Source organism: Bos grunniens, chromosome 14 (assembly GCF_055505025.1).
Source record: "Bos grunniens cultivar Pamir isolate PY7600 chromosome 14, Bosgru_T2T1.0, whole genome shotgun sequence".
In the NCBI taxonomy this organism is placed as follows: domain Eukaryota; kingdom Metazoa; phylum Chordata; class Mammalia; order Artiodactyla; family Bovidae; genus Bos; species Bos grunniens.
Window position 1 is genome coordinate 82,481,453 of NC_141178.1, and position 111,942 is coordinate 82,593,394.

Sequence of the window (111,942 nt, forward strand, 5' to 3'; positions counted from 1 at the left end):
CCGCCATCCCCACCTGAAGACTGGGAGCGTGCAGGCTCGGGTGCCTCAGGGGCATGTGGTCTGAGCAAACCTGGGGCCGCTCTTTAGGTGGGCATGTAGACCAGGCCCTGTGACGCTTTTGCTGTTACTAAAATACTCCACCTCTGCTCACTAAAGTGGCAAGAGGTTGTGTGAGGTGACACCTACCGAAGGGAAGAAAGATCAAACGTTAAAACCACAAAGAAATCTCTGAGTCCACAGAACCTGAACGATTCTGGTGTTTATTTCTCTCTGGAAACAATTCCTAAATGGGGAACTCATCAACTCGGGGCTCCAGGGGTCAGTGTCTGGCTCACAAGACAGTAAAGGACAGCTACCTTGTGACAGATGCGGAGATAGTCAGCCCCCCCAAAGGAGGCCTCTCACGTCAGTGTGTTCCTGACCAGGATGGAGACGATGCTTAGGAACACAGTGGATTGTACCAATTGCGCATTTCCTTCGATATCCTCTTCAAGTGGATAATCGAGTGTGATGTCCCTCTCCAGATTAGTAGGTCCTCCAAAATTGCACATGTTCGAACCACAACAATGAACCCAATAGAAACTGTTAAATCTATGAGTCGTCTTTCTTCTGGGGGTTTCCCGAGGCTCTTCGGCTCTATATAGAAATGTGCAGTTAAATGTACAGTTCTTGTAAACGAGTATTTCCCGAGAATTCAAACCTAAAAAAGAACAGAAATGAAAATCACAGATTTCACGCTTTCAACATCCAAATATCGAAGCACAGTTATCTTAACTAGCTCCATCCCTAAATATTGTTGTTGTTCTGTCGTGCAGTCATATCTGACTCTTTTCGACCCCATGAAGACAGCACGCCAGGCTTCCCTGTCCTTCATTATCTCCTGAAGTTCGCTCAAACACGTGTCCACTGACTCATGATGCCATTCAACCATCTCATCCTCTGTATCCCCTTTCTCCTCCTGCCTTCAACCTTTCCCAGCTTCAGGGTCTTTTACAATAAAGCGACTCTGCGTCAGGTGGCCAAAGTACTGGAGATTCAGGGACTCTCAAGATCTTCTGTAACACCACAGTTCAAAAGCATCAATTCTTTGGTCCAGATATCACATCCATACACGACTACTGGAAAAACCATAGCCTTGACTATAAGGACTTCTGTCGGCAAAGTGATGTGTCTGCTTTTTAATGTGCTGTTTTAGATGTGTCACACCTTTTTTTCCCAAGGAGCAAGCATCTTTTAATTTCACCATTCTGCAGTCACCATTCTTAGTGATTTTGGATCCCAACAAAATAAAATCTGTTACTGTTTCCATTTTCCCCCCCATCTATTTGCAATGAAGTGATGGGACTGCAGGCCATAATCTTCATTTTTTGAATGTTGAGTTCTAAGCCAGCCTTTTCCCTCTTCTCTTTCATCTTCATCAAGACTCTTTAGTTCCTCTTCACTTCCTGCCATTAGGGTGGTGCCATCTGCATATCTGAGGTTGCTGATATTTCTCCTGGCAGTGTTGATTCCAGTTTGTGATTCATCCAGCCTGGAAGTTTGCATGATGTAATCTTTGAATAAATTAAATAAGCAGGGTGACAATATACAGCCATGATGTACTCTTTTCCCAATTTTGAACCAATTCGTTGTTAAGTCTGGTTCTAACTGCTGCTTCTTGACCAGCATACAGGTTTCTCAGGAGACAGGTAAAGTGGTCTGGTATTCCCATCGCTTTAAGATTTTTCCACAGTTTGTCGTGATCCACACAGTCAACGGCTTTGGTGTAGTCAATAAAGCAGAAGGAGATGGTTTTCTGGAACTCTCTTGCTTTTTCGATGATCCAACAGATGTTGGCAATTTGATCTCTGGTTCCTCTGCCTTTTCTAAATACACCTTGTATATCTGGCAGTTCTGGGTTCCTGTAATGTTGAAGCCTAGCTTGAAGGATTTTCAGCATCAACCTGCTAGCATGTGAAATGAGTGAAATAGTGCAGCAATTTGAACATTCTTTGGTGTTGCCCTTCTTTGGGACTGGAGTGACAACTGACCTCTTCTAGTCCTGTGGCCACTGCTGAGTTTTCTAAATCTGCTGGCATATTGAGTGTAGCACTTCAACAGCATCATCTTTTAGGGTTTGAAAGAGCTCAGCTGGAATTCCATCACTTCCACTAGCTTTGCTCTTAGCAATGGTTGCAAAGGCCCACTGGATCACACTCTTGGATGTCTGGCTCTAAGTAAGTGACCATGCCGTTGTGGTTATCCAGGTCATTAAGACCTTTTTTGTATAGTTCTTCTGTGTGTTCCTGATGCTTCTTTTTTGTCTCTTCTGCGTCTCTTAGCTCCTTGCCATTTCTGCCCTTTATGGAGCCCATCTTTGCCTACAATGTTCCCTTGGTATCTCTAGTTTTCTTGAGGAGATCTCTGGTCTTTCCCATTCTATTGTTTTCCTCTATTTCTTTGCACTGTTCACTTAAGAAGGCTTTCTTATCTCTCTTTGCTATTCTCTGGAACTCTGCATTCAGGTGGATACATCTTTCCCTTTCTCCTTTGTCTTCCACGTCTCTTCTCTGTTATTTGCAAGGCCTCCTCAGACAACCATTTTGCCTTCTTGTGTTTGTTTTTCTTGGGGATTGTTTCGGTCACCACCACCTGTACAATGTTATGAACGTCCGTCCATCCATAGTTCTTCAGGGACTCGGTCTTTCAGATCGAATCCCTTGAATCTATTTGTCACTTCTACTGTACAAATTATTTTATTTAGCTCACACCACAGTGGCCGAGTGGTTTCCCCTAGTTTCTACAATTTAAGTCTGAATTTTCCAATAAGCAGTTCATGATCTGAGCCACAGTCAGCTCTGGGTCTTGTTTTTACTGTTGTATAGAGCTTCTCCAACTTTGCCTGTAAAGAATATAATCAATTGGATTTTGGTATCGATCATCTGGTGATGTCCACATGTGGACTCACCTCTTGTGTTGTTGAAAGAGGGTATTTGCTATGACCAGTGCATTCTCTTGGCAAAACTCTGTTAGCCTTTGCCCTGCTTCGTTTTGTACTCCAAGGACAAAGTTGTCTATTACTCTACATATCCCTTGACTTCTTACTTTTGCATTCCATTCCCCATGATGAAAAGGACATCTTTCGGTGTGTGTGTTAGTTCTAGAAGGTCTGTGGGGCTTCCCAGATGGCACTAGTGGTCAAGAACCTGCCTGCCAATGTAGGCGATGTAAGAGATCTAAGTTTGATCCTTGGGTCGGGAAAATCCCCTAGAGCAGGGCCCGGCAACCCATTCCAGTATTCTTGCCTCAATAATCCCATGAACAGAGGAGCCTGGCGGACTACAGTCCACAGAATTGCAGAGAGTCGGACACAACTGAAGCAACTAGCATGCACACATGCTAGAAGGTCTGGTAGGTTTTCATAAAACCGTTCCACTTCAGCTTCTTTGACATAAGTGGCTGGGACATAAGACTTGGATTACTGTCACGTTGAATGGTTTGTCTCGGAAACAAACCAAGGTCATTCTGTCACTTTTCAGACTGCCCCCAAGTACTGCATTTTGGACTCTTTGGTTGACTATTAGGGCTACTCCATTTCTTCTAAGCGATTCTTGCCCACAGTAGTAGATATAATGGTCATCTGAACTAAATCTCCCATTCCCGTCCATTTTAGTTCACTGATTCCTAAAATGTCAATGTTCACTCTTGCCATCTCCGGTTTGACCACTTTCCTGTTGGACAACATCCAATTTACCTTGATTCATGGACCTAACCTTCCAGGTTCCTATGCAATAGTGTTCTTTACAGCTTCAGACTTTCACCACCAAACATCTACAACGCAGGGTTGTTTCTGCTTTGGCTCAGCCTCTTCATTCTTTCTGGAGCTATTTCTCTGCTCTTCCCAGTAGGATATTGGATACTAACCTAGGACGTTCATCTTTCAGTATCATTTGCCTTTCCATACTGTTCATGGGTTCTCAAGGCAAGAATGGTGAAGTGGTTTGCCATTCCCTTCTCCAGTGGACCACGTTTTCTTAGAGCTCTCCACCATGACCCATCTGCCTTGGGTGGCCCTGCACTGCGTGGCTCAGAGTTTCATTGAAATACACAAGGCTGTGATCCATGTGACCTTTTTGATTAGTTTTCTGTGATTGTGGTTTTCATTCTGTCTGGCCTCTGATGGATGGGGATGAGAGGCTTGTGCAAACCTCCTGATGGGAAGGACTGGCTTTGTGGAAGACCCGGTCTGGCTCTGGTGGGCAGGGCCTTGCTCAGTAAACCTTTAATCCAATTCTCTGCTGATGGGTGGGGTGGTGCTCCCTCACTGTAGTTTGGTCTAAGGCAGCCCAGTCCTGGAGTCTGTAGTGTCTATGATAGGCTGCAGGCTCTATGGTCAGGAGAATGGTAATCTCCTCCAAGAGGATTTACGCCAACATGCTACACCTCCCAGGACTGCTGTGGCCTGTGCCCCTGACCCCACAGCAGGCCACTGTCAACCCACACCTCTGCCAGAGACTCTCAAACATTCACAAGCAAGTCTGCCTTGGTCTCTTGTGGGGTCACTGCTCCTTTCACATGAGTCCTGGTGCACACAAACTTTTATTTGTTCAGTTCAGTTGTTCAGTCATGTTTGACTCTTTGCAACCCCACGGACTGCAGCATGCCACGCTTCTCTGTCCATCACCAGCTCCCAGAGTTTACTCAAACTCATGTGCACTGAGTGGTGATGCTATCCAACCGTCTCATCCTTTGTCGTCCCCTTCTCCACTCATCTTCAATATTTCCCAGCATCAGGGTCTTTTCCAGTGAGTCGGTTCTTCACATCAGGTGGCCAAAGTATTGGAGTTTCAGCTTCAGCATCAGTCCGTCCAGTCAATGTTCAGGACTGATTTCTTTTAGGATGGACTGGTTGGATCTCCTTGCAGTCCAAGGGACTTTCAAGAGTCTTCTCCAACACTACAACTCAAAACTATCAATTCTTCAGCACTCAGCTTTCTGTATAGTCCAAATCTCACATCCATACATGATTACTGGAAAAGCCATAGCTTTGACTAGATGGACCTTTGTAGGTAAAGTAATGTCTCTGCTTTTTAATATGCTGTCTAGTTTGGCCACAGCTTTTCTTCCAAGAAGCAAATGTCTTTTAATTTCATGGCTGCAGTCACCATCTGCAGTGATTTTGGAGCCCCCCAAAATAAAGTCTCTCACTGTTTCCATTGTTTCCCCATCTATTTGCCATGAAGTGATGGGACCAGATGCCATGATCTTAGTTTTCTGAATGTTGAGTTTTCAGCCAGCATTTTCACTCTCCTCTTTCACTCTCATCAACAGGCTCTTTAGTTCTTCTTCACTTTCTGCCATAAGGGTGGTGTCATCTGGGTATCTGAGGTTATTGATATTTCTCCCGGCAATCTTGATTTCAGCTTGTGCTTCATCCATCCCAGCGTTTCTCATGATGTACTCTGCGTATAGGTTAAGTGAGCAGAGTGACAATATACAGCCTTGACATACTCCTTTCCTGATTTGGAACCAACCACTCTGTTGTTCCATGTCCAGTTCTAACTGTTGCTTCTTGATCTGCATACAGATTTCTCAAGAGGAACGTCAGATGGTCTGGTACTCCCATCTCTTTCAGAATTTTACACAGTTTGCTGTGATCCACACAGTCAAAGGCTTTGGCATAGTCAAGAAAGCACAGGTAGATGTTTTTCTGGAACTCTAATTTTTTCGAAGATCCAATGGATGTTGACAATTTGACATCCGGTTCCTCTTTGTTACAAGGCCTTAAATTCTTTTGAAAAATGTTTATGTATTCCATAGTTTGGGCCACATCAGGTCTTAGATGCAGGATGTGGGAGCTTTCCTTGTGGCACCCAGGCTTCTCTCTCCTTGTGGCCCACGGGCTCCAGAGCATGAGGGATCATTAGTTGTAGAAGACGGCCTTAACCGCCCTGCCACATGTGGGATCCCAGTTCCCCAACCAGGGTTGAACCCACGTCCCGTGCACTGAAAGGTAGATTCTTAACACTGGACCACCAGGGAAGTCCCCAGTGCCTAAACTTCTCGAGTAAGCAAGAATATTCAGGTCCACTAGAATTTTCATTACCTCATCAACAACTTCACCTGGGGATGATTTTCCATCTACACTGCCAACTTATCTAGGCACCTGGCCTCCCTAAGTAAGTTTACAGTCCCTTGTAAGGAAGCTATACAAGGGAGTCGCTCTGTTCATTATTTGTCATAAGGAATCTAGGGACCCAGAAATGAATGGAGACCAGGAAATATGTTTTTGCTGATGTCCCAAAGATCATACAGACCCTCAACAAGAAAGCGCCTATAGCATGGTCTTCTGCTGATAGTCTGCAGTCGCCATGGCCCTTCTACGTCAGCTCCTTGTGTGGTAAGCACTTTCCTGAGGGATCTAGGTGCATCCACGTTTTGGGCCTGCTTTGTTGGAAAACCTTCCGGAGGACCACGCTCCTGTGGGAAACAAGGAATTGCCTAAGCTGCACTGGGGAATCTACCTCCTTGACCAGGGATGGCCAAGGAGTGGAGGCCTTGAGTGGCAGCAGTCCTTCCAGCCCCTGAAGACACGGCAGGACACCTGTGGACACATGGGCCCACGTAGCAGGCTATGTGTCTCTGCAAGAGGCTATTACTGCCTGCCCTTTAATGGCGCTGAGCCTCAACATAGAAACACGCTCTCGGGATGGGTACAGAGAAAAGAGTGACGGTGTCCCCTGAAACTGCATTGATGGGGTGACTCGTTAAGGAGTAAGAAGGTAATCTGGTACTTACGCATGGAGACAGTAAAACAGCGCCTAATATCATAAGGACACGTTCTCTTAACTGGACAATGGAAGGTGTTTTTCACGATACACTCATGGCATTGTACATTAAAGGTCCCTAGATAAAAGAGAACAGAGTCAGACTCCACCTTCATTGCCACTCACTGCATCTGCCCAGCAGCCAGACCCTTCCCTCAGCCTCAAGGACTCCCTGAGGCTACACAGCTCAGTCCTCAGTGGGCTCCGAGCCTGGGCAGCATGAGCTTCCTGGACACCAGGACGCCAGGTACACCCAGGAGTTTTTTCTTCTCAGAGACAGGTTCTCAGGAAAGCTCCCAGCTGTCAGGACTGTGAGCCTCTGCTCTGTTGATGGACCCACCTTTTCACAGGTCCCTTATGTAGTCATAAGGGACCAAAGCCTCCCTGAGTTCCCTGCACCCAGCCATGCCCGCCTGTTCCAAAGAGGAAGGGCCACAGCCAGAGACTCCCCCGTGCCCACCCTGCGGCCCTGCATCCACTGGTCCTTAGAGGGGCTTCCCTCCATCCTGACCCTCCCCCTGCTCCTGGACACCCTGTGCTCACCAACTGCACAATTGCTAAGATGGAGATCTCAGCTGGCTAAAATGGTGAAAATTCCATTCAGACCCTTAAAATGACCCCAATAAAGTCAAGTCTCATCCTCTTCAAGAAACAGAAGCACTGATACTCACAGGGCTCGACGAAGCCCAGTGGCAATCCCATGAAGAGGAGGAAGGCAAAGAGGAGCATCATCCCTGTGAGGGCTTGAACCTGTAGGTGAGGAAAGCCAGGGCACAAGTCAGCAAGTGTGTGGCTCTTGTAGCCACTTCTGGTCTCTCATCTGAGCAGCACGAGTCCTGGCCACCCTTCCCACCTTCCAGCACCTCTGGCTCTCGGCTGAGTATGGCTCTGGGTAGTGACGAGCTTGCAGCCCTTTCCTACACACAGTGGCTTCGCCTCGCTCAAGCCTTCATCCTAGATGAAGACATGCTCCTACTCTCCATCAGGCAGAGCGTGAGGCTCAGAGTGGTCTGGGGCTGTCTCCTCGTGGCCCTCACACTCCACAAGGAACCCCTGATCTCCCTGTGGTGTCCCGACCTCAAGGCTGACCTGTGTGAAGAGCTGGAACATGCTCCATTCAAGTACTTCTAACTTGTATGAGCTCTGAGACAGAGGTAGAGGGCCGTGACAAGAGAAGAGGAACTAGTGGAGAAGAAGCTAGAAGCCCAGTGCCTGTGCTAGGAAGCATGGACCACATGCCATCATGTCTCCCGGGGACTGGGGGTCACATGGCTCCACATTTCTAGAGGCGGGGCCCTGTGGCTCGTCACCCAAGCCCACACACCAGCACTGGCTGGAGGGAAAGCCCCCCCCAGCACCAGGAGTGCCCGCACCTGAAACATTTCCTTGTGGGGACTCATCAGCAACCTTGAAGCCTCCAATGTCTACGGTCCTTCCGGATATTCCCTCCCAGTCCCCAGGGGCCCCGTCTCCCTTGTCAACCAGGGGATTTGCCCTTTCTGCTCAGGGGCTCCTGTCTGAGGGACATGCCTCGCCTGCTGCTGCCTGTCACCCTGAGGAGACCCAGGGGCAGCCCCTGACAGGTACCTGCCATGAGACCAGCTGAAGCCCAGGATGGGGGCTGACTGTGCATCAGCCAGCCATGCTCCTCGGGTGGGGACCATCAGTGTCCTGCCCCGGGCCCCTGGCTCTCTTCACGCATGCTCTCTCAGGGATGGCTGGGCCTCAACCTGCTTATGGACAAATGTCCTCCCACTCGAGGTGAATTTGGGTCAAAGCAGCAGGTGCAGAGGACCAAGACTGAGGAGGGGATCCGAGTCATTGCCCTGCAGGGGCTGCTGATCTGCCCAGCCAGTCAGCCTCCCACGTGGTACCACCGTCTCCATGTCCAAATCCCTTCCCACCCATCCTGTCTGCTCTTCTTACATCTGTCCCTTCCTTCAAGCCACCCGTGCTCCCACTGCCAGTCTCGAGGGCAGCTCAGACCCAGAACCACCCCAAGTGCTCCCGGAAGAGGAGCCTCAGATAGAGAAACTGAGGAGACTGTCATATCCACCATCTCATCGGGACAGCGAGGGAGAGAACAAGACTGTGGAGGAGTAGGTGGCCATGGAGTACGTCTGTCTCCACGGATACATCAGGAATACACCTTTAGACACAGAAATGCATCCAGAACTCCAGCTGAGAGTGGAGAGGAGCGCCTGACCAGTGGAAAACAATATACAAAGCCACGCAAAACTCAGTAGGACAAAGGAACTAGAGGGATAAACAGGACTGTTAGCAGGACTGGACCTGCCCTCAGCCAGTGGGGGAACTGAAACAGGGGTCTGATCTCGACACTGGGGCGATTGTCTGAGCCAGACCAGAAACATTTAAGGCTCAGAGTGAAACAGCTGTTCCGTGGCCACCTAAATGGAATGAGAACCAGAGAGTCCTTTCCACAGCCATACATACCCCAGACAGGGACGTAGGTCCCCTGGAAGGCGCATCGACTGGTAGCTGGACCTTAGGGATTGTGGAGCAACCCCAGGGCAACGGCTGCTGTTGACTGTGCGAGACACAGCGAGGGGATGTGAGCAGGGAGACTGTGGTGGGAAATGCCTGTGCAAGAAAGCCAGGCAGCCATGGAAGCAAGGCGATACTGCTGAGTCACGTGCAGGGCATGAAGCCATCACCATAGCTTCTCTCTCTCCACACACCAGCATCGGCAGCTGAACAACAGAGAGGCTGGCCCATCAAACGCCTGACACACTGAACCACAGAGGAGGACCCCGCCCAGGGTGCCTCACCAAGTGCCTAATGTGCCGATCTACAAAGTAGACCCCAGGCAGGGGGGCCCCTCTATGTGCCTGATGCGCCAAACAACAGAGAAGGACCCCAGGCAAGGGAATCCTCTAAGTGCCTGAATGGGCGGAACTACGGAGAAAGACTGGCCAAAGAGGCCTTCTGATCGCCAGCTACAAGAGGCTTGAAAAAAGACTCTGATAGGGCCATAACTCCTGTGGCAGAGGCAGTCCATGTCCCTGCACACTTGGTGCTCCAGGGTCATCGCAAGCCAAGCAGCTGTGCCACCTTCACGTTCAACTCTAACTGGGGCAAAGCTGCAGCAGGCAAAAAAGTCTTGTATCTACACACACAGGGGCGCTTCGGTAGTGTCCCAACTCTTTGCGATCCTGTAGACTGTGGCCTGCCAGGCTTCTCTGTCAGGGAAGGGGGTTCTCTAGGCAAGAATACTGCAGCAGATGGGCTAGTACTGGTTGCCATACCCTTCTAGAGCACTATATTTTCCACTGCCCTAGCTGCCAATTCCCCTGAGTACCTATGCTGCCAGAACCCCTGTGACCCAAGCAGCTGCACCACCTCCACACCTGGCCCTCTCAGGGGCAAACCCAAGTCCTCTAGGGCAGCCTCAGGAGCAAACCCCAAAGGACAACCCACATGCACAGGTGGAAATAAAACCACAACTGAAACCCAGGAGCAGTGTGGCTAAGGAAGAAGACCCAAAACCTTCCTGCCAGCCTTACAAGCTGCAGATTAAATCCACAGGATCAACTAGGCAGACTCTGTGTCTACAGTATACATAAAAAGACATTGAGAGCTCTCACAAAAGAAAATGCACTAGTTCTGATAGCTGTGGACACTGAAAACAAGAACACACAGGAGTAGGACCAGATTAGAATATGAGATGCCCCTGCAGCAGGTCCAGAGACCAGCACAGTGTTGGAGGGCATCCTAGGAAGGTGAGGTGGACTGTGACTCCCAGTGAGGGAAAGGACTCTGACAGCAGCCACTCAAGAAAAACATTTATTATTCTGTTTTTTAATTAATTAATTTACTTTATTTTACAATATTGTATTGGTTTTACCATACATTGACTTGAATCTGCTGTTGGTGTACATGTGTTCCCCATCCTGAACCCCCTTCCCACCTCCCTCCCCATCCCATCCCTCTGGGTCATCCCAGTGCACCAGCCCCGAGCACCCTGTATCGTGCATCGAACCTGGACTGGAGATTCGTTTCACATATGATAATTCACATGTTTCAATGCCATTCTCTCATATCATCCCGCCCTCACCCTTTCCCGCAGAGTCCAAAAGACTTCAATGCATCTGTGTCTCTTTTGCTGTCTTGCATACAGGGTTATCATTACCATCTTTCTAAATTCCATATATATACCTTAGTATACTCTATTGGTGTTTTTCTTTCTGGCTTTTTTCACTTTGTATAATAGGCTCATTTCATCCACCTCATTAGAACTGATTCAATTGTATTCTTTTTAACGCCTGAGTAATATTCCATTATGTACATGTACCACAGCTTTCTTATCCATTCGTCTACCAATGGACATCTAGGTTACTTCCACGTCCTGGTTATTATAAACAGTGCTGCGATGAATCCTGGGGTCCATGTGTCTCTTTCCATTCTGGTTTCCCCAGCGTGTATGCCCAGCAGTGGGATTGTTGGGTCCATATGGCAGTTCTGTTTTCAGTTTCTTAAGGAATCTGCACACTGTTCTCCACGGTGGCTGTACTAGTTTGCATTCCCACCAACAGTGTAAGAGGGTTCCCTTTTATCCACACCCTCTCCAGCATTTATTGCTTGTACACTTTTGGATAGCAGCCATTCTGACTGGCGTGAAATGGTACCTCATTGTGGTTTTGGTTTGCATTTCTCTGATAATGAGTGATGTTGAGCATCTTTTCATGTGTTTGTTAGCCATCTGTATGTCTTCTTTGGAGAGATGTCTGTTTAGTACTTTGGCCCACTTTTTGATTGGGTCGTTTATCTTTCTGGAATTGAGCTGCAGGAGTTGTTTGTCTATTTTTGAGATTAATTCTTTGTCCATTGCTTCGTTTGCTATTATTTTCTCCCATTGTGAAGGCTGTCTTTTCACCTTGCTTATAGTTTCCTTTGTTGTGTAGAAGGTTTTAATTTTAATTAGGTCCCATTTGTCTATTTTTGCTTTTATTTCTAATATTCTGGGAGGTGGGTCATAGAGGATCCTGCTGTGGTTTATGTCAGAGCGTGTTTTGCTTATGTTTTCCTCTAGGCGTTTAATAGTTTCTGGTCTTATGTTTAGATCTTTAATCCATTTTGAGTTTATTTTTGTGGATGGTGTTAGAAAGTGTTCTAGTTTCATTCTTTTACGAATGGTTGACTAGTTTTCCCAGCACAACTTGTTAAAGAGATTGTCTTTCCTCCATTGTATATTCTTGCCTCCTTTGTCAAAGATAAGCTGTCCATAGGAGTGTGGATTTATCTCTGGGCTTTCTATTTTGTTCCATTGATCTATATTTCTGTCTTTGTGCCAGTGCCATACTGTCTTGATGACTGTGGCTTTGCAGTAGAGATTGAAGTCAGGCAGGTTGATTCCTCCAGTTCCATTCTTCTTTCTAAAGATTGCTTTGGCTATTCGAGGTGTTTTCTATTTCCATACAAATTGTGAAATTATTTGTTCTAGTTCTCTGAAAAATACCATTGGTAGCTTGATAGGGATTGCATTGAGTCTATAGATTGCTTTGGGTATTATACTCATTTTCACTATATTGATTCTTCTGATCCGTGAACACGGTATATTTCTCCATCTGTCTGTGTCCTCTTTGATTTCTTTCACCAGTGTTTTATAGTTTTCTATATATAGGTCTTTTGTTTCTTTAGGGAGATATATTCCTAAGAATTTTATTCTTTTCGTTGCAATGGTGGATGGAATTGTTCCTTGATTTCTCTCTGTTTTCTCATTGTTAGTGTATAGGAATGCAAGGGATTTCTGTGTGCTAATTTTATATCCTGCAGCTTTACTATATTCATTGATTAGCTCTAATAATTGTCTGGTGGAGTCTTTAGGGTTTTCTATGTAGAGGATCATGTCATCTGCAAACAGTGAGAGTTTTACTTCTTTTCCAATCTGGATTAGGATAAATGCCCACCAAACCAAACAAAAGAGGAAGAGATAGGGAATCTACCTGATAAAGCATTCCAAATAATGATAGTGAAAATGATCCAAAATCTTGAAAACAAATTGGAGTTACAGATAAATGGCCTGGAGACAAGGATCGAGAAGATACAAGAAAGGTTTAACAAGGACCTAGAAGAAATAAAAAGAGTCAATATATACTGAATAATGCAATAAATGAGATCAAAAACACTCTGGAGGGAACCAACAGTAGAATAATGGAGGCAGAAGATAGGATAAGGGAGGTAGAAGATAGAATGGTAGAAATAAATGAAACAGAGAGGAAAAAACAATTAAAAGAAATGAGGACAAGCTCAGAGACCTCTGGGATGATGTTAAATGCCCCAACATTCGAATCATAGGAGTCCCAGAAGAAGAAGACAAAAAGAAAGGCCATGAGAAAATACTTGAGGAGATCACAGTTGAAAAGTTCCCTAAAATGGGGAAGGAAATAATCACCCAAGTCCAAGAAACCCAGAGAGTCCCAAACAGGAGAAACCCGAGGCAAAACACCCCAAGACACATATTAATCAAATTAACAAAGATCAAACACAAAGAACAACTATTAAAACCAGCAAGGGAAAAACAACAAATAACACACAAGGGGATTCCCATCAGGATAACAGCTGATCTTTCAATAGAAACTCTTCAGGCCAGGAGAAAATGGCAGAACATACTTAAAGTGATGAAAGAAAATAACCTACAGCCCAGATTACTGTACCCAGCAAGGATTTCATTCAAATATGAAGGAGAAATCAAAAGCTTTACAGACAAGCAAAAGCTGAGAGAAATCAGCAACACCAAACCAGCTGTCCAACAAATGCTAAAGGATCTTCTCTAGACAGGAAACACAGAAAGGGTGTATGAACTCTAACCCAAAACAATAAAGTAAATGGCAACGGGATCATACTTAACAATAATTACCTTAAATGTAAATGGGTTGAATGCCCCAACCAAAAAACAAAGACTGGCTGAATGGATACAAAAAAAGACCCCTATATATGTTGTCTACAAGAGACCCACCTCGAAACAAGGGACACAGAGTGTCACACTTTCACAAAGTGAAAGTGAAGGGCCGGAAAAAGATATTCCACGCAAATAGAGACCAAAGAAAGCAGGAGTAGCTACATTCATACCAGAGAAAATAGACTTTAAAACAAAGGCTGTGAAACGAGACAAAGATGGACAGTACATAATGATCAAAGGATTGATCCAAGAAGAAGATATAACAATCATAAATATATATGCACCCAACATAGGAGCACTGCAATATGTAAGACAAAGGCTAACACACATGAAAGGGGAAATTAACAGTAACACAATAATAGTGGGAGATTTTAATACCACACTCACACCTATGGACAGATCAACTGGGAAACACAAACTTTAAATGACACAATAGACCAGTTAGACCTAATTGACATCTATAGGACATTTCACCCCAAAACAATGAATTTCACCTTTTTCTCAAGCGCACATGGAACCTTCTCCAGGACAGATCACATCCTGGGCCATAAATCTAGCCTTGGTAAATTCAATAAAATTGAAATCATTCCAAGCATCTTTTCTGACCACAATGCAGTAAGATTAGATGTCAATTACAGGAGAAAAACTATTAAAAATGCCAACATATGGAGGCTGAACAACACACTGCTGAATAAACAATAAATCACAGAAGAAATCAAAAAGAAATCAAAATATGCATAGAAATGACTGAAAATGAAAACACAACAACCCAAAACCTACGGGACACTGTAAAAGCAATGCTGAGGGGAAGGTTCATAGCCATACAGGCTTACCTCAAGAAACAAGAAAAAAGTCTAATAAATAACCTAACTCTACACCCAAAGCAACTTGAAAAGGAAGAAATTATGAACCCCAGGGTTAGTAGAAGGAAAGAAATCTTAAAAATTAGGGCAGAAATAAATGCAAAGGAAACGAAAGAGACCATAGCAAAAATCAACAAAACCAAAAGCTGGTTCTTTGAGAAGATAAATAAAATTGACAAACCATTAGCCAGACTCATCAAGAAACAAAGGGAAAAAAATCAAATCCACAAAATTAGAAATGAAAATGGAGAGATCACAACAGACAACACTGAAATACAAAAGATCATGAGACTATTATCAGAAACTATATGCAAATAAAATAGACAACTTGGAAGAAATGGACAAATTCTTAGAAAAGTACAACTTTCCAAAATTGAACCAGGAAGAACTAGAAAATCTTAACAGACCCATCACTGGCACAGAAATTGACACTGTAATCAGAAATCTTCCAACAAACAAAAGCCCAGGACCAGACAGCTTCACAGCTGAATTCTACCAAAAATTTAGAGAAGAACTTACACCTATTCTACTCAAACTCTTCCAGAAAATTACAGAGGCAGGTAAACTTCCAAACTCATTCTATGAGGCCACCATCACCCTAATACCAAAAGCCGACAAAGATGCCACCAGAAAAGAAAACTACAGGCCAATATCACTGATGAACATAGCTGCAAAAATCCTTAACAAAATTCTAGCAAACAGAATCGCACAACATATTAAAAAGATCATACATCATGACCAAGTGGCCTTTATCCCAGGGATGCAAGGAATCTTCAATATCCACAAATCAATGTAATACACCACATTAACAAATTGAAAGATAAAAACCATATGATTATCTCCACAGATGCAGAGAAAGCCTTTGACAAAATTTAGCATCCATTGATGAGAAAAACCCTCCAGAAAGCAGGAATAGAAGGAACATACCTCAACATAATAAAAGCTATATATGACAAACCCTCAGCAAACATTATCCTCAATGGTGAAAAATTGAAGGCATTTCCCCTCAAGTCAGGAACAAGACAAAGGTGCCCACCCTCACCACTACTATTCAACATAGTTTTGGAAATTTTGGCCACACCAATCAGAGCAGAAAAAGAAGTAATGGAAAAACATTTATTATTCTTATGTTTTGACTTCTTCTGTATATTCTTTTGGATTTTTCTTCTTTCCCTCCACCCCCCCTCACCACTGTAGTTATCAATTTTCTTTGTACTATGAAATCTGGTTAACCTGTTGAGCTTTTTTTTTCTCAGTCACTTTTTTTTATAGTTGTTATAAGCCTCTGCCTCTACAATGGGCTTTTGCAGTTCTGTGGAGTTTTCATTTTTTTTCTTTTTCTTTTCTCTTTAAAAAAACTTTTAAAACCTATTATTTTTTCTTCATTTATTCCTTTGCTTTTCCTATTCTTTCCCCCTTGAAGTTCATCTTAAATGTATATAAATCTTCCTCATCTACCTCTATTTAACTTTGCACATCTATTCTTTCTTTCTTTCTTCTCAACATATTTGATAGCTTTATTTTCATTGCTTTATTCCCCAATTGGCACCTTGCTTTAGTTTTGCTTTCCAGTTCGTTCTCTAGTTAGTTTTTTTCTGGTAGATATAATTTTTGGTTTCTTTTGTTCGCTGGGTCAATCTATTGTACTTTATATTTGTTGGACTGTTTTGATTTTGTTTATGTGTGTATATGGGGAAACAGTGGAAACAGTATCAGACTTTATTTTGGGGGGCTCCAAAATCCCTGCAGATGGTGACTGCAGCCATGAAATTAAAAGACGCTGACTCCTTGGAAGGAAAGTTATGAGCAACCTAGATACCATATTCCAAAGCAGAGACATTACTTTGCCAACAAAAGTCTGTCTAGTCAAGGCTATGGTTTTTCCAGTGGTCATGTATGGATGTGATAGTTGGACTGTGAAGAAAGGTGAGCACCGAAAAATTGATGCTTTTGAACTGTGGTGTTGGAGAAGAAGCTTGAGAGTCCCTTGGACTGCAAGGAGTTCCACTAGTGCATTCTAAAGGAGATCAGTCCTGTGTATTCTTTCCAAGGACTGATGCTAAAGCTCAAACTCCAGTACTCTGGCCACCTCACGCAAAGAGTTGACTCATTGGAAAAGACTCTGATGCTGGGAGGGATTGGGGGCAGGAGGAGAAGGGGACGACAGAGGATGAGGTGGCTGGATGGCATCACCGACTCAATGGACATGAGTTTGGGTGAACTTCGGGAGTTGGTGATGGACAGGGAGGCCTGGTGTGCTGCAGTTCACAGGGTCGCGAAGAGTCAGACCCGACTGGGTGACTGAACTGAACTGAACTGATGGGTGTATATGTATACATGTATATTCAGTCACACTTTTTAGTGTTATAAACCTCTGCCTCTACGATGGGCTTCTGCAGTTCTGTGGAGATTTCCTTTTTTATTTTTTTCCTTTTTCATTCTTCTTCGATTTTTTACTTTCCTCTTTTTCCAATTTTCAATTTTCATTTTTTGAAACATATCATATATTTTCTACATGTATTCCTTTCTTTGCCTTTCTGACTATTCTGTTCCCCTTGCAGTTAACCTTTAATGTATGTAAATCTTCATCTACCTCTTTTTAACTTCGCACAACTATTCCTTCTTTTCTTTCTTTCCTTTCCTCTCAACATATCTGTGGGTTGTGTTTTCATTGCTTTATTCCCCACTCGGCACCTTGCTTTAGTTTTGTTTTCCAGTTCGTGCTTTAGTTAGTTTTGTTCTTAACTGCTAAATATAATTTTTAATTTCCTTTGTTTGCCAGGTTAATCTACTGTACTTTATTTTTGCTGGACTATTTTCATTAGCTCATGGGTGTATGTGTGTACATTCCATTATTTTAATCCTTATTTGCCTGATTTTGTAACTGCCAAACCCCATTTGTGTGGGGTTCATCTTTGGTTTCTTGTTTTGGGATATTTGTTTTAATCTCACTGAATGCCATAACAAACCACTTGCGGAATCTTGTTCCTGACCAGAGATCAAGCCTTGAGCCTTTGGAGTGGGAGCACTGACTCCAAGACCCTAGACTACCAGAGAACTAGCCCAAGGGAGTATCAAATGGTGAAAAGTCACACAAAGGAAACAAAAGGTCTTGAATACAAGACCCAGCATCACCCAACCACTAGTAGCACCCTGGGCAACATGTCTCATCTAAATAACGAACAAAACAGAAATACAAACCCAATCGTCAGCAGACACGATTACCACTTCACTCAGCCTTGCCCATCAGAGGAAAAACAAACAAACAAAAACTCAGCACAAATCTCACCCCAAGAAAAGCTTACACAAACCACTGGACCAACCTTAGGAAGGCAGAAACCAAAAGGAAGAAAGAATTCAACCTTGAAGCCTGGGAAAAGGAGACCTCAAACACAATAAATTTTAAAAAGTAATGAAAAGGCAGAGAAATACTACACATATGAAAGAACAACCTAGAAACACAGAAGTCCAAATAAATGGAGAAGAAATAGGCAAACTACCTGAAAAAGAATTACAAATAATGATAGTAAAGATGATCAAAAACCTTGAAGACACAATGGAGAAAATGCAAGATTCAATCAACAAAGACCTAGAAGAATTAAAGAATAAACACACAGAGGCAAAAAACACAATTACTGAAATTAAAAGTATTCTAGAAGGAATCAATAGCAGAATATCTGATGCAGAAGAACGAATCAGTGAGCTGGAACATAAAATGGTGGAAATAACTTCTGAAGAGCAGAATAAAGTAAAAAGAATGAAAACCACTGACGACAGTCTCAGAGACCTCTGGGACAATATGGAACTCACCAGCATTCGAATTATAGGGGTCCCAGAAGAAGAAGAGAAAAAGAAAGGGTATGAGGAAATTTTTGAAGAGATTATACTTGAACATTTTCCCAACATGGAAAACGAAATAGTCAATCAAGTCCAAGAGGCACAGAGTCCCATACAGGGTAAACCCAAGGAGAAACACGCCAAGACACATACTAATCAAACTAACAAAGACTAAACACAAAGAACACATATTAAACACGGCAAGGGAGAAGCAACAAGTAACATACAAAGGAAACCCCATACGCTTAACAGCTGATTGTTCAGCAGAAACTCCGAAGGCCAGAAGGGAATGGCAGGATATATTTCAAGTACTGAAAGGAAAAAAAATCTACGACCAAGATTACCGAGCCAGCAAGGATCTCATTTCTTAACAGAATTCAGTACTATCAGACCAGCTTTACAACAAACGTTAAAGGGACTTATGTAGCCAAGAAATGCAAGAGAGGAAAAAAGATCTACAAAGTCCCAAACAATTAAGAAAATGGCAATAGGAACATATATATCAATAATTACTTTAAATGTAAGTGGACTAATGCTCCAACCAAAGGATACGGACTGGCTGAATGGGCACAAAAGCAAAACCCATATATAGGCCGTCCACAAGAAACCCACTTCAGACCTAAAGACACATATAGACTGAAAGGGAGAGGATGGAAAGCTATAGTTCATGCAAATGGGAAGCAAAAGAAAGCTGGAGTAGCAATCCTCATGTCAGACAAAATAGACTTTAAATTAAAGAGGATTACAAGAGATAAAGAAGGACACTACATAGTGATCAAGGGCTCAATCCAAGAGGAAGACATAACAATTATAAATATCTATGCATTCAACATAAGAGCACCTCAATACATAAGACAAACACTAACAGACATAAAGGAGAAATTGACAGGAACACAAGAATACTAGGAAACTTTAACACCCCACTCTCACCAATGGAAAGATCATTGAAACAGAAAATTAATAGGGAAACAAAAGTCTTAAATGATACATTAGATGAGATGGACCTCCTTGATATCTTCAGGACATTCCATCCAAATGCAGAAGAGCACACCTTCTGCTCAAGGACACATAGAACATTCTCCAGGACGCTTGAGACTAGATATCAATTACAAGAAGAAAAAAAAAAAGTATAAGAAACACAAACACTCGGAGATGAACAACACGTTTCTAAATAACCAGCAGGTTACTGAAGAAATCAAAAGGGAAATCAAAAAATTTCTGGAAACAAATGACAATTGAAAACACAGCTCAAAACCTGTGGGATGCAGCAAAAGCAGTTCTAATAGGGAAGTTTATAGCAATACAATTCTACCTCAAGAAACAAGAAAAACCTCGAATAGACAAACTAAATTTACACCTAAGACAACTGGAAAAAGAACAACCACCCCCGCCCCCAGGAATTAGTCGAAGGAAAGAAATCATAAAGATCTGAGCAGAAATAAATGAAAACGAAATGAAAGAAACAAGAGTAAAGATTAACAAAACTAAAAGATGGTTCTTTGAGAAGATAAACAGAATTCAGAAACCTTTAGCCAGATTCAAGAAGAAAGAAAAAGAGAAGAATCAAATCAATAAGATTAGAAATGAAAAAAAACAGAGGTTATAACAGACAATGCAGAAATACAAAGGATTATAAGAGACTATTATGAACAACTATATGGCTATAAAATGGATAACCTGGAAGAAACGGACAGATTCTTAGAAAACTTCAATCTTCCAAGACTGAACCAAGAAGAAATAGAAATTATGAACAACCCAGTAACAAGCACTAAAACTAAAGCTGTGATCAAAAATCTCCCAAAAAACAAAGGCCCAGGGCCAGATGGCTTCACAGCAGAATGTATCAAACATTTAGAGAAGAGCTAATGCCTATCCTTCTAAAACACTTTCCAAAAATTGCAGAGGAAGGAACACTTCCAAATTCATTCTACGAGGCCACCATCACTCTGATACCAAAACCAGATAAAGACAAGACAAAATAAGAAAACTACAGGACAATATCACTGATGAACATAGATGCAAAAATCCTCAACAAAATTTTAGCAAACAGAATTCAGCAACACATCAAAAACCTCATAAACTGTGATCAAGTTGGGTTTATTCCAGGGATGCAAAGATCCTTCAATATATGCAAATCAATGTGATACACCATATTAACACACTGAAATACAAAAATCATATGATCATCTCAATAGACGCAGAAAACGTCTTTGACAAAATTCAGCACCCATTTATGATGAAAACTCTTCAAAAAATGGGCACAGAAGGAACCTACCTCAACATAGTAAAGGCCATATATGACTAGCCTACAGCAAACATTATTCTCAATGGTGAAAAATGAGAGCATTTCCCCTAAGATCAGGAACAAGAAAAGGGTGCCCACTTTCACCACTATTATGCGACATAGTTTTGGAAGTCCTAGCTACAGCAGTCAGAGAAGGGAAAAAAAAGGAAAGGAAACAGATATGAAGAGAAGTAAAGCTCTCACTGTCTGCAGATGACATAATACTGTACATAGAAAGCCCTAAAGATAGTATCAGAAAACTACTACCGCTGATCAGTGAGTTTAGCAAAGTTGCAGGATACAAAACCAATACACAGAAATCACTCCACTTCTATACACTAACAATGAAAAATCAGAAAGAGAAATTAAGGAATCAATCCCATGCACCATTGCAACAAAAAGAATTAAGTATCTGGGAATAAACTTACCTAAGGAGACAAAAAACTCTATACCGAAAATTATAACACACTGATGAAAGTAATCAAAGATGACATCAACAGATGGAGAGATATTTCATGTTCCTGGGGAGGAAGAATCAATATTGTGAAAATGACTGTACTACTAACACAAACTACACAGTCACTGCAATCCCTACCAAATCACCAATGGCACTTTTTCACAGAACTAGAACAACAAATGTCACAGTTCATATGGAAACACAAAAGACCCCGAGTTGCAAAAGCAGCCTTGAGAAAGAAGAATGGAGCTGGAGGATTCAACCTTCCTGACTTCAGATTAAACTACAAAGCCACAGTCATCGAGACAGTATGGTACTGGCACAAAAACAGAAATATAGACCAATGGAATAAGATAGGAAGCCCAGAAATAAACCCATGCACCTATGGGTACCTTAGTTTTTGACAAAGGAGGCAAGAATATAGAATGGTGACAAAACAGCCTCTTCCATAAATGGTGCTGGGAAAACTGGTCAGCTACATGTAAAAGAATGAAATTAGTACACTTCCTAAAACCACACACAAAGATACACTCAGAAGGGATTAAAGCCCTAAATGTAAGGCCAGGAACTATATAACTCTTAGAGGAAAACATAGGCACAACACTCGATGACATAAATCAAAGCAAGATCCTCTATGACCCACCTCCTACAGTAACAGAAATAAAAACAAAAGTAAACAAGTGGGACCTCATAAAACCTTTTGCACAGCAAAGGAAACTATAACCAAGGTGAAAAGACAACCCTTAGAATGGAAAGAAAATAATAGCAAATGAATCAACTGAAAACGATTAATTTCCAAAACATACAAGCAGCCCATACAACTCAATACCAGAAAAACAAACAGCCCAATCAAAAAGTGGGAAAAGGAACTAAACAGACATTTCTCCAAAGAAGACATACAGGTGGCTAACAAACACATGAAAAGATGCTCAACATCGCTCATTATAAGAGAAAGGCAAAGCAAAACTATATTGAGGTATCACCTCACACCACTCAGAATGGCCATCGTCAAAAAGTCTACAAACAGTAAATGCTGGAGAGGGTGTGGAGAAAAGGGAACGCTCTTGCACTGTTGGTGGCATTTAAATGGATACAGCCACTATGAAAGACGGTATGGAGATTGCCTAAAAAACTAGGAATGAAGCCACCATATGACCCAGCAATCCCACTCCTTCCTCAGGCGTGAACCCTGAGGAAACCAAAATTGAAACAGACACATGTACCCCATTGTTCACTGCAGCACTATTTACAATAGCTAGAACATGGAAGCAACCTAGATGTCCATCGACAGATGAATGGATAAAGAAGTTGTGGTAAATATACACAATGGAATATTATCCAGCCATTCAAAGGAACACACTTGAGTCAGCTCTGATGAGGTGGATGAACTCAGAATCTATTATGCAGAGTGAAGTGAGTCAGAAAGAGAAAGATAAGTATCCTATCCTAACACATATACACGGAATCTAGAAAAGTGGTACTGAAGAACTTTTTACAGGGCAGCAACGGAGAAACAAACATAGAGGATAGACTTATGGACATTGGGAGAGAAGAGGGTGAGATGTATGGACAGATCAACATGGAAACTTATGTTACCATATGTAAAATCGACAGGCAACGGGAATTTGCTGTATGGCTCGGGAAACTCAAACAGGGGCTCTGTACCAACCTAGAGGGGTGGCATGGGGAGGGAGATGGGAGGGAGTTTCAAAAGGGAGGGGATATATGTAAACCGACAGCTGATTCATGTTAAGGTTTGACAGAAAAGAGCAAAATTCTGTAAAGCTATTATCCTTTAATTAAAAAAAAAAAGTTAAAAAAAAAAAGACAATGACACCCCAGGGCTTCCCTGGTGGCTTACAGAGTAAATGGTCCACCTGCCTGTGCAGGAGACACCACTTCAATCCCAGGTCCAGGAAGATCCCGCATGCCGCAGAACAGCGAAGCCTGTGCGTGCCACAATTACTGAGCCTGCGATCGAGAGTCCAGGAGCGGCAACTCCTGAACTCCTCCAGCCCAGGGGCCCAAGCTCTGTAAGAAGAGATGCCAGTGTGATGAGAAGCCACGCACCACAACCTGAGAGCAGCCCCCCGTGATGCAACTAGAGAAAAGTCTGCACAGGAAAGAAGACTCCGCACAGTCAGAAATAAATAATCACATATTATAATCACTAATTATTATAGAAATGGAAACCAAAACTCTAGTGAAGAAATATCACGTCACACTCGTCAGAAGGACCATCATATAAAAATCTACAAATAATACATGCTGGGGAGGCTGTGGAGAAAACGGAAGCCTCCTACACTGTTGATGGGAATGTAAATTGGTGAAGCACTCGGGAGAACAGAATGGAGGTTCCTTAAACAGTGACTATCACAGCTGCATATCATCCTGCAATCCCTCTTCTGGGCATAGATTTGGGAAAACTCGTAAGTCAAAGACACACAGGTACCCCAATGATTACTGCTGTACTATTTACAATAGCTAAGACATGGAAGCAGCCTAAATGTCCACTGACAAAGGAAGAGGTGAAAAAGATGATGCAATATTACTCAGCCATAAAAAGAACTAAATAATGCCATCTTCAGCAGTAGAGATGGATGGACCTAGAGATGATCATGAGGCTTCCTCGGTGGCTCAGCGGAAAAGAATCCACCTGCCAATGCAGGAGATGTGTGTTTGATCCCTGAGTCAGGAAGCTTCCCCCGGAGAAGGAAATGACAACCCACTTCAGAATTCTTGCCTGGAAAATTCCATGAACAGAGCAGCCTGGGGGGCCACAGTCCACAGGACTGCAAAGAGTCGCACGTGTCAGAGCGACTGAGCACACACCCAGCTTGCTTACAGGCTTCTGGCAGTCCTCCCAGGTCACTAAGGAAGGTCACTTCCTGACAAGCACAGGAACCTCAGGGTGGTCTGGGACCCTCGAGAAAGGACAAATTCACCCAAACCTTAGGTATTGCAGACAACATCTGATGGCAAATAACTGAACTGGCTCCTCAGCCTCGAGCGGGCTTCAGAAGTCCAATCAGTCACTCCTCATGAAAAGTTCCAGCAAACAGTGTTTTAAATTTTACATGGTCAACCTCGATTCTTGTTGCACTCATTGGAATGATCAAGCCAAGTTGACTGCAACTAGACTAACTGGCAAATGCAGTCTCACTATGGTTGTCTCCGACAGAAATGGGGGTATCCGAGGAGAGAAAAAATTATGTTTTGGTAATACCGCTGAATGAATATCAGGTTCTACTTCTGCTGTCTACCTTTGAGGTTATGTTTCTGAACTGTAAACTGGACTAAACCCTGAATTCTTCTAGTCCTGTTCCCTCATAATTTGGCTACATCCTTCCAAACTAAAATTTCCTGTTTTCTTCCCACCCTCTTGACTTGCGGTCATTAAGAACTAAAGCTGTCCTTTTTTGAAAGCCATGCAATACAGGTGGACAACTCTGTCTAAACTTCTCAGCAATTACCACAACAGCTCATGTATAGACAGTCATGGTGCCTGTTGCCATGTGGGCCACTCAGGACCATCACTCAAGACCTTCAAACCGCAAACCAGGAAAGTCTGTCAATTTGCCACCACCTGCCCTCTAGGTAAACACTTCAAATCTGACATGAGAGCTCTGCTTTACTGGCCGCACTCAACACTCAGAAACTGGTTTACCACTGGCTCCCATCATTCACCGTTACTTCCTTCTTTTTCCATGGCAACGCCTCATTAAATACCCAGCTTCTCCCACAATGTAGGGCTAACTTAAGAACGTCAGCTGCATCACTGCCCCCTAGAATGAGACACAATTACTTACCTGACCTCTGTTCAAGACTAAGTGTGTAATTCAATGAAAAATGGGGACACCTGCCACCTCAGCTTTAATGTGTGAACATTCCAGGTTAAGCTGAAGAGGACACTAAGAGGGCTTGAGGTACACCTCCACAAAATACACCAACTCTGCATAATGATTACTTTGCTTCAATATGACTTAACAAACACCCAGTACAAGAGGACATGCTCTGATCCTACTTTGTTCCCCTGAAAGGAAGAGGCAAAACTCCCAGGGGAAGGTATTCCATCTGTGTGAGGAGGATTGGAGAGCATCCTTATGGTGGAAGACAGGGAGATACTGAGGCTGAATGGGGGCATAAACAAACTTTGTTACTTCTTCATTAATGTGGTACCACAGGGAAAAATCCCTCTTTCTTATAAATTCTTCTCAAATAATTAATCCTTTATCTAGAAGGTCACATAAACAGTTTCCTGTGATTGCTTCTTAGGTCCTATAGCTGTCGGGCCTCCATACATACAAAATTAAATTGGTTTTCCTTCTGTTAATAGGGCTGACATCAACTTGATTAGACCAGGCAAAGGAACCTAGAAGGCATTACAACCTCCAGAAAGAGAAAGAAACGAACATCCTAAGACAGAAACACAAAATATCTGAAATGAAAACTCACTGAACGGGACAAACAGATAAGCAGATGCTACAAAACAGAGCAATAGGAAATGTGAAGAAAGGTTTACACAAAATATCCAAACTGATACCCAGAGAAACGCAAACAAAGGAATGAACAGAACAGCCAAAGCGGGACTCATAGGTCAGAGTCCCACACCTAGTATCCACCTAACCAGAGTCCCGGAATGAGAGGAAAGAGAGAGTGCCAGTCTCTGAAGAAATAATGCCAGACACGACAATTTCCCAAGATGACTTGGGCCATCAGCCCACAGCCCAGAAAGTTCAGTGTGGCAGGTCAATAGGAAATCTCACACAAGGAAGATCAATCTTAGACGGACCACAGCTGAACAGTGGAAAACGATTCTTAGTCAGGGACAATGTGAACGTGAGCCAGAGGATACCCAGGCAGTACCTCCGGGCAGCAGCCATGTCTGGTCTTGCCACAATCCTCAGGGACAATCGCTTCCAAATGCTGTAGAGTGAAGACACTGTGCACCAGGACCTCTACTCTAATGAAGGGAAATGATACTTCAAAAATGAAGGTAAAATGAATATGCTTCAACACAAGAAGACTTCCCCTGTCTACTTACCGGCAGGTCCCACTACAAGACATGTTAGCTGCACATCCCAGTTAGAAATAAAGCACGTGAAACTAGAGCCCGAAGCAGACGGTGTAATAGAACCGAGATGTGGAAACGGCTCATTCGCATTAGTCAGTGTGAACTTGAAGGCAAAAAAGATAACAGGAAAAGAGACCGTAAGAGATGGAGGAGGATGGTGATTTCATGTCCATAAGGGACCGTGAACCTCAATCAGAGTACCATTCCTAACTACAGGGATATTAAGCAAGATAGGAGTCACCTCCCCTGTCTGCAAATTAAGAACACAGTTCCAAAATAATAATGCCCTCCCTACTTCCCACCCCCTTCATTCCCCGTAGAAAACACAACCTATTTTGGGCACCACGATAATAAAAATATTACAAAACAAAACCAGACCTAAACAGCCTCAAGACCCGGCAGGAAAAGTAGGGAGACAAGCATCCATCAGAAATGCTGCAGACCCGGGGTCCCGTATTCCATCTCCAAACCCAAGAAAGTGACGGCCAATTCAACCCGAAACGAAGGACCTAAAGCAAAATCAGCCGAGAACGCAAAGGGGAGGGAGTGCTATGTGCCAGGGCCGAGGCTGCTAGATGGACTGGGGCACCCCATGGGCGCCGGGTGCTTTGGGGTTCTGCGGTGTGAGTGGCACCAGCAGGATCCCGCATCCTTGTTCTAGGGCCCAGGGCCAAATCCCAGAATCTGCCGACACTGATCTCAGGCCGACCCCGGGCCTCTAGCACAGCCCCCACCTCCCGTTCCTTGCCCAACCTGCCAGAAGCGTCAACACTCCCCGTGTCTTGCCCAGAGCTCCGGACACCTAATCTCCTCCACAAGCCCCTGACTTCACTCTCCACCCGTCGTCTTGTTCTGGGCTACAACTGTCGTGTGCTGCTAGAAACGTCTCCGTGCTCCATGTCCTTCCCAGGCGTCCCCAACGTTCCCCGGGGGCATCCCATGTGCCGGCAGACCTTCTGGAACCCTCAGTCCCCGTGCTCAGCGAAGACCTTCTGGAGTCTTCCCTGACACTCGCGTCCTGCCAAGAACCGTGGAACTTCCCCGCCCCCGTGTCCCAGCCAGACCGTGGAATTTCCTTTCCACTGCCTCTCGACCCCACCCTCGTCTTGTCCAAACCTTCTGGCACCTTCCCGGACACGACCTCCAAGGGGTTCCACAGGCTATAGGTAGTGCGACCGCCGCGGGTGTGTGAGGACAGGCCTCCCAGGCTCGGCACCCACCCTCCACCCGGAAGCTGAGCGGCGTCTCCCAACGGGCTTTGCGCGGCTTCCAGAAGGTTTCTCCGCGCTCGGAGCGCCCCCAGAGGCACTCTTCGTCAGAGCGCCTCGTGGAGGTCGATGCCTGAAAGTGTTAGAGGACACGGAGCGGGGAGATGGTTCCAGGAGGTCTGGGCAGGAGCAGGGGTGGCGGGGCAGGTTCATGCCGTGACATACCCCAGCTTCACAAGTCTCCGTGACTGACAGTACTAGCGTTCCTTCTCTGTTAGAGTGAAACTGAGGGAGAATCATTACTCAAGAGAGAACCAACAAATCCGCAAATACTTGGTAACTAGTCCTAAACCAATTACACAGAAGAGAGGCCCCAGCGGATACTGGGTAACAGTAAGGTCTAAAGGATTGTGAGGTGATCACATGTTAAAAGTGCAGGGAAAAGAGCAGAAAAGGTGCTTAGTGAAAATATATCACATCACAGGCATCTAGCAGAAGAACAGGGTGAATATTTTCCCAGCCTCCATTCAGGAAGTGAGATAAGAATAGATTACCTACCCAAAGAAATGACGAAGGAAATAGAGGAGAGGAGAAGTGAATAGGAGGTAAACACACAAAGCCAAAGTTGGCCCTCTGGAGGGATTCAAAGTATCGGCAAAATAGAAGATGAGATCACAAAGAAGAAAAGTAAATTCTCATTTTCAATATCAGAAATGGAAAGGGAAGAATAAATCAGCCGTCACCGACCTTATAAAGAAAATGAGTGGCTGCGATGAGTAGGCTTCCTGATGAAATGGACTAAAACCTGAAGAACACGGAACCAAAGCTGACTCACAGTGAAGGTGTAGGCTGAAATAATCAGACTCAATTTTTGAAAAACTAGCTACCAGGTCTTCTGTTGAAGTTAAATGCTTTAAAAATAGAAGGATAACCAAGCGGATGAATGCTAATTCCCAATAGAGTAGGGATTAATCTACAGATTAATTGAAATTTCATTCTGAGTCTCAGCAGGGTGTGTGTGTTTGTGTGTGAATCTGTGTGTGTGTGTGTGTGTGTTTCTGTGTTTATCAATGATGTACAGGCGGGAGGGGGAGGCTCTGGGGGGTGACTGAAGCCCAGGGCATCCATCTCCTCCTTGAAAATAGGAATGGTGACATGAACATGCACCTTCTGGGAAAGCTGCCAGGGGCGGGTGAGACAACTCATGACCCCAAACTATGGATCCCCCAAGCACAGGGAGGGCTCCAGCTGTGTGCCTGCTGGGTCCCTGGGAGAGTGGGGAGCCCACGATCACGCCCCTGTCATAGACTTTCCCTCCCTTGGAGCTATGTTCCTGGAGGAAAGAAGGATGTGGGCCTTGAGCACACACTCCATGCGGGGAGTAGGGTAGGGGGTGGATGGGGAGTGCTTGGTATCTCTGACTACTCTGGCTGAGAAGGGGCTTGCAGGCTACCCTCCCGCTCCCTGCCAGTGACCCTGTGTTCTGGGTTCTCTGCTCCTCAGCTGGATTAGCCAGGCCAGACTGACAGGGCCTTGGCCACATTACTGTCATGGCTGCCAGTGTGCCAGTGGAGTCTCTGAAGTGCCCCCCGTAGGACCGCAAGCCCCTATTGGAAGAGATCCTTGTTGGCTTCACAGAGTGCAGGTCGCAATCAGGCAGAGTAGGCATGGTGGTCCCCAGGGTGCGGAGTGTAGCCAAAGCTTGCTGACTCTAGATCGAGCCTTTGTCTGCCACTGGTCTAGTGCCTCAGATTCCGTGTGCTCATTGCACAGTCCGTCCTCAGTCTCTGGCCGGTAACTGAAGCCCTGCTTCAAGCTGCTGCAGGTCAAGGCCGCCTGAGATCGCCACTACAAGACACACTGACTTCTCACCCCGTTTAGAAATAAAACACATGACAAGTACAGCCCGAAGTTGAAGAGGTAATAGAATGAGATGTGGAAATGGCTCTGTTCGTATCAGCTCGTGTGAACTTCAACGTGGAAAAATGCGTGAGAGCTAAAGGAGGATGGAGATTTTGCATTCAGAAGGGATTTTGAAACTCAGAGTACCTTTCCTAACTGGATTAAGCAAGAAAAGAGTCGTTTCTGTTGTTTGCAAATTAAGAACACAATTCTAGATGTCAATGCCCTCCCTACTTCCCACCCTCATCATTCCCAGTAGAAAATAGAAAATATTTGGGAAATGTGATAAGAAAAGTATTACAGAACAAAACCAGACGTGGCAGGATAAGAACGTATACAATCACACAGAAACGCTATAGACCAGGGATCTCATTTTCCAACTCCAAAAACCCGGAAAGTGACAGCAAATTCAACGCAAAACGAAGGGCCTAAAACAGAAACAGCAGAGAATGGAATGGGGACGCATTGCTATGTGTCAGGTGGAGGTTCCTGTACCCAGGGGTGGGGCTGGTAGATGGATTGGGGAAGCCGAGGGACCCCATGGGTGGGGGTGCTTTGGGGCTCGGCTGGCAGAGTTGTGTCAGCGGGATTCTGCAACCTTGTTCTAGGGGAGCAGGGTCAAATGCCAGGATCTGTCAACACTGATCTGAGGCCAAGTCTGGGGCTCTAGCCCCCCACCACCCTTGACCTGCCCAACTTTCTAGAACATTCGACACTCACCGTGTTCTGCCCAGAACTTCAGGGACCTATCCCCTCCCCAAGCCCCTGACTCACTCCCCCCAACCCCTTCCATCCTCTTGTCCAGACCATCTATAATATTTTGTCTCCTTTTTCTGCCCAGATCTTCTAGAAGTTTCCCCATGACAACCATATCTTGCCCCATATTCTGGAACCTTCCCAGTTTGCTCAGATTACTGACCTTCCCTGTGGCCGTGGCTCTGCTTAGACCTTCTGGGACATTTGCCACCACACCCTTCCACCCCTACTCCCCTGAGTCCTGCCTGGCCTTCTGGAACCTTCTCCAGGGTCTGTGTTCCTTGAAGACCTTCCGGAGCCTTCCTTGAGATGCATCCTGCCAAGAACTCTGGATCCTTCCTGTAGTCCCATATCCTTCCCAGACTTTAGAAATTCCTACCCCCACCTTCCACCCTGTGTCTTGCTCAAAATTCTCCAAGCCAGGCTTCAGCAATATGTGAACCGTGAACTTCCTGATGTTCAAGCTGGTTTTAGAAAAGGCAGAGGAACCAGAGACCAAATTGCCAATATCTGCTGGATCATGGAAAAAGCAAGAGAGTTTCAGAAAAACATCTATTTCTGCTTTATTGACTATGCCAAAGTCTTTGACTGTGTGGATCACAATAAACTGTGGAAAATTCCAAAAGAGATGGGAATATCAGACCACGTGATCTGCCTCTTGGGAAATTTGTATGCAGGTCAGGAAGCAACAGTTAGAACTGGCCATGGAACAACAGACTGGTTCCAAATAGGAAAAGGAGTACGTCAAGGCTGTATATTGTCACCCTGCTTATTTAACCTATATGCAGAGTACATCATGAGAAACTCTGGACTGGAAGAAACACAAGCTGGACTCAAGATTGCCGGGAGAAATATCAATAACCTCAGATATGCAGATAACACCACCCTTATGGCAGAAAGTGAAGAGGAACTAAAAAGCCTCTGGATGAAAGTAAAAGAGGAGAGTGAAAAAGTTGGCTTAAAGCTCAACATTCAGAAAATGAAGATCACGGCATCTGGTCTCATCACTTCATGGGAAATAGATGGGGAAACAGTGGAAACAGTGTCAGACTTCATTTTTCTGGGCTCCAAAATCACTGCAGATGGTGACTGCAGCCATGAAATTAAAAGATGCTTACTCCTTGGAAGGAAAGTTATGACCAACCTAGATAGCATATTCAAAAGCAGAGACGTTACTTTGCCAACAAAGGTTCATCTAGTCAAGGCTATGGTTTTTCCTGTGGTCATATGGATGTGAGAGTTGGACTGTGAAGAAGGCTGAGCACCAAATAATTGATGCTTCTGAACTGTGGTGTTGGAGAAGACTCTTGAGAGTCCCTTGGACTGCAAGGAGATCCAACCAGTCCATTCTGAAGGAGATCAGCCCTGGGATTTCTTTGGAAGGAATGATGCTAAAGCTGAAACTCCAGTACTTTGGCCACCTCATGTGAAGAGTTGACTCATTGGAAAAGACTCTGATGCTGGGAGGGATTGGGGGCAAGAGGAGAAGGGGACGACAGAGGATGAGATGGCTGGATGGCATCACTGACTCGATGGACGTGAGTGTTGGTGAACTCCGGGAGTTGTTGATGGACAGGGAGGCCTGGCGTGCTGTGATTCATGGGGTCGCAAAGAGTCGGACCCGACTGAGCGACTGGTCTGATCTGATCTGTGTCCTGCCCAGACCTTCTGGACATGCAAGCCTTCACCGAGCCCTAGAACCTTGGCATTAACTCCACGTCCTCAGCAGACCTGCATTCCAATTTTCCTTCACAGTAATCATCACGGGATCTTTCCACTCTTCAGCTTCTCATCCTATTTGAAACTGTTTTCTTCGGTGCATATAAGTGTCCAGTTCAGTCCAGATACAAAGTGTATTGCTGCTGCTGCTAAGTCGCTTCAGTCATGTCCGACTCTGCGCGACCCCACAGACAGCAGCCCAACCAGGCTTCCCCGTCTCTGGGATTCTTCAGGCAAGAACACTTGAGTGGATTGCCATCGCCTTCTCCAATGCATGAAAGTGAAGAGTGAAAGTGAAGTCACTCAGTTGTGTCCGACTCTTAGCGACCCCATGGACTGTAGCCTACCAGGCTCCTCCATCCATGGGTTTCTCCAGGCAAGAGTATTGGAGTGGGGTGCCATTGCCTTCTCCACAAAGTGTATTACGATGCTGCAAACTTCTGATATGTTTCATTCATTCAGTTTTGTCTTGCTAGCCAGTCCTTCTGTTTTTGGTCATCCTCCTTTTCGTGTGTCCTGCAGTAATTCTGTCCATCATCGTTAGAAATTCAATTGTGTGACTATAAGCAAAGGGGACATATTCTGTCTGTTCATATTGAGCTAAGTGTGTGAATGAAAGGTAAACCTTCGATTATGTCACTCATACAATTCAATTGGGTAAATGTCCCCCTTTGTAAGAATTGGAGTTGATGTATGATACCACTTAAGTTACAGGTGTAGGATATAATGACTGAAAGTTTTTAAATGCATAGTCCGTTCGTGGTTACCGTAAAATATTGGCTCCATCTCCCGTCCTGTACAACATATGTCCCTGTGGCTTACTGTATACAGAAGAGTCCCCCACCTCTATACTGCCCCTCTCCTTCCCTCTCCCCACTGATAAGCACTAGTTTGTTCTCTATATCTGTGAGTTGGTCCTTTTTTGTTGTAGTCGCAAGTTTATTTTTCAGCTTCTGCGTATGAGTGATAACATAACAGTGTTTGTCTTCTTCTGTATGACTTCCCTCTGTAGCACAATGGCCTCCAAGTGCATTCATCTTATTGCACATGGCAAAATCTCATTGTTTTTTATGGCTGAGTAGTATTTCCCACATAGTTCTGGTGGCTCAGATGGTAAAGAATCTGCCTGCAATGCAAGAGACCTAGATTTGATCCTCATGTTGGGAAGAGGTCCGGGGGAAGGGCATGGAAACTCAGTATTCTTGCCTGCAGAATACCGTGGACAGAGGAGCCCGGTGGGCCTCAATCCATGGGGTGGAAAAGAGTCAGACGCGACTGAGCGACTAACACGTTCACTTTCTATATATTCACATATAGACTATGCATATATTCATACATATTATGCATGTGTATATATACATATATATTTCTATATGTTCATATATATCCACGTGTATATATATGGATATACACCACTTCTTCCTCATCCAATCCTCTGCTGATGGACACTCATGCTGTTTCTATATCTTGGCAGCTGTAAATAATGGTTCTAACATCTTCCCAAATTAGCGTGTTTACTTTTCTCAGCTATGTACCCAGGAGTGGCCATCCTGGCACGTTGCTCGTCTTTTTCTGTTGCACACAGACTGTTACTAACAGCATGGACCTTGCAGATGCTGAGATCTGTGAGGTCCAGTGCATCAAGTAGGGGGCCCCTGCCTCCTCGAGGAGGTGCCCCGTCTATCCTGGCTGGGCTCACACTGCAGTTGGCAGTCCACTCCCCTCAGAGGACGGCAAAGAGTTCAGATATCCAGGCCAGAGGATCCTGTGGTTCGACCTGTGTGGGAAGGCTGAGGCAGGGGCTGGGCCACGGCTGGGGTTCCGGTTAACTCCCCCAGCCCAGGGAAAGAGGGGAAGGAGTCTGAGAACTGTATTGGGGCGCAGGCTCTGAGCCTGGAGTTGGGGTAGGAAGGACCAGGGATGAAGTGTGGAGAATTCGGTACCCAGCACGCCGGGGAGGAGAAGGGTTCTGCCTGGGAACAGCCTGATACAGATATCAGGGCTCCTGGGCACTGATCTTGCCCTGGGACGCCCACTGAGTGGTACTGTTCTCCCGCAAGACCCAGGCCTGGCCCCACCGGGGGAGACCATCAGGCAAGGCCTCCCCTCTCAGGGCCCTGGGCCTTCTGGGGCTAAGCTAGGTCCTCAGCCACAGCTGTGCCTCGGGGGACGACAGCCCGGCTGGCTGGCCCTCAGCACAAGAAGAGGTCTGCCGGGGGTGGGCTCAGGGCCCATGCAGAAGGCAGAGCCCCACCTTTGGCTGCGTGGGGACCAGGGGCCCTGAGAGCACTCTCGGGTCTTCCTCTGTGAGGAGTCATTGTTTGAAGATTCCCCTGGGACCTGCACCTTTCTCTGAAGCTTGGCCGGTCTAGGAAGTACCAAGAGCTCGGCCCAAGTTCAGGAGCCTTTGGTACTAGTGCAGGCAGAGGCCACACAGACAGGAACAGGTTCAGGAGGCTGGCCAGGGTGGGCTGGGCCGAGGCAGCGGCACCCCAAGGGCAGGCTGGGGCTCCAGGCTGCGTCTCAGCCCGAGGACAGCTCTTACGCCACCTGGGGCTGAGGCCCATCGTGCATCTCGGCTTGATGAGGGACCTTGGCAGTTGTGACTCATGGCCACAGCTGAATATCCCCCAAGGAAGTGTCAAGAGAGGGAATGAGTGAAAGTAGAAGAACAAGGAACACTCAGATCTTCAGCCACCCTGCTAGAAGCCCACGCGCTCCCTGTCCTACTTCCAGAGCCTGCAAGGTGGTGTCATCAGGGCACCATCCCCAAATCAGGGCTGGGGCCCCTGGGCACCTCTGCAGAGGCCCAAGCATGAGGGCCCTGGGGCCCTGCTGACACACGGGGGGCCTGGGGAGGGCACAGAAGACCTGCTGTCAATCTCCTGCTTGAAAGCAGGGCCAGGGACAGCAAGACCGACCTCCTGGGAGAGCTGCCAGGGGTGGGTGAAACGACACGGGGTCTGAAACTATGGGTCCCCGAGCACAGGGAGGGCTCCAGCTGTGTGCCTGCTGGGTCCTTGGGAGGGTGTGGGGCCCACGACCACTCCCCTGTCATAGACTTTCCCCACCCTGGGAGCTGCTCATGTTCCAGGAAGAAAGAAGGATTTGGGCCCTGAGCACACACCCCATGGGGGCAGGGTCCTCTCACCTTTCTGACTGAGGAGGGGCTTGCAGGCCAGCCTCACCCTCCCTGCCGGTGACCCCGTCTTCTGGGTTCTCTGCTCCTCAGCTGGACCAGCCAGGCCAGACACCCGGGGCCTCGGCCACAAACTGCCCTGGACGCCAGTGTGCCAGTGGGGTCTTTGCATCCCCTAAGTGCCTCCTGTGGGACTGCAAGCCCCCATTGGGAGGGACCCTGGCTGGCTCCTGCCTCCACCCCTGGACTCAGCATCCGGCCCTGGCAAGAGTAGGCAAAACCCGGGGCTGCAGGAGATGAGAGCCCAGCCCTTCCCACTGCTCCCCGTTAAGGTCCTTGTAGAAGAGAGACGAACATACCCAAGGTCCCCTTTCATCCCTTGCGAAGATAAGGCACCCATCCATCTTGCGCCTGTCCCATACTGGAGGGGGAGGAGGCCTCTTGCCCCCACCGCCACCCCTTTGGGTCCCTGCTCCAACCCTGACTCATTCCCAAGAGCCATCCACCAGCAGGCCTGGGTCACTGCCAGACCCGGTGCCATCCATCTCCCTCCTCCCGCTGGAGGCCTTCAGCCTGAGCGCAGCCCCAGGCTTCCTGGTCTGGCCCAGAGCCAGTCTGGCCTGTGACGTGATCAGATCGCCTGGGCAAGCAGGCCCGGTGAGATAAAAGGAAGGGGCTGAAGGGGTGGGGAGCAGCAGGATGGCACTGTGGGCAAAGGCCAGGGTGCGGATGGCAGGGCCCTGGCTGTCCCTGCACGAGGCACGCCTACTGGGCACCAGAGGTGCTGCAGCCCCCAAGGCGGTGCTGCCCTTCGAAGCCATGCCCCGGTGTCCTGGCAACAAGTGGATGCGGATGCTGCAGATCTGGAAGGAGCAGGGCTCTGAGAACATGCACTTGGACATGCATCAGACCTTCCAGGAGCTGGGGCCCATTTTCAGGTAAAGCTCTCCCCGCTCACCTCAGCGAGAACACCCTCACGTTCTGTCCCCCTTGGTGCCTGAGTCCCACTGGGCCAGGGCTGTGCCACATCCCACTGCCCACATCCCGGCAGGGGCACCCGGGCTGCAGGGATGGGGCAGGGAGGGGGCTCCTTGGGGCAGGTGTGCGTCTCGGCCACCGCAGACTGGGGCCCTTGGCGAGCAGGAGCCCTGGGCGGCTCGCTGTTGGGAGCACAGAACGCAGACCCCAGAGGAGAGGAGGCTTCAGTGAGACCGCGGGAGGGCCCGCCTGCTCTGATCCAGCGCCTGGCTCTATGGAGCGGGGACCAGGCAGGACACGGCCCCTCAGCAGACCGCAGAGCTCTGCCCCACAGGTACGACGTGGGAGGGAGACACATGGTGTTCGTGATGCTGCCCGAGGACGTGGAGAGGCTGCAGCAGGCAGACAGCCATCACCCCCAGCGGATGATCCTGGAGCCCTGGCTGGCCTACCGACAGGCTCGCGGGCACAAGTGTGGCGTGTTCTTGCTGTGAGGGCCGGTGGGGGTGCGGAGGGAGGGGCAGGGCGGCCTGGGTGCAGAGAGCACGTGGGATGGGGAGGGCCTCAAAGCGAGCCTGCCCGAGGCCCACCTGGGTGGGTGGGGAGACGGTGCCCACCGGCTCTGGATCGGGCCCGTGCCCCAGGCAACTTGTGTGCCCTGGAGCCAGGTAAGGGGCGGGCCACAGTGGGAACCCTCCCTGCAGGGCCAGAGGAGGGAGGGTGAAGCCTGCAGAGGCCTCCGAAGGGCCTTCCGGCTGGGTGCATGTCTCCCTTCCCTCAGCCCCCCAGGCCCTGCTAGCAGCCCCCCACGGGCACTGGGCCCTGTGTGGGGAACACAAGGAGAGGCACAATTGGATTCTGCCTCAAGGGGCAGGGGCTGTGTGGGGAGGGGAGCGGGTAGCCAGTATGGCAGAGGCCTCGCCCACTCTGGGGCGCGGTGAGAGCAAGCTGGGCCAGCTCCCAGGGGCTCAGCCTCCTTCCTCACAGAAGAAGCCTCCAGGCCCAGAGGTGGCCCAGTGGGGAGGTGCGTGTGGCAGGCAGGGAGCCTGCGATTCTGCAGACACCCCGGCAGCAGTCTCAGCCAGAAGCCCCTGTCTCAGCCTGGGTGAAGTACAGGAAGCTGCCCCGAGGAAAGAGGTGCCACCGGCATCCCAACAGGGTCAGCCTGCCCCTGACGACCAGCAGGCGGCTCCCTGTCTGGCTGGTTTCACTCTGGAGAGAGGAAGGTGGGGTGCAGGTCAGGGCCACTGCTGACTGACACCCTGACACTCCGCTCCCTGCTCTACAGCAACGGGCCCCAGTGGCGTTTGGACCGACTGCGGCTGAACCCAGACGTCCTCTCGCTGCCAGCCCTGCAGAAGTACACACCCTTGGTGGATGGCGTGGCCAGGGACTTCTCCCAGACCCTGAAGGCGAGGGTGCTGCAGAATGCTCGGGGGAGTCTGACCCTGGACATCGCGCCCAGCGTCTTCCGCTACACCATCGAAGGTGTGGGCTGGGGAGGCAGGCGCACCTCAGGGCGTGGGGGGAGCTGGCCCTGAGGCCCAGGCTGCCTGGGGCTCAGGAACCCCTCATCCCACAGCCAGCACCTTAGTCCTTTACGGGGAGCGGCTTGGCCTTTTGACCCAGCAACCAAACCCTGACAGCCTGAACTTTATCCACGCGCTGGAGGCCATGTTGAAGTCCACCGTGCAGCTCATGTTTGTGCCCAGGCGCCTGTCACGGTGGATGAGCACCAACATGTGGAGGGAGCACTTTGAGGCCTGGGACTACATCTTCCAGTATGGTGAGGGCCGGAGCCCGGGCCGTGCGGTGACTAGGGACCCCGGGGCCCCCTCCACTCACCACAGTCGCAGAAGGACTGAGGTCCCGGGAGGGGCTTGTGGCTTCGTTATGGTCCCAGACCCATCGGCAGTGATGCTGGCCTGGGCGGGCCTGAGAACTGGGGCAGGACGTGGAGAATTGGGGGTATGGAGGAGGGTAAAGGGCGGGAGGATGACAAAGAGCAGTGCTTCCCAGCGCCAGACCCGGGGCTTCTGTCGCTATGCATCCTGCAGCCAACAGAGCCATCCAGAGAATCTATCAGGAGCTGGCCCTCGGCCACCCGTGGCACTACAGCGGCATCGTGGCAGAGCTGCTGATGCGAGCAGACATGACCCTGGATACCATCAAGGCCAACACGATCGACCTCACTGCTGGGAGTGTGGACACGGTCAGGCCAGCACCCAGCCCTTCCCATAGAGCAGGGCGCTCCCCTGCCTCCAGGCAGCCTCCTCCCAGGGCAAATGTCTCCTCCACGCCCCTCCCCAATCTATGCCTCCAGCTTCCCAAAGGGAAGGAGTCTATGGTGACCCACATGAGAAACCAGGCTCCAGACAGAGTGTAGAGTGGCCGGAGGCCTGGGTACCTGCAGCATCAGAGGTCCCCGGGGTCCTGGGGGGAGGGGAAGGGCTGAGGTTCGGCTGCAGAGTCACACTAGAGACCTTTTCCAGGGACAGACACTATCCTTAGGAGGTGACTGGCTAATGGGAGGGGCAGCAAGAGGTTCTAGCATGTGGGGGAGAGAGCAGGTGGCAGGGAAGCCAGCCCAGGGGGTGGGCCAGGCCCAGGGTGTACAGTGCAGCTGAAGTGTCCTGCCTCTAGACCGAGCTTCCCTCTGCCAGCATCTCTGAGGGCCAGGCACCCAAGCCCTGAGCTGAGGTGCGGGCTTCAGGTGAAGATACTCCCTGAGCCGGGGCTGTGATGCAGCCATAAGGTGAGAGAGGGTGGGCCAGGCATGTGCCTGCTTTGGGAAGGCTTCCTGGAGAAGAACAGCTTTCGCTGAAATTGGAGAGACCACACAGAAGAGGAGGCCCGGAGGGCAGCAGGCCAGGCCCTGCAAGAGCCGGCAAGGAGGAAAGGCCATGAGGCTGAGTGGAGGGAACAGGGCAAGCGGGCAGAGGAGGCAGACAGGGTCAGGGCCTCTGTCAGGAAGGGCCTTGCACACCCGGCCTGTATCCCAGGCTAGAGGAAGCCAGTGTGAGGAGTATCTCACTCAGGCATCGGGTCCCTCACAGGCCACAGGGCAGAGCACAGTACGGACTACAGCTCAGGGAGCCCCAGGGAGGCCCGATCTGCACGGCAGCGGATGCCAGGGGCAGGTTACCTTGGGGACGACATTTAGGAGATACCGAGCTGCCCAGGTCTCCAGCTGGATAGCGGGCACCACTCTTTGCACATGGAAATGATCCAGGAGGAGGCAACGGCTGGGAGTCTGGGTGGCCGGTTCCTGCTAGGACCCTGTGAACCGACCTGCCTGTGGATGCCCAGATAGACCTCAGCTCCTCAACTCTGCCCACTTAGTAGATGCCAAGAGTGAGCCCCTCCTGGACCCAGAGGAGGAAGAGAACCTCAGGTTCTGAGGTGGCCAGAGGAGGCCTGGGTCTCAGTGACGTTGGGGGCGCCTCCCCTGAGGGATTCAGGGAAAGCTGACGAGCTGGTTTTAGAATCTCCAGGACTCCAGGTCTGGGCTTTGTGGTCTCCGAGCATGCAGGTCCCCTGTCCCCAGAGGACCACCATCTTTCTGGGAGAGGCTCCGGAGTGGAGGGGCACGGCCTACACCTGGCCCTCTGCGCCCCCTGCAGACAGCCTTCCCCTTGCTGATGACTCTCTTTGAGCTGGCTCGGAACCCGGAGGTGCAGCAGGCGCTGCGCCAGGAGAGCCTGGTGGCTGAGGCCCGGATCTCAGAAAATCCCCAGAGGGCCATCACGGAGCTGCCTTTGCTGCGGGCGGCCCTCAAGGAGACCTTGAGGTAGGCGAGATGGACCTGGACTTCCCCACGGCCCTGGCCCCGTGCCTGCAGAGCCCTCTTGCTGGGCTTGACGACGGATCCTGGGGCTGACAGCTCCTTTGCCCAGGGGTGCACACCCCTTGTACCTCCTCTTCTTCTCCCTGGAGGGGAGCCTGGTGCTTCTTCCTCTGGGATCCCACCTCAGTGTCCTGATGACCTTGTCAGTCACGTCCTCGCTGGCTTGGGGAGCTTTGGCTTACTTGGGAATTGGAAGGGAGGAACGCCTCAGGATCTGGGCTTCCCAGTGCCAGGAGTGACCTGTGAGGGTCCAGGGTTGGGAGGCTGCCCTCAGGCTATATGCACTGGGCTAGGAAGGCTGCAGAGGGTGTCCGGAGCCCGGTCACAGCTGAGGACCCTGCTGGATGCTCCTGTGCGCAGGCTGTACCCCGTGGGTATCACCTTGGAGCGGGAAGTGAGCTCGGACCTGGTGCTGCAGAACTACCACATCCCAGCTGGGGTGAGTGAGGCCCTGGAGCCCCGCCGAACTTCACCCAGGGGCCAGCTGACATTGGCCCCTTCCCGCTGCTGCAGACGCTGGTGAAGGTCCTACTCTATTCCCTGGGTCGAAATCCCGCCGTGTTCGCCAGGCCTGAGAGCTATCACCCCCAGCGCTGGCTGGACCGCCAGGGCTCTGGAAGCAGATTCCCGCACCTGGCCTTTGGCTTTGGCGTACGCCAGTGCCTGGGGCGGCGCGTGGCCGAGGTGGAGATGCTGCTCCTGCTGCACCATGTGAGTGGGCCGCGAGGGGCACGGGTGGACAGCCTGGCCGGGGACCCCTGGCTTCGTTCTGGGGCGCCCAGCCTCAGGGCCCTGGAAGGCAGGGCAGGCTGGGGCCAGGTGGAACCCTGCCTCTGTCCTAGGTGCTGAAGAACTTCCTGGTGGAGACACTGGAGCAAGAGGACATAAAGATGGTCTACCGCTTCATACTGATGCCCTCCACCCTGCCCCTCTTCACCTTCCGGGCCATCCAGTAATCGTGTCAGCACACTGCCAGGCCACGCACGCTACAAGCCCCTCTGCCGGACCCCAGCCACACCTCTTTTCTCCTACAGGCCCTGACTTTTGAGTCACACCACTGTGCAGCCAGCACTTTGCACTCATGGAACAGCACAGGCCCCCGCGGGTCAGGCTTGCTGGCCTGTGCAGCAAGGCCAGGGCAGAGCTGGGGATGAACCTTGGTGGCAGGTCCTGGTCGCATGCCCAGTCCCACCAGCTCTTTCTCCAGCAAGGAGCGCTGTCTGAGGGCCCTTGACCCCAGTCACCCTAGCACTAGCCCCAGGCCCCTCCTGTGGTCATCCAAGCGATGGGCCTCAGACTGTACCGTCTGCCTCCCTGTCCAGTCTGTATACCTCCTGTGCTCAATTCTGCTCCAATGCAAGAGCTGACAACTTGGGCGTGCCCTGTCCTGATGGCTGCCATTTCAAGTGCCGTCCCCTTTGCCTCCAGAGCTCTGGCATGGACTTGCCTTCAAGCTGGGTTGTTATCTGTCTACCTAGCCTCTTGGGCTCACCCTGGCAGTGCCAGTCGTCTGGGATTGTGGCTGAAGTGCCCAGCCCAGGCCTGGACAGGCAGGTCGTGAGTCAGGTTTCCTAGAAGAGACGCTGCCAAAAGCCAACCTGGACATCAGGGTCAATGATACTCATCTGAGAGCACGAGGGATGGTGAACCCCTCTGGCACGAGGCAGGCCGGCCATAGAGAAGCCTCTAGAAGAAGGGTGTGGGGCCACCTCTCACTCCCTTCAGTAGAGCCAGTCTGAAGTGCCCACTACCCTCTTACAGTGACCCACAGTGACCCACAGAGGGACCACCCTGATCTCAAGGCCCGAAGAGGTTTGAACCACTGACAGCCAACTGGGATCCCCTCGTTGGCAAGAGCAGGCAGTCTGTCCCATCCCACTTAGGGCCAAGTGACACCCCAGGTAGAAAGTGGGCCCAGAGGCAGGATGAGGGGCCGTGGGGTCTCTCCACTCTCCCGCCCTCGCCACCCCCAGTTCATCTCTGAGGCACAGGCAGGCCGAGCAGGCAGCAAGGTGTGAGGAGTCGTGTTTCTGGCTGCACCAGCCCTGCCCCTACTGAGGGCTGGGGGGTCTCTCCACTCTCCCTGCCCCAGTGAACTGCCCCCCAGGGCATCTGTTCAGTGCCAAGATCCCTGGAGGAGGACAAGAGCTGCACACCCCGTCACCACTCCAGTCCATCCACGGCCAAAGAGGCCTGCGGCCGCCAGTGTGATCTTCTCCCACCCCAGACAGGACTGTTGAAAGGGACCCAGAGATTCATGGAGGAGGGAGGAGGTTCCAGCCTCTGTGGTCACACAGGCACAAGCTGGAGCCCTCGCCCAGCACACAGGTCCAGCCTTCATTCCCTCTGAGCCCTGAGTTCTTCCTATGGCAATTCTATAGTATCACCATTTCGCTGGGCCCACTGAGGCAACGTGAGATGGGTTTTTGGGAAGTGCTGAGTTTTCTGGCTCAATGGGCACTCAACCTATCCGATCCTTCTCCCACCACTCAGTGGCCCTCCTCTGCAACGAGTGGAGCAAGTGTGGTGACAGGAAAGGAGTGAAAACCTAGTCCCCTCGTGGTGAGTGTGTGTCATCGTGCGGAGCTTGGCACATGTGGATGCTTGATTTTCACGGCAGCCTGAAGAGGCACGTGCTCCCTCATTCCCATTTTGCAGGTGAGAAAACCGGGGCTCAGAGAATTCGCTCATCTGGCAGAGTCTCATGGCGCTTCCATGGAAGGGGTGCTGCCTGAAGCCGTGAGGACCGTCCGATCTCTAAGGCCCTCGTTAAGGAACTTGGTTTGGTAGTGCTCATGGGCATCGTGGAGACAAACTCCAGCTAAGCATCTCTGTCTGCTTTCCAGATCCTCTCCTGGATTTCTGTTTCTCCAGATTTCCGCTTTCAAGTCTATGGAGGGGCCCCTTTTTCTTGATCTGGCATGGAATTTCCCGTCTTGCCGTGTGAGGATCTGTCCGGCTCTTTCTGACAACCTTCCAGGTTATTGCAGTCTCGAGTCTGCTGTGTGATCCTCATGATTCTTGCGCCTCTTCGGGTCTTTCAGTGTAGCTGCAGTAGTGCCTTTAAGAAGCCCGATGCCAGGAACCGGAGCGCCCTCTGTGCTCCCTGCTGCTGGGGTCTGCCTCGGGGCCCTGCCATCTCTTGCCCAGCGCTGTCGCTGTCCTGGAGCCACTCTGTGCTCACTGCTCAGCCCGGGTCTCCTCTGGGCTGACTAGTGTCAAGCCTAAACCCCCTTGAGGGCCTTGTCTCGGTTCTCGGGAGGGAATGGGGATCCAGGGCTTTGTCCTCAATCCACCTTGCAAAGCTAGGCTCGCTGCTCGCCTGATGGTGCTGAGGGCAGCTTGCCGTGTTGGTGTAGTGTTTTCAAGGTCTCACCTCCAGGTGGGGCTCTGTGACAGCCTACAGGGGAGGGAAGGGAGGGGGTGGGAGGAGGTTCCAGAGGGAGGGAACCATGTATACCTGTGGCTGCTTCATGCTGAGGTATGGCAGAAGCCAACACAACACTGGAAAGCAATTATCCTTCAATTAAAAATAAATACATTAAACAATACATGCAGCTGACAGGTGTTTCAACTTCAGCCTTCTTTTAAAAGCCTGGGGTTCCAGTTGCGATTCCTAATCTCACTCTTGTCCTGTGCTTCAAGCCTTTCCCTGGGAAGTGGGGCCAGCAGACCATCAGGCTTGGTGGCTTGGCCCCAAGCCTCCCCTGGCAGCACTGTACTGGCTTCCGTGCTCCCTCCTCCCTGCTCCTGGTCGCACCTTGCTTCCTGTTCCTGAAGACATCCTGCCCTTTTACAAGCACAGAAGTGCACTTTCTACATGTTCTGGATTGTGTAGAGTTGCTGGAGTGGGGGGATTTTCAGAGTATTAGCTTGATCCTTGCTCGAACCCGAGGACCCTCAGTGGCTCATTTAAGCAGACAGCTGGTGTCTGGAAGCTTTCTGTCTGTGGCTGCCCTGGGGGATGACTGAGCATCCCACAGCTGTCAAGTCTCCACAAGTGTTCCTCAGCTTTCTTGTGGGAGGAGTTGCCTACCTTGCAGGAGGGGTCTTAGGTGCTTGTAGAACCCTGGACACCAGTTGGATTGCGGGCCAGTTTCAAATGGCTAAGTATCCCCTTCCATTGATGACTTAACAGGTGCTTCTGGGACTCTTTATGTGTCAGGCACTGTGCCATACGTTACTGAATAGGACAGGTATTTGACCTCAGTGGGATTATATCCTATGAGTCTCACTATAGAAAGGGGTATTTATTTCAATCTTTTTCATAATGTCAAAAACGTATGCAACACAATTTTGTTTCAAGAGGAGGATTGTTCTCTTTTGTACGTCTTGTCATGAGAACCCTAGCCATCTGTGAAATGGGAAAGTGAGGTACTTCTATATGCAGTTGTATAGGATGATGCTCACCAGGTATCAACTAAGAAGGCAAGGCACAGAGTTCTTCCAGTGTCTGGATGTGCCCACATGTTGCAGATGCACCTGCAGCCCCACACAGACATGCAGCCATCGTGGAAACCTGTATCCTACTGTATTTTAGGCAGCACATTAACAGTGAAGAGAAACAGCAAAAAGCCTCCAGAAATCAAAGACAAATGTCCAACAGATTTGTCATGACCACACTATTATGGCAGAAAACAATAGAACAGAATACATGAGGTGTTTTGGGAAAATGGCCATCAATATAGGATTTCAATCTGTTCCGTGTCCATTCGAAAACAGCAGCTAAGTGAAACGTTTTCCAAGAAACCACGAGTGACAAGAGCAGACCTTCACTGAAAGAGCTCCCCAAGACTTGCTTCAGAGAAGGAACGTGGACCCAAGACAGAGATGAGGGATTTGAGGTGGGAGTGTGAGCAAGAAGCTGGTACAATCACATGGCTACATTGGCATCAGCACTGCCTGTGCGCAGGCCCCTTGGCACAGGTCCTGTGAGGGGCAGGGATGTGAGCCCTGTCCCCTCAGGACTTAGCACTGAAATATTTGGGACATTCCCGAGACAGGTCCCTACAGTAATATGTATTCTGCCTCAGCTCTCATAACCAGCCCCTCTGAATGCTCAGCACGTGCCACGCCCCTTTTATACCCAGCACCAGGTACTCCTGGACCACGGTGGATGCCTGCAAGTATGGCCCTGCCTCCTTGCAGCCACACGCTTCACTGCTGGGAAGACCCTGGCATCTGAATCTCCCTTTCAGTGATGACCTTGGAAGAGCAGTGAAAAGCGTGTGAGCCTGGAAAAGCAGTGGGACTCCTTCAGGTGCTCTGGATTTTCCTTACTCTGCAGGGACAAGGAAAAACAACAGCATAGTCTTGGTAGTGTGGCAATAACACATCAACTGCTAGCAGGCAGGGGCACTTCCCTGGGACCTGCTCTGTATTTTGTATTAGTCCCATCCAGTCGCTGTGAGTGAGGCGCTGTAGCCATTCCAACTTGTCCATTGGCATAGGGGAGCCCAGAAAACGAGGGTCTTTGTCTGAGGATTCAGGCTACTCCACAAGACAGAGGGTATTGGAACCCTTGTTCCCGGGACCACAGGGCCTGAGCTCCACCCAGCCTTGCCCACAGTGCCTAGCAGGGGAGAGGCTTCCTGTGTGTGGAGGGTCAGAGGTCAGGGAGCATGAGGAGGAACAGTTCTGGGGAAGCTGTCCCCAGGAAGACAGGCTGAAGGACAGCTAGGACCAAATCTGGAATTTGGTGAATCTAGAGGCTGAGTCCAGCATTCCATCTGTGCCTCAGCAGCTGAAAGAGAGGCATCCAGGCTCCCCAGGTCCCAGCAAAAAGGATGCTGCCCACACGATTACACTTCTCCCTGAAGGCTGGCAGCACCCCCCACACACGCACAAGGAGAGTCCTGACACCGCCCACACCACGCTCAAGGGCGCTGTGTTGGGAGGATACGCAGGGATCACTGGTAGCAAAGTCTCAAGCAACAGAGATGGCCACTGGCCTCAGCGCCTCCATCCCTGGAACCCTTTAGGTGCACCTTCAGCTTCTCACACTGGGTGGAGGCTCCAGGTGGCCCTCATCATGGGTCTGGAGCTCAGGGATACAACACTCACGGCCCTCCTTCCAATACCTGCCACACAGCCATCACCCCGAATCCTCCCCTTCAGGCCTCACCCCTCAGGCCTCCTTCCCCTGAGATCTGGGACAGCAGCCAGCACCAAAGCCCAGATCTGCCTGGAAAGCAAGTGCTCACACCCCGCAGGACATGGGGCAGCACGCCTCACCCAACACAAGCCCCTGCAACCCTGACCAAAATGCCCCATGGCAGATACCATCAGGTTGAAGACACAGCTGTGGGCAGGACTGACCTGGTCTCTGCTGAGGTGGTGTGCCTGGCTGGGGCTTGCCTAGTCATCACGGAAGATTCCAGAAGGACCCAGACTGATCTCTGTGGGAGGAGGGAAAGACACCCACGAATCAGCAGCCCTCTACTGGGGAAGGAGTGAACCCTAATCACAGGGAGCCAGATGAGCACGAGGGGCCCTGGTGTTCCAGAACGGTCCAGGCCAGGCACTGGCCTTGGTACAGGAGAAGGACAGGGTGTCCTCACAGTTCCCCACAAAGTGACCTCCCCATCTTGGGACGCAGAAGTGCCTGTCCTCACTGAGACACTGGCCGGGCATGGCAGATGAGGCAACATGGACACCCTCTGGGGACCTCAGCCCTGCGTCCACCACTCTGTCCGCCTTGGAGTAGGTTTCAAAGAGGATGACCAATGCACTCTTTTAGAGACTGGTGACCTGATGCCCACCTGGCTTTGATATGGAGCTCAGAATCCAGTGCAGCCAAGAGACTCAAAGTACTAAGTAAGAAATGTGCCTCTCATCGTCCCCCGCCCCGCCCCACCACCGCCTCCTGCAAAGCATGTGATGCCAGTGGCTCCCCTCGTCAGAGGATAGCTTCTGACCTACTTCCTGATAAATAGCATGTGCTGCATGCTGCAGACACCTCTGAGCACTTTGCAGACACTGACTCCTGTCTTCCCTTCAACCCCGCTGCTCTCCACTTGATGGGAGCAGCTGGGGCCTCCAGTCATGCAACTTGCTAAGGCTGCACAGGCGGTAATCAATCATATTTCTCTTCACTTGTAGTGACAAATCTGAACATAAAATAAAGAAATCTATTCCATCTACAAGACTGTCAAAAAGAGTGAAACAGGGAGGAATTCGTTAAGCAACAGATGTTGAAGATCTGTACTTAGAAAACCACAAAGGGCCATTGAAGAAATGAAAGGAGATATTTAGAGTTTTAAAGCATTCTGCATCCATGGATCAGAAGAGATAGATCACTACGATGACAATATTCCTCATGTCAGTCTCTAGATTTGATGTAATCTCTATGAAATTCCAGCTGCTTCTTTGTAGAAAGTGCCAAGTTGATTCTAAAATTCACATGGAAAGGCAGGAACCTAGATAGCCAGTGTATTCTTTTAAAAAACAACATGGTAGAAGGACTCATGTTTGTCGATTTCTAAGCTTACTGCAAAGCTGTATCATTCAAGACTGGATGGTACTGGCACAAGGACAGACAGACTAATGGACTTGAACTGAGCGTCCAGAAATGAAATGATGTGTCTGTGGTCACTTGAATTTTTACAAAGGTGCCAAGACCCTCCAATATGGACCATTTATTTTTCAAGGAATGTTGTTTAGACAACTTTATAGCCACTTGGGAAAAAACGAAATTGGGCCTTTACCTCACCCAGACCATATACAAAAACCAACTCAAATGCCCCAGAGATTTAATCATAAGAGTTAAAATTGTAAAACCCTTAGAACAATACATAAAAATTATTCTTCACGACCCTGGATTTGGCAAAAGATCCTTAAACATTACAGCAAGGGCATGAGCTCCTAAAGAAAAACTCGATAATTTGGATTTCATCAAAATTTAATAAAGTTCGGTCTTCAGAGGACACGTCCAAGAGAGTGAAAAGACAATCCACAGACTAGGAGGAAGTGTTTGCAAATCGTATGTCTGATTAGATGCTTGCTTTCTGAATATGTACAGCATGCTCATGCTAGAAGGCATAAAGCTTTTAGAGGAAAACATAGGCTGTATACACTTTGATATACATCACTGCAAGATCCTGTTTGACTCACCTCCTAGATTAATGAAAATGGAAGCAAAAATAAACAAATAGGACTTCATTAAACTTAAAAGGTTTTTCACAGCAAAGGAAAAAAATAAGCAAGATCAGAAGACAGCCCTTAGGATGGGAGAAAATAATTGCAAATAACACAATTGACAAAGGATTAATCTCCAAAATATACAAGTAGCTCATGCATCTCAATACAAGAAAAACAAACAACCCAATCAAACAAATGGGTGGAAGACCTAAATAGACATTTCTCCAAAGAAGATGTACAGATGGCCAACAAACACATGAAAAGATGCTCAACTATTAGAGAAACGCAAATCAAAACTACAAAGAGGTAAAAACCTCACATGGGTCAAAATAGCCATCATTAAAAATCTACAAACAAAAATGCTAGAGAGGGTGTGGAGAAAATGGAACTCTCTTGCACTGTTGGTGGGAATGTAAATTGATACAGCCACTATGGAGAACAGTACAGAGATTCCTTTAAAAATTAGAAAAGAACTACTCTATGAGCCAACAATCCCACTACTGGGCATATACCCTGAGAAAACCATAATTGAGAGAGACATATACACCCAAACATTCATTGCAGCACTTTTTATAATAGCTAGAACATGGAAGCAACTTAGATGTTCATCAACAGATGAATGAATACAGAAATTGTGGTACATATACAGTGGGATAGTACTCAGCTATAAAAAAGGATACATTTGAGTCAGTCCTAATGAGTTGGATGAACATAGAACCTATTGTACAGAGTGAGGTAAGTCAGAAAGAGAAAGACAAGTACTATATACTGACATCGGTGTGCGGAATCTAGAAAGATGGCACTGATGGATCTATTCACAGGGCAGCAGTGGAGACGCAGATATCGAGAACAGACTTGCGGACACAGTGTGGGAAGGAGGGTGGGACGAGTTGAGAGTAGCATGGAAACATATACATTACTATGTATAAAATAGATAGCCAGTGGGAATTTGCTGTGCGACACAGGCAGCTCAACCCAGGGAGCTCAACCCAGTGCTCTGTGACAACCTAGAGGGGTGGGATGTGATGGGAAATGGGGAGGAGGGACAAGAGGGACGGGACACATGTATACCTGTGACTGATTCACGTAGATGTGTGGCAGAAACCAGCACAATATTGTAAAGTAATCAACCTCCAATTAAAAGAAAAAGTTTTAAAAAAAGAATGCTCAAAACTCGATCATAAAAAGACAACAATTTTTAATTGGGCAAAGCATTTGAATTGATATGTCTCCAAGGAAGATGCACTCACAGATGACCAACACACATGTGAAAGATATGCCACTTCATGAGCCATCAGCAAAATGCAAATCAAACCACAATGAAATGCTACTGCACACTCACTGGGAGGGCTAGAATCATAAAAAATCAGAAAATAACAAGTACTGCTGAGGATGTGGTGAAACCAGAGCCCTCATGCACTGCTGGTGGGGATGCAAAATGGTGAAGCCACTTTGGGAGCAGCCTGACAGTTCTTCCAATGGTTAGAGAGTGGTGGTAGGACCCACAACTCCTCTACTAGGCATTTTCCCAGGAGAGGTAAAAACGGAGCTCCACAGAAAGATATTTATGTAGATGCTGACAGCAGTATTATCTGTAATGACCAAAGGTGAAAACAATCCAAAAGTCTATCAGCTGATGAACAGATAAACAAAATGAGGTATAATGACACAACGAAATATTATTAAGCAAGGAAAAGGAAATGCTGAAACACCACAACACAGATGAAGCTGGAAAGCACTGCAACAAGCTAAAAAAGCCAGGGTTATACAATTCCATTGACAGAAAATGTTCAGAATAGGGGACAGAAAGTACACTTGTGGTTGCCTAGTGCTGGGGGTGGGGTGAGGCTGGGCAGTGTAAAGGGATAACCGTGAATGGCTATGGGGTTTCAGTTCAAGGTTAAGTCATTATTGGACTATAGCGATGGTTGGCATAGCTGTGAATATAACAAAAATTATTGACCTGTGCACATTAAATGAGTGAATCCCATGGTATATAAATTAATATCTCAGTAAATTTATTTAGACACACAAATAAACAAGGTAACGACACATGTTACAACATGGAGGAAACTTGAAATATGACACCAAGTGAAGCAGCCAGGCACAAAAGGCCAAATAACGTAGGAGACCTTTTCTTTGAAATATCTAGAGTGATGGGTGATTTTGTGTGTCAATTTACCTAAGCTATGGTGTTCAAATTCTTGGCCAAACACCAATCTAGATCTTGCTATGAAGAGATTTTTCAATGTGATGAGCTCTTTCATCAAGAGACTTTGAGTAAAGCCAATTATCCTCCATAAAGTGGGTGGGCCTCATCTAATCAGTTGGCAGTCTAAAGAGTAAAGGTCCAGAATCTCCAGGGTAGAAGAAATTCTCCTTGGAAGACTATGGCACAGACCCCTGCCTGAGTTTCAAGACTTCAGCCTTGTGGAATTCAGGCTCAAGGCTGCAAGAGAGCTCTTTGCTGAATTTCTGCCAGCCTGCCCGACAGATTCTAAACCTACCAGAGCCTACAACTATAAGAACCAATTCCTGAAAACAGTTGTCTCCTTCAAAGGTCTTCTTTTTCTCTCTCCTGTCATCACTCTCTCCCTCCCTTCCTCCCTGCATCAGAAAGCCTGTAACTGAACATTCATGCTTTCTGACTTTGCTTTTCTTCTCTACTGGTCTATTTTTCCACCCTTAGCCCAACACCACACTCTCTTAATAAAGGAGAAGGCATAAATGCTCTTGGCAGTTGAGAGAGCAAGTGCTCCAGCATTTTCCCTCTCATAGTAGATTGCATTTGCTACTCCTAGCCCTTTTCATTTTCATAAACATTTGAAATCAACTTCATGCACATCCACAAACACCCAGACACACAACACACACACACACACAAAATACACATGTGCACACACGTGCCCATACCACCAGCTGAGATGTGGACTGAATTTCATTTAACTTGTAGATTAATCTTCACTCTGTTGGGAATCAGCATTCATAAACTTGGTGTATCCTTACTGTCTTAAAGATTTAATTTCAATAGAAAACCTGGTTCGTAGGTTTTTCAGAAAGATTCAGGATATTTTAGTCTCCTGATCTCACTGAGTCAGTTAAAGTTCACAGTGTTTTTCAGGTTTTAGTCATTTCATCAAGATTGTGACATTTATCACATTTATAACATTTGACTTTTCATCAAATAAATAATAAACTCAGGGAAAGGGCTAATCGATGCCTCCCATTCCATTTCTGATATCGGTTTTGAGAATTTTATTTTTCTTATTTGGTGGCTCTTTTTCTGTTTTACCATACTATGATTCCCTCCTATATAACCAACTTCTCCTCTTTATATTTCCTTTGTCATTTCTTTGGGTGGATAATCTATTCTTTTCCTAACCTCTTGAACACGACTGAGCAACTTCACTTTCACTTTTCACTTTCATGCATTGGAGAAGGAAATGGCAACCAACTCCAGTGTTCTTGCCTAGAGAATCCCAGGGATGGGGGAGCCTGGTGGGCTGCCGTCTATGGGGTCGCACAGAGTCAGACACGACTGAAACAACTTAGCAGCAGCAACAACCTCTTGAATGGAACTTGAGAAAAATTTCACCCTTTTCTCTCTTCTGCTAGATGCCTGTGATGTGATATATTTTCACTAAGCACCTTTTCTGCTCTTTTCCCTGCACTTTTAACTTGTGATCACCTCACAATCCTTTAGACTTTACTGTTATCCAATATCCACTGGGGCCTCTCTTCTGAGTAATTAGTTTAGGACTAGGTACCAAGAATTTGGGGATTTGCTGGTTAACTCTCAAGTAATAGATTCTCCCTCAGTTTCACTCTAACAGAGAAGGAACGCTAGAACTGTCAGTCATGGAGATTTGTGAAGCTGGGGTATGTCACGGCATGAACCTGCCCCGCCACCCCTGCTCCTGCCCAGACCTCCTGGAACCATCTCCCCGCTCCGTGTCCTCTAACACTTTCAGGCATCGACCTCCGCGAGGCGCTCTGACGAAGAGTGCCCCTGGGGGCGCTCCGAGCGCGGAGAAACCTTCTGGAAGCCGCGCAAAGCCCGTTGGGAGACGCCGCTCAGCTTCCGGGTGGAGGGTGGGTGCCGAGCCTGGGAGGCCTGTCCTCACACACCCGCGGCGGTCGCACTACCTATAGCCTGTGGAACCCCTTGGAGGTCGTGTCCGGGAAGGTGCCAGAAGGTTTGGACAAGACGAGGGTGGGGTCGAGAGGCAGTGGAAAGGAAATTCCACGGTGTGGCTGGGACACGGGGGCGGGGAAGTTCCACGGTTCTTGGCAGGACGCGCGTGTCAGGGAAGATTCCAGAAGGTCTTCACTGAGCACGGGGACTGAGGGTTCCAGAAGGTCTGCCGGCACATGGGATGCCCCCGGGGAACGTTGGGGACGCCTGGGAAGGACATGGAGCACGGAGACGTTTCTAGCAGCACACGACAGTTGTAGCCCAGAACAAGACGACGGGTGGAGAGTGAAGTCAGGGGCTTGTGGAGGAGATTAGGTGTCCGGAGCTCTGGGCAAGACACCGGGAGTGTTGACGCTTCTGGCAGGTTGGGCAAGGAACGGGAGGTGGGGGCTGTGCAGAGGCCCGGAGTCGGCCTGAGATCAGTGTCGGCAGATTCTGGGATTTGGCCCTGGGCCCTAGAACAAGGATGCGGGATCCTGCTGGCGCCACTCACACCGCAGAACCCCAAAGCACCCGGCGCCCATGGGGTGCCCCAGTCCATCTAGCAGCCTCGGCCCTGGGTACAGGAACCTCCACCTGGCACATAGCACTCCCTCCCCTTTGCGTTCTCGGCTGATTTTGCTTTAGGTCCTTCGTTTCGGGTTGAATTGGCCGTCACTTTCTTGGGTTTGGAGATGGAATACGGGACCCCGGGTCTGCAGCATTTCTGATGGATGCTTGTCTCCCTACTTTTCCTGCCGGGTCTTGAGGCTGTTTAGGTCTGGTTTTGTTTTGTAATATTTTTATTATCGTGGTGCCCAAAATAGGTTGTGTTTTCTACGGGGAATGAAGGGGGTGGGAAGTAGGGAGGGCATTATTATTTTGGAACTGTGTTCTTAATTTGCAGACAGGGGAGGTGACTCCTATCTTGCTTAATATCCCTGTAGTTAGGAATGGTACTCTGATTGAGGTTCACGGTCCCTTATGGACATGAAATCACCATCCTCCTCCATCTCTTACGGTCTCTTTTCCTGTTATCTTTTTTGCCTTCAAGTTCACACTGACTAATGCGAATGAGCCGTTTCCACATCTCGGTTCTATTACACCGTCTGCTTCGGGCTCTAGTTTCACGTGCTTTATTTCTAACTGGGATGTGCAGCTAACATGTCTTGTAGTGGGACCTGCCGGTAAGTAGACAGGGGAAGTCTTCTTGTGTTGAAGCATATTCATTTTACCTTCATTTTTGAAGTATCATTTCCCTTCATTAGAGTAGAGGTCCTGGTGCACAGTGTCTTCACTCTACAGCATTTGGAAGCGATTGTCCCTGAGGATTGTGGCAAGACCAGACATGGCTGCTGCCCGGAGGTACTGCCTGGGTATCCTCTGGCTCACGTTCACATTGTCCCTGACTAAGAATCGTTTTCCACTGTTCAGCTGTGGTCCGTCTAAGATTGATCTTCCTTGTGTGAGATTTCCTATTGACCTGCCACACTGAACTTTCTGGGCTGTGGGCTGATGGCCCAAGTCATCTTGGGAAATTGTCGTGTCTGGCATTATTTCTTCAGAGACTGGCGCTCTCTCTTTCCTCTCATTCCAGGACTCTGGTTAGGTGGATACTAGGTGTGGGACTCTGACCTATGAGTCCCGCTTTGGCTGTTCTGTTCATTCCTTTGTTTGCGTTTCTCTGGGTATCAGTTTGGATATTTTGTGTAAACCTTTCTTCACATTTCCTATTGCTCTGTTTTGTAGCATCTGCTTATCTGTTTGTCCCGTTCAGTGAGTTTTCATTTCAGATATTTTGTGTTTCTGTCTTAGGATGTTCGTTTCTTTCTCTTTCTGGAGGTTGTAATGCCTTCTAGGTTCCTTTGCCTGGTCTAATCAAGTTGATGTCAGCCCTATTAACAGAAGGAAAACCAATTTAATTTTGTATGTATGGAGGCCCGACAGCTATAGGACCTAAGAAGCAATCACAGGAAACTGTTTATGTGACCTTCTAGATAAAGGATTAATTATTTGAGAAGAATTTATAAGAAAGAGGGATTTTTCCCTGTGGTACTACATTAATGAAGAAGTAACAAAGTTTGTTTATGCCCCCATTCAGCCTCAGTATCTCCCTGTCTTCCACCATAAGGATGCTCTCCAATCCTCCTCACACAGGTGGAATACCTTCCCCTGGGAGTTTTGCCTCTTCCTTTCAGGGGAACAAAGTAGGATCAGAGCATGTCCTCTTGTACTGGGTGTTTGTTAAGTCATATTGAAGCAAAGTAATCATTATGCAGAGTTGGTGTATTTTGTGGAGGCGTGCCTCGGGCCCTCTTAGTGTCCTCTTCAGCTTAACCTGGAATGTTCACACGTTAAAGCTGAGGTGGCAGGTGTCCCCATTTTTCATTGAATTACACGCTTAGTCTTGAACAGAGGCCAGGTAAGTAATTGTGTCTCATTCTAGGGGGCAGTGATGCAGCTGACGTTCTAAGTTAGCCCTACATTGTGGGAGAAGCTGGGTATTTAATGAGGCATTGCCATGGAAAAAGAAGGAAGTAACGGTGAATGATGGGAGCCAGTGGTAAACCAGTTTCTGAGTGTTGAGTGCGGCCAGCATAGCAGAGCTCTCATGTCAGATTTGAAGTGTTTACCTAGAGGGCAGGTGGTGGCAAATTGACAGACTTTCCTGGTTTGCGGTTTGAAGGTCTTGAGTGATGGTCCTGAGTGGCCCACATGGCAACAGGCACCATGACTGTCTATACATGAGCTGTTGTGGTAATTGCTGAGAAGTTTAGACAGAGTTGTCCACCTGTATTGCATGGCTTTCAAAAAAGGACAGCTTTAGTTCTTAATGACCGCAAGTCAAGAGGGTGGGAAGAAAACAGGAAATTTTAGTTTGGAAGGATGTAGCCAAATTATGAGGGAACAGGACTAGAATTCAGGGTTTAGTCCAGTTTACAGTTCAGAAACATAACCTCAAAGGTAGACAGCAGAAGTAGAACCTGATATTCATTCAGCGGTATTACCAAAACATAATTTTTTCTCTCCTCGGATACCCCCATTTCTGTTGGAGACAACCATAGTGAGACTGCATTTGCCAGTTAGTCTAGTTGCAGTCAACTTGGCTTGATCATTCCAATGAGTGCAACAAGAATCGAGGTTGACCATGTAAAATTTAAAACACTGCTGGAACTTTTCATGAGGAGTGACTGATTGGACTTCTGAAGCCCGCTCGAGGCTGAGGAGCCAGTTCAGTTATTTGCCATCAGATGTTGTCTGCAATACCTAAGGTTTGGGTGAATTTGTCCTTTCTCGAGGGTCCCAGACCACCCTGAAGTTCCTGTGCTTGTCAGGAAGTGACCTTCCTTAGTGACCTGGGAGGACTGCCAGAAGCCTGTAAGCAAGCTGGGTATGTGCTCAGTCGCTCTGACACGTGCGACTCTTTGCACGCCTGTGGACTGTGGCCCCCCAGGCTCCTCTGTTCATGGAATTTCCCAGGCAAGAATTCTGAAGTGGGTTTTCATTTCCTTCTCCGGGGGAAGCTTCCTGACTCAGGGATCAAACACACATCTCCTGCATTGGCAGGTGGATTCTTTTCCGCTGAGCCACCGAGGAAGCCTCATGATCATCTCTAGGTCCATCCATCTCTACTGCTGAAGATGGCATTATTTAGTTCTTTTTATGGCTGAGTAATATTGCATCATCTTTTTCACCTCTTCCTTTGTCAGTGGACATTTAGGCTGCTTCCATGTCTTAGCTATTGTAAATAGTACAGCAGTAATCATTGGGGTACCTGTGTGTCTTTGACTTATGAGTTTTCCCAAATCTATGCCCAGAAGAGGGATTGCAGGATGATATGCAGCTGTGATAGTCACTGTTTAAGGAACCTCCATTCTGTTCTCCCGAGTGCGTCACCAATTTACATTCCCATCAACAGTGTAGGAGGCTTCCGTTTTCTCCACAGCCTCCCCAGCATGTATTATTTGTAGATTTTTATATGATGGTCCTTCTGACGAGTGTGACGTGATATTTCTTCACTAGAGTTTTGGTTTCCATTTCTATAATAATTAGTGATACTGAACATCTTTCATGTGCCTTTTGGCCACCTTTATTTATTTATTTTAGATGAATACCTATGTGGGTCTTCGGCCCACTTTTCATCTTTTAATATCTATATTGTGATGTTGATTCTGTTTGTACATTTTGGAGATTGACCCCTCGTCTGTCTCATTGTTTGCGAATGTTTTCTCCCATTCTCTAGATTGTCTTTTCATGTTGTTTATGGCTTCACTTGCCGCGCAAAAGCTTTTAATGTGACCTGGTTTAATTTTGTTTTATTTCCATTACTCTAGTAGACAGATCCGCAAGGGATCGCTGTGATAGATGTCAAAAGTGTCCTGCCTGTGTTTTCTTCTGGAAGTTTTATAACGTCCGGTCTTATGTTTAGGTCGTGAATACATTTTGAATTTATGTTTGTATGTGGTATGAGAAATGTTCTAACTCCATTCTTTCACGTGTAACCGTCCCGTTTGCCCAGCACTGCTTAGTCAAGAGACTGTCTTTTCTCCATTTTATATTCTTGCCCCTTTCACTGTACATTAACTTACCGTAGATGCGTGGCTTTATTTGGGGATTTTTATCCTTTCCCACTGATCTGTATTTCTCTCTTTCTGCCAGTACCTTCCTCTCTCTGAGGACTGTATGAAGTATGGCTACAGTCTGGGAGTGTGGGAAGTCTGGGAGTGTGATTCCTCCAGCTCCACTATTCTTTCTGAAGATTGATTTGGCTGTTCCAGAACTTGTATATTTCCATGCAGATTTCAAACATTTTTTGTTCTAGTTCTCTGAGAAATACCATTAGTAATTTTCTAGGAATTGTATTGAATACGTAGATGGTTCTGAGTATGAGAGACAATTTGACAATATTGATTCCTCTGAAGCAAGAACATGGTCATATCGTTCCCTCTGTTTGTGTCATCTTTGATTTCTTCCATCAGGATCTTACAGTTTTCAAAGTAGAGGTCTTTTGTCTCCTTGGGTATGTCTATTCCTAGGGTTTTCACTCTTGTTTTCTCACTGTTATGTGATTATTTATTTCTGACTGTGCGGAGTCTTCTTTCCTGTGCAGACTTTTCTCTAGTTGCATCACGGGGGGCTGCTCTCAGGTTGTGGTGCATGGCTTCTCATCACACTGGCGTCTCTTCTTACAGAGCTTGGGCCCCTGGGCTGGATGAGTTCAGGAGTTGCCGCTCCTGGACTCTTGATCGCAGGCTCAGTAATTGTGGCACGCACAGGCTTCGCTGTTCTGCGGCATGCGGGATCTTCCTGGACCTGGGATTGAAGTGGTGTCTCCTGCACAGGCAGGTGGATCATTTACTCTGTAAGCCACCAGGGAAGCCCTGGGGTGTCATTGTCTTTTTTTTTTTTTAACTTCTTTTTTTTTTATTAAAGGATAATAGCTTTACAGAATTTTGCTCTTTTCTGTCAAACCTTAACATGAATCAGCTGTCAGTTTACATATATCCCCTCCCTTTTGAAACTCCCTCCCATCTCCCTCCCCATGCCACCCCTCTAGGTTGGTACAGAGCCCCTGTTTGAGTTTCCCGAGCCATACAGCAAATTCCCGTTGCCTGTTGATTTTACATATGGTAACATAAGTTTCCATGTTGATCTGTCCATACATCTCACCCTCTTCTCTCCCAATGTCCATAAGTCTATCCTCTATGTTTGTTTCTCCGTTGCTGCCCTGTAAAAAGTTCTTCAGTACCACTTTTCTAGATTCCTTGTATATGTGTTAGGATAGGATACTTATCTTTCTCTTTCTGACTCACTTCACTCTGCCTAATAGATTCTGAGTTCATCCACCTCATCAGAGCTGACTCAAGTGTGTTCCTTTGAATGGCTGGATAATATTCCATTGTGTATATTTACCACAACTTCTTTATCCATTCATCTGTCGATGGACATCTAGGTTGCTTCCATGTTCTAGCTATTGTAAATAGTGCTGCAGTGAACAATGGGGTACATGTGTCTGTTTCAATTTTGGTTTCCTCAGGGTTCACGCCTGAGGAAGGAGTGGGATTGCTGGGTCATATGGTGGCTTCATTCCTAGTTTTTTAAACAATCTCCATACCGTCTTTCATAGTGGCTGTATCCATTTAAATGCCACCAACAGTGCAAGAGCGTTCCCTTTTCTCCACACCCTCTCCAGCATTTACTGTTTGTAGACTTTTTGACGATGGCCATTCTGAGTGGTGTGAGGTGATACCTCAGTATAGTTTTGCTTTGCCTTTCTCTTATAATGAGCGATGTTGAGCATCTTTTCATGTGTTTGTTAGCCACTTGTATGTCTTCTTTGGAGAAATGTCTGTTTAGTTCCTTTTCCCACTTTTTGATTGGGCTGTTTGTTTTTCTGGTATTGAGTTGTATGGGCTGCTTGTATGTTTTGGAAATTAATCCTTTTTCAGTTGTTTCATTTGCTGTTATTTTCTTTCCATTCTGAGGGTTGTCTTTTCACCTTGCTTATAGTTTCCTTTGCTGTGCAAAAGGTTTTCTGAGGTCCCACTTGTTTACTTTTGTTTTTATTTCCGTTACTGTAGGAGGTGGGTCATAGAGGATCTTGCTTTGATTTATGTCATCGAGTGTTGTGCCTATGTTTTCCTCTAAGAGTTTTATAGTTCCTGGCCTTACATTTAGGGCTTTAATCCCTTCTGAGTGTATCTTTGTGTGTGGTGTTAGGAAGTGTGATAATCTCATTCTTTTGCATGTAGCTGTCCAGTTTTCCCAGCACCATTTATGGAAGAGGCTGTTTTGTCACCATTCTATATTCTTGCCTTCTTTGTCAAAAACGAAGGTACCCGTAGGTGCATGGGTTTATTTCTGGGCTTCCTATCTTATTCCATTGGTCTATATTTCTGTTTTTGTGCCAGTACCATACTGTCTCGATGACTGTGGCTTTGTAGTTTAATCTGAAGTCAGGAAGGTTGAATCCTCCAGCTCCATTCTTCTTTCTCAAGGCTGCTTTTGCAACTAGGGGTCTTTTGTGTTTCCATATGAATTGTGACATTTGTTGTTCTAGTTCTGTGAAAAAGTGCCATTGGTGATTTGGTAGGGATTGCAGTGACTGTGTAGTTTGTGTTAGTAGTACAGTCGTTTTCACAATATTGATTCTTCCTCCCCAGGAACATGAAATATCTCTCCATCTGTTGATGTCATCTTTGATTACTTTCATCAGTGTGTTACAATTTTCGGTATAGAGTTTTTTGTCTCCTTAGGTAAGTTTATCCCCAGATACTTAATTCTTTTTGTTGCAATGGTGAATGGGATTGATACCTTAATTTCTCTTTCTGATTTTTCATTGTTAGTGTATAGAAGTGGAGTGATTTCTGTGTATTGGTTTTGTATCCTGCAACTTTGCTAAACTCACTGATCAGCGGTAGTAGTTTTCTGATACTATCTTTAGGGTTTTCTATGTACAGTATTATGTCATCTGCAGACAGTGAGAGCTTTACTTCTCTTCATATCTGTTTCCTTTCCTTTTTTTTCCCTTCTCTGACTGCTGTAGCTAGGACTTCCAAAACTATGTCACATAATAGTGGTGAAAGTGGGCACCCTTTTCTTGTTCCTGATCTTAGGGGAAATGCTCTCATTTTTCACCATTAAGAATAATGTTTGCTGTAGGCTAGTCATATATGGCCTTTACTATGTTGAGGTAGGTTCCTTCTGTGCCCATTTTTTGAAGAGTTTTCATCATAAATGGGTGCTGAATTTTGTCAAAGACGTTTTCTGCGTCTATTGAGATGATCATATGATTTTTGTATTTCAGTGTGTTAATATGGTGTATCACATTGATTTGCATATATTGAAGGATCTTTGCATCCCTGGAATAAACCCAGCTTGATCACAGTTTATGAGGTTTTTGATGTGTTGCTGAATTCTGTTTGCTAAAATTTTGTTGAGGATTTTTGCATCTATGTTCATCAGTGATATTGTCCTGTAGTTTTCTTATTTTGTCTTGTCTTTATCTGGTTTTGGTATCAGAGTGATGGTGGCCTCGTAGAATGAATTTGGAAGTGTTCCTTCCTCTGCAATTTTTGGAAAGTGTTTTAGAAGGATAGGCATTAGCTCTTCTCTAAATGTTTGATACATTCTGCTGTGAAGCCATCTGGCCCTGGGCCTTTGTTTTTTGGGAGATTTTTGATCACAGCTTTAGTTTTAGTGCTTGTTACTGGGTTGTTCATAATTTCTATTTCTTCTTAGTTCAGTCTTGGAAGATTGAAGTTTTCTAAGAATCTGTCCGTTTCTTCCAGGTTATCCATTTTATTGCCATATAGTTGTTCATAATAGTCTCTTATAATCCTTTGTATTTCTGCATTGTCTGTTATAACCTCTGTTTTTTTCATTTCTAATCTTATTGATTTGATTCTTCTCTTTTTCTTTCTTCTTGAATCTGGCTAAAGGTTTCTGAATTCTGTTTATCTTCTCAAAGAACCATCTTTTAGTTTTGTTAATCTTTACTCTTGTTTCTTTCATTTCGTTTTCATTTATTTCTGCTCAGATCTTTATGATTTCTTTCCTTCGACTAATTCCTGGGGGCGGGGGTTGTTCTTCTTTTTCCAGTTGTCTTAGGTGTAAATTTAGTTTGTCTATTCGAGGTTTTTCTTGTTTCTTGAGGTAGAATTGTATTGCTATAAACTTCCCTATTAGAACTGCTTTTGCTGCATCCCACAGGTTTTGAGTTGTGTTTTCAATTGTCATTTTTTTCCAGAAATTTTTTGATTTCCCTTTTGATTTCTTCAGTAACCTGCTGGTTATTTAGAAACGTGTTGTTCATCTCCGAGTGTTTGTGTTTCTTATAGTTTTTTTTTCTTTTTGTAATTGATATCTAGTCAAGCGTCCTGGAGAATGTTCTATGTGTCCTTGAGAAGAAGGTGTACTCTTCTGCATTTGGATGGAATGTCCTGAAGATATCAAGGAGGTCCATCTCATCTAATGTATAATTTAAAACTTGTGTTTCCCTATTAATTTTCTGTTTCAATGATCTTTCCATTGGTGAGAGTGGGGTGTTAAAGTTTCCTAGTATTCTTGTGTTCCTGTCAATTTCTCTTTTATGTCTGTTAGTGTTTGTCTTATGTATTGAGGTGCTCTTATGTTGAATGCATAGATATTTACAATTGTTATGTCTTCCTCTTGGATTGAGCCCTTGATCACTATGTAGAGTCCTTCTTTATCTCTTGTAATCCTCTTTAATTTAAAGTCTATTTTGTCTGACATGAGGATTGCTACTCCAGCTTTCTTTTGCTTCCCATTTGCATGGACTATAGCTTTCCATCCTCTCACTTTCAGTCTATATGTGTCTTTAGGTCTGAAGTGGGTTTCTTGTGGACGGCCTATATATGGGTTTTGCTTTTGTGCCCATTCAGCCAGTCCGTATCCTTTGGTTGGAGCATTTAGTCCATTTACATTTAAAGTAATTATTGATATATATGTTCCTATTGCCATTTTCTTAATTGTTTGGGACTTTGTAGATCTTTTTTCCTCTTTTGCATTTCTTGGCTATATAAGTCCCTTTAACATTTGTTGTAAAGCTGGTCTGATGGTACTGATTTCTGTTAAGAAATGAGATCCTTGCTGGTTGGGTAATCTTGGTCGTAGATTATTTTCCTTTCAGTACTTGAAATATATCCTGCCATTCCCTTCTGGCCTTCGGAGTTTCTGCTGAACAATCAGCTGTTAAGCGTATGGGGTTTCCTTTGTATGTTACTTGTTGCTTCTCCCTTGCTTCGTTTAATATGCATTCTTTGTGTTTAGTCTTTGTTAGTTTGATTAGTATGTGTCTTGGCGTGTTTCTCCTTGGGTTTACCCTGTATGGGAATCTGTGCCTCTTGGACTTGATTGACTATTTCGTTTTCCTTGTTGGGAAAATGTTCAAGTATAATCTCTTCAAAAATTTCCTCATACCCTTTCTTTTTCTCTTCTTCTTCTGGGACCCCTATAATTCGAATGCTGGTGAGTTGAATATTGTCCTACAGGTGTCTGAGACTGTCGTCAGTGGTTTTCATTCTTTTTACTTTATTCTGCTCTTCAGAAGTTATTTCCACCATTTTATGTTCCAGCTCACTGATTCGTTCTTCTGCATCAGATATTCTGCTATTGATTCCTTCTAGAATACTTTTAATTTCAGTAATTGTGTTTTTTGCCTCTGTGTGTTTATTCTTTAATTCTTCTAGGTCTTTGTTGATTGAATCTTGCATTTTCTCCATTGTGTCTTCAAGGTTTTTGATCATCTTTACTATCATTATTTGTAATTCTTTTTCAGGTAGTTTGCCTATTTCTTCTCCATTTATTTGGACTTCTGTGTTTCTAGGTTGTTCTTTCATATGTGTAGTATTTCTCTGCCTTTTCATTACTTTTTAAAATTTATTGTGTTTGAGGTCTCCTTTTCCCAGGCTTCAAGGTTGAATTCTTTCTTCCTTTTGGTTTCTGCCTTCCTAAGGTTGGTCCAGTGGTTTGTGTAAGCTTTTCTTGGGGTGAGATTTGTGCTGAGTTTTTGTTTGTTTGTTTTTCCTCTGATGGGCAAGGCTGAGTGAAGTGGTAATCGTGTCTGCTGACGATTGGGTTTGTATTTCTGTTTTGTTCGTTATTTAGATGAGACATGTTGCCCAGGGTGCTACTAGTGGTTGGGTGATGCTGGGTCTTGTATTCAAGACCTTTTGTTTCCTTTGTGTGACTTTTCACCATTTGATACTCCCTTGGGCTAGTTCTCTGGTAGTCTAGGGTCTTGGAGTCAGTGCTCCCACTCCAAAGGCTCAAGGCTTGATCTCTGGTCAGGAACAAGATTCCGCAAGTGGTTTGTTATGGCATTCAGTGAGACTAAAACAAATATCCCAAAACAAGAAACCAAAGATGAACCCCACACAAATGGGGTTTGGCAGTTACAAAATCAGGCAAATAAGGATTAAAATAATGGAATGTACACACATACACCCATGAGCTAATGAAAATAGTCCAGCAAAAATAAAGTACAGTAGATTAACCTGGCAAACAAAGGAAATTAAAAATTATATTTAGCAGTTAAGAACAAAACTAACTAAAGCACGAACTGGAAAACAAAACTAAAGCAAGGTGCCGAGTGGGGAATAAAGCAATGAAAACACAACCCACAGATATGTTGAGAGGAAAGGAAAGAAAGAAAAGAAGGAATAGTTGTGCGAAGTTAAAAAGAGGTAGATGAAGATTTACATACATTAAAGGTTAACTGCAAGGGGAACAGAATAGTCAGAAAGGCAAAGAAAGGAATACATGTAGAAAATATATGATATGTTTCAAAAAATGAAAATTGAAAATTGGAAAAAGAGGAAAGTAAAAAATCGAAGAAGAATGAAAAAGGAAAAAAATAAAAAAGGAAATCTCCACAGAACTGCAGAAGCCCATCGTAGAGGCAGAGGTTTATAACACTAAAAAGTGTGACTGAATATACATGTATACATATACACCCATCAGTTCAGTTCAGTTCAGTCACCCAGTCGGGTCTGACTCTTCGCGACCCTGTGAACTGCAGCACACCAGGCCTCCCTGTCCATCACCAACTCCCGAAGTTCACCCAAACTCATGTCCATTGAGTCGGTGATGCCATCCAGCCACCTCATCCTCTGTCGTCCCCTTCTCCTCCTGCCCCCAATCCCTCCCAGCATCAGAGTCTTTTCCAATGAGTCAACTCTTTGCGTGAGGTGGCCAGAGTACTGGAGTTTGAGCTTTAGCATCAGTCCTTGGAAAGAATACACAGGACTGATCTCCTTTAGAATGCACTAGTGGAACTCCTTGCAGTCCAAGGGACTCTCAAGCTTCTTCTCCAACACCACAGTTCAAAAGCATCAATTTTTCGGTGCTCACCTTTCTTCACAGTCCAACTATCACATCCATACATGACCACTGGAAAAACCATAGCCTTGACTAGACAGACTTTTGTTGGCAAAGTAATGTCTCTGCTTTGGAATATGGTATCTAGGTTGCTCATAACTTTCCTTCCAAGGAGTCAGCGTCTTTTAATTTCATGGCTGCAGTCACCATCTGCAGGGATTTTGGAGCCCCCCAAAATAAAGTCTGATACTGTTTCCACTGTTTCCCCATATACACACATAAACAAAATCAAAACAGTCCAACAAATATAAAGTACAATAGATTGACCCAGCGAACAAAAGAAACCAAAAATTATATCTACCAGAAAAAAACTAACTAGAGAACGAACTGGAAAGCAAAACTAAAGCAAGGTGCCAATTGGGGAATAAAGCAATGAAAATAAAGCTATCAAATATGTTGAGAAGAAAGAAAGAAAGAATAGATGTGCAAAGTTAAATAGAGGTAGATGAGGAAGATTTATATACATTTAAGATGAACTTCAAGGGGGAAAGAATAGGAAAAGCAAAGGAATAAATGAAGAAAAAATAATAGGTTTTAAAAGTTTTTTTAAAGAGAAAAGAAAAAGAAAAAAAATGAAAACTCCACAGAACTGCAAAAGCCCATTGTAGAGGCAGAGGCTTATAACAACTATAAAAAAAAGTGACTGAGAAAAAAAAAGCTCAACAGGTTAACCAGATTTCATAGTACAAAGAAAATTGATAACTACAGTGGTGAGGGGGGGTGGAGGGAAAGAAGAAAAATCCAAAAGAATATACAGAAGAAGTCAAAACATAAGAATAATAAATGTTTTTCCATTACTTCTTTTTCTGCTCTGATTGGTGTGGCCAAAATTTCCAAAACTATGTTGAATAGTAGTGGTGAGGGTGGGCACCTTTGTCTTGTTCCTGACTTGAGGGGAAATGCCTTCAATTTTTCACCATTGAGGATAATGTTTGCTGAGGGTTTGTCATATATAGCTTTTATTATGTTGAGGTATGTTCCTTCTATTCCTGCTTTCTGGAGGGTTTTTCTCATCAATGGATGCTAAATTTTGTCAAAGGCTTTCTCTGCATCTGTGGAGATAATCATATGGTTTTTATCTTTCAATTTGTTAATGTGGTGTATTACATTGATTTGTGGATATTGAAGATTCCTTGCATCCCTGGGATAAAGGCCACTTGGTCATGATGTATGATCTTTTTAATATGTTGTGCGATTCTGTTTGCTAGAATTTTGTTAAGGATTTTTGCAGCTATGTTCATCAGTGATATTGGCCTGTAGTTTTCTTTTCTGGTGGCATCTTTGTCGGCTTTTGGTATTAGGGTGATGGTGGCCTCATAGAATGAGTTTGGAAGTTTACCTGCCTCTGTAATTTTCTGGAAGAGTTTGAGTAGGATAGGTGTAAGTTCTTCTCTAAATTTTTGGTAGAATTCAGCTGTGAAGCTGTCTGGTCCTGGGCTTTTGTTTGTTGGAAGATTTCTGATTACAGTGTCAATTTCTGTGCCAGTGATGGGTCTGTTAAGATTTTCTAGTTCTTCCTGGTTCAATTTTGGAAAGTTGTACTTTTCTAAGAATTTGTCCATTTCTTCCAAGTTGTCTATTTTATTTGCATATAGTTTCTGATAATAGTCTCATGATCTTTTGTATTTCAGTGTTGTCTGTTGTGATCTCTCCATTTTCATTTCTAATTTTGTGGATTTGATTTTTTTCCCTTTGTTTCTTGATGAGTCTGGCTAATGGTTTGTCAATTTTATTTATCTTCTCAAAGAACCAGCTTTTGTTTTTGTTGATTTTTGCTATGGTCTCTTTCGTTTCCTTTGCATTTATTTCTGCCCTAATTTTTAAGATTTCTTTCCTTCTACTAACCCTGGGGTTCATAATTTCTTCCTTTTCAAGTTGCTTTGGGTGTAGAGTTAGGTTATTTATTAGACTTTTTTCTTGTTTCTTGAGGTAAGCCTGTATGGCTATGAACCTTCCCCTCAGCATTGCTTTTACAGTGTCCCGTAGGTTTTGGGTTGTTGTGTTTTCATTTTCAGTCATTTCTATGCATATTTTGATTTCTTTTTGATTTCTTCTGTGATTTATTGTTTATTCAGCAGTGTGTTGTTCAGCCTCCATATGTTGGCATTTTTAATAGTTTTTCTCCTGTAATTGACATCTAATCTTACTGCATTGTGGTCAGAAAAGATGCTTAGAATGATTTCAATTTTATTGAATTTACCAAGGCTAGATTTATGGCCCAGGATGTGATCTGTCCTGGAGAAGGTTCCATGTGCGCTTGAGAAAAAGGTGAAATTCATTGTTTTGGGGTGAAGTGTCCTATAGATGTCAATTAGGTCTAACTGGTCTATTGTGTCATTTAAAGTTTGTGTTTCCCAGTTGATCTGTCCATAGGTGTGAGTGTGGTATTAAAATCTCCCACTATTATTGTGTTACTGTTAATTTCCCCTTTCATATGTGTTAGCCTTTGTCTTACATATTGCAGTGCTCCTATGTTGGGTGCATATATATTTATGATTGTTATATCTTCCTCTTGGATCGATCCTTTGATCATTATGTACTGTCCATCTTTGTCTCGTTTCACAGCCTTTGTTTAAAGTCTGTTTTCTCTGGTATGAGTGTAGCTACTCCTGCTTTCTTTGGTCTCTGTTTGCGTGGAATATCTTTTTCCGGCCCTTCACTTTCACTCTGTGTCCCTTGTTTCGAGGTGGGCCTCTTGTAGACAACATATATAGGGGTCTTTTTTTGTATCCATTCAGCCAGTCTTTGTGTTTTGGTTGGGGCATTCAACCCATTTACATTTAAGGTAATTATTGTTAAGTATGATCCCGTTGCCATTTACTTTATTGTTTTGGGTTCGAGTTCATATACCCTTTCTGTGTTTCCTGTCTAGAGAAGATCCTTTAGCATTTGTTGGAGAGCTGGTTTGGTGTCGCTGATTTCTCTCAGCTTTTGCTTGTCTGTAAAGCTTTTGATTTCTCCTTTGTATTTGAATGAGATCCTTGCTGGGTGCAGTAATCTGGGCTGTAGGTTATTTTCTTTCATTACTTTAAGTATGTTCTGCCATTTTCTCCTGGCCTGAAGAGTTTCTATTGAAAGATCAGCTGTTATCCTGATGGGAATCCCCTTGTGTGTTATTTGTTGTTTTTCCCTTGCTGGTTTTAATAGTTGTTCTTTGTGTTTGATCATTGTTAATTTGATTAATATGTGTCTTGGGGTGTTTTGCCTCGGGTTTCTCCTGTTTGGGACTCTCTGGGTTTCTTGGACTTGGGTGATTATTTCCTTCCCCATTTTAGGGAAGTTTTCAACTGTGATCTCCCCAAGTATTTTCTCATGGCCTTTCTTTTTGTCTTCTTCTTCTGGGACTCCTATGATTCGAATGTTGGGGCATTTAACATCGTCCCAGAGGTCTCTGAGGTTGTCCTCATTTCTTTTAATTGTTTTTTCCTCTCTGTTTCATTTATTTCTACCATTCTATCTTCTACCTCCCTTATCCTATCTTCTGCCTCCATTATTCTACTGTTGGTTCCCTCCAGAGTGTTTTTGATCTCATTTATCGCATTATTCATTATATATTGACTCTTTTTATTTCTTCTAGGTCCTTGTTAAACCTTTCTTGCATCTTCTCGATCCTTGTCTCCAGGCTATTTATCTGTAACTCCAATTTGTTTTCAAGATTTTGGATCATTTTCACTATCATTATTCGGAATGCTTTATCAGGTAGGTTCCCTATCTCTTCCTCTTTTGTTTGGTTTGGTGGGCATTTATCCTAATCCAGATTGGAAAAGAAGTAATACTCTCACTGTTTGCAGATGACATGATTCTCTACATAGAAAACCCTAAAGACTCCACCAGACAATTACTAGAGCTAATCAATGAATATAGTATAGCTGCAGGATATAAAATTAGCATACAGAAATCCCTTGCATTGCAATACACTAACAATTAGAAAACAGAAAGAGAAATCAAGGAACAATTCCATCCACCATTGCAACGAAAAGAATAAAATTCTTAGGAATATATCTTCCTAAAGAAACAGAAGACCTATATATAGAAACCTATAAAACCCTGATGAAAGAAATCAAAGAGGACACAGACAGATGGAGAAATATACCGTGTTCATGGATCAGAAGAATCAATATAGTGAAAATGAGTATAATACCCAAAGCAATCTATAGACTCAATGCAATCCCTATCAAGCTACCAATGGTATTTTTCAGAGAACTAGAACAAATAATTCACAATTTGTATGGAAATAGAAAACACCTTGAATAGCCAAAGCAATCTTGAGAAAGAAGAATGGAACTGGAGGAATCAACCTGCCTGACTTCAATCTCTACTGCAAAGCCACAGTCATCAAGACAGTATGGCACTGGCACAAAGACAGAAATATAGATCAATGGAACAAAATAGAAAGCCCAAAATAGAAAACACACCTATGGACAGCTTATCTTTGACAAAGGAGGCAAGAATATACAATGGAGAAAAGACAATCTCTTTAAACAAGTGGTGCTGGGAAAACTAGTCAACCATTCATAAAAGAATGAAACTAGAACACTTTCTAACACCATCCACAAAAATAAACTCAAAATGGATTAAAGATCTAAACGTAAGACCAGAAACTATTAAACACCTAGAGGAAAACATAAGCAAAAGACTCTCCGACATAAACCACAGCAGGATCCTCTATGACCCACCTCCCAGAATATTAGAAATAAAAGCAAAAATAAACAAATGGGACCTAATTAAAATTAAAATCTTCTACACAACAAAGGAAACTATAAGCAAGGTGAAAAGACAGCCTTCAGAATGGGAGAAAATAATAGCAAACGAAGCAATGGACAAAGAATTAATCTCAAAAATAGACAAACAACTCTTGCAGCTCAATTCCAGAAAGATAAACGACCCAATCAAAAAGTGGGCCAAAGTACTAAACAGACATTTCTCCAAAGAAGACATACAGATGGCTAACAAACACATGAAAAGATGCTCAACATCACTCATTATCAGAGAAATGCAAACCAAAACCACAATGAGGTACCATTTCACGCCAGTCAGAATGGCTGCTATCCAAAAGTGTACAAGCAATAAATGCTGGAGAGGGTGTGGAGGAAAGGGAACCCTCTTACACTGTTGGTGGGAATGCAAACTAGTACAGCCACCGTGGAGAACAGTGTGCAGATTCCTTAAGAAACTGAAAACAGAACTGCCATATGGACCCAACAATCCCACTGCTGGGCATACACACCGGGGAAACCAGAATGGAAAGAGACACATGGACCCCAGGATTCATCGCAGCACTGTTTATAATAGCCAGGACGTGGAAGCAATCTAGATGTCCATTGGTAGACGAATGGATAAGAAAGCTGTGGTACATATACATAACGGAATATTACTCAGCTGTTAAAAAGAATACGATTGAATCAGTTCTAATGAGGTGGATGAAACGAGCCTATTATACAGATTGAAAAAAGCCAGAAAGAAAAACACCAATAGAGTATACTAAGGTATATATATGGAATTTAGAAAGATGGTAATGATAACCCTGTATGCAAGACAGCAAAAGAGACACAGATGCATTGAACAGTCTTTTGGACTCTGCGGGAGAGGGTGAGGGCGGGATGATATGAGAGAATGGCATTGAAACATGTGAATTATCATATGTGAAACGAATCTCCAGTCCAGGTTCGATGCACGATACAGGGTGCTCGGGGCTGGTGCACTGGGATGACCCAGAGGGATGGGATGGGGAGGGAGGTGGGAAGGGGGTTCAGGATGGGGAACACATGTACACCAACGGCAGATTCAAGTCAATGTATGGTAAAACCAATACAATATTGTAAAATAAAGTAAATTAATTAATTAAAAAACAGAATAATAAATGTTTTTCTTGAGTGGCTGCTGTCAGAGTCCTTTCCCTCACTGGGAGTCACAGTCCACCTCACCTTCCTAGGATGCCCTCCAACACTATGCTGGTCTCTGGACCTGCTGCAGGGGCATCTCATATTCTAATCTGGTCCTACTCCTGTGTGTTCTTGTTTTCAGTGTCCACAGCTATCAGAACTAGTGCATTTTCTTTTGTGAGAGCTCTCAATGTCCTTTTATGTATACTGTAGACACAGAGTCTGCCTAGTTGATCCTGTGGATTTAATCTGCAGCTTGTAAGGCTGGCAGGAAGGTTTTGGGTCTTCTTCCTTAGCCACACTGCTCCTGGGTTTCAATTGTGGCTTTATTTCCACCTGTGCATGTGGGTTGTCCTTTGGGGTTTGCTCCTGAGGCTGCCCTAGAGGACTTGGATTGCCCCTGAGAGGGCCAGGTGTGGAGGTGGTGCACCTGCTTGGTTCACAGGGGTTCTGGCAGCACAGGTACTCAGGGGAATTGGCAGCTAGGGCAGCGGAAAATATAGTGCCCTAGAAGGGTATGGCAACCAGTACTAGCCCATCTGCTGCAGTATTCTTGCCTAGAGAACCCCCTTCCCTGACAGAGAAACCTGGCAGGCCACAGTCTACAGGATCGCAAAGAGTTGGGACACTACCGAAGTGCCCCTGTGTGTGTAGATACAAGACTTTTTTGCCTGCGGCAGCTCTGCCCCAGTTAGAGTTGAACGTGAAGGTGGCACAGCTGCTTGGCTTGCGATAACCCTGGAGCACCAAGTGTGCAGGGACATGGACTGCCTCTGCCACAGGAGTTATGGCCCTATCAGAGTCTTTTTTTCAAGCCTCTTGTAGCTGGTGATCAGAAGGCCTCTTTGGCCAGTCTTTCTCCGTAGTTCCGCCCATTCAGGCACTTAGAGGATTCCCTTGCCTGGGGTCCTTCTCTGTTGTTTGGCGCATCAGGCACATAGAGGGGCCCCCCTGCCTGGGGTCTACTTTGTAGATCGGCACATTAGGCACTTGGAGAGGCACCCTGGGTGGGGTCCTCCTCTGTGGTTCAGTGTGTCAGGCTGACGGGGCCCCTGGGGACGGGGAGGGAATATCCGGAAGGACCGTAGACATTGGAGGCTTCAAGGTTGCTGATGAGTCCCCACAAGGAAATGTTTCAGGTGCGGGCACTCCTGGTGCTGGGGGGCTTTCCCTCCAGCCAGTGCTGGTGTGTGGGCTTGGGTGACGAGCCGCAGGGCCTCCCCTCTAGAAATGTGGAGCCGTGTGACCCCCAGTCCCCGGGAGACATGATGGCATGTGGTCCATGCTTCCTAGCACAGGCACTGGGCTTCTGGCTTCTTCTCCACTAGTTCCTCTTCTCTTGTCACTGCCCTCTACCTGTCTCAGAGCTCATACAAGTTAGAAGTAGTTGAATGGAGCATGTTCCATGTGACCTCTTCACACAGGTCAGCCTTGAGGTCAGGACACCACAGGGAGATCAGGGGTTCCTTGTGGACGAGGAGACAGCCCCAGACCACTCTGAGTCTCACGCTCTGCCTGATGGAGAGTAGGAGCATGTCTTCATCTAGGATGAAGGCTTGAGCGAGGTGAAGCCACTGTGTGTAGGAAAGGGCTGCAAGCTCGTCACTACCCAGAGCCATGCTCAGCCGAGAGCCAGAGGTGCTGGAAGGTGGGAAGGGTGGCCAGGACTCGTGCTGCTCAGATGAGAGACCAGAAGTGGCTACAAGAGCCACACACTTGCTGACTTGTGCCCTGGCTTTCCTCACCTACAGGTTCAAGCCCTCACAGGGATGATGCTCCTCTTTGCCTTCCTCCTCTTCATGGGATTGCCACTGGGCTTCGTCGAGCCCTGTGAGTATCAGTGCTTCTGTTTCTTGAAGAGGATGAGACTTGACTTTATTGGGGTCATTTTAAGGGTCTGAATGGAATTTTCACCATTTTAGCCAGCTGAGATCTCCATCTTAGCAATTGTGCAGTTGGTGAGCACAGGGTGTCCAGGAGCAGGGGGAGGGTCAGGATGGAGGGAAGCCCCTCTAAGGACCAGTGGATGCAGGGCCGCAGGGTGGGCACGGGGGAGTCTCTGGCTGTGGCCCTTCCTCTTTGGAACAGGCGGGCATGGCTGGGTGCAGGGAACTCAGGGAGGCTTTGGTCCCTTATGACTACAGGCTCTGCGTGAAAAGGTGGGTCCATCAACAGAGCAGAGGCTCACAGTCCTGACAGCTGGGAGCTTTCCTGAGAACCTGTCTCTGAGAAGAAAAAACTCCTGGGTGTACCTGGCGTCCTGGTGTCCAGGAAGCTCATGCTGCCCAGGCTCGGAGCCCACTGAGGACTGAGCTGTGTAGCCTCAGGGAGTCCTTGAGGCTGAGGGAAGGGGCCGGCTGCTGGGCAGATGCAGTGAGTGGCAATGAAGGTGGAGTCTGACTCTGTTCTCTTTTATCTAGGGACCTTTAACGTACAATGCCATGAGTGTATCGTGAAAAACACCTTCCATTGTCCAGTTAAGAGAACGTGTCCTTATGATATTAGGCGCTGTTTTACTGTCTCCATGCGTAAGTACCAGATTATCTTCTTACTCCTTAACGAGTCACCCCATCAATGCAGTTTCAGGGGACAGCACCACTCTTTTCTCTCTCTGTACCCATCCCGAGAGCGTGTTTCTTTGTTGAGGCTCAGCGCCATTAAAGGGCAGGCAGTAATAGCCTCTTGCAGAGACACATAGCCTGCCACGTGGGCCCATGTGTCCACAGGTGTCCTGCTGTGTCTTCAGGGGCTGGAAGGACTGCTGCCACTCAAGGCCTCCACTCCTTGGCCATCCCTGGTCAATGAGGTAGATTCCCCAGTGCAGCTTAGGCAATTCCTTGTTTCCCACAGGAGCGTGGTCCTCCGGCAAGGTTTTCCAACAAAGCAGGCCCAAAACGTGGATGCACCTAGATCCCTCAGGAAAGTGCTTACCACACAAGGAGCTGATGTAGAAGGGCCGTGGCAACTGCAGATTATCAGCAGAAGACCGTGCTATAGGCGCTTTCTTATTGAGGGTCTGTATGATCTTTAGGACATCAGCAAAAACATATTTCCTGGTCTCCATTCATTTCTGGGTCCCTAGATTCCTTATGACAAGTAATGAACAGAGTGACTCCTTTGTATAGCTTCCTTTCAAGGGACTGTAAACTTACTTAGGGAGGCCAGGTGCCTAGATAAGTTGGCAGTGTAGATGGAAAATCATCCCCAGGTGAAGTTGTTGATGAGGTAATGAAAATTCTAGTGGACCTGAATATTCTTGCTTACTCGAGAAGTTTAGGCACTGGGGACTTCCCTGGTGGTCCAGTGTTAAGAATCTACCTTTCAGTGCACGGGACGTGGGTTCAACCCTGGTTGGGGAACTGGGATCCCACATGTGGCAGGGCGGTTAAGGCCATCTTCTACAACTAATGATCCCTCATGCTCTGGAGCCCGTGGGCCACAAGGAGAGAGAAGCCTGGGTGCCACAAGGAAAGCTCCCACATCCTGCATCTAAGACCTGATGTGGCCCAAACTATGGAATACATAAACATTTTTCAAAAGAATTTAAGGCCTTGTAACAAAGAGGAACCGGATGTCAAATTGTCAACATCCATTGGATCTTCGAAAAAATTAGAGTTCCAGAAAAACATCTACCTGTGCTTTCTTGACTATGCCAAAGCCTTTGACTGTGTGGATCACAGCAAACTGTGTAAAATTCTGAAAGAGATGGGAATACCAGACCATCTGACGGGCCTCTTGAGAAATCTGTATGCAGATCAAGAAGCAACAGTTAGAACTGGACATGGAACAACAGAGTGGTTGGTTCCAAATCAGGAAAGGAGTATGTCAAGGCTGTATATTGTCACTGCTCACTTAACCTATATGCAGAGTACATAACGAGAAACGCTGGGGTGGATGAAGCACAAGCTGGAATCAAGATTGCCGGGAGAAATATCAATAACCTCAGATACCCAGATGACACCACCCTTATGGCAGAAAGTGTTGATGAGAGTGAAAGAGGAGAGTGAAAATGCTGGCTGAAAACTCAACATTCAGAAAACTAAGATCATGGCATCTGGTCCCATCACTTCATGGCAAATAGATGGGGAAACAATGGAAACAGTGAGAGACTTTATTTTGGGGGGCTCCAAAATCACTGCAGATGGTGACTGCAGCCATGAAATTAAAAGACATTTGCTCCTTGGAAGAAAAGCTGTGGCCAAGCTAGACAGCATATTAAAAAGCAGAGACATTACTTTACCTACAAAGGTCCATCTAGTCAAAGCTATGGCTTTTCCAGTAATCATGTATGGATGTGAGCTTTGGACTATACAGAAAGCTGAGTGCTGAAGAATTTATGGTTTTGAGTTGTAGTGTTGGAGAAGACTCTTGAAAGTCCCTTGGACTACAAGGAGATCCAACCAGTCCATCCTAAAAGAAATCAGTCCTGAACATTAACTGGATGGACTGATGCTGAAGCTGAAACTCCAATACTTTGGCCACCTGAAGTGAAGAACCAACTCACTGAAAAAGACCCTGATGCTAGGAAATATTGAAGATGAGTGGAGAAGGGGACGACAAAGGATGAGACGGTTGGATAGCATCACCACTCAATGCACATGAGTTTGAGTAAACTCTGGGAGGTGATGATGGACAGAGAAGCGTGGCATGCTGCAGTCCGTGGGGTTGCAAAGAGTCAAACATGACTGAACTACTGAACTGAACAAATAAAAGTTTGTGTGCACCAGGACTCATGTGAAAGGAGCAGTGACCCCACAAGAGACCAAGGCAGACTTGCTTGTGAATGTTCGAGAGTCTCTGGCAGAGGTGTGGGTTGACAGTGGCCTGCTGTGGGGTCAGGGGCACAGGCCACAGCAGTCCTGGGAGGTGTAGCATGTTGGCGTAAATCCTCTTGGAGGAGATCACCATTCGCCTGACCATAGAGCCTGCAGCCTATCATAGACACTACAGACTCCAGGACTGGGCTGCCTTAGACCAAACTACAGTGAGGGAGCACCACCCCACCCATCAGCAGAGAATTGGATTAAAGGTTTACTGAGCAAGGCCCTGCCCACCAGAGCCAGACCGGGTCTTCCACAAAGCCAGTCCTTCCCATCAGGAGGTTTGCACAAGCCTCTCATCCCCATCCATCAGAGGCCAGACAGAATGAAAACCACAATCACAGAAAACTAATCAAAAAGGTCACATGGATCACAGCCTTGTGTATTTCAATGAAACTCTGAGCCACGCAGTGCAGGGCCACCCAAGGCAGATGGGTCATGGTGGAGAGCTCTAAGAAAACGTGGTCCACTGGAGAAGGGAATGGCAAACTACTTCACCATTCTTGCCTTGAGAACCCATGAACAGTATGGAAAGGCAAATGATACTGAAAGATGAACGTCCTAGGTTAGTATCCAATATCCTACTGGGAAGAGCAGAGAAATAGCTCCAGAAAGAATGAAGAGGCTGAGCCAAAGCAGAAACAACCCTGCGTTGTAGATGTTTGGTGGTGAAAGTCTGAAGCTGTAAAGAACACTATTGCATAGGAACCTGGAAGGTTAGGTCCATGAATCAAGGTAAATTGGATGTTGTCCAACAGGAAAGTGGTCAAACCAGAGATGGCAAGAGTGAACATTGACATTTTAGGAATCAGTGAACTAAAATGGACGGGAATGGGAGATTTAATTCAGATGACCATTATATCTACTACTGTGGGCAAGAATCGCTTAGAAGAAATGGAGTAGCCCTAATAGTCAACCAAAGAGTCCAAAATGCAGTACTTGGGGGCAGTCTGAAAAGTGACAGAATGACCTTGGTTTGTTTCTGAGACAAACCATTCAACGTGACAGTAATCCAAGTCTTATGTCCCAGCCACTTATGCCAAAGAAGCTGAAGTGGAACGGTTTTATGAAAACCTACCAGACCTTCTAGCATGTGTGCATGCTAGTTGCTTCAGTTGTGTCCGACTCTCTGCAATTCTGTGGACTGTAGTCCGCCAGGCTCCTCTGTTCATGGGATTATTGAGGCAGGAATACTGGAATGGGTTGCCGGGCCCTGCTCTAGGGGATCTTCCCGACCCAAGGATCAAACTTAGATCTCTTACATCGCCTACATTGGCAGGCAGGTTCTTGACCACTAGTGCCATCTGGGAAGCCCCACAGACCTTCTAGAACTAACACACACACCGAAAGATGTCCTTTTCATCATGGGGAATGGAATGCAAAAGTAAGAAGTCAAGGGATATGTAGAGTAATAGACAACTTTGTCCTTGGAGTACAAAATGAAGCAGGGCAAAGGCTAACAGAGTTTTGCCAAGAGAATGCACTGGTCATAGCAAACACCCTCTTTCAACAACACAAGACGTGAGTCCACACGAGGACATCACCAGATGATCAATACCAAAATCCAATTGATGATATTCTTTACAGGCAAAGTTGGAGAAGCTCTATACAACAGTAAAAACAAGACCCAGAGCTGACTGTGGTTCAGATCATGAACTGCTTATTGGAAAATTCAGACTTAAATTGTAGAAACTAGGGGAAACCACTCGGCCACTCTGGTGTGAGCTAAATAAAATAATTTGTACAGTAGAAGTGACAAATAGATTCAAGGGATTTGATCTGAAAGACCGAGTCCCTGAAGAACTATGGATGGACGGACGTTCATAACATTGTACAGGTGGTGGTGACCAAAACAGTCCCCAAGAAAAACAAACGCAAGAAAGCAAAATGGTTGTCTGAGGAGGCCTTGCAAATAACAGAGAAGAGACGTGGAAGACAAAGGAGAAAGGGAAAGATGTATCCACCTGAATGCAGAGTTCCAGAGAATAGCAAAGAGAGATAAGAAAGCCTTCTTAAGTGAACAGTGCAAAGAAATAGAGGAAAACAATAGAATGGGAAAGACCAGAGATCTCCTCAAGAAAACTAGAGATACCAAGGGAACATTGCAGGCAAAGATGGGCTCCATAAAGGGCAGAAATGGCAAGGAGCTAAGAGACGCAGAAGAGACAAAAAAGAAGCATCAGGAACACACAGAAGAACTATACAAAAAAGGTCTTAATGACCTGGATAACCACAACGGCATGGTCACTTACTTAGAGCCAGACATCCAAGAGTGTGATCCAGTGGGCCTTTGCAACCATTGCTAAGAGCAAAGCTAGTGGAAGTGATGGAATTCCAGCTGAGCTCTTTCAAACCCTAAAAGATGATGCTGTTGAAGTGCTACACTCAATATGCCAGCAGATTTAGAAAACTCAGCAGTGGCCACAGGACTAGAAGAGGTCAGTTGTCACTCCAGTCCCAAAGAAGGGCAACACCAAAGAATGTTCAAATTGCTGCACTATTTCACTCATTTCACATGCTAGCAGGTTGATGCTGAAAATCCTTCAAGCTAGGCTTCAACATTACAGGAACCCAGATCTTCCAGATATACAAGGTGTATTTAGAAAAGGCAGAGGAACCAGAGATCAAATTGCCAACATCTGTTGGATCATCGAAAAAGCAAGAGAGTTCCAGAAAACCATCTCCTTCTGCTTTATTGACTACACCAAAGCAGTTGACTGTGTGGATCACAACAAACTGTGGAAAAATCTTAAAGCGATGGGAATACCAGACCACTTTACCTGTCTCCTGAGAAACCTGTATGCTGGTCAAGAAGCAGCAGTTAGAACCAGACTTAACAACGAACTGGTTCAAAATTGGGAAAAGAGTACATCATGGCTGTATATTGTCACCCTGCTTATTTAATTTATTCAAAGATTACATCATGCAAACTTCCAGGCTGGATGAATCACAAACTGGAATCAACACTGCCAGGAGAAATATCAGCAACCTCAGATATGCAGATGGCACCACCCTAATGGCAGGAAGTGAAGAGGAACTAAAGAGTCCTGATGAAGATGAAAGAGAAGAGGGAAAAGGCTGGCTTAGAACTCAACATTCAAAAAATGAAGATTATGGCCTGCAGTCCCATCACTTCATTGCAAATAGATGGGGGGGAAAATGGAAACAGTAACAGATTTTATTTTGTTGGGATCCAAAATCACTGAGAATGGTGACTGCAGAATGGTGAAATTAAAAGATGCTTGCTCCTTGGGAAAAAAAGGTGTGACACATCTAAAACAGCACATTAAAAAGCAGACACATCACTTTGCCGACAGAAGTCCTTATAGTCAAGGCTATGGTTTTTCCAGTAGTCGTGTATGGATGTGAGATCTGGACCAAAGAATTGATGCTTTTGAACTGTGGTGTTACAGAAGATCTTGAGAGTCCCTGAAGCTCCAGTACTTCGGCCACCTGAGGCAGAGTCGGTTTATTGTAAAAGACCCTGAAGCTGGGAAAGGTTGAAGGCAGGAGGAGAAAGGGGATACAGAGGATGAGATGGTTGAATGGCATCATGAGTCAGTGGACACGTGTTTGAGCGAACTTCAGGAGATAATGAAGGACAGGGAAGCCTGGCGTGCTGTCTTCATGGGGTCGAAAAGAGTCAGATATGACTGCACGACAGAACAACAACAATATTTAGGGATGGAGCTAGTTAAGATAACTGTGCTTCGATATTTGGATGTTGAAAGCATGAAATCTGTGATTTTCATTTCTGTTTCTTTTTTAGGTTTGAATTCTCGGGAAATACTCGTTTACAAGAACTGTACATTTAACTGCACATTTCTGTATAGAGCCGAAGAGCCTCGGGAAACCCCCAGAAGAAAGACGACTCATAGATTTAACAGTTTCTATTGGGTTCATTGTTGTGGTTCGAACATGTGCAATTTTGGAGGACCTACTAATCTGGAGAGGGACATCACACTCGATTATCCACTTGAAGAGGATATCGAAGGAAATGCGCAATTGGTACAATCCACTGTGTTCCTAAGCATCGTCTCCATCCTGGTCAGGAACACACTGACGTGAGAGGCCTCCTTTGGGGGGGCTGACTATCTCCCCATCTCTCACAAGGTAGCTGTCCTTTACTGTCTTGTGAGCCAGACACTGACCCCTGGAGCCCCGAGTTGATGAGTTCCCCATTTAGGAATTGTTTCCAGAGAGAAATAAACACCAGAATCGTTCAGGTTCTGTGGACTCAGAGATTTCTTTGTGGTTTTAACGTTTGATCTTTCTTCCCTTCGGTAGGTGTCACCTCACACAACCTCTTGCCACTTTAGTGAGCAGAGGTGGAGTATTTTAGTAACAGCAAAAGCGTCACAGGGCCTGGTCTACATGCCCACCTAAAGAGCGGCCCCAGGTTTGCTCAGACCACATGCCCCTGAGGCACCCGAGCCTGCACGCTCCCAGTCTTCAGGTGGGGATGGCGGAAGTCGAGAGTGTGCTTGGCAGAGCAGTGGAATGAGGACAGGCAGAGCTGCCATGGAGACTGTGCATCGCCCTGCACATCGCCCTGTTGCCGTCAGACACCTTCTGCACGACTCGAGCCATCTCCCACGGTGGCGCCTGGCTTCCTAAGAGTGACGGAAGGTTTCTCCAGATGCTGCCTATTAGGAGGGTGAGGGCCCTAAGGCCAGCCTCTGACTGCCTTGAAGTGGCAGGTACAGAAGTCCAGGCGACTGCTGTCACGCTCCGTGCTCCCAAGGTCAGCATCAGAAAAAGGTGTTGACGGAACAGAAACTCAGACCATTGTTGCTCTCTTCCTCCTTCTACTCCTTTAAATCACCCTGAATTGAAATGACTGAGATAAAGCAGTGCCTCAAATTCACATTTTTAACAGCACTCGCTGCCAATTTAAGAATCTCGCCAAATCCAGGATCATGAAGAATTCGCTTCGTGTATTCTTCTGAGGCTTTACACTGTTAGCTCTTATGATTAAGTCTTTGGGCATTTGAGTCGGTTCTTGTCTGAATGAGGTAGAGGTCCACCTTTTTTTCCCACGTGGCTAGAAAGTTGTGCCAGCAACATTCCTCGAAAACAGATGCTCCCTGTTGAATGGCCTTAGCCCCTCTGTAAAAACTCAAGTGACCACAGACATATCATTTCATTTCTGGACGCTGTGTTCAAGTCCATTGGTCTGTCTTTGTGCCAGTAGCATCCTGTCTTGAGCAGTTTGCTATGCAGTAAGCTTAGAAATCAGCAAACGCGAGTCCTCCTGCCTTGTCATTCTTTTTTAGGATTACACTGGCCATCTAGGTTCCTTGCATTCCATGTGAATTTCAGAATCAACTTGGCACTTTCTACACAGATGAACATGGAGTTTTCAGAGCACGCATGTGTGCTCAGTACTTTCCGTCATGTCTGACTCTTTGCAGCCCTATGAGCTGTAGCCCATCAGGCTCCTCTGTCCATGGGATTCTCCAGGCAAGAATGCTGGAATGGGTTGCCATGCCCTCCTCTAGGGGATCTTCCCAGACCAGGGAATTAACTTGGATCTCCTGCATTGCAGGTGGATTCTTTATCCCTGAGCTGCCAGGGAAGCCCGGAAATTTCACTGGGATTACATCAAACCTGAGAGTGATGTGAGGAGAATTGTCCTGGTAGCAATATGCTCTCTTCTGACCCATGGATGCAGGAGGCTTTACAACTCTAGCCGTCTTTCATTTCTTCGGTGGTGCTTTGTGGTTTTCCCAGGACAGATTTGATCATCTGTTGCTGAACTAATTCCTAGGTGTTTCCCTCTTTTTGACACTCTTGTAAATGGAATGTGTTTCCTTCGTCATTACAAGTGAAGAGAAATGCAATAGATTTTTATACCCGGCACTTGGATCTTGAAATACTGCTGCAAGCTTTCTTAGAAATCATCCTTTGAAGTGATTTCCTTCGGGTGGTCTGTAAGCAGGATCATCTGATCCATCCGTAGAGACAGTTTTCCTTCCTCTTCTGTCTGGATGACTTCTAGTTGCCAAACTGCTCTGGTAGAACCTCCAGGACTGGGCTGACTGGCAGTGGTGAGAGCAGACCTCGTGTTCCTTGTCTGAGGAGGAAAGCAGCCTGTTTTTCACAATGAATTATGGTGTTAGCCCTGGGTTCTCATAGATGCCCTTGTTCCACTCCTGGTTTGTGCCGTAGCTCTTAGCACAGCAATGGTATTGAATTTGGTTAAATGCTCCTCTGTGTCTATAGAGGTGGGGAGGATGTGAATTTTCTTTTCTATGCTACTAATGGGCTCATTGTCCCCTTACGATGAACAGACTTTTGGCTATTGATAAGCACGTGTTAAGTGATCAATGAAAGGGGATACTTAGCCATTTGAAACTGGCCCGCAATCCAACCAGTGTCCAGGGTTCTACAAACACCTAAGACCCCTCCTGTAAGGTAGGCAACTCCTCCCGCAAGAAAGCTGATAAACACTTTGTGGAGACCTGACAGTTGTGGGATGCTCGGTCATCCCCCAGGGCAGCCACAAACAGAAAGCTTCCAGACACCAGCTGTCTGCTTAAATGAGCCACTGAGGGTCCTCAGGTTCAAGCAAGGATCAAGCTAATACTCTGAAAATCCCCCAACTCCAGCAACTCTACATAATCCAGAACATGTAGAAAGTGCATTTCTGTGCTTGTAAAAGGGCAGGATGTCTTCAGGACCCGGAAGCAACGCACGACCAGGAGCAGGGAGGAGGGAGCACGGAAGCCAGTACAGCGCCGCCAGGGGAGGCTTGGGGCCAAACCACTGAGCCTAAGGTCTGCTGGCCCCACTTCCCAGGGAAAGGCTTGAAGCACAGGACAAGAGTGAGATTAGGAATCGCAACTGGAACCCCGCGGAGAGGCAAGGCTTTTAAAAGAAGGCTGAACTTGAAAAACCTGTCACTGCATGTATTGTTTAATGTATTTATTTTTAATCAGAGGATAATTGCTTTCCAGTGTTGTGTTGGCTTCTGCCATATCTCAGCATGAAGCAGCCACAGGTATACATGGTTCCCTCCCTCTGGAACCTACTCCCACCCCCTCCCTTCTCTCCCCTGTAGGCTGTCACAGAGCCCCACGTGGAGGTGAGACCTTGAAAACACTACACCAACACGGCAAGCTGCCCTCAGCACCATCAGGCGAGCAGCGAGCCTAGCTTTGCAAGGTGGAATGAGAACAAAGCCCCGGATCCCCTTTCCCTCCCGAGAACCGAGACAAGGCCCTCAGGGGGGTTTAGGCTTGACACTAGTCAGCCCAGAACCCGGGCTGAGCAGTGAGCACAGAGTGGCTCCAGGACAGCGACAGCGCTGGGCAAGAGATGGCAGGGCCCTGAGGCAGACCCCAGCAGCAGGGAGCACAGAGGGCGCTCCAGTTCCTGGCATCGGGCTTCTTAAAGGCACTACTGCAGCTACACTGAAAGACCCGAAGAGGCGCAAGAATCATGAGGATCACACAGCAGACTCGAGACTGCAATAACCTGGAAGGTTGTCAGAAAGAGCCGGACAGATCCTCACCCAGCAAGACAGGGGAAATTCCATGCCAGATCAAGAAAAAGGGGCCCCTCCATAGACTTGAAAGCGGAAATCTGGAGAAACAGAAATCCAGGAGAGAATCTGGAAAGCAGACAGAGATGCTTAGCTGGAGTTTGTCTCCACGATGCCCATGAGCACTACCAAACCAAGTTCCTTAACGAGGGCCTTAGAGATCGGACGGTCCTCACGGCTTCAGGCAGTACCCCTTCCATGGAAGCGCCATGAGACTCTGCCAGATGAGCAAATTCTCTGAGCCCCGGTTTTCTCACCTGCAAAATGGGAATGAGGGTAGCACGTGCCTCTTCGGGCTGCCGTGAAAATCAAGCATCCACATGTGCCAAGCTCCGCACAATGACACACACTCACCACGAGGGGACTAGGTTTTCACTCCTTTCCTGTCACCACACTTGCTCCACTCGTTGCAGAGGAGGGCCACTGAGTGGTGGGAGAAGGATCGGATAGGTTGAGTGCCCATTGAGCCAGAAAACTCAGCACTTCCCGAAAACCCATCTCACGGTGCCTCAGTGGGCCCAGCGAAATGGTAATTCTATAGAATTGCCATAAGAAGAACTCAGGGCTCAGAGGGAATGAAGGCTGGACCTGTGTGCTGGGCGAGGGCTCCAGCTTGTGCCTGTGTGACCACAGAGGCTGGAACCTCCTCCCTCCTCCATGAATCTCTGGGTCCCTTTCAACAGTCCTGTCTGGGGTGGGAGAATATCACACTGGCGGCCGCAGGCCTCTTTGGCCACGGATGGACTGGAGTGGTGACGGGGTGTGCAGCTCTTGTCCTCCTCCAGGGATCTTGGCACTGAACAGATGCCCTGGGGGGCGGTTCACTGACGGCAGGGAGAGTGGAGAGACCCCCCAGCCCTCAGTAGGGGCAGGGCTGGTGCAGCCAGAAACACGACTCCTCACACCTTGCTGCCTGCTCGGCCTGCCTGTGCCTCAGCAGATGAACTGGGGGTGGTGAGGGCGGGAGAGTGGAGAGACCCCACCACCCTTCATCCTGCCTCTGGGCCCACTTTCTACCTGGGGTGTCACCTGGCCCTAGGTGGGATGGGACAGACTGCCAGCTCCTGCCAACGAGGGGATCCCAGTTGGCTCTCAGTGGTTCAAACCTCTTCGGGCCTTGAGATCAAGGTGGTCCCTCTGTGGGTCACTGTGAGAGGGTAGTGGGCACTTCAGACTGGCTCTACTGAAGGGAGAGAGAGGTGGCCCCACACCCTTCTTCTAGAGGCTTCTCTATGGCCGGCCAGCCTCATGCCAGAGGGGTTCACCATCCCTCGTGCTCTCAGATGAGTATCATTGACCCTGATGTCCAGGTTGGCTTTTGGCAGCGTCTCTTCTAGGAAACCTGACTCACGACCTGCCTGTCCAGTCCTGGGCTGGGCACTTCAGCCACGATCACAGACGACTGGCACTGCCAGGGTGAGCCCAAGAGGCTAGGTAGACAGATAACAACCCAGCTTGAAGGCAAGTCCATGCCAGAGCTCTGGAGGCAAAGGGGACGGCACTTGAAATGGCAGCCATCAGGACAGGGCACGCCCAAGTTGTCAGCTCTTGCATTGGAGCAGAATTGAGCACAGGAGGTATACAGACTGGACAGGGAGGCAGACGGTACAGTCTGAGGCCCATCGCTTGGATGGCCACACGAGGGGCCTGGGGCTAGTGCTAGGGTGACTGGGGTCAAGGGCCCTCAGACAGCGCTCCTTGCTGGAGAAAGAGCTGGTGGGACTGGGCATGCGACCAGGACCTGCCACCAAGGTTCATCCCCAGCTCTGCCCTGGCCTTGCTGCACAGGCCAGCAAGCCTGACCCGCGGGGGCCTGTGCTGTTCCATGAGTGCAAAGTGCTGGCTGCACAGTGGTGTGTCAAAAGTCAGGGCCTGTAGGAGAAAGAGGTGTGGCCGGGGTCCGGCAGAGGGGCTTGTAGCGTGTGTGGCCCGGCAGTGTGCTGACAGGACTACTGGATGGCCCGGAAGGTGAAGAGGGGCAGGGTAGAGGGCATCAGTATGAAGCGGTAGACCATCTTTATGTCCTCTTGCTCCAGTGTCTCCACCAGGAAGTTCTTCAGCACCTAGGACAGAGGCAGGGTTCCGCCTGGCCCCAGCCTGCCCTGCCTTCCAGGGCCCTGAGGCTGGGCGCCCCAGAACGAAGCCAGGGGTCCCCGGCCAGGCTGTCCACCCATGCCCCTCGCGGCCCACTCACATGGTGCAGCAGGAGCAGCATCTCCACCTCGGCCACGCGCCGCCCCAGGCACTGGCGTACGCCAAAGCCAAAGGCCAGGTGCAGGAACCAGCTTCCAGGGCCCTGGCGGTCCAGCCAGCGCTGGGGGTGATAGCTCTCAGGCCTGGCGAACACGGTGGGGTTTCAACCCAGGGAATAGAGTAGGACCTTCACCAGCGTCTGCAGCAGCGGGAAGGGGCCAATGTCAGCTGGCCCCTGGGTGAAGGTCGGTGGGGCTCCAGGGCCTCACTCACCCCAGCTGGGATGTGGTAGTTCTGCAGCACCAGGTCCGAGCTCACTTGCTCCTCCACGGTGATACCCACGGGGTAGAGCCTGCACACAGGGGAATCCACCAGGGTCCGCAGCTGTGACCAGTCACCAGACACCCTCTGCAGCCTTCCTGCTGCTACTGCTGCTAAGTCACTTCAGTCGTTTCCGACTCTGTGCGACCCCATAGACGGAAGCCCACCAGGCTCCCCCGTCCCTGGGATTCTCCAGGCAAGAACACTGGAGTGGGTTGCCATTTCCTTCTCCATTGCATGAAAGTGAAAAGTGAAAGTGAAGTCGCTCAGTCGTGTCCGACTCTTAGCGACCCCATGGACTGCGGCCCATCAGGCTCCTCCGTCCATGGGATTTTCCAGGCAAGAGTGCTGGAGTGGGGTGCCATTGCCTTCCTAGCCCAGTGCATATAGCCTGAGGGCAGCCTCCCAACCCCGGGCCGTCACAGGTCACTCCTGGCACTGGGAAGCCCAGATCCTGAGGCGTTCCTTCCTTCCATCTCCCAAGTAAGCCAAAGCTCCCCAGGCTAGCGAGGACGTGACTGATGAGGGCCCCGGGACACTGAGGAGGGATCCCGGAGGAAGAAGCACCAGGCTCCCCTCCAGGGAGAAGAAGAGGAGGTACAGGGGCATGCACCCCTGGGCAAAGGAGCTGTCAGCCCCAGGATCCGTCGTCAAGCCCAGCAAGAGGGCTCTGCAGGCACAGGGCCAGGGCCGAGGGGCAGTCCAGGTCCACCTCGCCTACCTCAAGTCCTCCTTGAGGGCCGCCCACAGCAAAGGCAGCTCCGTGATGGCCCTCTGGGGATTTTCTGAGATCTGGGCCTCAGCCACCAGGCTCTCCTGACGCAGGGCCTGCTCCACCTCCGGGTTCCGAGCCAGCTCAAAGAGAGTCATCAGCAAGGGGAAGGCTGTCTGCAGGGGGCGCAGAGGGCCAGGGCTCAGAACTCCGCATAGGCCATGTCCCTCCACTCCGGAGCCCCTCCCAGAAAGATGGTGGTCCCCTGGGGCAGGGGACCTGCATGCTCAGAGACCACAAAGCCCAACCTGGAGTCCTGGAGATTCTAAAACCAGCTCGTCGGCTTTCCCTCAGTCCCTCAGGGGAGGCGTCCCCAACGTCACTGAGACCCAGGCCTCCTCTGGCCACCTCAGAACCTGAGGTTCTCTTCCTCCTTTGGGTCCAGGAGGGGCTCACTCTTGGCATCTACTCAGTGGGGAGAGGTGAGGAGCTGAGGTCCATCCGGACATCCACAGGCAGGTCCGCTCACAGGGTCCTAGCAGGAACCGGCCGCCCAGACTCCCAGCCGTTGCCTCCTCCTGGATCATTTCCACGTGCAAAGAGCAGTGCCCGCTATCCAACCGGAGACCTGGGCAGCACGGTATCTCCTAAATGTCGTCCCCAATGTAACCTGCCCCTGGCATCCCCTGCCATGCAGATCCGGCCTCCCTGGGGCTCTCTGAGCTGTAGTCCGTACTGCGCTCTGCCCTGTGGCCCGTGAGGGACTGGATGCCTGAGCGAAACACTCCTCACACTGGCTTCCTCTAGCCTGGGATACAGGCTGGGTGTGCAAGGCCCTTCCTGACAGAGGCCCTGACCCTGTCTGCCCTCCTCTGCCCGCTTGCCTTGTTCCCTCCACTCAGCCTCATGGCCTTTCCTCGCTGCCAGCTCTTGCAGGGCCTGGCCTGCTGCCCTCCGGGCCTCCTCTTCTGTGTGGTCTCTCCAATTTCAGCGAAAGCTGTTCTTCTCCAGGAAGCCTTCCCAGAGCAGGCACATGCCTGGCCCACCCCCTCTCACCTTATGGCTGCATCACAGCCCCGGCTCAGGGAGTGTCTCCACCTGAAGCCCGCACCTCAGCTCAGGGCCTGGGTGCCTGACCCTCAGAGATGCTGGCAGAGGGAGGCTCGGTCTAGAGGCAGGACACTTCAGCTGCACTGTACACCCTGGGCCTGGCCCGCCCCCTGGGCTGGCTTCCCTGCCACCTGCTCTCTCCCCCACATGCTAGAACCTCTTGCTGCCCCTCCCATTAGCCAGTCACCTCCTAAGGATCCTGTCTGTCCCTGGAAAAGGTCTCTGGTGTGACTCTGCAGCCGAACCTCAGCCCTTCCCCTCCCCCCAGGACCCCGAGGACCTCTGATGCTGCAGGTACCCAGGCCTCCGGCCACTCTACACTCTGTCTGGAGCCTGGTTTCTCATGTGGGTCACCATAGACTCCTTCCCTTTGGGAAGCTGGAGGCATAGATTGGGGAGGGGCGTGGAGGAGACATTTGCCCTGGGAGGAGGCTGCCTGGAGGCAGGGGAGCTCCCTGCTCTATGGGAAGGGCTGGGTGCTGGCCTGACCGTGTCCACACTCCCAGCAGTGAGGTCGATCGTGTTGGCCTTGATGGTATCCAGGGTCATGTCTGCTCGCATCAGCAGCTCTGCCACGATGCCGCTGTAGTGCCACGGGTGGCCGAGGGCCAGCTCCTGATAGATTCTCTGGATGGCTCTGTTGGTTGCAGGATGCATAGCGACAGAAGCCCCGGGTCTGGCGCTGGGAAGCACTGCTCTTTGTCATCCTCCCGCCCTTTACCCTCCTCCATACCCCCAATTCTCCACGTCCTGCCCCAGTTCTCAGGCCCGCCCAGGCCAGCATCACTGCCGATGGGTCTGGGACCATAACGAAGCCACAAGCCCCTCCCGGGACCTCAGTCCTTCTGCGACTGTGGTGAGTGGAGGGGGCCCCGGGGTCCCTAGTCACCGCACGGCCCGGGCTCCGGCCCTCACCATACTGGAAGATGTAGTCCCAGGCCTCAAAGTGCTCCCTCCACATGTTGGTGCTCATCCACCGTGACAGGCGCCTGGGCACAAACATGAGCTGCACGGTGGACTTCAACATGGCCTCCAGCGCGTGGATAAAGTTCAGGCTGTCAGGGTTTGGTTGCTGGGTCAAAAGGCCAAGCCGCTCCCCGTAAAGGACTAAGGTGCTGGCTGTGGGATGAGGGGTTCCTGAGCCCCAGGCAGCCTGGGCCTCAGGGCCAGCTCCCCCCACGCCCTGAGGTGCGCCTGCCTCCCCAGCCCACACCTTCGATGGTGTAGCGGAAGACGCTGGGCGCGATGTCCAGGGTCAGACTCCCCCGAGCATTCTGCAGCACCCTCGCCTTCAGGGTCTGGGAGAAGTCCCTGGCCACGCCATCCACCAAGGGTGTGTACTTCTGCAGGGCTGGCAGCGAGAGGACGTCTGGGTTCACCGCAGTCGGTCCAAACGCCACTAGGGCCCGTTGCTGTAGAGCAGGGAGCGGAGTGTCAGGGTGTCAGTCAGCAGTGGCCCTGACCTGCACCCCACCTTCCTCTCTCCAGAGTGAAACCAGCCAGACAGGGAGCCGCCTGCTGGTCGTCAGGGGCAGGCTGACTCCGTTGGGATCGTGGTGGTACCTCTTTCCTCGGGGCAGCTTCGTGTACTTCACCCAGGCTGAGATGGGGGCTTCTGGCTGAGACTGCTGCTCGGGTGTTTGCAGACTCGCAGGCCCCCTGCCTGCTACACGCACCTCCCCTCAAGGCCCCCTCTGGGCCTGGAGGCTTCTGTGAGGAAGGAAGCCGAGCCCTTGGGAGCTGGAGCCAGTGGGCACCATCTCCCCAGCCACCCAGGTGGGCCTCGGGCAGGCTCGCTTTGAGGCCCTCCCCGTCCCACGTGCTCTCTGCACCCAGGCCGCCCTGCCCCTCCCTCCGCACCCCCACCGGCCCTCACAGCAAGAACACGCCACACTTGTGCCCGCGAGCCTGTCGGTAGGCCAGTCAGGGCTCCAGGATCATCCACTGGGGGTGATGGCTGTCTGCCTGCTGCAGCCTCTCCACGTCCTCGGGCAGCATCACGAACACCATGTGTCTCCCTCCCATGTCGTACCTGTGGGGCAGAGCTCTGCGGTCTGCTGAGGGGCCGTGTCCTGCCTGGTACCCGCTCCATAGAGCAAGGCGCTGGATCAGAGCAGGCGGGCCCTCCCGCGGTCTCACTGAAGCCTCCTCTCCTCTGGGGTCTGCGTTCTGTGCTCCCAGCAGCGAGCCACCCAGGGCTCCTGCTCGCCAAGGGCCCCAGTCTGCGGTGGCCGAGACGCACACCTGCCCCAAGGAGCCCCCTCCCTACCCCTTTCCCACGGCCCGGGTGCCCCTGCCAGGATGTGGGCAGTGGGATGTGGCACAGCCCTGGCCCAGTGGGACTCAGGCACCAAGGGGGACAGAACGTGAGGGTGTTCTCGCTGAGGTGAGCGGGGAGAGCTTTACCTGAAAATGGGCCCCAGCTCCTGGAAGGTCTGATGCATGTCCAAGTGCGTGTTCTCAGAGCCCTGCTCCTTCCAGATCTGCAGCATCCACATCCACTTGTTGCCAGGACACCGGGGCATGGATTCGAAGGGCAGCACCGCCTTGGGGGCTGCAGCACCTCTGGTGCCCAGTGGGTGTGCCCCATGCAGGGACAGCCAGGGCCCTGCCATCCGCACCCTGGCCTTTGCCCACAGTGCCATCCTGCTGCTCCCCACCCCCTCAGCCCCTTCCTTTTATCTCACCGGGCCTGCTTGCCCAGGCGATCTGATCACATCACAGGCCAGACTGGCTCTGGGCCAGACCAGGAAGCCTGGGGCTGCACTCAGGCTGAAGGCCTCCAGCGGGAGGAGGGAGATGGATGGCACTGGGTCTGACAGTGACCCAGGCCTGCTGGTGGGTGGCTCTTGGGAACGGGTCAGGGTTGGAGCAGGGACCCAAAGGGGTGGCGGTGGGGGCAAGAGGCCTCCTCCCCCTCCAGTATGGGACAGGCGCAAGATGGATGGGTGCCTTATCTTCGCAAGGGATGAAAGGGGACCTTGGGTATGTCCGTCTCTCTTCTACAAGGACCAGAACGGGGAGCAGTGGGAAGGGCTGGGCTCTCATCTCCTGCAGCCCCGGGTTTTGCCTACTCTTGCCAGGGCCGGATGCTGAGTCCAGGGGTGGAGGCAGGAGCCAGCCAGGGTCCCTCCCAATGGGGGCTTGCAGTCCCAAGGGGGCACTTAGGGGATGCAAAGACCCCACTGGCACACTGGCGTCCAGGGCAGTTTGTGGCCGAGGCCCCGTGTGTCTGGCCTGGCTGGTCCAGCTGAGGAGCAGAGAACCCAGAAGATGGGGTCACCGGCAGGGAGGGCGAGGCTGGCCTGCAAGCCCCTCCTCAGTCAGAAAGGTGAGAGGACCCTGCCCCCATGGGGTGTGTGCTCAGGGCCCACATCCTTCTTTCTTCCTGGAACATGAGCAGCTCCCAGGGTGGGGAAAGTCTATGACAGGGGTGTGGTCGTGGGCCCCACACCCTCCCATGGTCCCAGCAGGCACACAGCTGGAGCCCTCCCTGTGCTCGGGGACCCATAGTTTCAGACCCCGCGTTGTCTCACCCACCCCTGGCAGCTCTCCCAGGAGGTCAGTCTTGCTGTCCCTGGCCCTGCTTTCAAGCAGGAGATTGACAGCAGGTCTTCTCTGCGCACCCCAGGTCCCCCGTGTGTCAGCAGGACCCCAGGGCCCTCATGCTTGGGCCTCTGCAGAGGTGCCCAGGAGCCCCAGCCCTGATTTGGGGATGGTGCCCTGATGACACCGCCGTGCAGGCTCTGGAGGTAGGACAGGGAACGCGTGGGGCTTCTAGCTGGGTGGCTGAAGATCTGAGTGTTCCTTGTTCTTCTACTTTCACTCATTCCCTCTCTTGACACTTCCTTGGGCGATATTCAGCTGTGGCCATGAGTCAGAACTGCCAAGGTCCTTCATCAAGCCGAGATGCACGATGGGCCTCAGCCCCAGGTGGCGTAAGAGCTGTCCTCGGGCAGAGACGCAGCCTGGAGCCCCAGCCTGCCCTTGGGGTGCCTCTGCCTCGGCCCAGCCCACCCTGGCCAGCCTCTTGAACCTGTTCCTGTCTGTGTGGCCTCTGCCTGCACTAGCACCAAAAGCTCCTGAACTTGGGCTGAGCTCTTGGTACCTTCTAGACCAGCCAAGCTTCAGAGAAAGGTGCAGGTCCCAGGGGAATCTTCATGCAGTGAATCTCACAGAGGAAGACCCGAGAGTGCTCTCAGGGCCCCTGGTCCCCATGTTGCCGAAAGTGGGGCTCTGCCTTCTGCATGGGCCCTGAGCCCACCCCCGGCAGACCTCTTCTTGTGCTGAGAGCCGGCCAGCCGGGCTGTCGTCCCCCGAGGCACAGATGTGGCTGAGGACCCAGCCCAGCCCCAGAAGGCCCAGAGACCTGAGAGGGGAGGCCCTGCCCTGATGGTCTCCCCCGGTGGGGCCAGGCCTGGGTCTTGCAGGAGAACAGCACCGCTCAGTGGGCGTCCAGGGCAAGATCAGTGCCCAGGAGCCCTGATATCGGTATCAGGCTGTTCCCAGGCAGTACCCTTCTCCTCCCCGGCGTGCTGGGTACCAAATTCTCCACACTTCATCCCTGGTCCTTCCTACCCCAACTCCAGGCTCAGAGCCTGCGCCCCAATACAGTTCTCAGACTCCTTCCCCTCTTTCCCTGGGCCGGGGGAGTTAACCGGAACCCCAGCAGTGGCCCAGGCCCTGCCTCAACCTGCCCACACAGGTCGAACCACAGGATCCTCTGGCCTGGATATCTGAACTCTTTGCCATCCTCTGAGGGGAGTGGACTGCCAACTGCAGTGTGAGCCCAGCCAGGATAGACGGGGCACCTCCTCAAGGAGGCTCCCTGTCCTACCCCCTACTTGATGCACTGGACCTCACAGATCTCAGCATCTGCAAGGTCCATGCTGTTAGTAACAGTCTGTGTGCAACAGAAAAAGACGAGCAACGTGCCAGGATGGCCACTCCTGGGTACATAGCTGAGAAAACTAAACACGCTAATTTGGGAAGATGTTAGAACCATTATTTACAGCTGCCAAGATATAGAAACAGCATGAGTGTCCATCAGCAGAGGATTGGATGAGGAAGAAGTGGTGTATATCCATATATATACACGCAGATATATATGAACATATAGAAATATATATGTATATATACACATGCATAATATGTATGAATATATGCATAGTCTATATGTGAATATATAGAAATTGAATGTGTTAGTCGCTCAGTCGCGTCCGACTCTTTTCCACCCCATGGATTGAGGCCCACCGGGCTCCTCTGTCCATGGTATTCTGCAGGCAAGAATACTGAGTTTGCATGCCCTTCCCCCGGACTTCTTCCCAACATGGGGATCAAACCTAGGTCTCTTGCATTGCAAGAGATTCGACCTGGTTTAATTTTGTTTTATTTCCATTACTCTAGTAGACAGATCCGCAAGGGATCGCTGTGATAGATGTCAAAAGTGTCCTGCCTATGTTTTCTTCTGGAAGTTTTATAACGTCTGGTCTTATGTTTAGGTCGTGAATACATTTTGAATTTATGTTTGTATGTGGTATGAGAAACGTTCTAATTCCATTCTTTTACGTGTAACCGTCCCGTTTGCCCAGCACTGCTTAGTCAAGAGACTGTCTTTTCTCCATTTTATATTCTTGCCCCTTTCACTGTACATTAATTTACCTTAGATGCGTGGCTTTATTTGGGGATTTTTATCCTTTCCCACTGATCTGTATTTCTCTCTTTCTGCCAGTACCTTCCTCTCTCTGAGGACTGTATGAAGTATGGCTACAGTCTGGGAGTGTGGGAAGTCTGGGAGTGTGATTCCTCCAGCTCCACTATTCTTTCTGAAGATTGATTTGGCTGTTCCAGAACTTGTATATTTCCATGCAGATTTCAAACATTTTTTGTTCTAGTTCTCTGAGAAATACCATTAGTAATTTTCTAGGAATTGTATTGAATACGTAGATGGTTCTGAGTATGAGAGACAATTTGACAATATTGATTCCTCTGAAGCAAGAACATGGTCATATCGTTCCCTCTGTTTGTGTCATCTTTGATTTCTTCCATCAGGATCTTACAGTTTTCAAAGTAGAGGTCTTTTGTCTCCTTAGGTATGTCTATTCCTAGGGTTTTCCTTCTCGTGTTCTCACTGTTATGTGATTATTTATTTCTAACTGTGCGGAGTCTTCTTTCCTGTGCAGACTTTTCTCTAGTTGCATCACGGGGGGCTGCTCTCAGGTTGTGGTGCGTGGCTTCTCATCACACTGGCATCTCTTCTTACAGAGCTTGGGCCCCTGGGCTGGAGGAGTTCAGGAGTTGCCGCTCCTGGACTCTCGATCGCAGGCTCAGTAATTGTGGCACGCACAGGCTTCGCTGTTCTGCGGCATGCGGGATCTTCCTGGACCTGGGATTGAAGTGGTGTCTCCTGCACAGGCAGGTGGACCATTTACTCTGTAAGCCACCAGGGAAGCCCTGGGGTGTCATTGTCTTTTTTTTTTTTTTTAAACTTTTTTTTTAATTAAAGGATAATAGCTTTACAGAATTTTGCTCTTTTCTGTCAAACCTTAACATGAATCAGCTGTCGGTTTACATATATCCCCTCCCTTTTGAAACTCCCTCCCATCTCCCTCCCCATGCCACCACTCTAGGTTGGTACAGAGCCCCTGTTTGAGTTTCCCGAGCCATACAGCAAATTCCCGTTGCCTGTCGATTTTACATATGGTAACATAAGTTTCCATGTTGATCTGTCCATACATCTCACCCTCTTCTCTCCCAATGTCCATAAGTCTATCCTCTATGTTTGTTTCTCCGTTGCTGCCCTGTAAAAAGTTCTTCAGTACCACTTTTCTAGATTCCGTGTATATGTGTTAGGATAGGATACTTATCTTTCTCTTTCTGACTCACTTCACTCTGCATAATAGATTCTGAGTTCATCCACCTCATCAGAGCTGACTCAAGTGTGTTCCTTTGAATGGCTGGATAATATTCCATTGTGTATATTTACCACAACTTCTTTATCCATGCATCTGTCGATGGACATCTAGGTTGCTTCCATGTTCTAGCTATTGTAAATAGTGCTGCAGTGAACAATGGGGTACATGTGTCTGTTTCAATTTTGGTTTCCTCAGGGTTCACGCCTGAGGAAGGAGTGGGATTGCTGGGTCATATGGTGGCTTCATTCCTAGTTTTTTAGGCAATCTCCATACCGTCTTTCATAGTGGCTGTATCCATTTAAATGCCACCAACAGTGCAAGAGCGTTCCCTTTTCTCCACACCCTCTCCAGCATTTACTGTTTGTAGACTTTTTGACGATGGCCATTCTGAGTGGTGTGAGGTGATACCTCAGTATAGTTTTGCTTTGCCTTGCTCTTATAATGAGCGATGTTGAGCATCTTTTCATGTGTTTGTTAGCCACCTGTATGTCTTCTTTGGAGAAATGTCTGTTTAGTTCCTTTTCCCACTTTTTGATTGGGTTGTTTGTTTTTCTGGTATTGAGTTGTATGGGCTGCTTGTATGTTTTGGAAATTAATTCTTTTTCAGTTGTTTCATTTGATGTTATTTTCTTTCCATTCTGAGGGTTGTCTTTTCACCTTGCTTATAGTTTCCTTTGCTGTGCAAAAGGTTTTATGAGGTCCCACTTGTTTACTTTTGTTTTTATTTCCGTTACTCTAGGAGGTGGGTCATAGAGGATCTTGCTTTGATTTATGTCATCGAGTGTTGTGCCTATGTTTTCCTCTAAGAGTTTTATAGTTCCTGGCCTTACATTTAGGTCTTTAATCCCTTCTGAGTTTATCTTTGTGTAGGTGTTAGGAAGTGTGCTAATTTCATTCTTTTACCTGTAGCTGTCCAGTTTCCCCAGCACCATTTATTGGAGAGGCTGTTTTGGCCCCTGTCTATAGTCTTACTTCCTTTGTCAAAATAAGGTACCCGTAGGTGCATGAGTTTATTTCTGGGCTTTCTATCTTGTTCCATTGGTCTATATTTCTGTTTCTGTGGCGGTACCATACTGTCTCAATGACTGTGGCTTTGTAGTATAATCTGAAGTCAGGAAGGTTGATTCCTCCACCTTCACTCTTCTTTCTCAAGACTGCTTTTGCAACTCGGGGTCTTTTGTGTTTCCGTATGAATTTGTTGTTCTAGTTCTGTGAAAAAGTGCCATTGGTGATTTGGTAGGGATTGCAGTGACTGTGTAGTTTGTGTTTAGTAGTACAGTCATTTTCACAATATTGATTCTTCCTCCCCAGGAACATGAAATATCTCTCCATCTGTTGATGTCATCTTTGATTACTTTCATCAGTGTGTTATAATTTTCGGTATAGAGTTTTTTGTCTCCTTAGGTAAGTTTATTCCCAGATACTTAATTCTTTTTGTTGCAATGGTGCATGAGATTGATTCCTTAATTTCTTTCTGATTTTTTCATTGTTAGTATATAGAAATGCAAATGATTTCTGTGTATTGGTTTTGTATCCTGCAACTTTGCTAAATTCACTGATTAGCGGTAGTAGTTTTCTGATACTATCTTTAGAGTTTTCTATGTACAGTATTATGTCATCTGCAGACAGTGAGAGCTTTACTTCTTCTTTTCCTATCTGTTTCCTTTCCTTTTTTTTCCTTCTCTGATTGCTGTAGGACTTCCAAAACTATGTTGAATAATAGTGCTGAAAGTGGACACCCTTGTCTTGTTCCTGATCTTAGGGGAAATGCTTTCATTTTTCACCATTAAGAATAATGTTTGCTGTAGGCTAATCATATATGGCCTTTACTATGTTGAGGTAGGTTCCTTCTGTGCCCATTTTTTGAAGAGCTTTCATCATAAATGGGTGCTGAATTTTGTCAAAGAATTTTTCTGTGTCCATTGAGATGATCATATGATTTTTGTATTTCAGTGTGTTAATATGGTGTATCACATTGATTGCTTTGCATATATTTTAAGGTCTTAGCATCCCTGGAATAAACCCAACTTGATCACGGTGTATGAGCTTTTTGATGTGTTGCTGAATTCTGTTTGCTAACATTTTGTTGAGGATTTTTGCATCTATGTTCATCAGTGATATTGGCCTGTAGTTATCTTCGTCTTGTCTTTATCTGGTTTTGGTATCAGGGTAATTGAATGAGTTTGGAAGTGTTCCTTCCTCTGCAATTTTTTGAAATCATTTTAGAAGGATAGGCATTAGCTCTTCTCTAAATGTTTGATAAATTCTCGTGTGAAAGCATCTGGCCCTGGGCTTTTGTTTTTTGGGAGATTTTTGATCACAGCTTCAGTTTCAGTGTTTATTTCTGGGTTGTTCATAATTTCTATTTCTTCTTGGATCAGTCTTGGAAGATTGAAGTTTTCTAAGAATCTGTCCATTTCTTCCAGGTTATCCATTTTATTGCCATATAGTTGTTCATAATAGTCTCTTATAATGCTTTGTATTTCTGCATTGTCTGTTGTAACCTCTGCTTTTTCATTTCTAATTTTGTTGATTTGATTCTTCTCTTTTTCTTTCTTGTTGACTCTGGCTATAGTTTTCTTGATTCTGTTTATCTTCTCAAAGAACCAGCTTTCAGTTTTGTTAATCTTTACTCTTGTTTCTTTCATTTCATTTTCATTTATTTCTGCTCAGATCTTTATGATTTCTTTCCTTCTACTAATACTGGAGGGGTGGTGGGGGCGGGGGTTGTTCTTCTTTTTCCAGTTGTTTTAGGTGTAAATTTAGTTTGTCTATTTGAGGTTTTTCTTGTTTCTTGAGGTAGAATTGTATTGCTATAAACTTCCCTCTTAGAACTGCTTTTGCTGCATCCCATAGGTTTTGAGTTGTGTTTTCATTGTCATTTGTTTCCAGAAATGTTTTGATTTCCCTTTTGATTTCTTCAGTAAACTGCTGGTTATTTCAAAACGTGTTGTTCATCTCTGAGTGTTTGTGTTTCTTACGTTTTTTTTTCTTGTAATCGATATCTAGTCTCAAGCATCATGGTCAGAGAAGATGCTTGATACAATTTCAATTTTCTTAAATTTACTGAGGTTTGATTTGTGACCCAAGATGTGGTCTATCCTGAAGAATGTTCCATGTGCACTTGAGAAAAAGGTGTACTCTTCTGCATTTGGATGGAATGTCCTGAAGATATCAAGGTGATCCATCTCATCTAATGTATCATTTAAGACTTGTGTTTCCTTATTAATTTTCTGTTTTGATGATCTGTCCATTGGTGAGAGTGGGGTGTTAAAGTCTCCTAGTATTCTTGTGTTCCTGTCAATTTCTCCTTTATGTCTGTTAGTGTTTGTCTTATGTACTGAGGTGCTCCTATGTTGAGTGCATAGATATTTACAATTGTTATGTCTTCCTCTTGGATTGAGCCCTTGATCACTAATGTAGAGTCCTTCTTTATCTCTTGTAACCCTCTTTAATTTAAAGTCTATTTTGTCTGACATGAGGATTGCTACTCCAGCTTTCTTTTGCTTCCCATTTGCATGGACTATAGTTTTCCATCCTCTCACTTTCAGTCTATATGTGTCTTTAGGTCTGAAGTGGGTTTCTTGTGGACGGCCTATATATGGGTTTTGCTTTTGTACCCATTCAGCCAGTCCGTATCTTTTGGTTGGAGCATTTAGTCCATTTACATTTAAAGTAATTATTGATATATATGTTCCTATTGCCATTTTCTTAATTGTTTGGGACTTTGTAGATCTTTTTTCCTCTTTTGCATTTCTTGGCTATATAAGTCCCTTTAACGTTTGTTGTAAAGCTGATCTGATGGTACTGAATTCTGTTAAGAAATGAGATCCTTGCTGGCTCAGTAATCTTGGTCGTAGATTTTTTTCCTTTCAGTACTTGAAATATATCCTGCCATTCCCTTCTGGCCTTCAGAGTTTCTGCTGAACGATCAGCTGTTAAGCGTATGGGGTTTCCTTTGTATGTTACTTGTTGCTTCTCCCTTGCTGCATTTAATATGCGTTCTTTGTGTTTAGTCTTTGTTAGTTTGATTAGTATGTGTCTTGGCGTGTTTCTCCTTGGGTTTACCCTGTATGGGACTCTGTGCCTCTTGGACTTGATTGACTATTTCGTTTTCCGTGTTGGGAAAATGTTCAAGTATAATCTCTTCAAAAATTTTCTCATACCCTTTCTTTTTCTCTTCTTCTTCTGGGACCCCTATAATTCGAATGCTGGTGAGTTGAATATTGTCCCACAGGTGTCTGAGACTGTCGTCAGTGGTTTTCATTCTTTTTACTTTATTCTGCTCTTCAGAAGTTATTTCCACCATTTTATGTTCCAGCTCACTGATTTGTTCTTCTGCATCAGATATTCTGCTATTGATTCCTTCTAGAATACTTTTAATTTCAGTAATTGTGTTTTTTGCCTCTGTGTGTTTATTCTTTAATTCTTCTAGGTCTTTGTTGATTGAATCTTGCATTTTCTCCATTGTGTCTTCAAGGTTTTTGATCATCTTTACTATCATTATTTGTAATTCTTTTTCAGGTAGTTTGCCTATTTCTTCTCCATTTATTTGGACTTCTGTGTTTCTAGGTTGTTCTTTCATATGTGTAGTATTTCTCTGCCTTTTCATTACTTTTTAAAATTTATTGTGTTTGAGGTCTCCTTTTCCCAGGAGAATTCAAGGTTGAATTCTTTCTTCCTTTTGGTTTCTGCCTTCCTAAGGTTGGTCCAGTGGTTTGTGTAAGCTTTTCTTGGGGTGAGATTTGTGCTGAGTTTTTGTTTGTTTGTTTTTCCTCTGATGGGCAAGGCTGAGTGAAGTGGTAATCGTGTCTGCTGATGATTGGGTTTGTACTTCTGTTTTGTTCGTTATTTAGATGAGACATGTTGCCCAGGGTGCTGCTGGTGGTTGGGTGATGCTGGGTCTTGTATTCAAGTGGTTTCCTTTGTGTGACTTCACACCATTTGATACTCCCTTGGGCTAGTTCTCTGGTAGTCTAGGGTCTTGGAGTCAGTGCTCCCACTCCAAAGGCTCAAGGCTTGATCTCTGGTCAGGAACAAGATTCCGCAAGTGGTTTGTTATGGCATTCAGTGAGATTAAAACAAAAATCCACAAACAAATAACCCCACACAAATGGGGTTTGGCAGTTACAAAATCAGGCAAATAAGGATTAAAATAATGGAATGTACACATATATACCCATGAGCTAATGAAAATAGTCCAGCAAAAATAAAATACAGTAGACTGACCTGGCAAACAAAGGAAATTAAAAATTATATTTACCAGTTAAGAAAACTAACTAAAGCACGAACTGGAAAACAAAACTAAAGCAAGGTGCCAAGTGGGGAATAAAGCCATGAAAACACAACTCACAGATATGTTGAGAGGAAAGGAAAGAAAGAAAAGAAAGAATAGATGTGCACAGTTAAATAGAGGTAGATGAAGATTTACATACATTAAAGCGTAACTGCAAGGGGAACAGAATAGTCAGAAAGGCAAAGAAGGAATACATGTAGAAATATATGATATGTTTCAAAAATTCAAAATTGAAAATTGGAAAAAGAGGAAAGTAAAAAATCGAAGAAGAACGAAAATGGGAAAAAAAAGGAAATCTCCACAGAACTGCAGAAGCCCATCGTAGAGGCAGAGGTTTATAACACTAAAAAGTGTGACTGAATATACACGCATACATATACACCCATCAGTTCAGTTCAGTTCAGTCGCTCAGTCGGGTCTGACTCTTTGCGACCCTGTGAACTGCAGCACGCCAGGCCTCCCTGTCCATCACCAACTCCCGAAGTTCACCCAAACTCATGTCCATCAAGTCAGTGATGCCATCCAGCCACCTCATCCTCTGTCGTCCCCTTCTCCTCCTGCCCCCAGTCCCTCCCAGGATCAGAGTCTTTTCCAATGAGTCAACTCTTTGGAATCAATCTGAGGCTATTGATATTTCTCCCAGCAATCTTGATTCCAGCTTGTACTTCTTCCAGCCCAGCTTTTCTCATGATGTACTCTGCATAGAAGTTAAATAAACAGGGTGAGAATATACAACCTTGACGTACTCCTTTTCCTATTTGGAACCAGTCTGTTGTTCCATGTCCAGTTCTAACTGTTGCTTCCTGTCCTGCATATAGGTTTCTCAAGAGGCAAGGTGGTCTGGTATTCCCATCTCTTTCAGAATTTTCCAGTTTATTGTGATCCACACAGAAAAAGGCTTTGGCATAGTCAATAAAGCAAAAATAGATGTTTTTCTGGAACTCTTTTGCTTTTTCCATGATCCAGCAGATGTTGGCAATTTGATCTCTGATTCCTCTGCCTTTTCTGAAACCAGCTTGAACACCTGGAAGTTCACGGTTCAAGTATAGCTGAAGCCTGGCTTGGAGAATTTTGAGCATTACTTTACTAGCATGTGAGATGAGTGCTATTGTGTGGTAGTTTGAGCATTCTTTGGCATTGGCTTTCTTTGGGACTGGCATGAAAACTGACCTTTTCCAGTCCTGTGGCCACTGCTGAGTTTTCCAAATTTGCTAGCATATTGAGTGTAGCACTTTCACAGCATCATCTTTCAGGATTTGAAATAGCTCCACTGGAATTCCATCACCTCCACTAGCTTTGTTTGTAGTGATGCTTTCTAAGACCCACTTGACTTCACATTCTAGGATGCCTGGCTCTAGGTGAGTGATCACACCATCGTGATTATCTGTGTACATGTTCCTAAACTTCACTTGGTTTTTCTCCAGTTAGTCTGTCTTTCATTACAGTGTTCTCTTCCCAGAACCTGCTAAGGGAGGAGAATTATTTCTCCTCCCCTGCAATGTGTTCCAGTTGCTGCACCTTAGTCCAGTGCTTGGCAGAGGAATCTGTCTCTAGATTGTAGGGATCCCTGGGTCTGTGCCAAGCTCTGAGGGCATGGGGATAGTGTTGCCAAGTTTAGCAAAAATAAAGAAACTGGGGGACTTCACTGTGCTACAGTGAGACTCTGCACTCCTAATGCAATGGGCGTGGGTTCCACCCCTGGTCAGGGCACTATATCTCCCATGGCCCTACTAAGAGTTCACATGCTGCAACTGAAGATACCACGTGCCCACGTGAAGACTGAAAATCCCATGTGCCACAACTAAGACCTGGAGTGGCCAAATGAATAAACGTGTTTTTTAAATGAACAAAATAAGCTGGGGTGCGCCATTAATTTTGAGTTTTTAAAATGCTGTGTGAGACACTCATATTAAAAAGTTGTCTGTTGTTCATCTGAAATTCAAATTTAACTGGATGCCTCATCTCTGACCACCCAGCTCATTAAAGGCAGCACTCAGGGGGTCACTCAGTGGTCCCAGTCCTCAATCCTTGCAGGAGGGGGCCCAGGAGCTAAGTCTTGAAGGTCAAGGCACAGAGGCACTCTCCATCCCCCAGGCTCTGCCCTACTTGGCCAAGGCCAGCCCCCATGATTTCAGGACTTGCATGTTGAGGCATATGATGCAGAAAGGGGTATCAGAAAAGACAGCTCAAATTCTTGAGCTTGCCTTTCAGAACAGCCCTCTGCTTGTAGCCTGTCTTCACTGATTAAGCTCACATTAACTATTTTCTCCCTGTCTTTAATACCACAGCCTCCAAGTTTCAAGTAGCCTAGGTAATATTAATATATCACAAGACTCCTTAATTACCCCAGTAGATAACACCTCTGACATACGTTTGCTGTAGTAATGGGGCTTAAGTTGTTCTTTAGGAACTTAAGAGTCAACTCTTGACCAGTTTGAGCTGGCTAAGACTGGTTGGTGCCACAGGCCCTAAAACTGGGTCTGCACAGGTATCCATAGAACAATCTTTGATACCAGAGGGTCAAAAACTCCACCTTTGGATAAGGCTAAGTGCCGGAGTCCAGCTCCAGCAGCCAGGGAATCAGCCTAAAGGGATAAGCGGTGTTGGCAAAGAATGATGTAACCTCTGACTCGAGGTACAGGACTACATGTTTATTTCAAGCATCAGGTCTTCTTTTATACTTTGACAAAAGCATTAGGTCAGAGGTTTGACATTTTCAGTTCCCCCTCACCCAGATTTGTTGTCTCATTGTTGCCCTTCAAACAGAGTTCCTGCTTCTGTGATTCTGTCAGAATCCTGTTTACTTGTGATTACATTGTAACTCATGCTTATGTCTGGGCTGCATACCACATTCCTCAGTTTATTTCTTATCTTTCTAAATCCTGCTTGCCCCTAGTATCCTAAGCTCACTATCTCCTAAAAAGGCTTCTAACTATTCTTAATTATTCCTAAACCCTAAACTCAGCAAACTTCCTTTGCCATAAACATTTCCCTCACACAGGTCTCAGATAACAATCCTTCCCATGGCCTCAAGCTACGGCCTATGTGCTCATCCCGGGACATTCTTTGTAAAAATCCTTGAACAAATGTCAATGGTTGCTTTATATATTATTTTCTGGGCACAACTGCAGAAGGCTTTGTGCTTTCTCATGCTTCTCTCAAGAACATTAAGTACCTTAACATTGTTTCCAGCCAACTCAACCAAAGAAAGGAAAGAGCAAGTCAGAATCACAAAACCTAACTCCTTCATCCCAGGACCGTGCCTGTGGGATGAGGAGAGGGGGTTGGGGCTGTGCTTCCATTTTGTCAGTAATGCCTAACACGGCTCCCAACAGCTAAGCACCTCCATTTGTAAGCATGCATCCCACGAAAAAGCAAGTAATTCAGATATACCTGCGCAGAGCACCAATCACCTCACCATTTCCCTGCTTCCATCTCCTCTCCCCACACCTAAGACCACCCTGCTTCTTTACTCCACAAATATCCCAACTTCCTTACCTTTGAGGAATGTGATCTGAAACTTACCCTCCCATCTCTTCACTTGACTACATTGTGGATAAACTCTTCTCTGCTGCAAACCTTGGCATCTCATCATTTGGCTTGCTGTATGTCAGATGTTAACACAGGGCTCTGTCAAAAATAAAACTCAGTGCATCGAGTAAAATAGAGCAGAAAGATGAGTTTGCTGCCAAGATTTTGACCTGTGAGCCAAGAGATTCAAGGGCACAGGAGCCTTGAGCTCTGAGTAGCTCACAAGCTGAGAGACTTTTGTAAGGTGAATACAGAAGTTATTTGTCTTTTCCAGCTAACTGGCTGCCTAATGGCCTTCTTTCTTATTGGGATCAGGTTCGCTGAGTCAGGGAAACAGGAGACCCAATGGCATGAACAGACTTGGTGTTGGGGATTGGTTGATGTCCTTTGTTGATCCCAGGGAGAGTTGTAAATTCCTGCAACTTACATCCAGTGAGATGAGGTTTCATTTCTTTAATGTACCTGCACTGGCCAACTCCATTTTGTCCCCGACAAAAGTGACTCCTTCTTAGTTTGGTTCTGCAGCCAATATCCCTTGTCCAGGGGCCCCTTTAGAGGGAATCCCACTCCTGCCTGATGGGGGCCATTCTTGTGAACAGGTGTCTTGGACTCTTGCCCAGAAGAAGAGCAGACCCTGAGGGAAAAAGCACCTGCGTGGGAGGCCCCAGAGGCAAAATCCCCACCTGCAACCTCTGTTACCAAAACATTTGCCTGACATACAGCAAGCCAATTGGTGAGACGCTGAGCTCTGCAGCAGAGAAAGGGACTTATTCATGAGGAGACAAGAGAAAAAGTCTCAAACCCACTTCCCTGAAGGTGAAGAGGCTTGGGATGTGTTCTCAGTGTATTCTCTGAGAGCAGAAATAACTGCAACAAAAATAGACAAGAGTAGCCTTAACACTAATGGCTCAATTAAGTGTTCCACATATACTAGTGAGGTAGAAATTACTAGGCAGTCAGTGTAGAACTCTGAGACCTTGGTCTTGTTTTCAGTAAACATCCTGCTCCATTGTCCTGAATTCCTGGAATGTGTCTTTCAGTTCAGTTCAGTCACTTAGTCATGTCCGACTCTTTGAGACCCCATGGACTGCAGCATGTCAGGCTTCCCTGTTCATCACCATCTCCCGGAGCTTGCTCAAACTCATGTCCATCGAGTCAGTGATGCTATCAAACAATCTCATCCTCTATAGTCCCCTTCTCCCACCTTCAATCTTTCCCAGCACCAGGGTCTTTTCTCTTGACTTCCTACTTTGCATTCCAGTCCCCTATGATGAAAAGGACATATTTTTTTGGTGTTAGTTCTAAAAGGTCTTGTAGGTCATCATAGAACTGTTCAACTTCATCTTCATCAGCATTACTGGTTGGAGCATAGACTTGGATTACTGTGATATTAAGTGATTTGTTTGCCTTGGAAACGAACCAAGATCATTCAGCTGTTTTTGTGATTTCACCTAAGTACTGCATTTCGGACTCTTTTGTTGACTATAAGGGTTACTCCATTTGTTCCAAAGAATTCTTGCCCACAGTAGTAGATTATAATGGTCATCTGAATTAAATTTGCCATTCCGGTGCATTTTAGTTCACTGATTCCTGAAATGTTGATGTTCACTCTTGCCATCTCCATCTCTCGGACCACTTCCAATTTACCTTGATTCATGGACTTAACATTCTAGGTTCCTATGCAATATTGCTCTTTACAGCATCAGACTTTACTTTCATCACCAGTCACATCCACAACTGGGCATTGTTTTTGCTTTGGTTCCGTCTCTTCATTCTTTCTGGAGGTATTTCTCCACTCTTTTCCAGTAGCATATTGGGCACCTACTGACCTGGGGAGTTCATCTTTCAGTGTCCTGTCTTTGCCTTTTCATACTGTTCATGGGGTTCACAAGGCAAGAATACTGAAGCTGTTTGGCATTCCCTCCTCCACTAGACCATGTTTTTTCAGAACTCTCCATGACCTTGGTTGGCCTACACAGCATGGCTCATAGTTTCATTGAGTTAGACAAGGCTGTGATCTATCTATGTGATCAGTTTGGTTAGTTTTCTGTGACTGTGGTTTTCATTCTGTCATCTCTCTGATGGATAAGAAGCTTGTAGAAGCTCTCTGATGGGAAGGACTGGCTCTGGGGTAATCTGGGTCTTGTTCTGTTGGGCAGGGCCATGCTCAGTAAATCTTTAATCCAGTTTTCTGTTGGGCAGGGCTGTGCTCCCTCCCTGTTGTTTGCCCTGAGGCCAAACTACGGTTGGGGTAACGTGGTAATGGCGACCTCCTTCAAAAGGACTATGCCGGCACTGTTGTATTCAGAGCCTCTGACCCCACAGCAGGCCACTGTCCACCCATGCCTCTGCCAGAGACGCCTGGACACTCACAAGCAAGTCTGGCTCAGTCTGTTGTGGGGTCACTCTCCTTTCTCCTGGATCCTGGTGTACACGAGGTTTTGTTTGTGCCCTCCAACAGTCTGTTTCTCCAATCCTGTGGAAGTTCTGTAATCAAATCCCACTGGCCTCCAAAGTCAAATTTCCTGGGGGTTTTCAGTCCCTTTGCCAGATCCCCAGGTTGGGGAATCTGTTGAGGGCCCTAGAACTTTTGTAACAGTCTGAGAACTTCTTTGGTATAATTGTTCTCCAGTTTGTGGGTTGTCTGCTCAGTGGCTCTATGGTGGGGCTAATGGCAATCTCCTTAGAGGACTAGGAAGACTTAGGCCACGTGCTGTGCCTCCCGGGTCTGCTGCAGACCTGGGAGAAGATACACAGGACAAAGTTCTCACCTTGTGAGCAGAAACATCACTTTCCCAGCATATCAGTGGGTTCAACAACCAGGAAGGTCTCCCCACTTCAACTTCAATAAAGCTGGAGATTTCATTGAGGTTTTGTTACACACACATAATTGATTAACTCGTTGTCATACAATTGAGCTCAGTTTCTGGTCCATCTTCTCTCCCCGGAGGTCAGAGATCTGGTTAAAAGTTGTGACCCTTTAACCATGTGCTTGGCCTTCCTCGGGTGGCCAGCCACTTGCTTGAAACTATCTAAGGGCCCACCGTAAGTCATCACATTAGCACAAACTCAGGCATGATGGAAAAGAGTTCATTATGAATAACAAGACACTCCTATCACTCAGAAATTTCAAAGGTTTTTGAAGCTCTGTACCTGGAACTGGAGCCAGAGACCAGATATATTCTTTCCTGTATCACAGGCTACCTTACCTTTGACCATGGATCTCTTATGGCAAAAAGAACATACTTGTGAGAGCATAATAGAGCAACATTTGGTGAAGGCAGGAGGGGTAGGGCTAGGAAGCCTTTACCTCAGTTTCCTAATACACTTTACTATCAATATTCATATTATAATTTTACAGCAATATCAGTATAATACTATATTGCATTATGGTAGATGTGTTAAATAAAAATTATTCTGATGCTTGTTAAAATGGTAAGGAAGATTTTCTCCAAGACTATTGCAATAAGGGTTAAGAGATGGAATTCAGCTTCAAATGTAGCAAAGACAGCTGGAGATTTATAGTCAATGAGCTGAGTGAGGGGGTCAGTGGATGGAAAATTACTAAGAGAGATTCTGAGGGCGGGGGGATTTTTGCTAAATGAGCTTACCATGATTCTTTGGTAAAACGACTTGGCAGGCCAAAGACAGGACTAGGGTTAGGGTGAGGCCTGGTCTAGAATTTGGTCAAAGACAGAGTCTTTGTGAGATCCTCCTCTTGTTCAAAGAATAAGAGACATTTTTCTTTCCTCTGAACACTATGTATCCATTTCCCATTCAATTATCTTTTGTTTATTAAGGATCAGCTAAGACTAGCATTGGAGAAGGCAATGGCACCCCACTCCAATACTCTTGCCTGGAAAATCCCATTGATGGAGGAGCCTGGTAGGCTGCAGTCCATGGGGTTGCTAAGAGTCAGACACGACTGAGCGACTTCCTTTTCACTTTTCACTTTCATGCATTGGAGAAGGAAATGGCAAGCCACTCCAGTGTTCTTGCCTGGAGAATCCCAGGGACGGGGGAGCCTGGTGGGCTGCCGTCTATGGGGTCGCACAGAGTCGGACATGACTGAAACGACTTAGCAGCAAGACTAGCATGTTGAGACTTGTTAGTAGAGAATATATGATGGGTGGCATGAGCCATTAGGTATTTAATGAGGAGGATCTCTATGAAAATAAAAGAAAAAAAAAGGCTAATGGTTTGAGCAGACTATAAACCCAGTTCCAGAGGACACTTAGTAGAGATGATTTCTAGATGCTGGGCCAAATCTCCAAATCTCTTTAGATGGTGGAATAAGCATGTCAGTGGCAAACTGGCAGATTTACTTGTTTGCAGTTTGAATGCTTTTGGTGGCAGCAGAAACATCAGAGAGGTTTTGGTAGAATTGCCCACTGTCCCAGGGTTTTTCCTGGAGTGGAAGGCAGAAGATGTGGTGCATTCCCAGAGATCCACACGGCAGCAGCTAAGGATGAAAGGTGCCCATCCATGACTGGCTCCAGTGCTGAGCTTTTGGCATTTAGCTGTCTGGCCTCCTTCACAAAGCTTTGCTAGATTTTGAGGGAGAAGTTTAGCTCCAAGACAATCTAGAGTCTTAGTAAGGATCTGGGCAGTCAGCTTTTAGTTCTCAGAGATGAGGGGGGAGAAAAATTGGAAATATTAGAAGAACTGTACCCAGATATTGAAGGACACTAGAAAAATCAAGACTCTGGTAGGGTCTGACAAACTTGGCAGGATTCCATCCAGTTAGCAGGTATCTTTCAAAGCCTCAAAGATGGTGAGCAGGACCAGAATCTGATAACCCATAGGGTGTGATATAGTTTTCCACCGAAATGTGAAATTTCTCTCCAAGTCACTCCCCTTCTCAATCAAAGATAATCAAAGTTAGATTATTCTCATTTACAAGAGTCTGCTCTCGTTAGATTTGGCCTGATTGTTCACAAAAGTGCAGCAAAAATGGTAACTGGTCACATGGGCCTGTTGGGGTTTGCTTTGCTGGAACCTTCCACATGTGATCTCAAGTTAAACTTTTAAAAGCCTCTTGAAGCTAGGAAGCTAAGCAAAGAACTTGATGTCAGGGGGTGTACCTGATGGTCCAGTGACTAAGATTTCACACTCCCAGTGCAGGGGACCCAGGTTCAATCCCTGGCCATAACTGAAAATCCCTTGTGCTACAGTGAAGATCAGAGATCCCACATGCTGCAGCTAAGATCCGGCTGAGCCTAATAAAAATAGATAGAATACATATTTTTTTTAAAAAGAGGAAAAAAAAAAAAACTTGACACCAGAATTTGCCTGCAGTACCTGTAGAGGTGGGTGAATCCTTCTTTGAGAACCCCAGAATATCCTGCTTCCTGGGCCTCCCAGGAAATGATCTCCCCTCCAACCCTGTGAGCTGGAGACCAGGAATGTTCTCCCAAGAGGGCTTCGTGAGCATTGGTCCATAAAGTCAACCTTGTGTGTGTGCTTAGTCACTCAGTCATGTCCAAATCTTTGCAAACCCATGGACTGTAGTCTGCCAGGCTCCTGTGTTCACAGGGGTTCTCCAGGCAAGAATACTGGGGTGGGTTGCCATGCCCTCCTCCAGGGGATCCTCTCAACCTGGGGATTGAACCCAGGTCTCCCTGATTGCAGGCAGATTCTTTACTGTCTGAGCCACCAGGGAAGCCCAAAGTCAACCTCAGTTCCTTCAAATTGGCCACATGTGAATCTGAGCACATTATTTCATATGACATTCCAGTCAATGTCTTGACTTGGTTCTGTAACCAATGTTTTCAATTATGTCCTGTTACAAGGAGGATAGACTCTTATTGAACTTATATAAATAATTATCTTGCCATGAAAATAAGAATATCTGACAGGAGTTTTTTCAGTCTGTGAAGACCAGTCAGGCAGAAAAAAATAAACGTTTCATTTCTGTTTATAAAAGTACAGTCTTCCAAACTGTTACGAGCCGCAGATAAAGAGGAAATAGAAAATAGTTCTTCCTTATGTCTAGAAACAAAACCATAATAATTTTTGTTTGTCCATTCTGTCCCATGTCATAATTTAAAAAAAAAATATATATATATATATATATATATTTTTTTTTTTTTTTTTCGGTTGTGCCGGGTCTTAGTTGGGGCATGCGGGATCTTTAGCTTTGGCATTTGAACTCTATTTGTGGCATGTGGGATCTAGTTCCTTGATCAGGGATCAAACCTGTGCTCCCTGCTTTGGGAGCTCAGAGTCTTAGCGTCCTCATGTCAGAATTTTTTGCTCTGCCTAACAACGAGGGCTGGCATTAGAAATCCATGGAAAGGATGCTAACAGTTGCACTGGGTAGTGGTCTGAAGGCGTCCCTTGCCTAACGGAGACAGTACCACGTGGCTGAGTGGAGCTCTCCAGAATTCTTGTGGAGAAGCCGGTGGGTTTATAAAATGTCTAAGGCCATCGTTTTTATTGAGGACAAAGCACTTTGGCCTGTAGTTGATTAAAGATGCTTTCAGGAAAGAATAGAGTGAAATAAAAACTGTCAATGGAGAACAAAGACGTAGAATAGCTATCGGAGACCTGGTGAGAGTGCATTACAAAAACTGACACGAATGACAGGAAAATATAGTTATTTTTGTGGCGTAAGACCTTTAAAAATAGTGGCAGGAATTATGACTGATAAGACTGTATTGTAGTTGTCTAATAGTCAAAGAAGCACCGGGGCATGTGACAGACAGGGAAGTAATTTCTTGGCAAACTTCTAGGAATATCAGAAAATTTCTAAATTATTTATGTTAATAACATTTTATCCATACAGATATAACCTAGGGTAGGTTAAATATCTCTTTTGATTTGACAATGCTTTTGTGCAACTTAACATATCAAATAAATTTCATTATTTTTGGCACCTCTTTTTTTATAATGTGAAAGAATCAACCCATTCTGATTTTTCTGGGAAATTGCAATGTCTGTTTGAGAGCCACAGGATTTCTTTATGATTCGATTTGAAAAGGCAATGTTATTAAAAATGTCAGTCAAAAGGTTTGAACACTTGATTAACTAGGCTCAAAAGTCTCTGTGAAACAATACTTAGTTACTTGTTTAACCAAAGTGACTACTCAAGACTTTACAAATAAATATAGGAAGTAACATAAATGTAAAGAAAAAAAAACTCCCATGTGTGAAACAGTTAGTGGGAACCTGCTGTATAGCACTGGGAGCTCAGCTCGGCACTCTGTGGTGACCTAGATAGGTGGGATGGGGTAGGGTTGAGGGAGGTCCAAGAGGGAGCTATATGTATACATATAACTGATTCACTTCGTTGTACAGCAGAAACCAATTCAATAGTATAAAGGAACTATACTCCAATTTAAAAAAACAAACAAACAAACAAAGAAAAACCTAGCTCTTAAAATGAGAGGACTTCATTCTCTTAAATAGTGAAGAACATGATAAGGTCAGAAAACTAAGATCATAGCATCTGGTCCCATCACTTCATGGCAAATAGATGGGGAAACAGTGGCAGACTTTATTTTTGGAGGCTCTAAAATCACTGCAGATGGTGACTGCAGCCATGAAATTAAAAGACGCTTGCTCCTTGGAAGAAAAGTTATGACCAACCTAGATAGCATATTAAAAAGCAGAGACATTACTTTGCCAACAAAGGTCCATCTAGTCAAGGCTATGGTTTTTCCAGTGGTCATGTATGGATATGAGTCATGTATGAACTATAAAGAAAGCTGAGCTCCAAAGAATTGATGCTTTTGAACTGTGGTGTTGGAGAAGACTCTTGAGAGTCCCTTGGACTGCAAGGAGATGCAACCAGTCAATCCTAAAGAAGATTAGTCCTGAATAGTCATTGGAAGAATTGATGTTGAAGTTGAAACTCCATTACTTTGTCCACCTGATGTGAAGAGCTGACTCATTTGAAAAGACCCTGATGGTGGAAAATATTGAAGGTGGGAGGAGAAGGGGACAACAGAGGATGAGATGGTTGGATAGCATCACTGACTCAATGGACATGAGTTTGAGTAAACTCCAGGAGTTGGTGATGGACCGGGAAGCCTGGCGTGCTGCAGTCCAGGGGGTCACAAAGAGTCAGACACAACTGAGCGACTGAACTGAACTGATAAAAGTCAACATCCAGCACAGGAAATTATTCTGATAAAACACAGAATTTTTGTTTCCTGGGTGGAATACAGATTCCTCACATGGTAAAGAATGTTCTTTTACAAACCAATAAATGAATAAACTGAGAAAATGTCATCTTTTTAATAGAGGAAAAACAAACTTCTAGTTTTACATTAGTGCCGAGGACCAGCCCCGGCTGATCCAGGGTATTCGAAGGGGAGACGGCGTCAGCGACCTATTCAAATGGTAATTAGAGATGTAAAGAGTAATAGAATGAGGATAGCTCAGTAGGAAAATTCAGTGGAGAAAAGAGGCTGAGTAGCTTGGTTTACGCGGAAAATCAATATAACCCGTGACACCAGGTTAGCTCTGACCACGGAGGCCGCAGGTGCCCTCTCGAATAGCGGAAGGTGCCCCACCTTAGACACCTTCTCGAGTGGGTCTTAGAAGCCCAGGCAAATAAGTGGTCGCAGAGGATATCCACGCTCCAGATGGAGACTTCAGCCAGAAGTTAAGGAGAAGAATGACATGGGGAGACCAAGCATTGGTGAGCAAGGCCCATAGCTTTATTTTTAACAGGGGTTTTTATGCCCTAAGTTACACATAGAGGATAATAGGGGATGCAAAGTCAGCAGTCTTTGATTCTTATCAAAAACCAGGGTTTCTTTCCTGCAAATTTATCGTATACAAATGGTTTAGGTGATTTACATCATCTTCTGGCCAGAAGGCCTACTAACATTTTATGACTCTTGACAAGGACTTATCAACAAAGACTTATTTTCTCTAAGAGTAATTATTTTAAGGCTTGGCACCATCTTCCAAAGATAAAATTGCATTCCTATAGGGTGGATGTGTAATGGGTTTACAACAAAGGAAAGAATTTATTACCTTAAGGGTCTAAAGTTACTAACACCAAGGCCACTACTTATTTTTTCTACATACCAACTATTAATTAATACATATTCAAGGATACAATTCAGGGGATGTGAAAACTTGGCAGCAAGCATTGACTCATCAATGAAATCCCTTATTAGTCTTATTCTGACAGTTTCTAACTCTCTGAGAGGCTCTAAGCTATTTGAATATCTTAAGCTTCCCGTGCCTCTGGAGGCTGGGAGACTGTAAACAATCGTATGCATAGCTGCAGGAGTCCGGGTAAACTTGTCAGGTGAGTTAGAGAGCCATCTGAGGGGTTTGGATTTAAACACTCCTAATTGCCCAGGAACTTTATTAATTGGAGCTGTAAGTTAACTCTTTGACAGAGAGAGAGAGATGGTGGTGGGGGACAGCCCCCAGTAAAGTCAAAGGTGAGAGCACAAAGCAATAAAGTAGGCAGACTCTGGTTTTTGGGGGAGAAGATACTCGAGAATATCCGGGGAGACTCCTGAATCTCGATCCCGCCTTTGCGTATGCCGAGCCTCCTTCCTCATGACCTTTGTCACGAGCGGAATGTCTCTTGCCGGCTCCCGGCACATTAGTGTACTACTGATACTAAAGTTCACTTTAAATGTTAT

At 46.8% G+C, this 111,942-nt stretch overlaps 3 protein-coding genes and 1 pseudogene across 4 annotated transcripts; 2 read left to right on the plus strand and 2 right to left on the minus strand.

Moving 5' to 3' along the window:
- Positions 1-227: 227 nt before the first annotated feature.
- GML (glycosylphosphatidylinositol anchored molecule like) lies at positions 228-27,469 on the minus strand. Its single transcript, XM_086337586.1, has 4 exons — positions 27,357-27,469; positions 7,478-7,556; positions 6,778-6,885; positions 228-700 (listed from the first exon to the last, which is right to left on the minus strand). The coding sequence occupies exons 2-4, from the start codon at positions 7,536-7,538 to the stop codon at positions 402-404; spliced, it is 468 nt and encodes a 155-aa protein (XP_086193712.1). The 5' UTR covers positions 7,539-7,556; positions 27,357-27,469; the 3' UTR covers positions 228-401.
- A 7,931-nt stretch (positions 27,470-35,400) lies between these two features.
- On the plus strand, positions 35,401-41,200 carry LOC147359790 (cytochrome P450 11B1, mitochondrial). The gene is made up of 9 exons (XM_086338134.1): positions 35,401-35,902; positions 36,277-36,432; positions 37,231-37,430; positions 37,525-37,728; positions 38,000-38,154; positions 39,566-39,732; positions 40,150-40,228; positions 40,303-40,500; positions 40,632-41,200. Exons 1-9 carry the CDS (start codon positions 35,664-35,666, stop codon positions 40,743-40,745), a joined length of 1,512 nt encoding a protein of 503 aa, XP_086194260.1. The 5' UTR covers positions 35,401-35,663; the 3' UTR covers positions 40,746-41,200.
- A 10,811-nt stretch (positions 41,201-52,011) lies between these two features.
- LOC147359791 (glycosyl-phosphatidylinositol-anchored molecule-like protein) lies at positions 52,012-78,947 on the plus strand. Of its 2 annotated transcripts, XM_086337587.1 has the most exons (5): positions 52,012-52,124; positions 67,581-67,702; positions 71,637-71,715; positions 72,306-72,413; positions 78,475-78,947. In XM_086337587.1, the coding sequence occupies exons 2-5, from the start codon at positions 67,691-67,693 to the stop codon at positions 78,771-78,773; spliced, it is 498 nt and encodes a 165-aa protein (XP_086193713.1). In that variant the 5' UTR covers positions 52,012-52,124; positions 67,581-67,690; the 3' UTR covers positions 78,774-78,947. The 2 variants fall into 2 exon arrangements, with proteins under 2 accessions (XP_086193713.1, XP_086193714.1); XM_086337588.1 differs by lacking the exon at positions 67,581-67,702.
- Positions 78,948-84,025: 5,078 nt separating this feature from the next.
- On the minus strand, positions 84,026-89,232 carry LOC147359792 (cytochrome P450 11B1, mitochondrial-like; annotated as a pseudogene).
- Between the last annotated feature and the right edge of the window lie 22,710 nt (positions 89,233-111,942).

Coding starts and splice junctions, on each gene's coding strand:
- GML (XM_086337586.1), bottom strand. CDS start 7,538: ATGATGCTCCTCTTTGCCTTCCTCCTCTTCATGGGATTGCCACTGGGC. Junction 6,886..7,477: donor ACTGGGCTTCGTCGAGCCCT/GTGAGTATCAGT, acceptor TCTTTTATCTAG/GGACCTTTAATGTACAATGC. Junction 701..6,777: donor CTGTTTTACTGTCTCCATGC/GTAAGTACCAGA, acceptor GTTCTTTTTTAG/GTTTGAATTCTCGGGAAATA.
- LOC147359790 (XM_086338134.1), top strand. CDS start 35,664: ATGGCACTGTGGGCAAAGGCCAGGGTGCGGATGGCAGGGCCCTGGCTG. Junction 38,155..39,565: donor CTGCTGGGAGTGTGGACACG/GTCAGGCCAGCA, acceptor CGCCCCCTGCAG/ACAGCCTTCCCCTTGCTGAT. Junction 40,229..40,302: donor ACTACCACATCCCAGCTGGG/GTGAGTGAGGCC, acceptor CCGCTGCTGCAG/ACGCTGGTGAAGGTCCTACT.
- LOC147359791 (XM_086337587.1), top strand. Junction 71,716..72,305: donor ACTGGGCTTCGTCGAGCCCT/GTGAGTATCAGT, acceptor TCTTTTATCTAG/GGACCTTTAACGTACAATGC. Junction 72,414..78,474: donor CTGTTTTACTGTCTCCATGC/GTAAGTACCAGA, acceptor TTTCTTTTTTAG/GTTTGAATTCTCGGGAAATA.